The 144,179-nt window shown below is 38.1% G+C and overlaps 3 protein-coding genes across 9 annotated transcripts in view; all 3 read right to left on the bottom strand.

Moving 5' to 3' along the window:
* Positions 1 to 25,699: 25,699 nt before the first annotated feature.
* On the bottom strand, positions 25,700 to 90,892 carry stxbp6 (syntaxin binding protein 6). 2 transcript variants are annotated; one of them, XM_020713450.2, is made up of 7 exons: positions 90,642 to 90,892; positions 79,641 to 79,851; positions 39,073 to 39,203; positions 38,820 to 38,985; positions 35,112 to 35,210; positions 28,978 to 29,135; positions 25,700 to 27,214 (listed from the first exon to the last, which is right to left on the bottom strand). In XM_020713450.2, the coding sequence occupies exons 2-7, from the start codon at positions 79,792 to 79,794 to the stop codon at positions 27,191 to 27,193; spliced, it is 732 nt and encodes a 243-aa protein (XP_020569109.1). In that variant the 5' UTR covers positions 79,795 to 79,851; positions 90,642 to 90,892; the 3' UTR covers positions 25,700 to 27,190. The 2 variants fall into 2 exon arrangements, with proteins under 2 accessions (XP_020569109.1, XP_004082245.1); XM_004082197.4 differs by lacking the exon at positions 35,112 to 35,210 and having other exon boundaries at positions 90,642 to 90,889.
* A 10,095-nt stretch (positions 90,893 to 100,987) lies between these two features.
* On the bottom strand, positions 100,988 to 137,694 carry fermt2 (fermitin family member 2). 5 transcript variants are annotated; one of them, XM_011490247.3, is made up of 18 exons: positions 137,487 to 137,694; positions 135,157 to 135,314; positions 122,841 to 123,074; positions 117,221 to 117,349; positions 112,730 to 112,762; positions 110,993 to 111,218; positions 110,820 to 110,922; positions 110,603 to 110,710; positions 108,478 to 108,612; positions 108,023 to 108,072; positions 107,368 to 107,492; positions 107,095 to 107,201; positions 106,805 to 107,023; positions 104,223 to 104,243; positions 103,438 to 103,562; positions 103,208 to 103,349; positions 101,466 to 101,657; positions 100,988 to 101,373 (listed from the first exon to the last, which is right to left on the bottom strand). In XM_011490247.3, the coding sequence occupies exons 2-17, from the start codon at positions 135,311 to 135,313 to the stop codon at positions 101,484 to 101,486; spliced, it is 2,088 nt and encodes a 695-aa protein (XP_011488549.1). In that variant the 5' UTR covers position 135,314; positions 137,487 to 137,694; the 3' UTR covers positions 100,988 to 101,373; positions 101,466 to 101,483. The 5 variants fall into 5 exon arrangements, with proteins under 5 accessions (XP_011488549.1, XP_011488548.1, XP_004082246.1 ...); XM_011490246.3 differs by having other exon boundaries at positions 100,988 to 101,657; XM_004082198.4 differs by lacking the exon at positions 112,730 to 112,762 and having other exon boundaries at positions 100,988 to 101,657.
* A 5,064-nt stretch (positions 137,695 to 142,758) lies between these two features.
* LOC101163939 (phospholipase DDHD1) overlaps positions 142,759 to 144,179 on the bottom strand; it is an 18,278-nt gene continuing 16,857 nt past the window's right edge. For both annotated transcript variants that reach the window (XM_020713426.2, XM_004082482.4), the window contains 2 exons: positions 144,069 to 144,179; positions 142,759 to 143,947 (listed from right to left, as the gene is read on the bottom strand). The exon at positions 144,069 to 144,179 is cut by the window's right edge and continues 87 nt beyond it. In XM_020713426.2, the coding sequence (XP_020569085.1) occupies positions 143,760 to 143,947; positions 144,069 to 144,179 (299 nt within the window). In that variant the 3' untranslated portion in view covers positions 142,759 to 143,759. The remainder of the gene's footprint in view (positions 143,948 to 144,068) is intronic.

Genomic DNA, 144,179 nt, shown 5'->3' on the forward strand with positions numbered 1-144,179 from the left:
AGCATAGAGAATTTCCTGTTTGTCAAAGCATCAGAAGGATCTCAGAAATCAGGAGAAAATGTTATTTACTTTAGTTTTGTTGCAAATGCGTGGAGGAAAGCACACATTTAAAATTGGAGATGTTAACGTGTGTGCATATGTGCAGCACCGAGATGAGCGCTGGCAGTATCACCTGTCACTGCATATGGCTGCTTACCTCTGGTGTTGACAGGGAGAGGGGGGTTATGGGATATGAGTGCCGACAGCATCCCTTCAGCCTCCTGCAGGTGCTATCAGCCTATTGTATTTCCTCTCTCCGCTTCTTCCTTTTCCACTGTACTGTTCCCCATACTTAACTATTTCTTTGTGTTCTGCCATTGTTGGTATTTGAATTCTGGGAACTCAGTTTATTAATGTAAATACTGTATTGTGAAATATTCAAATATAACCTAAAATCTCATAGAATAAAGTTTTTGTTGAATAAAATACAGAAACAATTCACGACTTAAAGATTTTACTTTTAGAAAGTTGAACAGACACAACAGTTATGGAAAATTCTTGCTAATAAGCATCGTGTCGTGTCTGCTTAGCAACAACATGTTAAGGTCACATGATCAAAAGGATTACAGTCAGGTGCTTCCTCTCTAATACAGGAAGTCTCCAGAAATCTGTAGCGCAAAGCATGTTTGAGAACAAGATGCTTCAGATTTTACTTAAAATGCACACAATATAATTTTAGCTCATTATTATTTCATTTTACTTGTGATAAAAAATATTGTTTTCCTTTTTATCACAGTGTTCTAAACATCAACTTTCTCATGTCTCCATACTAATCGCCAAGCAGAGTTTTAACTGAAGCTCTTTCGGAGAAAGCGACTTGTTCTATCAAGGACTACTGCTCAATACAACAGCAGGCTACATGAATGTCTTTTAAGTTGAAGGCTGCTGGAATCAAAAGGGATTCTTGAGATCTACCAGAAATATCAGGGAGCATCAGAAATAGAGTTATGCCGATTCCAAGTTCACTAGTGTTTGTACTTTACTCTGACGGCAGGATAAAAGAGAGCAAAAGGGAAAACTTTGTCATACTTCAAAGAGGGATTCACCTGCAATACTGAGCTTTTAGTTCCCCCTGATGGCTGCAAACTATCAAAATTAATTACTGATGTTTCAGAAACTCAAAGGATAGCTGGACTGTTGTAGCCCAAAAGTATATAAACATACCTACTGGTACTTTAAAGATATAAACTTTTTTTTGAGCAATACTTTCTTATTATAAGACCTAATAGTTCGATTTAGAACAGACCAATATGCCTAAATATGAGTGTTAATTGCTAATCCTAAGATTGAATTTTGTCGTAAAAGAGCAAGACAGAGTAAATCTTACAACGTCAAATTCTACTACCGTAGTTTCATTGGAAGGTGTTTTTATTCATAGTAAGAGAAAAGCATATTGTGTTCAATATTGTTTTGTTTTATTTGTTTTGAAAAGTGTGGTAATAGTTAATGCAACGTGCAGACCGCTGCAGCATGAAAATTTAATAAAAGCAAAAACATTATGGCTGCAGCAGAAAAAGTAAGTATTTGTATATATGAAGGAGAAATCAAAACATATTAATAAATGCAGTTGTAGGGCAACGCAATCCTCTCTATTTTTGTGTTTTTCCAGGACAGGCAACACATTTCGGGTTCCCTATATTTTATCTATGGATTTAGATGATCTGCCCTATACATATTGACTAAACCTGAATTGAAGAAGAAAAAAAATCAATGCATGAATGCACAACAAGCAGTTTTATTACCTCTTGTAACACTGTAGACACTGCAAATGCATGAAAACCATTATTACATTATTATTATTATTATGTGCCGCCAGTACAGAGACTCCAAGCCTTTGCTTTTTTCCTGACACAAACTATCTTTAATCACAGTTTTCCAGTCCTAGTTAGGTTTGAGTATACCAACAAATAAGTGAATTTTTAAGAAATACTTTAATTAAAAAAAGTCCCACTCCAATGATAATTTAAACTATTTAAAAAGTGTTCCCAATGGTCTTTAATTATGATTATGCTGTTTTTTGCCAAAATAAAAATAAACTTGGATAATTTTCTAGGACAGTTTCTGCAGAGCAGCAGGAAGGCATCATAAATTCACCTCTTGTGGTTGTGGGCAGGACTCTTGGACTCTTGTTGAACCGCTAATGTTAGGTAGGGGTTGTGATAGGTTGTAAGCTAGTGGTAAAGAGTGTAAACAGAGGGGTGATGGGATATCAGTGGAGGCTTACTTCCACACCAACAGTCCCACCCACAACTCAGAGATGAATTTATGATGACTTCCTGCTGCTGGCGAGCAACATCGATGCTATTCAGCCAAACATTTGAGCCAGATGCCAGTTCTGACGAGGAAAATGAAAACGTTAATGGAAATATTTCTTAGCAAGTGCATGCATCAGAACGGAGCGGAGCAGGCAGAATTTTGGCCCGCCTATTTTAAAGAAGGCAGATATTTGTCTAAACAGTGAGTAAATATATTTTCAAAGCTGATATTATGATCAAGACTATAAAAACAAAATTGGGAATGACTGCGAGTGAGGGTGATCAGAACCCTGTTTGAGTCCATGCGACCACCCGCTTGATCCACACTATTTACCAAGTGAACCTTGGCTAAAACAGCTGCAATAATCCCAAATGGTTACATTTATCTTTTTTGGAACATGGACATTTGTGTGGCATGGATCTATAGGGACTGACAATGTCCAGCCAAGAAACAGCAAGGTCACTCCTTTATTTCTCTGTCTCATGGATCAGCTGGGTGACCACTCAGATGTGCTATAAACAACTTGGCACACCTGGGACTACACCCTTCTGCACTGATATTTGCAAGTAGGAATTCCTCAGGAGGTGCTTAGATAAATGTGCAAGATCTCACCTGCATTCTCCTATGGAATCCAGAAATTCTGTGCATGCAACAACGCTTGGCTACCGCCCTCCTTAGTCATACTGATCTCAGCCTTTGTCGAAATTGAGGCACTCCTTTCAAACCTTTAGCTGCACTGGACTATGCTGATTTCAAATACCTGCAGATCCTTTTGTAGCTTACTTTCAAAGTCATCATCAAACCTCTGATGAAAGACACTGGCAAACTTTTTGCTGACTCTTTTTTAAGAAGTAAATTCTATTCATAAACATCAGTTAGGATTAGAAAGTAATTTGTACAGGTGTAGTTGTCTTTCAGATAACTAGTAGAACCCCTACAAGGTGGAAATGTGTTGCTGGTTGTACAGTCAAATGTGTAACAACTTAGTTACAGGTTAACCAGAAGCTTGAAAAATTATCTGCTGCTTTTGTGGTTTCTCAACAGTAAACCCTAAACTCCTCATATTTTGAAAAAATCCATTCTAGTGCATAATTACCAAGTTATGTTGCTTAGTGGAGGGCGAGAAAGATTTTTGTTGCACCCCCAACAAAGTGACACATCTAAAGCTCTTCAGAGTCACAGTATTTGAGAGCAAGCCTCAAATCTGTCAAGAGTATGATTCAGTGAGTAATTAAGCCCCACTACAGTAACAAATGACTGGATAAATGTTTGCTTTGACTTATGCCTCCACTTTCATCCTTGTAAACCTGTCAGAGGACAAGCTGTGTAGGCACATCTTTTATTTACTTTAATCTGTGAGTTAACCCTTCTTCACTTTATATTTTGCAGTATTTAAGTAATAGGTGTGTTGTAATAGCAATCGGTTTCTGCTACAGACCTTCAGAGTCTGATGTTTTGCAGCTAGGTGGCAGGGTTTGAAATGGAACCAACCTCAAAACAGAGCTACAGCAAACCAAAATAAAACACAAAACTGCCCTTTAAAGTCTCATAGAATCTGTTTTACAGATTCCGACTAACACCTTATTTACACTATTCTGTCTGTTGTGTGTTTCCCTTCTGTTGTGAGTTTACATTATCTGCATTGCGTCTCCGGTCTGTCATCCCCCAAAACTTTGGCAATCGGGCCCCATGTCCTCTCCTTTCTCAAAATGCATGTTATGCATTAAAAAATATGTTATGTTTTTGTACTTCCAAAATTAAATGTTCGTCATCCATGACGAAAATGGACGACTTTGTTATTCATGGTGTTAACCTGTGTCATCGTGGGGGCACCCAACCTTATATATAAATTAAATTTCATACATTTTTATTTTCAAAATACAAGGTATAGTTTGTGTATAAGTTAAGTTTAAGCGGGTGTTATTAAAATTGTTTGCCTGTAGTTTATTTTCCCATCTCTAATCCTTTGTTTCTTATCTTTTTTTCTGACCCCAACCCCCCCCCCCCTTTTTTTTATTCCCTACCTTCTCTCTACTTCCCCTGTCATTTGATCCAAAGCTTAAAAACAATATGCCATATAAACAGATAATCCACTAAAAGTAGTTTAGCCTAAAAAAGATGTTTACCCATATTGTGTGTCCAAAAATCCCATAATTCCAATTGTTGCAGGAAAATGTGTTTAACGCTTAAGCCTCTGAGTGTCTATCTGTTTGCTCAGCTGCTTTAGGAGCAAGTTAAAAGAAAATAGTTTTATGTATGTACCTCTAAGAAAACACAGGCCTTCCTTTTTTTCTCAAATAATCTAAAGGTAAATAATTTACAGACTCTATTGACATAAGAATAATTTTTAATCGTATTATCTTTTAACATTTTGCTGTGAAAATTCACGACAAATGTCCAAAAGTCACTTTTCTACTACAAGTGCATTACTTTATAGTTGAGCTGGGACTTCATTGTTTGCTGATCCTTACAAACACATCAAGACAGGTGTGGGAGGGAAGCTGGTCAGCAGGCGACTGAACCCGCCAACTGTTAAGACAGCAAACTTTTACATGAACAAGTCGGTGGAGGAGTCAACAAGTCCTTGAACTGATTTGTTATTTTAAGTGAGGAAATATGTAAAAAAAATGTTTTGATGGTTGGGGGGTGGGGGGGTTGGATGAGAGCATGAAGACACTCCAGGAGAAAAGCTGGTTTTCCATGATAACTACAGTTATAGTGGTCAAGCACTGACTAATGCCATCAAAAAAAACAACAATATAGATTTAGCCAATCTTTAATATAATAATAATAATTACATTTTTTATGTTGTTTACAGCTTCTAATGATGTGAAAATTAATCTGCACTAAATTGTGCAACTTACAAATACAAGGAGAGTGATGAATGCCAACATTATCCTTTTTCTTCTGTCTATTTGTTGTTGCAGTTGAAATTTAAACTTTTTTTCCACTTAAAAGTGAATTTAGTATATAACGTATAAGTCACATTTATAGTTACTTTAAGGCAAAGAAAGGGTTGGATCAATGTCCAAAAAAGAGATGTGTGGATAGAATTTTTCCGAATATCTTGAATAACCCCTGGGTAGATATTTCTATACTTCTTGTATAAAAATACTTTACAATTAGTTATGCATTGAACTTCTGAAATAATAAGGTTAGAGTTTGGTACACACATACATGATTCTTATACATTTGGTTTTAAAATGTATAAGTATAATAATGTCCCCTTCCTCCCTGTTTTAATGCTCCAATTTATCTGTTTTGGTCTTTTTCCTTGAATGAATCAATGAGGCTTGTTCACCTTGAAGCATCCTGTCCCCGTCTTCCTGTTTACGAGGGTATCTGTTTCACAGACAGGATCGCAGAGCGATGCAGCTGGTGAACTGAAACACCACCATCCCATCCTCCACCCTGACCGCCTCTCCAATTCACAAGCACCTCTGCAAGTTCACATGAGAGTGAAGGTCATCCCGTAACCCCCAAATCACATCAGAAATGTAAATGCATTTTTTTCTATTTCCGTACAGATGCGAGGGCACGTTACTAAGACATGAGGTTAAGGATTAGGCACAGACGTGCAAAAATTCATGTCTGTTTGTAATATGAGTGTAAAGAAAATTGCTGCAAAGCTGAAACTAGGGGGGTTAAAAAAAAATTACTGGTTGCACTACATTACAGGACTATTCTTTTATTGATCTAAAAAATGTTAAATCCAGAGTGTGCAGGGAGTGAGCAAAAGCTGCAAAAATAAGCCTTTTTTAATCAATAATTTCTTTATTTCTATGCATTACATCGTTTCTTATGTCTCTGTGCTCACTTTCCAGGGATCCTGCTGGACAAATTTGCTTCGCGTGATGGGGAAAAAAATATATAAATTAATGGGACAAATCAATTTTCATGGGTTTGAGTCGACTAATAAAGAATATGAGATTTCAATCAGTTAACCAGACCGTTTTCACCCTCTCTTCCATGAAATCCTCTACAATGGTACTAGAGGGACTGTTTTAAAGAAGTATTTGTTCACTGTCAACAATCTCGCTTATATTTTTCACAAAGTATCCCACAATGCCTATGTTTACAGGATGTTCTGTAGCTTAGAATAATTATTAAACGTCTAGGGCAAACATGTCACTTCTTTCCACTGTGGTTTCCTCACTAATTAACCAACCTCAGATAGCACATCAAGTTGTTTATGCAAAATAAAAGGAAATCACAGCTAAACATTGCATAAGACATTTTTTTTCTTGCACCTAATTAAAGCCACCAAGCAAAAACACATCAAGACTTTTTCTCTTCACTTTTCTCAGAGCAGCGGAAATTCTGTGTTTTTGAGGATGGATCGCCTCTCTAAATGATGATAACAAGGTTATGCATTGATGAGCATATTGACAGCAGGGTCAAATATGGATCAGTCTTTGAATATCATGAGGGTCATTTATCGATGGGTCACAGCCAAAATCAATCTGCACCCTTTAGACAGGTCAATAGTTCACAGCCTTAGCCTCCTCCACCAGTCTATTTTAGTTACTGCACCAAATAAGAAACTAAACAAGTTAATATTGGTTTAGGCAGTCAAAGACGCGTTTGAGGCGCTCCAGTTTCCGATAAATGTCTGAAAATGTAAAACCTGCACTTTTTAAAAAAGAAATCACAGTTACACAACTCCTACCAATGAAAAATAAATAATATTTAAAAACTACTACCACTGATTTCCACCCAAGTTTTCCCATTAAACATAACAAGTATATTTGAAGCAGAACAAACATTTTATACATTTAGATTTCTAAATGTATAAAACTTTCTGAATGTACTTAAATGCAGATAAAGCAAAGGGTTTCTGAAAACATCAACGAGAATGTTGATAAGTATTTTTTTCTCCCCTTTTACTGTTTAAACCTGTAGAATAAAAAGAAAATTAGGCTTAGATAATATTGGCCCTTAGATGTATGACTGTGAGTCTCTGTTCCCCTAAGCTGGCGAACATCCATCCCGCCTTTGCCCACAGTGGCTGGAATTGGCTTTGGCAACCCTGTAACCCCAGAATGGAATAAGCTGGTTTGTAAAATGGATTGATGAATAAAGTTTGGATGATTTAAGGTATAGTCAAAGTCAGTTTTTAAACAGTTATATAATTTACTGTATAGACTCATGTGCGTTTCGGGCTTCTGCGTTCAAAACTCTGGCGTGAATGTGTCGCTATACTACTTTCTCAGTCCATTTTTGGGCTCTACATACAAAACACATGGCTATTGAACCCGCACTGAAAGTTAAATTAGTTGATCTTTGACCAAACAGGGACTCAGAACTTCGAGTACAGCCATTGCGTAAGGCCATTGGAGTGTGAACACTGTATGGTAACAGCGTGTTCAAGAATAGCACATTTAGCATGTTCTTGAATGCGCATCACGTGCCTTGATGTGTATTCATCTTCAGCATTAGTTATTCTATCAGATGAAGTGACTTATAGAATCACTCTTACAATAAAAACAGATGTACGTTTCCAACAGACAATTCTTCTTTTTTTCCAATGTTACAAAGAAGTAAATCTATACAATAAGACATTAAGGGTTTACTTTGCAACATTGATATGGTTGTTTTTACTGGTCTTTGTCAGCCTTTTAGAAGAGCTCATTACCTTTCTCCCTTTTTTAAGTGATTTGATCTATGTTGTTCATTTTCCTAATAATTTGACATAATTAAAAAAACAGCACAATTAAAAACCTTTATTCATGTTCCTTTTAATGATATCGGTAGATAATTTTTTTTCAACCTATGTTAAGAAACACATTTATGCATCTGAACTTGCTCCTTATTTATATTTTTGCTCATTAGCATCTGCTTATTAGAAATGAAGAGTGACTATAAACCAAATGGGGGATTTAAAAAGAAAGTAGATCCATTAGTTGAGCGAATCCTCCCTCCTTGGGTAATATATATCTCACAGCCTGAAGAAGTGGATGGTGAATGTTACATAAAGTAATTAAGCAGCTTCTCTTTTAAGTTAATTGATGATTGGAAATGTGATACTCATTAAACGGCTAACATTTTCTTGTCATTGCCGCACAGCACATTAATGAGGGAGCCTTTGTGCAATTCAAGTCAGGATGTAGATGCAGCTTGAATGTCAGCTTTACCTAGCCTTCAGGGGTGACTCCCTTCCATTTTTGTTCCGTCTTCATTGATCATCTGATTTAGTCAAGAAGCTCAGCATATGATTGAAAAGAAAGAATTATATTACCATGTCAGAGGATGGCCTTTAAACCGTTTTTTTTTTCTCTGGTATATGATGCTTCATCATGCTGAGCAACACATGAGGCATAACATGAAGCTGGTTTCTGGTCTTAAAAATGAGGCAAAATGTCCAAAGAATTTACCTAAAAGTATTGTTAAGTGAATGTTTTAAAACCAAAGACATTTTTTGGTCCTTTCTATGTGGAGTTTGCATGTTCTCCCTATGTATGTTTGTATGTGTGTGAGTTTTTTTTCAGGCATTCTGCCTTCATAGGTGTGTGTGTGGGATGGATGGATGGATGGATGGATGGATGGATGGATGGATGGATGGATGGATGGATGGATGGATAGATGGATAGATGGATAGATGGATAGATGGATAGATAGATAGATAGATAGATAGATAGATAGATAGATAGATAGATAGATAGATAGATAGATAGATAGATAGATAGATAGATAGATAGATAGATAGATAGATAGATAGATAGATAGATGGATGGATGGATTAATGGATGGATGGATGGATGGATGGAAGAATGGATGGATGGATGGATGGACGGATGGATAAATAGATGGGCGTTGGGTGGAAGACAGAGAAGATAAAAGTTTTTCTTGCGCTTCAGTCCACTTTTACCATACCATAAGAGATGCCTTTGGTAAGGTAAGATATGCTAATTAGTCTGCAGTTCAAAGACAAATCATTTGGACCTCTAACAAGCAGTAGAACCTGGTTTCCTGACAGGAAACATGAACCAGAAAGAGAGCTGTCAGGCGAAACAATGGAAAGAGTTATGTGTCGATGGGGTAATTAAACAGGGAGACATCTACAGAACTATCGGTTGTTCTCAGACAAAGGCTAACAAATGAACAGCTAACTGAACCTGAACAGAAGCACTTTAAAACAGAAAGATTAGTTAGACTGAGGAACATGTCAAAGCATCAAAACAGTCAAATCAAAGCAGCTCCAATAAAACTGTCAAGGTTGACATTTAAAGAGCAAAATTCTTATTTTCTTATTTTATTTGCAGCTTCATACCAACGAAATTTTTTAATGCCTCATCTTCCATCACCAAAAATGTATTCAGTCTTATTTATCTGAAAGCTAAACCACAAAGTTCACAAGGATGATCAAGAGAAAAAATAAATAAATATCCAACCGTGAGAGCATCCCTCTTTATGTAGTGACCTTTAGCTTTACATATTTACAGTCTAAGGTACCCGCACAACAAAACACCTCCTGTCATGTTCCTGTACAGACCGTAAGCATGAATTTGTGAGTGTCATTTGCAAAAGTGTGAGTTTGTGTAGCTTTTTATGGATTTGTGACATCCTGCTGCTCCTCCGCGCATCAGAGACACATCTTCAAGGTCAGAAATCAGGCCAGTCTGAAAGATTAAAGACACATTCCTACAGAGGAGACACGTTTGATTTATCATATCATATCTGTGTTCCAGAAGGGCAGCAGAGAGAGGTTACAGTATGGGGCTGGGATTTCAGCAGACACCCCTGAGCTTTTAGGCTAGACTGTCAATCTCTCTAAAACCCGTCTAAGTGTTACATCCCCAAATGACAGCAGTGAAATAGAACAGGAGGTAAAGAGGAGGATGAAGGAGGAAAGTAAGAGGCAGACTGTGAGCGAGACAGAGATATTAAACCCTCACTGGAACCTTTTGACAGTTTCTAGCTGGGGCGGCATGCCAGGAAGGCACAGTCTTAAGGTGACAGGCTCTGCCATAGAGAGCAAAATTGATAATGCCATATGGCTAGAAGGGGGCAGCTGTGGATTCCAGTCACGCAGCAAGGAACAAGGAATAATCCTCCTGCTGCTGTTGTACGTTTTCTGTCCTACGTGTGCAGGGAGGTGAGAGGAAAAGTGAGAAGGAATAAAGGTAGAGGAGATTAGAAGGGTAGGCCAAAGGAAAGGCCACAGAAATGACACCTCCCTCCCTCTATTTTGCTGTGAGCATCCTCTCTTTTTCCCACATGTGTGTCAGCCTCCAAGATTGTTACACAAGAGCGGACATAACAATTGTGTGTGCCATTAAAGTCTGATAAAACATGCTTGGATTTTACAACAAAGACAGGAGAGTGCCGCCGAGGATCCCCTGTGCATAGAGACCGCAGCACTGGGATTCTGGATTGTCACCGCTGACACAAAGGCTTTACAGAAACAGCAACGATGCAAAACGCAGACTCACAGATACCTATTTCACAGGTACAAAGGAGGCCAGAGCAGAAAAGAGATGGTGGGGAGCCGCAATTCATTTGAATCGTGCAGCATTTGGAGCTCAGAGCTCAGACATAAACGGAGCAGTGAAAGCAACTAGGCTTAATTGTTTGATTGATTGGCCACAACTGCGAGGCATATTCCTGAAGCCCCACTGCACCGATCAATGATTCAATGAGCGCCTCGCCAAAGCTCACAACTTCCCAGCCTCACAATTCAATTATGTGGGGTGGAAGGCAGTGCGGTGGGGTGGGGGGGGGGGGGGGGTAGCGGCCCTCAGCCAGCAATCACGTCGCAGACACTGGAGACGAGCTTCTCTCTCCACCTCTCCACTGTTGGAATGGGAGCTCAATGCAGCAGATACTGGCTGCGGTGGGGGGGGTTGCAGAGGAGTGATGGGGTTGAACGAAAGACGCAAAGGGGGCGGAGGGGGCTGGCTATATTAGATTGGTAACAAACACTACATACTGTATCAGTCACAAATCAAGTTACCCTCCTAATCTGTCATTTAAACAAATTATCTTGGGTGGTGATGCATCAGCAGTATCACTCCTCCCAGGGGGGTGGAGGTGTGGGGGTGGCATGGAGGAATGAAAAAGGGGAGGGGCAATGATGGAGAGCTAAGTCTAATAGAAACACAGATGGGACAGATGCTTCACCGAAGCTGTGGAGCGGTGGAAAAACCCAGACTGGTAATGGGGAAGAACACGGAAAAGGAATCCATCCATCCAATCCTCACGCAATTGTTCCTTCCAAATAAACAATGCTTGTAACTGCATCTGAGACACAATAGTAAAATAAAATAAAAAGATTTTTTAGTTTTGATGGACGGAAGGGGCAAGAGCGCGAGTCCTTCTTCTCTGGAGACACCACTAACGTCAAGATTGGACAAGAGGAAACCTGTCCTGGTTTTTCGTGTTGCTGACAGTTCTGCCGCGCTCGGCCCAGGTCAGGGTCAACGCTGGAGCCACCAGCTCTAAAAGCCGACAGCTTCATCAGGGAGCCGACATGGAGATAAACAGAGCAACAAACACAGTTCCGCCTCAGTGACCGAAGAGTAATGCATTCAATATGAGGTCGAAAAAAAAACAATAAAGGCCACTGCATTCACACTGACATGCAGTAAAGGAAGTACAAAAACACTGCATTTAACCAGAAAATCACTGGGACAAATATTTTATTTAAAAGCAAAAGACAAACAAGCTTATTTATTGGATAAAAAACAACATAAAAAATTAAAGTAAAAATGCACATTAATCAATCTTTGTTTATTTGTATTTTTTTACTATTATCTTTTGTTTATTTTATATTGGATGTAATTTATTATGAAGTAACAACTTTGCATGTAGGATTTTGTTTTTACATTTTCTCGTTTTCTTAGCTTTTAACTTAGTCTTCCATTAACTTTATTTCTACATCACCTTATAAGAAAATAAAAGTCTGTAGGTCCACCTTACAAAATGCGCCTAAGAGCCGACCTTTGACCCACCGACCTCCAGAGCTCAGAACAGTTGCAGCTCCTCCCACACTTGCAGCGTCTGGCTGAGGCTGCTGAGCGCACACTATTGAATTTGCAGACTCAGAGATGCCGAGCATCAGGAGGCAAAGGTCAGCTTTAACTCTGTGACCTCCTGGTATTTCCACGACACCAGCTTTCTCAGCAGAACTGGTTTCCTATTGAGTGCATTGGTTTTACATTAAATATTAATTCAAAAGCATCCTGGACTTTATCTTTCTCAGCTATCACCATTCACTGGAAATGTTGTGCAATTTACACTTTGCTGGAGGTTGCAGCGAAGGCACAAAGGAACTGAGATAAGGAGACATCATCAGGTAAAAATATGCTATTTAAGTAGCTTATTATTTGATAATAAGTCTAGATGTGAACAAAATAAAGTCCATGAGATTTACGATTAATCCACTTTAAAGGTGTTTTATGTCAATTGTACTCTGAGCTTAACGCTGTGATGGTTAAGGCTGAGAAAAATAAGGTCAAGTTTCACATGAGATGCATTGCCAGATTGTTTTATTTTTTTTATGGGCCCCCCTGGCAGTACTTCATGCACAAAACTTCTCTAAAATAATCAACTCAGCATGCAGTGGAATAAACAGCATCTCTGTTTGCAAATGAGGAGAATTCATTTTCTCCTAATTGCTTTAGTGCACTGAATAAGTTAGCAGTTTTTAAGCAGAGCTGTGGCAGCAAGCAGCTCAAACCTGAACATCACACTCATTCTTTTTTTCCTTCCTGAGTGGGCAAAAACATTTGATTTGAAGACAGTCACTGCTCAGCACACAAAGACAAACTCACAGTCAGACTCTGGAGTGAAATCTGATGTTTGATGCTGTGGGATCTGTGTTCAAAGTGCAGTGGTTAGTATTTATGCATGTGTGCGTGAGCTTGTGTGCGCCTCTGCAAATTAACCTCAGCCCAAGAGGCTGCTAAAATATGAATGCATGATGTACATGCTCTTCTATCCCAATTGAAGTGCCTCTGCAGTTGCTGTCTTAAGATGACGAGCTGTGACAGGGGAATTCAGGGACAAAGGGCTGGCTTTAGTACCCACTTCTACATGCCACCAAATGTCAGTCTCCTTAGCATGACAGACAACTCATTTTCTAAAGTAAAGTCATGTCAAATGTAGACTTTAAGAAAAACTTTCTACATTAAAATAAACTTTATTTTAGTCAGTCAGTTAGTGTCCAGTGTCATTTTATCACAAAACCTGCCATGTTTATAACACTGACTAGAAGTGTAATTTTGGTTATTCAAACAAATAATTTCTGAATATATATGTTTAAAGGCTCATTTTAAAGGAAAGTTCCTTTTCTTTAGAGCAGAAAAGAAAAAGATTTTCAATTTGTAAAATTTAAATTTTTTATTAATTTATTTTTTGAAACAGTGTTTTGAAACCATGTAAATGCTTTTAATCCAATTTAATTCAAATTTAACTTAATCCAGACTCAAAACCTACCTGTTTAATCTGCTTTTCCAAATCACAATTTTCCTTCATCTGTCACTTAATTTTATTAAGATGTCAATGTATTTATTGTGTTTTTAATAATCTCTTAAAGTGATTTTATTGTGTTTTACTTTTGAATATATATACAGTAACCTTAAATGTTGGGAAACCCGCTTTTAAATAAAATCCATTATTGTTATTATTATTAACCTGTAAAAAGTAAAAATAAATTAGTCAGGCAGATTTATGTTTGTTAAAGAAATAGAAGCTTACATTTGGGAACCTACACCTACCAGATAATTGTACAAAAGTGTTTAAAGGAATGTTTTTCAAAACTTTACCTTTAGTGTTTCTTTTCTGCAATGCTTCTCCCAGGGAAAGATTTAAAAAGTTTTTTTTACTAATTGCCAACCAAAATTTTCTTTTATGCTTGTTTGTTGAAGCAAACAGACATGAAACTGCTCAGATTCTTTAGGATGAAAAACAAAAAGTAACATTTTGAATTACTAAAAGTAAACTATTGAATCCTCCTCCTTTTATTTACTTTCTGGACGAATTTGTGAAAATAAATAGTTGATGTATAAAATTTGATTGTGTTTACATTGATTGCATTAAAGTAATGATCACAGTTGAGTGACACGCCCTGCTTTTCCCTCCTCCTCACAAATTTCTGCTGAGTAAAATCAGCGTCCTGTTATTTCTCTGACACTTTGACAGGAGCCTCCTCAGCGGGGCAGAAGTGTCCCCCACAAAAAACTGCTGAGAAAATGTTGAAAGATCCCAGCAAAAGAGGCTGGATCAACTCATCTGGATGCCTGGTTGGTGTTGTGACAACGGCAGACATTTTGTTTTACATTTCTGTGCTCAAATGTGTCTTTTATTTTTATAATCTTTTTGCAATCATTAACAATTTTCCTGTCTACCCCCTAAACTTTAAATTAAGCTGATGCAGGGATGCTGGGAATGAATGACAGCCTCACCTGCTATGTTGATGTTAGGCTATGCTGAATGTGAAAACCATACTGAGGAAAAGACAATGCAGATTTTTTTTTTTTTTTTTTTTTTACATTTTTTACTCAGGCTTAAAATAAACCAAACATGCAGACCTTTCAGATGTAAAGAATGTAATGTATTTATTCAGTGTCGTGCATTTTTCTCTGTGATTATGGCTGCAGAGAGAGCCTCTTTAATGTATATTCCATTTTCCTATATTTTTAATAAACTTTTGATCCCTCAGCAAAGCTATCCTTAGATCCTGAAACTCATCCTGACACACACACACACATATGTTTTACTTTTTCTTTTTAAGGGTCTGTTTGATTCCTCCGTCCAGATCTTGAAAGTACAGGAACCTTTAAGGCCTGGATCACAGGCCTACATCCTCCTTCTTTTATTTATTTTTTTGTCTGATCTGAAAATGAGACCATTGCTGCTGCTTTAGCTGCATTGCAGTGATCCTGAACACAACCACTTTACACTGGGGAGAGGAAGTTAGGATGAAGAACAAAAGGCAACTTGGGTCAGAGCCTGAGCTGAGAAAACAAATCCTGAAAATGAATAAAGGACCAAACGTTATAACAGTTTGAATCCCAAATTAAACATCTTCATCTTTTTTTTTTTTGCTCTCAGTCATTCGGTCCCTTGTCTGGTTCGAGTCATTCTGACACCCCAATCCTACAATAAACCGACACAAAATCTGCTACTTACTCATTATAATCCGTGAGAACTTCTTTTCATCAGGTATTTCAGTCTCCGGATGCTCTGTGGGAGATGATCAAATAGGATAAAGCCTGAAATCACCAGACAGTTGACCTATAAATACAAAGTGGGACACAGGTGGGCAACTGGAAAGTGAGACAAAAGGAGTAATCAAAAGAGAAGTCAAATCAGGTCAGAGGGGTAAACTGAAAGAGTCGGACACATTTAGAAATATTACGTCTTTTATTTTATCTTTTCTTTTTTCACAGCTGTCAGGTAACATGCCCACGCGGTGAGACACAAAGGCATGTCCTGTTCAGTCCACTTTCACATCCTAACGTCTAGTTCTCCTGGCCCTAATCCCTGCATTACCGCCCCTCAATCCAAACTGTAATAGTTCTTTCCCCCATTCTGTTACTTTTGCACTCTAAGAAGAGCACAGCTTCATGAAGGACATGAAAATGCGCTCACCTGCTTTTCACAAATTCTTCTGGAAGCCCAAGACAGAAATGAAGGAAACGAAGAGGAATGGTGTCAGAGGAGAACAGCGGTGTTTTGATGCACCCATCAGGTAATGCATTGGTTGGAAGGATGTGAATAACACCAAACTTGAACTGTGAATGTAATTAAAAAGCAAGTGCAGGGTCACAAAGTTTAACCTACATAGCCTATCTCCAGTGATTTCCACTGAGAAAGTCCCTCTTATCTGCTAATGGACCTTGGTAATCCCTTCAACACGCATTTGCTGCAGACCAGCAGCTTTTAATGAATACTGAATAGTAAATGACAAGCCGTGGTGGAAAGGTGACGCTCGGCCTTTAAGCCAATAACCAGGTTGTTTGTTAGCTTCTTACAGGTGTCCAGAATGTGCAGCAAAACCATCAGAGGCCATCGATCATCCAGAAATGCTTGCTTTTAATGAATCTGACACAAATGACTGATGCTTTAAGATCCTAACAATTAAATCATCACCTCTACGTTACACGTGACAGCCAAAAAAGGTCAATGGACTGTCAAGGCGGTGATTTCATTATTCATTTAAAGATCAATCACCTCTTGCTTGTATTTCTTTGCTAAAATTACTCAGTTGATCTTAAACCCAGCCATTGGTGATATGACTTTTTGAAACTCTCAGCAGATCGCATGAATGTCAATCAGCCGTTTTCTTGTGAAAGAAAAGTGCGGAATGGCAGGCTCCGGGGGATTTGGGCTTCATATCGGAGTGCGGAAAGCAAAAGAGAGCGCAGAAAAGCAGCAGTGTGACCACATCCAGAAAATTAGATTAAATGAATTAGAAGGATTAGATGGAATGCAGCTGGATTTGAACTAATGCTGGTAAGAAAAAAGGATGAGAGGGAGCAGAAACAAGGAAAGGAGGATGACCAGAGGAGGAGAGAGCAGAAAGTTTGTTCTGGAGTTGGATGAGGAAAAAAAAAAAGTCATATTGCGGTTCAGAGAGGAGCAGAGGGGGGAGACAGCTCAGCACATTTAGGTATCCTGGGTAACTTTTAGGGGCTGGCTAAGCAGCTACCTCAGAAGGTTCATTTGGGTTCTCCACCACCACCTGACTCAGCTTGAGCTAGAGCGCCCCCCAGTGGTAACATAAGGACATGCTGAGCTTCTGAGCATACAAGGGAGACACAAGGACACGACAAGGGTGAGAAAACAGTCCCCAAATGCTAAAACCTTAAAGATCAATTATCAGAAAAGCCTTTGAGCTTTGACAGGATGTTGATAAAACTGCCAAACACATTGCTTTTGGAACATAACGAACACCTATTATAATAGATCCTAAAGGGTGAGTCTACACTCAATTGGATTAAAATTTGACCTACAGCCACCCTTACACAACTGACTTTAAACCCTCCATAATTCATGGAGCCTAATAGGATTAAAAGAAGCTTTCGGTCTGCTATCTTGTGCAAATCTAATGTCATGTGTAAAAGCAGGCGCTAGTGAGTGTGAGAATCCACAGCAGGCAAATGCAGGGCTCCAAGCAGAGGAGCTGGAGCCTAAATCAATGTGATTAATTTGTGTTAATTGCTGCCCTCTGGTGTTAGTGCCACACTTGTCGTTACTTTGCTGATACGGACGGTTTTCTGCACCGCCCTTTTGTCCAGAAGATAAATCTCTCAAGTCGTTAGAGAGACAGATACTAAGTCAGTTTCTCACTGCAGTTACCTCTGGCAAAGAAACGTTAAAAAAAAATAATAATAAAATACCTGGGACTTGTGTCTCCACCGCTCCACTGGAACATGGAGAATATTAACAAGGCAGTGGTGATGGATCATAGACAAGTTGGAGGTGACAGGTTTTGTTATGAATTCTCCCCCTCTGCATATTCCAGTGTAATTTAGAGGCTTAATGCAGCCTGCACAGCAAAACTGTGGGGGGCTGTCTGCATACTGATGTCTTTGCTCTCAGGACGGGAGGAAACAGAAATATCAAAGGCAAGTCTGAAGGCCAGCAGCTCACAACAGAGTTGATGCAAGACCACCTACTTTTAAAACACACCACTGATTGGACCCCGCCCCCCCAAGACCTCTCTTTTATTCATGAATCAAGCAAGAATATATGGTTTTTAGATACGTGACACAGCAATCCAACATAAAATCTAAAATACATGCAAAAAAAGATTTATTCCTATGTGTCCTCGCAGTTTAAAATGATTTAAAAACATGAATAAAAGGGCCATACAGTGAAACCTCTATGACCTACGCTGAAGGAGCAAAAGATTGCATGTTGCTGCTTGTTTGAAGCCAATCTGTTTTTGCTGCTCAAGTCAATACTGTGACTGCTGGATGAAGTACAGGAGTGAGCCGTGTGTTCAAGGATGGTGCCACCGAACCTCCACTGGGTTTTTTCCCCCCCTGTGGATAAAGACGAAGGCGCCAATGCTCACAGAATTATTGTGTAAATGAGAAAAATGTTCTGGGCTGCATTTTTTTAATTACAAGCTGAATCGGCCTTTGTTTTCTTCTGCATATATTGGTGGGTTATCGCAGATAAAATATGTCTGTTTTTTTTGAAAGTTTACACAAAAACGTTTAGAAAACAAGAGCTGAATAAATGATCCCAACAGGATGTCTGACATTGCACTCCACAGGAACTCAAAGGTAAAGAGGAGGCACACATCTGTGAAGTGACCGACCCACGGTGGACTCAGCTCCTCCCATCTCTCACAAAAATCTCTCTAAACCCTAAACCTTTACTTTGACACAATTGCTCAGATGATAAAAGCTGAATGAATGAATTCTGGTTGCTGATTTGAAAGTGCAGCAGGTCCTATTTCAGATGAATTAAATGAAATTGTTTGGTGTGTAGATTTATGGGGTTTTTTATCTTGTTTTTTAAAAGTTGCAGGTTTGCTGTTGCAACTGAAAGCAGGTTAGCTTTTAATATAAAAGAAATGTTTTACAGTTTTCCGACATCTAAGGTGATTTAAAAAATTGATGTCAGCTTTTTTTTTTTCAAAATGTAAATGTGATATTCAAAAATGACCAATAATGTATGTTATAATATAAACTATGCAAATATTGGCATTTATGTGCAGAACTTCACCCAATGTCTGAAGGACACACAACCTAAAATACTAAATCCAGAGGACACTTTTTAGATTTTTTCAAAATGGTTGAAACCATCCTGGATGTGAATTTTAAACTTTAAACTACATACATTTTTTTTAATTAAATTGCTAATAAAAAAACAGCAAAACCCTAACAGAAATGTCTTACACTTGAACTAATTTATCAGAAAAGTGTACGTTGAAGTTCATGAGGTAGTGTCATCTTTTACTGATTATGAAACACCGAAAATATTTCATGACGAGTTTAGGTTGAAGATTTGATGAAAAGCTTATTCTATACATTAGTGTTGCATTTCGGTGTCTTTTGTTATTATCTACAGCTTTTATGTGTTATGCATGAGTGCAGCTGTGAACACCCATTCAATTTCTCTGTTATAGAAGCAATATCCTGTTGTAGCTCCAGGATTTAATGTAAAAGAAGTCGTTAAGTAATAGAATTTATATGAAATCACCATTGCTAGAGGTACAGGGGAAATATCAAATAGAAGTAGAGACTCTTTTCACAGATGCTCTCAGCCTCAGAGTGAAGTCTGTAATTACTCTGGTAAAGCTTTGGAGATGTTGGCAGATTAAAATGGGGTTGCCCTACAGCCAGGTGGCCAGCCACTTATTATGGAGGGCAGTGCGACTGACACTCTCCGGCTGACAGGAATGCCAATGCTTTTCTCAAGGTGATGCCAAGCCCAAAGAGCTCTCCAACCTTCTTGATGCCTCAGTGAATACGTTGCTGCAGTGCGTCACATCTGGAGGGACTTGCACTGCATGTCGAAACAGTGTGACTCAGTTTAAGCATCATCTTGTAAGTTTAGTGTATATAGTTAAAAAAAAAAGTAGTAAAAAACTTCTCCTTTTAGAAAAAACATTTCTTTTATATAAACCTCATTAATTATATACATTTTTGTCTTTTATTGGTTCAAATAACATAATTTTATCTTAAAATTAGATTTATGAATTTTATGTTCTAAATTAAGATAGTAATCTGTGGAAATTGAATACAATATTGTTGACACGATGATGCTCGATACTCTGAAATCAGATGCTTTCTGGTGGTTATTGTTCATCTTGTATACTTTGTTCTGCCATTCACAGTAACAATAACTGATAATAAATGCAAATAATACATGTGCCCACCCCCCATGTGATCAGTGTGAACTTCAAAATAAAATCACACCCTAAAAAAATAAAAAATCAATGCACTGCTAGGAAGTAACAGGATAAAATGTAGATGGGTGCTTGTAAAAATCTTGCGCACACCCTAGTGGTGACTTATTGTAACTACAAATATGCAGTATATCTTTTTAATACACATCTGTTTGTGGATCTAAAAGAAAAAAAAGAAAAATAAGCATCTTCTCTGATGAAATGTATACCCTGATGCAAAACTCAACTAAAATTAGATATTGTGAACTTAAAAGTGTTTTAGTCGTTCAGGAAAAGAAGATTTTAAAAGCTGCAGAACTCTGAGCAAGCTGTAAGGTGAATAATGGTAGCAGAGCCCTGAGCAGGAGCTTAAATGAGGTGCTTATTTCCTCCCTCTGCAGTGTTAGAAGTTATAAATCATGTATTTCAGTTGCTCCTCTGCTGATCTGAATCATTAATAGGAAAATTAAAATACTGTTAAAGTGGAGGCAGAGCTGAGAATTGAAGCACAAATCTAAATGGGCTGGATTCCTTTCTGCTGCCTTAAGCATTTTCTTAAATGTTCTTAGTCCTCCTTTAGTAAACAGATGAAATCAGAGACTTTCCTTTGAACTCAGGGTTGACATGCAGGATATGTGTTCATGAAATAAGATTTTTTGGTATTAAAGTCAAGCAACGATATTGGATTTATGTTTAAAACATTGAAAAACAGTATAAACCCAGTGGAGTAATTTACTCAGAGTAAGTCTTCAGCAAGAATATATCAAATATTTAAATCTAATCTCATCCCAAGTCGCATCTCCTGGAATGACAATACATATGATATACATTACACATCCACTTCTTCCATTCCTCTCTTTGGCTTTATAGAAAAATGCTAACAGGTTGTAGTAGTAGTAGTAGTAGTAGTAGTAGTAGTGGTAGTAGTAGTAGTAGTAGTAGTAGTAGTAGTAGTAGTAGTAGTAGTAGTAGTAGATTTTGGACAAGTGAAAACAGGTGTAGAATAACAAAATAAGACAAATTATGTAAAACAAGAAAATTATGTAAAACCAGACAAGACAAAATTATATAAACACAAGTCCAAAAGGTAGTGAGAGGAAGAAAAAACGTATAAATTCTCACCACCTTTACCTTAAGTCAATCAACCAAACTTCATTTATAAAGCACTTTTAATATAAAAGTACAACACAAAGTGCTTTACATTAAAACAAAACAAAATAAATAATATAAAAACAAGCATGAAAATTAAAATAAACAAGCACAAAAACAAATAAATAACAATGAAAATAGGGCCCCCCTCCCTGTACCTACACAACCCCCCACTTCTTTCACATCTCCCACCCCCTAACTAATGGGGAAAGACAATGACAAATAACAAATAAGGAATAGGCTGAGCACGAAAAAAAGATGTTGGAAACGCTGGTAATTGGAACCTCCCTCTCTGTGAACAGCCGCATAACCAGCCAAATGCAGCATCACAGGCGGGGACCACTCCACCACAGCAAAGAGGTGATGCAAGTCCCCATCCAGAACCGCAGTGGCTGAACAGCAGCCAACCCAAAGGGAGAGGTCCCAACTGAGGAAGACTGGAAAATAAATAAATAAATAATAAAATTAAAATAAAAAAGAGACTGAAAAAGTAAATATTGTTAAAAGCAATAAATAATAAAACTCTGAAATAAGGTAAATTAAAGTTAAAATACATTAAAATCTAGCATAAGTTCATAAAACAAGATAAAATGGATAAATAAAAATAAATAAATAAAACAAATAAATAAATAAATAGTGGTAGTAAAAAATTTGCTGAAAGCCAGGTTAAAAAGATGGGTCTTTAGCCTTTTCTTAAAAACTTCTCAGGTCCTCTGGCAGGCTGTTCTATAAACGGGGGCCATAGTGTTGAAAAGATGCCTCTCCATAGGTTTTGGCTTTTACAGTCGGAATGGTTAACAGACCAGTGGCAGAGAATCTCAGGGTCTGCGAGGGTTCACTCCTTACTAAAAGATCTGATAAATAAGAAGGTCACAAGACCGTTAAGACATTTAAAAACGGTTAAAAGTATCTTAAAATCAACCCTGAAGCATATGGGGAGCCAATACAGGGATTTTAAAATTGGGGTGATGTGAGCTCGCCTCCTGTTCTTGGTGAGAACTCTTGCAACAAAATTTTGGAGAAGCTGAAGGTTCCTAATGTTGGTTTTTGGAAGACCAGCAGGCAGGGCGTTACAAAAACCAATTTTACTCATGATGAAAGCGTGCATTAGCATCTCCATATTAGCAAAAGAGATTAGTGGGCGGACCCTAGCCAGATTTCTGAGATGATAAAAAACAGTTTTAACCACCTGTTTTATATGTGGGATAAAAGTTAGCTTAGAGTCGAAAATAATGCCCAGGTTTCTGACTGTTTCTGAATGGCTTAATGAAAGTTCTTTTACCTTCAGAAACTGTTTCTCTCTCTTAGCTTCAGGACCGATAACTAAAATTTCAGTTTTTTCCTGGTTGAGCTGCAGAAAATTATTTGACATCCATAATTTCACATCTAAAATACAGTTAAAAAGTGCTTCTATTGGTCTCGTGTCATCAGGAGACATTGCTATGTACAGCTGGGTATCATCAGCATAGCTATGAAAGCTGATGTTGTGGCTTCTGATGACATTCCCCAGAGGAAGCATGTAAATCTTAAAAAGCAAGGGGCCAAGGATGGAACCTTGAGGCACACCACAATTAATTTCATGGACCCCAGAAAAGTGTCCATGCTTACCATAAAGTTTCTCTCCATGAGACGAAGTCCTTGCTTTCCTAACTAAACCCAGTACACCCACCATCAAAGTCCAGTCCCCTACCCAAGTGTATATTCGGTTACAGCTGCACATGTAATTCTTATTTCCAAAAACATACGAATGAATAACAAAATCTTATTTTATAAGTATGCAGATTTACAGATTTATTGTTTTGTATTTGTACATGTTTATCAATGATCATATTTATGTATTTATACTTAAATTCTTTTATGTTTGGACATTGTTTCAAACATTTACTGGTTCTGTTCCACAACTTCACTCCACAAATTGAAACACAAAAGCTTTTTTATTTGTACGTGCTTTATGTGTGAGAGATTTTTCTTTTATCCCTAAAATTGTATTTTTCCTCTATTTTAATAAAAAACCTTTGGATATTTGTCGGTAATAAATTGTTTTGTGCCTTTAATATTATTTGAGCGGTACAATAATCTACTAGATCATAAAGTTTGTATTAATTTTGATTGTATGAATAATTTGTTTGTGTGTTCAAGGTAACTGACTTTGTGTATGATTCGCATTGCTCTCCTTTGAAGTATTTAAAGTGAATGTAACATTGTTTGATAGTTGTTTCCCCAAACCTCTACACAATAAGAAAAATATGGTAAGACCAGTGATTTGTGGTCCAGAACTAGTTTTGCTTTATTCAACACAGAAATACTTCTGGATAATTTAGTTTGTAAGTATGTGGTTTGCAGGTCAGCTTTTCATCAATTAAGACCCCAGGAAATTTATTTTCATAAATTCTTTCAAGTTTCACCTCATTTATGTACATGTCAATGTTAATATTTTAGAAGCTATATATTTTTTTTATTTTCTTGAGAGATTTCAATTGTTAAACATTCAAGCATATTGTCAACAACAGCTGTCCTGCTATGCACTACTCTGAAATGCAGAGTTCTATCCACATATAGAGCAACTCCTCCACCACCTTTGTTTAGTCTATTGCAATTATAGCTGAGTTAATAACCCTCCAAATTAAAGTTTTCAACTCCCTTCTCTGCATTGAACCAAATAATATATTTGGTATATTATTTGGTTCAATGTATTATTATTGAACCAAATAATATATTTGGTTCATATATGTATGAGCCAATGAATATATGATGGTTTGCAGTTTTGGTTGATTAATTCTAAGCTTTCTCTAGGTTTTACCTTTTTTTAGATTTTTAACGTTAGATAAATTAAGGTAAAACGTTCAACCGACTGTCAGAGTCGTTGATTATTAGAATAAACTTAAAGCTCATATTCTCACTATCTGCTGTGCAACAGTGCTGTTTAGAGGCACATTTCTTAAAGTATACAATTGTATTTAGATTGTTGTAATGCTTATTTGATGGCAAAAAGAGAAAAAAAAAGAATGCACACAAAAGTTATGATAGAAAAAGTTGCGTTACATTTTCTTGCATTTTTAATTAAAGTTAATCTACTGCAGCAGAAGGATCTAATTTGACACAAGGTGTGTTTTATTTTGAAAGGAACTCAGACATGCTGCTATCAACAATAAAATAAGTTACAATTCTTAAATACAGAAAAATGTAACTGTTATAATTCAATTGTTGAACATATTTAAAGCTAGATTTTATAAATGGTGCCTCAAAAACACTACAGACATGTTTTTTCTAAAAGGTGAAGTGCGTCTCTCAATGAGAAACTTGTCCAAATGGCTCTTTTATTGTGGACTAGGCTCAAATTAAAACTTTTTTTTTTTAAATCAGTGTCTACAAAGCCTTACAAAAATATTCTCACAATGTGAGAATGTTTTTTTTTAACCCTTCTGCTCTCTTGCAGGTAAAAAAAAAGTGATGCACTGCCATGTTTAGTTGTAGAAAAAAATACCTTAATCCAACCATTTTTAACTTAAAATCTAACATTTTTAATCAAGTTTTTGTTGTTTTTGTTTATGTTTACATGTGAGCTGTACACCACCAGAGTACAAAGATTGTCTAATGGGTCTTTTTTGAATGATAAAACCCAAACAATTCTACCTTTGAAAACGTTTCAATTTTGGGAATTCATTTCATGATGTACCACATGGGGGCAGTGTTCCTTTCACAAAACATTTTTTCTGCCCTTTCCCAGGTTTAGCCGTAAGGTCCTGCTGGATGTTTTACCTTTTTCCCCCTTCTAACACCTGACTCAGCTCATCAGCTCAGCAGAGACCCGATGATGAACAAAATAAATAAATCATGTCAGACAATATAGTTTTCAACACAAATAATCAAAACTGCAATGTTTCTATTATTTTGGACAAAATTAATATTTAATTGTGCTATCTTAGATGACCCCCACCCTTACATTGATGTGTTCTCCCTACCATGACAAAGCTGGATAAAGGTGGAAAGATTTCATGTAATCCATAGTGGGTCTAGATGACCCAACTCCCAATGTTAAAGTGCCCAGGATAGCACAAGGGTTACGGGTTTCAATGTGCCATGTACTGTATATGTATGAGCTAATGACCAAACATAATCAATCAACCAATGGTTTCATGTTTCATTGTTTCAAACATAAATCCAATCAATTAATAAATAATTATCCTAAGTCTACTATATCTCTGCTTAGATATCTGTTGTCTGTTAGTTTTATTTTTGTTTTGATTGCTTCAAATACCTCATTTCCAAATCCTAATTTTAAAATAGATTAGAAATTGCATTTCTAAAGCCATTTGTTATCTCTTTGTAGTCCAACCAGCATCAGTGTGTACACATGTTTAATATATAATTGTACGTCACATGTAATAATACACATCAACAACAATATTGGTAGTGAAATAGACTTTATTGAACAGCTGTGTGGAGCAGAGATCAGTGATGAGTGATTGATATTGAACATATCAAATACAGAACGTGACATTTTGACCCTTGCGACGTTTAAAGCCGATGGCACCTCTTGCTTCTGGATGCGGAACATCTGAAACAGATGTGTACCATAACAAAAGCACAACTTTGTTTGGTGGGACTGTTAAAGCACGCTGCAAAAATTACATTAAGAATAATAATGGTAAAAAAAAGAAAAAAACACCATTATTTGTTTGAATTAAAACAACAAACATCCTCAGTGTTACAGGAAAAAAATGAAAGCACACAAAGAATTAGGCAACTGGAACATTTCATTGTAAACTGTTCAGTGATAAAAGGTTCTCTGTGAATTGTCACATTATGACTTAGAAAATTAAAATATATATATATATACAAAAAAAGAGGATCAAATACATTTGAAGTGTGAGAATGGGGTTCTATCGGTGAGGAAGCCAAAGATGGAATATCAGTGAGGAGAGGAAAAGGAAGAACTATCACAAGCTTCTGCTGCAGACTTTTAGCACTGTGTCAGCAAACACGTTTGATACCAACCACCTCCGTTAATACAAGAAAGCACAAAGTGAGACGACTGAACAGGAAGAATCCATTTCAAAACGCCCCATTAGCTCAACAGACATTTGGATTATACCATTACAAGTTTGCTTTTTTCAGTGCAGTTTACTGAGCTGCTTCCTCTCCCCATAACATTATGCAATATTCTGTGTACTCAATGTAATCATAAATCAGGTTTAAGGGTTTCAAGTATACGTCAAAAAAGTTGGCACATATTTCTTAATGACATAAAACAAAAATATTCATCATCTTTATATCCTGCAGCCCACGAAGTGAGACAAACTAAATAAAAATGCTTTTTTTATTACTAATAATGTTTAGGTAACTTCAAATCTTGTACCAAATATAAACAAGCTAAAATCTGAGCGCAATGAAGAAGAAATAGAGTTTAATTTGATAAAGGAATGTTTTTGCAGTTAAAACTTTGGCTTAATAAATGCATTAATGGCAGGCCCAGAAAAACTAAAGAATAATCAGCAAAGTACACAAAAATAATACTTTATAATCAGAAACGAGTTGTTTCTCGTCTTAAAATCAGTCTAGTAACATTTCTCTCTGACCACATGAAAAAACTAAGTACACTGAGGGTTAAAACAACATCTGAATTTGTTTTGGCAAATAGAAACATGGGACATGTTGCTGCTAGTTTGTAGGAGCATTGCTTACCCCTCTTCCACCATTGTGCGTGATGCATCACCATCATTAGGAATGAATTGCAGTAGTGCAACAGCCCAAAAATATTAACATGTTAACAAATATTAATCATATCTCTCATAAAATGAAATAAAAGAACCTCTGGAATCCTCCTGTGCATCGACAGGCGACTGACAACTACCCCGAACCCACCCCTCACCAGGACCGGTTGGTTTTGGCAGTGGTTTAACACTTGTGCTTCATAGCGAGCTGCAGGGAAAATTTAGGGTGGGGAAAAGATAAAAGGAAAGCACAATAAGAACACTTCGTAGGCAGAAAAGAAAAGCTTCTAGAAGAGCTTTATTCCATAAACAAACATCATTTTAAAGCTCTAATGGGCTCTACATGAAATTCATTAAGGAAGGGGCTGGGACCACCGCTCTTGTCGGATAGCAGAACACACGGCACACTGTAAGCACGCTCCGTAGAACTGAAGTCCACGTGTCAACCAGGAGGGGGCAGCAGAGCAGCGCGGAGGACTTCAACGCTTTCATTCAAACTGAGCAGTGCAGTTAAACTGTCTGCTGTTACAAAGTGAGGTGCATAAATTAGATTGCAGAGACAAAGACTCAAGGTGACCCCTTTTAATGTACTGCAGATGCTGACTGCTGTACAGTGCAGACCAGCAGAGCATTCATGCCCACTTACACCAAGTAACTAGTGACGCACTAAAGTAAACTGCTGAATTTTTGGTCACAATAATCAGTCAAAGATGAAAACGTGAAGGCAAAAATCTGATTACATTTTTTTGTTGCTGCTGTGCTATGATATATAGGTAGTTAAATAACATTATTTAAAAAAACAAACCAACAGTCCTGTTTCAGGAATCTAAAAAAAATCAGCACCTTCACTAGTCCACTGAGATCAACAGAGGTAGGAGGGCTTTTTCCATGCCTCCAACAAAAAAGCCTTTCTTCATAATATTGTGCAAGAAAAACGAAAACTTCTTTAGCATGTAGTTTAAAAAAAAAGCTAATGGTTGTTAGTGAAATAGGAAAATCTGGAAAATAATTCTTCTTGGTGGGGGTTTCGGAGTCATTTTCAAGGCATTTTGCCTTGAGAAAAATAAAAACCATGTCTTTCAAAAGTCTTTCTCATTGCCTTAAGGTTAAAACATTTAAGAGAAGCAGGGAAATTGTGTCAGTTTATATTACTTTACATCATTTTCTTTAAAGACCCACTCAGATCAAAATTATGTTTTTAACAAGTTGTTGTGGTGTTTTTCTGATGATGAAGGAACATAAAATTGAATTCTTTATTGAAATTGTGAATTAGGAGCAGAGAAAAAGATGCAGCTGGAAAAAGCTTGTAGCTGTAACGTAGAAACTACATTCGGCTGGAGCTGATGCATCCACTTGTAGACGACTAGATCCATGTGTTATCTGAAAAGCTCTATTAATGCTCGGCATTTTTGTTGCATCAGGGTTATGAGGGGCAGCTAAGCTAGCAGGAAGGAGTGTAAACAAATGGCCGACGGGAAGTGGGGGCGGGCAACAGTTCCGACCACAACTCATGGGAAAATTTCTTATAAACTACTGCAACTCTGCAGAAACTATGACCTAGAAACCTAGAAAACAGTTTTTATTTTTTTTATTTTACATTTTTGGCTACAAAGAGTATAATCATAATTAAAAGACCACTGGAAATACTTTTACAATTGATCAAAAGATGATCAGAGTAAGACTTCAAGTTATCGTATTTAATATGGACCACAATTTATGTACAATTTACGTACATTTCCAAAATATTTACTTTTTTTAAATTCAGGAATGCAAAATGAAACCCCATTTGAGAATGAAGAAAACAGAATGTTTGCTGTAATGTTTATTGTTAGTTTTGCTAGAATTCTAATAAAAGTAACTTTTTCTGCATTACAGGAGGCGTATTCTAGATGGCGAGTCACAGCAAAACGTCAGAATGGATGTACCGGTATTGATCTCACTGTTGCGCCGCTTGTTTACATTTTGCCTTACCTTGTGTGCTGTGACAGCAAACTGTTCGGCGCTGTTCATCATGTCAGCAGTCCGCTCCTCAGCCCGACCTAATCGCTCGCCGCGCTCGTTCAGAGCTTGGCTGGCCTTCTGCACCGCGCTCGTCACGCTGTCTGCAGCCGAGTGCAGGATGCTGTTACCTGGAGATAAGTGGAGCCAAGAAAGGCGAAGGAAAGACAAAAGAGGAAGTGACAAAAGAGAGGAAGAAGTTGGAATTTCTCTGAGGAAATGGTAGATGCTAAGACCTGATTTCACAGTGGGGCGTCTGACATAACAGGGTTTAAGTGCAATGAGTGCCACTGCCCATTAGTTTAACTGACAGACAACAAACTCCTTGAAACACGAAATAGTTGCCACCTGGTAAACAGTGGGAGGATGATTAATGACTTTAACTCAAAGCTAATTTAATTCAAGAAAAGATCGAGTAAAATTAACCTTTTCCAAACTTGAAAAAAGGTGAAAACAACACAATTAGAGGAACATTTAATGCCTCCTTTCAGAAGACCTTTCAGAGAAGGAACCATTCGGCGCAGCCATTGTGCAGCTTTGAAGTCGGCCCTTTTATCACTCTCCTTTAAAAGCACCTTCTGATAAAAGGGGGTCCTTGTGACACCCTGAAGACCCAATGGTGGATAGAAGACATCTTCAGATAGCTGTGGCAGCCTGCCGGATGTTTTCTCCGACAAGCCATTAATCTGCCACATGTGGAGAGCACTGCTGAAGAGCCTCCTAACAACTACTGCTTTGCTTCAGTCTGCATGACCCTGTTCTAATTTTACTGAAAGGAAGGCCTTTTTTATGCCTTTGCCTACACACACATTGTGTTTCTCCAGAGGGGGACTTTCAGTCATGTATTGACTTTGAAGAGATGAAGCACAGCGGACAGGGTAAAGGTACTGAGCATATTAAGACCTGACAAGGCAGACTCTGTCATTCCCCACAGGAAACTGCAATAAAATACATGTATGTTCCTGAGCAATGAAGGTCATGTGTTGAGTGGCAGGTGGTTGGGAGGATTCAACTGCATTAGAATAAGTGACAGACAAAAAAGCCGCCAGCTGCTTGTTCTTTAGATGATCTGACACAAGAAAAAGTCAAAGCCATTCAGACACACCCGAGCTAAGCGCTCATCTTCACACCTACACATGAAAAGAAGGAAATTCGTCAAGACAAGTGGATCAGTGAGTCCATGAATCCCACAGCTGAAGTCAAACACATCTGGACGAATGAGGAGATCAACTTTTGACCTTCAGGGAGAAATGCCACGATCATCTATTAACAATGAAATAGAGTTCAAACACAGACAAAGCCGTTTTGCACAAATATATTCTCTTTTTTCCCCTTCTCACAGATTTCCCTTAAACTTTTGCTTCTCAAAAAAAAAAATAAAAACAAAAAAAAGCCCCGGAGTAGCACTCCCATCATCCACAGCAAACCCCCAACTCCCCTCCCCTCCACACCTTATACTCAGAACAAGAACATCTCCATTTATTTGTCCACCCACTCCTTTCCTTTCCTTCCAGCCTCTCCCGTCTGTTCTCAGAAATCAGTGGCAGGCTGTAATGTGGACTCCCCCGAGTGTAAGTACTGTAGAAATTTATTAGAGCGGTGCAGGGTGGAGATTTGTGGAGTTTTTGACCGTTTTCTCATTACAAGCTGGAAGAAACAGGTAGGAGTGATATATGGAGCCATCCCAGTGATTTGATCCCCGTGCTTTAGTGCCTCAACGTGAAAAGGAAGCAGAACAACAAAAGCCTACTTTAGGGGATAATTGATTTTAATAAAAGAAAAAAAAAATCGAAGGACTTCTTAAACTTTTTGCACAAAAAATGTTTTTTCATCAGGATAAATGTGTCCCCCCCCCCACCAAATCCAGTTATTGAAGTGACTAAATCCAACAATGTACAAGAATTTTGTTATCGTACTCTACGTGTTCGACAACAATGGAATCCGAGCAGAGTAGAGATGTTTTTGCTGGAAGAAAAATGTTCCAGAAAATGAAAGAAAACACAACCAGGATGTGAGACCCCCTCCCTCTATGCTGTAGATTTTAAACAGTCTGAACTGCTTCGGAGAAACTATCCTAATGGTTGTCAATCGAAGCAGCGTGACGATGACAGCTGTACCACATCAGACTACATGGAATTTTTGAGAACGAGTGGATGACTTCAGAAACAAGCACACCAACACAAAAGAGCCGAGTAACAAACATGATGTTTTTCATATTTTCATCCTGGCTGTGTGTCAGCATCAGTTTGTAAGGATAATGCTGTGGGCTGTTTATGCAGGAGATTAACTTCATTTATTCAACATTATCCATGTTTTAATAAAGGCATCTGCATAAAACTGTTTAAACCAGGCTGTTTTGTATCCCAAAAAGAAACTTCTGTTTTTGAATTTCAAAGCAAAAACACTTAAAAAAAATTAGACTAATTCACATTTTAAAATAGATTTATGATGTTTTAGCTCTGAGAGTCAACCAGGAGTATTTTTGTTTATGGCAATACTATTCTGTTTTGTTGTTTAGAAAATCTTTAAAGGAATTTGTTGAGTTATTAATATCTTTTCTTGTATTTTTGGTGGTCTGATGGCCAAAGCAGTTATACTTAAAGTATTTTTGTCAAAATACATTTACTGATCAAAGAGAATCTAAATAGGCATAAATGATTATCTTAAAGACGCACTTAATGAAAATGGAGTGTTTTTAACATGTTCTTGAGGCTTCTTTCTGATGATAGAAAACATTTAGGAAGAAAATTAGGCTTAAAACTGTATTTCTGCGTATTTCTTGAAATCGTTGCGAATCAGGAGCAGTAAGAAAAAATGCTGTTTTAAAAAAGATTGCATTTGTGATGTAAAAGAAAACGCAGGCCGGGCCACAAGCTACCTGCTCTGCTCCATTCTGATGCATCCAGTCAGATCAACTCCATTGAGTGTTTTAATTCTCAGAAAAAGACCCTTTTATTCAGTTGATCTTTTAGTTGATTTTAGTCCTTGCTTTACTACGCTTACTGTGTTTTGTTATATTATTATTATTCTATTTTATTACCTCTGTGTTTTATTTTGATTGTATTCTCCTTTCATAAAGCACTTTGTGATTCTTTCTGGGAAAAGTGCTATATAAATAAAGATATTCTGTTCTATTCTATACACGTACTTCTTGATTTTTCTCGTCCGAGCTGGCATTGGGCTCTAAACTGTATGGCTGGATGGCTCCAATATTGTTCGCCATTCAAGCTAACCTAATAATCTGACAACAAATTAGAGTGACATTTTGTATTTTATCATATTATAAATATATATATTTTTGTTTTAAAGAAAGAGTCCTCCACACATAATAAAGAAGCAGAAGTTCAACTTGGTTTAAGTCTCTAAAATGAGCAAATTCAACAACTTTACTCTTTTCCTTCATTAGAAAACTATTAATGTTTCAAGTAACAGTGGAACTCATTTGAAATAGATCATTTATAAAAATGTAATCTAAATGTAGATAAAATAGATCAAAAGATGTTTAACAGATATGACAGAAGCCTGCAGGCAGAGTTGTGATGTTGCAGCTGCAACTTAAGACGCTCCTACAATTTAATTAATGGAAATCTTGACATTACCAGTAGCTGAATAAGTGAGTGGAGGCTTCCCTCACACACACACACACACACACAGTTCATTCCTTCTGCAGCCAGCTACACAGCTACTTAAAAAAAAATCCAATCACTGTCCTCCTCATTCTTCCTGCAGTGTTTTTCCATTACAGTTCATTTAGTTTTCCATCTCCCTTTATTCCTGGGACATCACTTCACCAGGAAATGTACTGCATCAAGCAGCTCAACTCTGCTTGACTTTAGTTAAAAATTCAGTTCTTTCTTTGCATCCATTCACAACCTTGACTTGATGTCAGAATTATAAGGAATGTATAAAACCGACCAACTTCCTTAGCAACAAGAAACAATGCTCATACATGAATGAGCTGAAGTAAATGTCCCAGTTTGTGAATGGAAAACGCCCACCTGGTTTAGGTGTGCTCAGTCAATCAGAAACTGGCCTGATTAAATCCAGCTGATCAGCAGAGTTAGCTGCAAAATAAGCAGGGCGATACCCCACAAGGAACAGGGTTGGTGACCCCTGATCTAGAGGGACAAGATGATGAAAACTCCCAGATGGTCAAAGATGGCAACTGGGGTTCACTGCAAAAATATGCGTTGCTCGTTTAGTTGTCAAATCCAATTTTCAGATCATGAAAGAGCTGCAGTTTAATTTCTTTGCCCTTTTATTAATCACACTGGTAAACAGCAGCATCCTTAAGTTGATCAACTTTACCAAAGGTTTCCCATCATCTTGAATCAGGAATTGTGGAAAAACAGCAATGCATGTTAAGCTGATAACATTGTGTAAAACATTGTTTTTATTTTTTTTTCTTCACAATCATTCTTATAATCCACAAATACAACTTGCATATGATTCACAGACTGAATTCATCCATGCTTCAACCATTTTCAGAACCCTATGAATCCCTTTCAGGATCATAAGGCTGCTGGAGCAAACCCAGCTACTGTTGGGCAAAGACGGGGTACCCCCCCAAACAGATTGCCAGTCTGTGGCAGGGCAACACTCACACACTCACAAGAACTTCTTGGAGCAATTTATAGTCACCAATTTACCTATGAAACATGTTCTTGGACTATGGGAGGAAGCCAGAGAGCCCGGAGAAAATCCACACATTTACAGAGAGAACATACAAACTCCACAAACAAAGGTCCCAGCTGGGACTCGAACCAGGTCCTTCCCACTGTAAGGTAAGAGTACCACCGTGCAGCCCCAGACAATTAAAATGGAATGAACTGACTTTCTGTCTCACTTTGGGGAAATATTTTCTATTTGCTGCCTGTGTTTATAACAAAAACTCTTTCAGCAGTTACTGGAAATCGATCTTTTCACTATTAGTTCATCATAAGTGGGCTGCACGGTGGTGTAGTGGTTAGCAGTTTTGCCTCACAGCCAGATGACCTTGCTGTGAATGCTGGTTGTTGCATGTTCTCCCTGTGGATGTAAAGGTTTTCTCTGGGCGCTTCAGCTTCCTCCAACAGTCCAAAAACATGTCTTGTAGGTTAATTGGTGACTCTAAAGTCTCTTAGGTGTGAGTGTGTTCAGTTTTTTGTCTCTGTGGCCTACAGTGGACTGGCAGGCTGTTTAGGGCAAGGTTGTCAGAATCCTGGCCTCAAGGGCCGGTGTCCAACATGGTTTTTTCGTTATTGGCTAAACACACCTACTCCAGGTGTCATCAGCAGCAGATAAGGCAGGACTTCTGGAAAACCAGCATTAGGCTGGCCCTCGAAGCCTAGAGTTACCTCTCCCTGGTCTAGAGAGAACCTCACCAAACCGTAGCTGGATAGGTTTCAGCATCCCTGTAACCCCAAATGGGATTAAAGCAGATTTAGAAAATATATGGATGGATATGTTCATCAGAAGTGAAATACATTTTTTATTCAGCATATGCTTTTAGCTAGAGTTGCTCCATCAGCTATCATTTAGAAGTGTGATCAGTTAGCTCATTCTTTGCTGTTGAAAGAGGTTCTTCAAAAACTGGAGGGTTAAATTTGAACATTACGTCCTAAATGTACCATAAACTACTAAATATTCAGGAACAGCCACTTCTCTGTGGCTTTAATTAGCAGATAAAAGTCAGCATCACACAATAAATTAGGTTCCACAATTTCCATCATTTTCATCCTCACTAAGGTTACATGTTAACTTCCAGCAAGCAAGATATTCTAAAGATACCATAAGAGAAGTAGCACGTTATCAGTGTAATGCCTTGGGATGCCTAAGAGAGATTTATCTGAACAGTGTTTATCAGTGAAGGGGCCAGGTCAGAGAGCATGACTCACGTAACCTTTAGATAGACACTTAAAACCTCCATCAGCATGTGCTCAGCCTTCAAGCCATGAGGGAAATGTATCGTTGTGCTCATGGGAGCAGCGAGGAACTCCTAATCTTTACCTGACTGTCATTTAGGAGAACCACAAGAATCTGAAACTCGTAAAATTCACAAGAAGGTCTTTTTGAAATCTGATGTGTGAGAAGCTCAAAGTATTTCACTGATTTGTTTCCGTGCTTACCTTGTCTTAGAAGATGACCGTGATGTGACATAAATTCTTTCTTCATTCTGTTCAAATACACCTTGCAACGGAAAAAGACTGAATCTACTGCTTGGCTTTCTGTGATGAAAGAATATCAGAAGTCACTTTAAGATTTAGGCTGTCACACAATTGGATTTTCAAATTATTAGCTTTGGGATCACATTTTTGATTAATCACTCAAATAGGAGGATTTCATTAAAAACATGCAACTGTTCAAGTAGTTATTGTATATTTTTTTAGTTGTTGAGTAAAACAATCAAAAGGGGAACACTAGGTTAAAGGACCCTACACATCACTACTAAATCCGAGTCCCTGATTGGTCAAAGCGCCCGAAAACAGACTTTAAAACTAGAGTAGCAACACATAAACATTAGAGCTTGGAATGCAAAAGGCCAAAACGCGCATAGGCAAGCGTCTACATAGACTCTGCATTGGGAGCGGTCGCTTGAACGCACGTTTTGGAGCCCGGTGTGAGCATAGCATTAAAGTAAACTCTATTTTCAAGCCATTTTTCCATGAATTTGCACTTTCCCATTTTCCTGCATCAACAAGCACAAGGTTAAACAAATATATGACCAGTTCACGACCTTATTACACAACGCACCCCAGAAATGTTTTTTGTTATTTTAAGGGATAGGATTTTACATCACGATGATGAAAAAAAAAAATAACACTTTAATGCTTTATAAGGCCTTATTTTAGTTACAATTACATTTTTTCTCTTAATTTTTTTTAAAAATTACATTTAAGACTTTTCAGGATCTGCAGCGCCACCTTGTCACAATATAGACGGTCCAAAATGTATGCAACTTAATAAGGTGTCTTATTAAGAATTTAAAAAAAGGATTGTCCAAAATCCAAATATAGATTCTCCTTAAAAATGTTTAAAGGAATATGCTGATTTGAAGTACAGCATTATACCGCTGCAGCACCAGTTGTTATGTCTTCTTTTGGATTTCTTTTTACTTTTGTTTTTTAAAGGAGGTATAAAAGTGTTTGAGATATTCTATATTATTGTAATTTTAGTAAATGTATATCTAATATGCAGCCAACAGCCAGCTCGTTTCATTAACCTACAGCATAAATTGCTAGTTTCTCTACTAATCGGTCAGTGGAGAAGTGCAAGTGACAGGTAGTTCATTTCAAATTCAGAATTTCATAAAGACACCCTTCAAACTTGCACTGCAAAAAATAAACTTGAGTTGATCTAATAAAGGCTTGAATGCAGAAAGGCGGGAATCAATTTTTAGTCTTTTGTGTTTGGACAATGTGCAGAAATCCTTCTACTCCCTCAGCTGCTATTGAGTGGTTCAATTCTGGCTGGCCAAGTAAGAAGATTTGCAGAAAGAGTCTCCCACAGTTATTGTCCCACACCTGAGCAGCGTCATGATTTTTGTTTTGCACTGGTGTGAGACTTAAACTGAAGGGGACAGTAGTCGCGGCGGTTCGGCCTCCTCATTTTCTCTCCCTCCTTTAGTTCTTGAAAATCAGATAGAGACCTACTCTTTTATATTGCAGGCATGTCTGCAACACAAATCTAATAGGAGTCATTTTAGTCAGTTAAAAGAATGCTACAGGGTGTAATAACTGATGATTGTTTTTGCTGCAGGCGGTCAGTTAATGTGCAGTATTTGCGTTAATAACCCATTCTACTTTTAAAAGCCCCAGTTAGGGCGCTCTTCTGGGAAACGGCTACCTTCCCACACATTAAGACTATAAAATGCAACAGGGTCAGCTGAAGATTGTTAAATATGGGCCAAGTTCCTCGACGTAGGAGGGAGGTCAAGTCAACGTCATGCAAGGTTGAGAAAAAGTGGCAGCTTTAGCATCAACGAACAGATCGAGGGTTCCCACATATGCAGCGAAAAATAGACGTAAAAGTAACCACAGCACTAAAGGTTGTAGTGGTATTTTTGTTTCAATAAGTGGTTTAGATGTAGCACAAATGTAACAGATAGGAACCAAGCAGGGGGGAGTTTAAATCCATCCATAATTACATAAACTATACAGCAAGCTGGATAATGCTTGGACACCCGGGACTCAACAGATCAATAGCCGATTAACTCACAGAGGATTCTGCTGCAAACCCATAATCATAATCACCCCCTAGGACAGAAAAACCTTTGCCTTTCTCTTTAATCAACCTTTTGGTAGCTGATAATGCTGCCAACACAGCCGTCACAACCTTCAATGCTAAAAAAGCCGGTTTGGTCAGATGAAAGGCCAACCCTGAATTCTTGGAACCCTTATTATGGCATTAAATTAAAATCAAGTATTTAATGATTTCGCTTTTTTTCTTATGTGAACAAGAAAATAACATTAATAGTTACTGTTTTTTTTTTTAGAAGTACAAGCCCCTCTAGTTCCGATAACAAATACAAATAAACCTGTACCTTTTGTTTGGCTGTTGATTTGATGTCAGAAGCCTGCAGGCCGGTAGAAATTTAAAACACGGGTAGCACTTGGCCCACGAACCAGACTTTGGACATGTCTGTCCTAGATCAAAAACTAGCAGATGCCACAGTCTTGTTTCACCCTTTAGAAAAGTTAAATTCTCCTCTGTGTCTTTGTAACTTTCTCATATGATTTAAATAACTGATTCTTTGCTTCTTGAGTATTAAAATTCATGAAAATATAAGGGGAAGATAGTGTTTTATTCTAATTTTTAAAAGAAATTTCTCTTGACAGGAGCAAATATGAACTCCCTCACCAATAAGACATCCTGTGCTGCATCTGCTGCAGCAAATGTTCTTCAATAAAAACTGTCAAAGTAAAAAAAGGTATTTTCTTTTGTTACATGTAAGTTTACTTTAGTGAATTGTCATCCTTTTTCCAACTTACTAATATGACATCATTGGTTTACGATGCATTAAATAAGTATGTAAGTACATGTTTTTCTCGTTTACACTCCTGACATAACTTAAAAATGAAACTTTTAACCAATATTTTGCTGAGTATTTTAAACTAGTATATTCTAGAGGAATAGTAAATCACACAAGGTCTCGTGATTCAATGTCAACGGCATATTAAACAAAAAACTTTGTTGTTGGGAGAATCTCAGCCATAAATCCATAAATCTTTCAAACTAATTTTAAATCAGGACTTACTAAAATACCCTACTTTTAAAATGGGTAAAAGAGGCCCCAGAGCCTCAGGTTGCAGACCCCTGTGCTAGCTTATAGATCAGTATATGTAGATGTTTAGCTGAATTTAAAAAAAAACGGACAAAAGTTTTTTTTTCTTTTCAGTTTTACTGGATATGAGTAGGATAAATAAAGTAGTGGTTTAGTTATTTCAAATGAAGGAAAACCATCAAACATCAGCTACACATTGAAAAAGGCTCACATCAAATTTTAGAGAAACTTATGATTTAACAGTGTTTTTATGTGCTGTAAAGGCAGATCATCTTTGTCATGTAATATAGGTCAAAATGGATAAATTATGGTGAACAGCCTCTTTGACATCACTTCAGCAGAGCAGGGACAATATGCTGTGTACCAGAATTGAGCATACATATTCATACGCGCCAGGTGCTGCTTGTCATCATGCATAATTGCATTCAGACAGGCTCACGGCACAGTGCGACAGCAGTGAGCCTTTAGAGTTACTGCAGAGTTACTGCATTCTCACCAGATTTCAGAAGAAACAATGCTCAGATGATTGCTTTACATTTTCATGGCGCCTTACCTCCAAGCAGTTTAGCTTGACAGTTGACAAACTCGGGTTTCTTCTCTGAGCAGTAACGTTGGCAGGAGTAGTGGAGAACCTGAATAAAGGTGCACTTATCTCCTGCTGAAGAGGCGACCCACTGGTCCACAGTGTTATCAAAGCTGAGGTCAAACTCTGGACAGTCCTTAGGGAGAATAAAGAAATACACAATACAAATAGAAGTAAGAGGAAACCAATTAAAAGCTGTCAAAATGTTTTAAAGTCAACCTACTTTGCTAGAGTCCATGCCATTGACCTGCTGTAGCTGATCAATCGTCCACTGTGACCTTTTTACAAAATCAGATTGTCCGTAGAACTGCTTTACTTTAGTGATGGATACGCGGAACGGTTTCTTTTCGGTCACTGTGGAAAAAAATATCAAACGAAACAGATTGTTTTTGAGATTTTGATGAAGCAACTACAAATCATGAAGTCTGATTAGTTATTCAAATGATATTCGTACTGTTGTCTAATAACACACACTTCATTAAAAGGGAGATATGACGAGCAAAAGTCACAAGCTTTGAAGCTTTGTTCCTCAGGCAGCAGAAACAAAGAGACCATCAACAACAAACACTTCACCTGTTACCAACAGCAACAAAGAACATCATAGAAAATACTAAGAAGTAAATACACCAAACCAGCCTGAAAGGAAACAACATGATCATAATAGTTACAACAGCAGCTGAATATTTCCCTTGTATTGTTGTAGTAAAAAGTAATTCTTAAAAATAAAATAAAAAAAATAAAATTGCTGACAAAGTCCCTGTAATGAAACTTCTATAAATCCAATCCACAAAAATCAGTGGAGATTGATTACTTCTAGCAGTTGATTATTAATAAATGACAGTCTATTTTGCATGGTTTATTAAATTGCAGATATTGAACAGATACCGCTCAGTTTTAATTTACGTCGCATACAATAAGCATTGAGCCGTTTTACAATTTTGTCAATTTTAATAAAAGAAACCTCATAACGAGTCACAAAAATGGATTATTGAGTATGTGAGAGACACCTCAAGGTCATAAATCTAAATTCATAAAAAAGGTATAATCCAGCTGCTCCAAGCCATGAATTCAATTTCATATTTGTGTTTATTGTAAAATACAAGCAGAGGTTTTCATTAGTACAGGAGTATGAATGATGTGGAAAGCTGGCACTTCTCTCAGTATTCAGAAATATTTCTAATAGAATGTTAGAATACAAATGGCAATTTACTTAAACCCATATTGTTCATTGATGCATTTGCGACTTTTTGTGGCTATCTTCATTTTGCTGTTGTAGTCAAATTAACAGAGGAAAAGCTTTTGCCATGGTATCACAAGACGAAAGAAACCAGCCTCTACTGTGATCCCTCGCCATACCACGGTTCATCCTTTGCTGTCTCACATTTTCGTGGTTTTTTTTGTTCAGTTTCACATGCTTTATTAGTTTTACAGTGAACTGTGTTCTGCGTCCTTATTGGCTGTAGACCATTATCAATCCTTCCCCTCCTTCCTGTAAAATACATTCAGCTGGACACATTTACATAAATCTTAAATTAGGAGAGGATCTTTGTTGTCATTCTGTAATACTGACCCTTCTTTCTCTGTCAAGATTTAAAGCTTTGAGAGTTTAAACAAGAAAGAAAAGTGCAAAAATGTTGGTTTATGTCAGAGAAAATTGAATAAAGTGTGTATACCAGATTGTGTACCAGATTTAGGAACTCTTTCTTTCCCTCTGCCATCAGACTCCTTAACAGCTGACTAGAGTCTGGAAAAACAAACTGCACCTTTGCTTGTCCTAATTGTTGCTATTGTCATTGTCACTTTTGCACATTTGCACTTTTAGAACTGCCACTCGACATCTTGTGTTTTTGTGTGTATGATGTGAGTGAATTGTTTTGTTTCCTCTATACTTTTGGCATTTGGAGCAGACAGCAAAGAAAGAATTTAATTGTGCAGGGAAACCCGTTTCTTTACTGTGCATATGATAAAAACCCTTTGAATCTTGAATTGAGGGGATTCATGGACTTCATCAATTTTGCATCATTTTTTGAACAAAACTCCTGTGATTAATTGAAGTATTGAGCCTAACGTATTTTAACAAAGCAAAGCGACAAAATGTATCTTTTTTTTTTTTTAGAAAACATAAAAACAAAAGGAAATTATTTACATAACAAACATAGCCAAGGCAAAAAAGAAAAAAGAAATGGAAGGCCTTTTCTAAGTATCTGATGCCAGTGATTGGTTTGATCCATAAAAAGGCTGCTTAAAGACCCACTCACATGAAGGGGGTGTTTTTGGCATTTTTCTGATAATGGATGTCTTAAGACCTAACATCATGATTTGGGTTAAATTACCACAGTAGTTAATTCTGCTTAACTGAGGCCCTGTGACTGCATGTGTAGAGGCTCAGCTCAAACATTAGCTCGGGTCTTAAGAGGTAAAAGAAGTAAAGCTGAAAATTGCATTTCTGAGTAAAAAGCTGGTATTTGTTATGTAGAAAATGTGCTGGCTCCCTGCTCTGCTCCATTCGGATGCATCCACTTGCAGACAAACAGATCCATGTTTGTCTTCGTTTTCCTCAACTGACATTTGGCTCAAAATTGTACAGCTGGATAGCCGCTCTGCAGAAACTATGCCCTAGAAAACAACAGATTTTGTTTTTAATTTTGGCTAAAAACAGTATATTTTTTAAACAAAAAGACCACTGGGAACGCTTTTAAAATAGATCAAGGATTGATCGGTCTTAACACACATTTTTCTACTTGGTTTCTCATGCTCTGATGGTGACACGCTCACCTTATAATCTATAAATCCCATGTTGGGCTTGGCCATATTTCAGAACTGCAGTTTGAAGAAAAGCTCAGTCTGGAAACTTCACAGAAGGTAAAACATCACCAGAGACCCCTCCCACAGGAGGCTTTTACCCTCAAGGAAATATTATGACAGTTGTGGGGAATGAAACTATTCTTGTTTGAAACAAGTATGAAGGAGACCACCCACATGTGCACAACGTAATAATGTTAAACCCTTTAAGAAAACAGGAAGATCGCAACTGAAACAGATCTTTATCAGAAATTAAACCAAAACTGCAAAAAGCGTAACCATTCTAACTCAGAGAAAAAGGACACAAATTCCAACTTCAGTATTAATATTAAGGCCATATCACACAGACATTACGCATATTTTGTGCATATTGCACGGATGAAAATTGATCACATGTAAATAAACAAGGAAAAAGCGAGAAATTTATCACGAATGAACCATGTTATAAGCACGGAAGAAGTATGAATAAACCACACAGAGCAAGTAAATCAACGTAGACCATGAACCATGTGAGATTATTGCGCTCTTTATATGCAATTCATTAGTTATTCGTGCACCAATTAAGTCATTTTAATGGGATATTTGCATATAACATTAAGTTCTTTCATATTGTCTACGCAATATAAAGGTCATACATCGGTGGTACATGCGTGGAAAAGTCCATTACACATACGTGGACATCTGTGGAAAGTTCGTGGAAAGCCATAAATTTCCTTATGCATCCTGCGCAATTGCGTAAGAATTATATGCGTATAAATTGCATAAAATACGCAAACACTGCGTAATTCTCAATAGCCCAAAGATTTTGAACAACTCAATATCGAATTCACAAAAAGACCCGTTGGCCGAAACCCTCAACGGACATCTCTGCCCATTGATGAATGCAAGAAACACTTATGAATGACGTTTATCACAACAGACGAAAATTTCATTCATGGGAAATCTGCAAAATGTACTTAGTGGCTTTGTGACACGGCCATCGTGTTATTCATAAATGATCTTTTTATCTTTTATTTTTATATTATTTTTTTTATTTTATTTTGTCTTATGTTATCAATCACATCCATTATAATGCCTGGAAGTAAAAAAAAAAAGAAAGAAAAGGTTAAAGACAAAAATGTTGTTGGACGAGCTGCAAGCCTTATATTCACATACTGTATATTCTCCATTTGTACCAAAGCAATGTTCCCAGAAAACCTATTATGTTCACTTCAAATAAACTTAAAAGAGGAAAAACTAAAGCAGAAAAAAAGCTAAAACATTTACTTTTGACTACTCAGCTCTTTGTAATTACCTATAATTGGTTTCCAGCTTATTTAAAGTTTATGAGCAAAATGATTTTCTGCTAAGCAGAGTGTAAGCACATTCATTTGAAAGACAAAAACAGTTTTAAGATAAAAGTCAAACATGTTTTTATTTGTTTGTTTACTGAACTGCATCCAAATCTGTAATTATATGAAAATTGTCCCTTCTGTACAAAAGCCTTAGCGTGCCAATCTTCAGAAAAAAGCTCCCACTGCACTGAACCGCATTCTGGCCTGCAATGCTACTCTGAAACAATCATCTACAGTCTATTCATCACTTGGAAACATAGTGGCTTCTGTTTGCAGTCGTCTCATGCAGCATACTGCCAATGCAGTGACAAGGCACCAGTGGTAAAAAGGGTATGCGTTTCACATGATATACAGCAGCTGTTGAGAGTTACACACTATTTGTGGTGCAGATACCAGGAGCCTAACAACAATGACAAAAACTTGGCTCCACCAGGCTTTTGCAGACTTTGCAGCAGTAAATGAATCCATTTCTCCCACTTATTACCATTGTTACAGTGCTTCGATCCTGGCACAAGTAAGTAATGCTGTAATTATAGTCTAATGAACTATTCTAATAGACTGAAAATCAACATAAAATGTAACTTTGCATATTTTAAATGTCTGGTAGAGGGTTCATAAATGGATTAACTGAAATCTTTACCAAGAAACATGATATTGATTCACCAAATCTATAATTGATTTTAATTTAAACAGCAGTTGCACATTAAAAAAGGCTCACATTGGGGGGGTTTCAGTTAGTTTTTATTTGCTAGAAATCGTGTGGTTTTGGTTCAATTCAAGTCTTTAGATCAGCTTGCATATTTAAACTAAACTAAAACTAAACTAAAATGGTTTTAAAATAAGAGTCTGACAAAAAGAAATCCATATTTAATCAAAATCAAAAAGAAATGTCAACATATAAACTTAAAATCACAATTTTTTTCAGTATATTATGGCAGGTGTACTCAGCCATAGAAGCTCTCAGACCAGCACTGACATACAAATGATTATAATTTTTGTTGATTTATAACACCAACACACAGATGTGTCTCTTTTCTTGACTAAATTGAGCTCAATATCTTATAAAAACAAAACAAAAAACTGGACAAGTACTCAATGTCACAAAGAGAATATGCTTTTTTTTTAGCACTACAGAAGAATTGATAAGAACCCCATTACTGATGAGGCCAAACAACTCATTTTCTTTAAAACCAGTAAAGTATTCTCAGGGGTTAGGGACCAGAAACACCCGCCAACACACCAAATCAGAGAGCTCACACACTGATGTTCTTCTTTCCCGACCCTGTGGCCGAAGAAAGTTTGTCACCGATCCTTATTTATCAAAAATCTTTCTGAAATATTTCTGATACTTTGTAAAACATTGAAAGAACACTGGGATATCGCTCAACAGTTTTTGTTATTCAGAGCAACAGACTGTAGTGTGCTGTATAATGAACATTAGGAGTCTCACTCTGTCTCTTTGTGCCTTAAAACTAGGAGCCCATGCTTCCTCCTTCATCAGTTAAGGGTGAGATGGCATCTTCTTCCAGAACAGGGTGGTTTCATTAATATTAAACACCTGCTCCGGATGATAATTAGTCTCCTCGATCATCTTTGTAGCATTCCAGCCGGACTTGTTTCAGACGATGGACTCAATGATAGTAACTGATGGACTATGATGGGGTATTCCAACCCATTTATTTACTTCACAGTCATAGTCACACCGTAAGAGCTGAAGAAAAGCATAACAACAAACTTACAATAATTCCTTTTTGATAAATAATCATTCTTTACCTCAGCTAGCAGCGTTAGATTATTGGATAACTTCAAACAGAAACATCTTTTGTTATTTTACACAAAACAAATTGAAAATAATCACAAAATGTGTACATTAAACATAACTAAAAATCATACCTGTTCGCTAGGGCTGCACGATATGAAGAAAACTCGCGATATGCGATATTAGTAATTACCGTAATTTCCGGACTACAAGCCGCTACTTTTTTCCTGCGATTACAACCCTGTGGTTTATTCAGTGACGCGGCTAATTTATGGATTTAATTGGCGGCCGCCATGTACGTACTTTCGAACTCAGTGAATAGTTTGAATTCTTTATCTAACACCAAGCACAAGGCATTTATATTCAACACACCTCTAAGCAGCCAAACAGCAGGGACTTGACTTCAGGTCTTAGACACTTCAGTCATGGTTCGACAAAATGAAACACGCATGCCCGGCCGCATCCCAGAATCCTTTGGTGCCATTAGACCCAACGTGCACCAGATCGCCGCTACAATATGATGAAGCTTTCAAGTTAAAAGCAATCGTTAAAAGCAGCGTAAAAAAGTCCACCGTCACCAACGGATTTGGAAAAGCCGGTTTGCTGCGTGACTGAGAGAACAGCGCATGGAGTGAATTTACACTCCATTTACGGTTTCTAACGAAACCGTAAAAGCGGAATTTTGCTTTGAAAAACTCACAGCCTCCGTGTGAGCTGGAGACATCTTCTCCTCCTGCTGATTGAGCTGCGGGGCCGATGGCAGTCTGAAGGCTCCCACACGTAACAACGCACCCGCCCCTCATACATAAAATGTACAGTATTAAGTCCGATTGCTTTGCACAGACACGATTTGCTTCTTCCACCGGCGCAGCGGGGACGAAGTGCTCCTCCTTGAAGCTGCCCTGGCCAGAGGTGTCGGAGTAGATAGGAAGGGGAGACAAGGAGCGCGCGGGGCGGGAGCGGAGCGCAGAGGCATCCGCGGAGTGCAGAGGCTTCTGAATTCTGACGCACGCGCCGCACTGAGGCGCGCGTATCACGCTGAGGCGCGCGCTTTTCAGTCGCCGCTGCTGTATTTTACCGGTGTGTTTTTTAACCAGCCCTGTTACTCCCATAACGCTGCCGCGACACAAGCGGAAGGAGAGCTGTACCCGTTCACCCCTCCATGCACTGCTGATACTTGCTCATTCTTAAACACGTACAACAGAATGGCGAGCCGGGCATTGGCCCCGCCTTTAGCCCCTAAGACTCATGGGAAATGTGGAATCGCGGATGTAAATTTCCTCATCGTAACTGAGGGATGTAATGTTGATTATATGGTTACTGTTTGTAATTTTATGTATGATACCTAGATTGTCAATAAGTAAAAAAAAATGAAATAAAAACACCATAACTGAGGAACTTGTGAACAGAATAGAGGTCCATGCTGTTTGTCAGATGTCGATACACTCAAATACATGAGCCAGAGGCAATGCTGGCACCACCCACAATGTGCTAATGATTTGCACTCACTCTGGGATGCTGGCCGTGATCTGTCAGGATGACAATATCGCCTAACACAGGGGTGGGCAATTCCAGGCCTCGAGGGCCGGTGTGTCTGCATGATTTCCAGATAGTCTTGCCCTACTCATGGCTGATTACCTGCTTCAGGTGTGTCCAGCCAATAATCTTGTCCTACTCATGGCTGATTACCTACTTCAGGTGTGTCCAGCCAATTAGAACATGCCAGAGCAGGGTATGCTGGAAAACATGCAGGAATGCGGCCCTCAGTGCCCACGTCTGGCCTAACACATGCGCGGCTTGTACTCTGACGCGGCTTGTGTATGTATAAAACTAATTAAACACATGAAAATGGGTGGGTGCGGCTTGTAATCGGGTGCGCTTTGTAGTCCGGAATTTACGGTAATATTGCGATAACGATATAATTTGCGGTATATAAACAATTAGCAAAACAACCAAAAATATTATTCCCATTCCATTACAACAGCTTAAAAATTATACTACAAATGACCCTTGTTGACGTAGGAGGCGAACATACAACATAATAGGGCGCCATCCGATTAGTTAACAACGTGAAGGGGTCCATCTGATTGGTCAAATGCAGAAAGGGATTCTTTCAATCCATTAAACACTTCAAGCTGCCATAAGATTGTTTGGCCACATCTAAGGTAACCATTTATTGCAAATTTGCTGTCTTTTGCGATATGCATATTGCACAGCTTGATATTGCGATAACGATAAATTTGCGGTATATTGTGCAGGCCTACTGTTCGCCTTGCAGCTAGATGCCAAAAACACATTACAGCTTTACACAGTTATCCGTCCGTTTTTTGTCTGTTTCCTTTGTTGCCGTAGCGTCAGCTGTTAACCGTTTTTTTGTTTCTGTTAAACTGACACAGGGATTTCACAGAAATAGGTGGGACCTTCACAATAAAAGTCTTCAAAACACATTACAAATATTAACACTGTTTTTCATAATGTTCTTTTACATCTTAAAAATAATTCTTTTGAAATTAAGGGCATCTTCAATCAAAGGAAATGTTAAACAATAATAAGAAAACAAGTAAAATGGGTCTTTTACAATCTTCCTCAACGTATCAGGATATTTTCCGCCTGCTTCTGAGTCAGCTGATGCCATGTCTCTATGCAGAGGCACAAACTTTGGTTATAGCAATAATTCGGGAACCGGTGGAACCAGCTGTAAAATATTTCTCAGCAACCGGCAAGGAAGCCAACGAGCCGGTTTGCTCTTCATCTCAACTCCCCTCCTCCCTTAAACTTAAATTTATATGTACGTTGTTTGTTTTTAATCTCTTGAACTCCCTAAATTGACATCGATAGACATAACTAAAAAAAAAAGAAATTGCCATGCAAATTAAATCTTGTACAAAAACTGCTAAAAGAACATGTTCTTTAAGCTGGGCCCCCTCCTCTTCCAGCATGACTGTGCACCAGTGCACAAAGCAAGGTCCATAAGGACATGGCTGACAGAGTTTGGTGTGGATGAACTTGACTGACCTGTACGGAGTCCTGACCTGAACCCTATAGAACACCTTTGGGATGAATTAGAGCAGAGACTGAGAGCCAGACCTTCTCCACCACCATCATTGTGTGACCTCACCAATGCACTTTCGGAAGAATGGTCCAAAATTCCTACAAACACACTCCTCAACCTTGAGGATAGCCTTCTCAGAAGAGTTGAAAATGCAATAGCTGCAAAAGGTGGACCGACATCATATTGAACTCTACGGATCAGGAATGGGATGACATTTCAGATCATATGTGAGTCATGGCAGGAAAGCAAATAATTCTGGTCATATAGTGTATATGTCACTTCATGCATGTTAATACAACCTTTTTGCATACTGGATTTAATCAGGGCACTCCACAAGGTCCAGATTTGGCCGATGTTGATTTCACTTCGAATCCTTTCTCTGGTGAGCATAGTTAAGAAAAACATTTTATGATCTATAAAAACACTATAAATGTATGTAAATAAGGTGGTCCTTGCATTTTAACTACAATTTTACAACCATCTGAGAAGACGTTTCATTAAGTCTCTAAAAACGATAAACCTAATTAAAAAATGCAAAGTACTAACGACTACTACAAAAAAGCCTGCACCACCTCTTTAATTGTCCTTTTATACTGGTTATCATTTGTAAAATGTCTTAAAATTTCCTGTTTTAAATATTTTTCACGTACTAATTATAAAAATTGTCACTATAAAAGCCAAGTAGTTGTTTAGCTATGACCTCCTTAAAACTATCTGCAAAAAAAGCTCTACTTCATTCACATCTGGTTTCAATGCAGTGATAACACTAAACAAGAGACAACACTTAGAAAAGTTGTTGAAAGCTTGATAAATGTGGTTTAGATAGTTCAAGAAATCATTTAAAGCACCAAATTGTCCTTTAGCTTAACTCTAATAAAAGCCAATACACAAGTTAAACTTTTATTAAAGATGGTAACAAATGTTATTTAAATTCATTTTTAAGCATCTTTCAAAGACAGACAACAGTAAACTGTGCATGTGCAGTATTTAAATGACATGGCTGTTTTACGGAATTTATAATGTGAAGAATTAGTAATACTACGATATGTAACGACTTAAAACCCTAGCTCAACAACAAGTGTTTATTTTTGTACAAATAACAAAAAGTAACATGCAACTTCATTTGAATTGTGACATTAGAAAGCTTAAAAATTATGTAAAAAAACAAAATAAAACAAACCAAAAATTATAACACTGAGTTTTTTGTAATGGTGTTTCTCATTTTTTTATGTTTACTAGCATCTTGTGATCTTTCTTCCTGTTCCTGTCTAGACAGAGAAAGCAGAAGATATTTAAACCCCAAACACACCACAACTATACAACACTTTATGCTTCAACACTTCATATCCATTTTTTTAACTACTTTTCTATTATTGTTTTCTTTTCTTGCTCCCATCTGGGACCAGCGAAGTGGATGCATAGAAAATGAGCAGAGATCCACAGCCCTCCCTCTAGCAGCAGCCATCTTCTTAAGCTCCTTCAAGGGCAGGCTGAAGGAAAGGCAATTCATAACTCAACACATGAACCCCACCTCTCATAACAGACAGTCCTCTTAAGACTAGTTATATGAGAAAATATTAAATTTAACCCCCTTTCTGACATTTTTTTAAGATAATACAGGATGGAGTTGTTACTATTTATTTGGTTTTTCTTCTCATCGTGTGTAAATCCTGAGCAAGCGAAGCCATGGGACCAAAAGGAAGAGAAGTGCATGCTTTCCAGTTTTACATCTTAAATTTAATATCCGAGGTCTCTGAGGTGAATTAAAGGTTAGAGGTGGCTAAGACATTAGCTATCACTTATTCTATTTTTAGCACCTTGCTGCTAAAAAAGCAGGAGATCTGACAAAACCTGCGATGTTCGATATTTGTGATGAATGTCGCCATTGCGATATTATGTGAGATACATAAACCAATAGCAAAAAACAACAACTAATAAATAATTTCCATTTCACTACAACAATTTTCTTTAAATAAGGGTTACCATATCTTAAATAACATAGATGACCCTCGTCAACACAGTAGGCATGTATCTGACTCCATCAGATGGTCTTAAAGTGGTTCATCCGATTGGTCAAATGCGTAAAGAGCTTTATATGATTCATTGAATACTTAAAGCAGCCATTAGAATGTTTTTGCATGTGTGTAAACATTTAAGATAACCATTTATTGCAATTTACGCCATCTTCTGTGATATCGCACAGGCTGGTATCACGAGGACGATAGATTTTACATTTATTGTGTTGGCAACATAAACCCAAAAAAAGCCCATAGATGCAACTTTCTGTTAATCAATACACGTTCTAAAATGTTAAACAGTCAAATCAGATTTGAGAACTCACATCAAATCTACAAGCTCGTCCATTTAGACACATTTTTACCTTCATAAAGAATGTGCTGAACGTGGGGCTTTGAACACGCTCTTAGCATATAATGTTTGTACAGGTCCATCGTTTCCAGATACTAGCACTTGTACTCACAGTTGGAGGAGTCTTGGTGTGACATGTCAAAGCGGTGTGAATCTCACGACTCTTGCTCCAGGCTTTTTCTTTCATAGCTCTATTAATGAAAGACTTGGTGTCATATCATTCCAGTTGGGGACAAACTACAATTATTAACGTCTCCTACAAGAGCAATTTTCAACCAGTTGGCAAGTCCTTGTTTTAAAAAGGGCGCTACTCATACCCGACAACCAAATCTGAGTCCATGATTGGTCAAAGTTACAACTGGTTTAACTCAATTCCCGCGTCTTGTACGTAAAGCCCAAAAATGGACTTAAAAACTTAAGAACGAGGGTTTTGAACATAAAAGGCTGAAATACACTTTTTTATTGAAAGCTGTCACTCAAACGCACGTTTCCATGCCCGGAGTGAATGTAGCTTAACAGGTATTGATCTGTTTGTGGGCCAATGGTAAGAAAATGCGCTGTTGATTACTGAAGGACATATACTTGCAACTTGAGATAATGTTAAAAACTGTTTATGATTTCTGACTTCTTGGTTCTTCTGTTATCAGACATGGGTTTTATTTTTTACATACCTGACATATTTGGACGGACGGCTTCCATCTTCATCAGAGTCGTCATCAGATGGGGTGGAGTCCCCAATAGTCACAAGCACTGTTTTTATTTACGTCACACTACCATCTGATGACGATTCTGATGAAGACGGAAGCCGTCCGTCGAAACATGTCAGGTATGTGAAAAACATAACCTGTGTCTGATAGAAGAACCAAAAAGTCAGTTAATAATACAGACACTATAAACTTTATTGCACTGTTTATGATTTGATTTTAATTCAAATCTGTCTTTATTTGAATTCCCTGAATAATCTAAGACAGAGAAATATTTTCCTTTTAAAAGGTCTAACTGAACTCTAAAAAGAGCCATCTGGCAATTTGAGAATCCCCGTTTAATATGAAATTAAATTACTGCTTTTTTTTTTTTTAAACTCGTGAGGAGTGGAGTGAGACGCTTTTCTCACTGAATTTTATCCTTGACTCCAGAAAGTAAAATCAAAGCATCGCATTTCAGGCTTGTTGCCAAATTTCATTTCCTGTCCCATCTGTTCTCCTCCAGACAGAGCTTAGCGGAGGTGCAGCGCGTCTGTGTGCAACTCTAAAGGGAAGACTGATTATTTTTGTTTTCATTGAATCAAAATCCTGAAAACCTTAGATATGTTTCAGTGTCAAGTCAAAGAGATTTGGGGCTCCACATAAAGATAGCAAAATATATTTTTGAGTGTAATTTTTTCAAAAGATGAATGAGGACTTTTGTCCGATAAAAAAATTCATTTTGTAGGACATCTTACAGTTTAATTTAAATGTGTTTGTTTCTTTTGTAAGCCATGGTGGAGTTTTTATTCACAGTGTGTATAGTGTGAGTCTCCTCCACCAGCCCTGCTCTGTCAGCATTATGAGGACAGCGTGTGCTGATCTCCAGTAAGATGTGGAAGCTCATGCCAAAGCCTTAGCGCATTGTTTTGTTTAAACATTGACAGAGGAGGCTGCAGTGACACTCACTCCTATAGTGATATCTCTGGGTAGAGCAGCAAGACCAATAGATAAAAGGAGGCTGGGTCTAAAACTGGTCAGGAGAAATTTTGTTTCAGTTAAAGAAAGACTCCACTGCTGCTCATTCTAAATTCCACTTTGGCTGGAGAAGCCTTTTCCAGGAACTGAAGGTTTTTAGTTCATGCTTATCTCTGCTTCCTTCACTGAAACAGCAGGAGCCAAGAGCTAAAAGAGAGGTCCAGGGGAAAATATGACTCCCCAAGACCTGGATTATAATTCTGCGTCAAACCTACGTAAAACATTTACACAGCAGACTTCCATCTGCACACGTGTATACACCTCTGCAGTGTTATGTGCAAGATTTTGCAATCAAGCCAATCAGGTATTTTTTTATATCATACTACTTGTAATTTCCTAAAATCATCTGGTTTAAGGTGAATGACCCAAGCCGGGAACGTGTTAGGGCATCACAGAGGACAACGTGGATATCTTTGAGCAATGAATTACAAGTAGAATTGTTTGGGGTCAAATCAGAATCAGCTTAAAGCAAATTAAAAACTATTTTCCTTTATCATGTCTGTATTTTTCAAATATACAATCTTGTTTTCCATTCACTTGAAGCGGATCCTGATTTGACCCCATAGTATTGTCCTAGAGCTGCAGGGTGGGATGTTGGAATGACCTTAGCGATTTTTGTAAAGCAAAAAGTGATCTGCATCCTGATTGGCTGGAGACTTTATCAATCAATCTTATGCTGTGTCCCCTGTACAAATACGTGCAGTTTGCCAAATCTACATAAATCTTTGATTTCATTCAATAATAAAGGACTTATTTTTCTGTGAAAGGTTGAACTTTGAGATTTTAAACAAGAGAAGAAAGTCTGAAAATGTTCATGTCTGTCTGTCTGGAAAAAAAAACATTTATGTTGGAGGGGATTTACTATCTTAAAAGGTCTGATCCTACTTTCGCGGATTTCACCTATAGCGGGATATTTTTTAGAACGTAACCCCCGTGATAAACAAGGGAAACTTTCATTTTAATATGCGGTTTATGGTTATTCTAAAGAAAGATGCAGATTTTATGATTTCAGCTTTCTACACCACATGAGGTGCTGTTTTTTTTTTTTTTGTTACTTTTTGAGTTCCTAATCACAGCAAAACATTTGTTCCTGCTGTGTTGATAACACAACAGGGGGGTTTTGATTGCTCACTGTCCCTGTCTCTGCTAGAAAACTCATTTTATCGTCCATGCTGGCAAACAGCTAATAAAGGAATGTTTACTTCTTCTGTCAAGAGCTTGTGTGCATCAGCAGGATTTTTTTTTTCCTTATTTTGACTCTGTTTTTGTTATTTAACATTCAGAAGTATTAGTTGCAGCTTGAGTTTTGGGATATGTCTGCAGTTTTGTGAAGCAGTTTGTTGGTTGCCTGATCTGCCAAAAGTTCCTGAAGTCACCCAACTTTGGCTTAAGACCAAAGTTGTTGTCATGTTTGAAAGGTAGTCATCACAATCCAAAGCGTTTCAGATTCTTTATTTCCTATTTATAGGACTTAAATAAAAAAAGGTAAATGACAGTATTTATTGTGGCAGTCCTATTTTAATGGTAGAACTTCGACTTAGGTTGCTACAGCCTTCAGATGATGGTAAAGCAGATAAATCTTTGACATCTGTCAAAAAATAAGCTAAGTACTGATCATTTTTGAATTCTTCACTCGATAAGTTCAACTCAAGTCTTAAATCCTAAAATCCACTGTTAAAATTAATCTTCTAGTCTAACAAATTACCATGAAAGTATCTTAAAAACAACAGCATTGTAATATAATAACAAGATGTAGATGTTTTTTTCTACAATGACAAAAAAATCAACAGGATGTTGGTACAAATATCATTTTTTTTCCTTCATCTGACTGTGATGTCTTCGAGGTAAACGTAAGAACGAAAGTTAGACATTGTTTAGAAGCTCAAGTTCAAGAAAAGTCTGAAGTCTTTGAGTTTGACTGTTGTGTCTAGATTCTGCAAATAAGACTTAAGTGAGACTCAAGTCCCAGTTTCCAGTCCAAGTCCCATCTTTAAATGTTATTTTAGAGAGTTCTATTATTAAAAAAAAGGTTCCACAACACTTTAGCACGGTCTGGGATTGTCTTAGACATAACAAACAAGAACTAGGTAGTCATATTACAGTCTAATGATTTGGCTGGCCTGATAACATAAAAGTGTAATAAAAAATGAAGCTGACTTGCGACTCCTATTTGGGAGGTCACTGGCCTCATCAAACATTACTGCTAGATAGCATCTTACCAGCATGTTTAAAAAAAAGCAAGCAGAGCAAGAATGGATATTCTGACAAACAGAATGACTGAGTTAGAACCGTTTAAAAATACTATGGGATTTTGGCTCCTTGGAGCCAGCGGTCACTTCCTGTTTGGAACACTAGGGTGGCGGCGTCACTCAGTCCAGTTGTCATTTACAGTCAATGGTCCCCATATAAATAGCATAAAAATATTCTTATGTTGAAAAATGTTTTACTGGAAATCCTTTTAAAAGCAAATAAAAATATTTCAAACACAGCTTTTATACCAAGTTTATGTCTTTAAAGAGCATATTTGCTGGTCTGCCAGATGGATTCACAGACTTGCAGCCACAGCCCGTAGGTTTCCATCCGATCTTTCCATGAATGATGTTCCATGTAGCAGGAAAGCAGATGGTGATGAGTGATGTTATACAGTGACTTCATTGTTCCTTTCCTTTTGTCCTCCCTTTCTCTTCTACATTTAGTTAGGACCTAAATCACTTGTTTGCAGTTATTAAGCAACACCAAAACTAAGACTAATCTCACCTCCTTCATTGAATAAGCAAAGATGAATGGCCAATAACGCCTTAATATCAAATTTTCTTCATGTGTGTGGTTGACAACCCACTAGAACACAACATGTATCGATGAATCACTTGTCAGGGAGCCTGTGGGTTTCCTAAGCCATGGCCTTCATGTGAAATATCAGAGCACAGCCCACCCAGAGCCAGACGGGGGAAGTCTCAACTGCAACCAGAAGAGTCCCTGGAGTCTGCTGTCATCCGGCTTATTCAGCCATACAGTTGCCTGTAGAGAGTGAGATGCCAACATGCCAGAGCGTATCCTGTCTAACCTTTAAATCTTGACACTAAACTTTAAGCCCTCCGACTGCCTGGTGTTGGTTTCAACACCTGTCACGTCAAATTCATGGAAGGGAATTTCTCTAATTTTATATTACAATCTGTAAAGTTTACAACCACTCTTATAAAACAGAAAATCTAAATATTGTATAAATAATGGATGCGGTTTCCAAAAATTGATGCAAAAGTGCTATGCTATAAGTATTTTTTGTAAGGAGTGTTCATGTGGTAGTTTATCTTTTTAGTAACGGTGCCTGTGGAAGGTCAGATAATCAAATTCCAGTTTTTTAGCATACACAAAAAAAAAAAAACATTCAAACAATATTAAAATGAGGAGAGAGGAAATATGATAGAAAATGAGGGATTTATATCAATAGTAAAGATAAAAAATTTGTTAATATAAAGCAATCAAAACAAAAATAAAACCAAATAAGACAAAGAGCAGAGATTCATCTCTAAACCAAACTAAGAACAATTACGGTACTCACAAATTAATAATAAAATTCACACATACACATGTAAATCATTTAATTAACATTACTCTTCATCATAAATAGACTTGTTAGCAGTTATATATACAGTACATGACACAATTAAACCATTAAATAATAAGTTTGTCAAGAGGAGATTATTTCATTGCTTGAAAAGGAGTTGGAATAAGGAAAAACTTATATATCCCCATCCCTAAGATAAATAAGATGCTGCAATAGATTCTATCAACATTTTGGAGCTGGGTTTGAAAAATGATTTTAATTAAAATATACAGATTTTCACTAAGGTCCCTTTAACTTTTCAAAATTCATGATTCAGTAAGGGGTTAGCACTTATTTAGTTTAAATCAGTACAGGAGAAAAAGTTATAACAAAACAAAGTTTCTGAAGATTTTGAAATGAAAAAATAAAATATGAATTGGTATTTAGTTGACTAACAAACAAATGAACCATGAACTCGTAGACGAAAGGGATAGAAGGGATTCCAAGTCCTAAAAACGTTTCAATTTTGTCTTCTGTGCTCAACACAAACCACTTGCAATATAGTAAAAACATAATCAATGCTTCAATTTACTTCAACATCATTCCTTGTTTATCCATGCATCCTATGCATGCCTCCAATTGTAATTGGCTTTCTTTAATCAGCATTAATATTTAAGGAAGTCTATAAATATCAAACCACAAAATTGAATTTCATTGCTGAAACACAAACAAGGAGAAGTCTTTTTTTTTATCAGGTGTTAAAATAGCTGTGTCACATTTCATTGTGTTTACACAGCAGAGCACAGAGTATCTCCCATGTCTGAAAGGCTGTGAGCTCTAGGGTTGAATTCTCACAGCGGCAGGCCTGAGAGAGGTGTGAGGGTGTAGGTGGGCAGCATATGGTGTTTATAGACGTTCTGGTGAGAAATACACCAGGCGGCCACTTCCTTACAGGGACTGTTGAAAACACAGAGAAGGACTCCAGCTGCTTTTGGGGGTGACCTTCATTATCACAATTAATATGCATGCCACTCAGAGACAGAGTGATGCAGATCCACTGTAAATGTGGACAGAGAAAATGAAGTTCATTCAGTAAGATGTTTTGAATATATATTATTATTTATTTATTTTTATTATTTATTTATTATAATAGGTTATACATTAGATTATTACATTATAAATATAAGATTATACATATAATTAAAAATTGATGGAAATTAAATAAATATGTTTAAAAATATAATAATTTTAACATTCAGTACCGTTTAACGCGTTTATATTCTACTGTAGAGGTGTAGTTTATTAAGAGTTATTAAGGGTTGAGATGGGCTTTAAGCTACCAGGAGAAAACAAAGGTATGATGGGAACTGGGGGCTTACTCCCTGCCAACAGTCGTGTCCACAACTCAGAAGCAAATTTCTGATGAATTAGCGTCGCTCTGCAGAAAATATGTCCTAAAAAATTAGCCTTTTTTTTTAGCCTAATAATGGCATAATAATACAAAAGATGATCAGAGTGAGACTTTAACACTGCCAAAGGAATAGAGTTTCAACAGATAAAGACCAGAGTGAGTTGTGGAAGCCATAGAAAAAAAAAATCTAACTGTTCTTATTCATTTGTCGTTCCAAAGCTTCATTTATTGCTTACATATCTAAACTGAGTGAGTCTCCTCCCAGTGAGTATAAAAACCTGGACTTACATTACCAACATGGCCGGACTGTGCTGTCTTTTCATTGTTATTGCAAATTAATTTCTACGGTTTACACATCCTAAAGGTCAACAATACAAATCAATAGCTGCACAAGGCTGGTTCGCCTGCAACTGTTGTGTCATAAAGCCCAACAGGCAGTTAAATGGGAAAGACAAAACACGGATTGGTTTATCAAGGAACTTGATGTGAGGCAAAAAAGAAAAAGGTAATTTCAGAATTAAAGGAAGTCACAGAAACATTCCCATAGTACGGCACCATAATACAAATTCCACTAATATATTTTTTTGTGTTGGAGCATGAGTGAGCAGACACTTGGACTCAGAACAGAACCCCTCACAGAAAGCCCACAGCAGACAGAAGAGTAGTAGTGGCAGTCAACCCCCTACCAGTACAGAGAAGCAGATAGGACATTTGCCTCTGAACAACCAACACCAGCCGCCCAAGAACAGAGCGGGAGGGTCCATCTCCCACCTGAGAGAAGGCTGGGACCTGTCCCCCTGCAGTGCCCAGAGTCTAGCACTGCAGGGCCATCAAGAAGCCTTCTGGTCACCAGCCAGTCTTGCCTTTTGAAAGTTCAGCACAGTGCAGGAGGTGGAGGTGAAGGAGCACCGTTGTTAAAATGAATACAATGTGTTGTTCCTTTTATCAACTTAATTCTTAACATGGATTGGTAACCCCAGGGTCTATACAACAAGTATCTCTACAAGACACAGATAATTGTTGCACATCTGGCTATAAAGGTTACAGCTGATTGAACTCTGTCTTGTTTTCCATCATTATACTGCTGCATGGCTCTTGGTACCACCATGGTTTACCACATAGGACATGTACATATTGCTCATAAATATTCACTTGGGTAAGTTATGTGGCTTCTTCATTCTGTGCAGCAACTACCAATGCAATTAAAAGTGAATTACAAGAGCTGTAAACGCAGTATACTTCACCTAACTTAAGTGACATGAGTCCATATATCTGTTCTCTATGGGATAAAGTCTAAAGACAATTCTAAAGATTAACTTAAGTCTTTAAATAAAAAAGCCAACAAGACTCTTTAATATAAAGAAATCAATATAAAAATAGCTCATGTGGGCCATATTAAGCTTTGTGTGTGCTTTTCTAAAGATCAACCAATCTATGTAAATATTATCTAAGATTATTACATCCAGCGATTCATTACTTAACATCTCTGGTGTGTATTTTGTTGGGCTGGCAAACACAAAACAGCCTAATTGGTCAGTTAAAGGGCCAGGTTTGTAAAGACAGAAAAACACAAATACTACAGGGATTTGTTATGTAGACTTCCTACATTCATTGATCTCCCTCCTCAGTTGTTCAAACAGCGGAAAGAAAGCTAATGAGAACCTGCATCTGCTAAACTGGGCCCAGAACATTTAAATTAGGACTAAAACTTTCCAGGATTGTCATCTACAGAAGGGGTGGGCAAACGTTTGGTTTCGGCTGAACCAGGAGCAGATTCTTTGGTAATCGACCTTATAAGAGAAGGAAATAAGATGGAATCAGGACGAAAACATGCTTTAATTTTGATTGAGTAATAATGTATAACAGAACATTTTTGAGTTTTTATTTCATAACTATGACTTTTAATCTCATTTTAGATCCATTTGCAACATTTATGTACCTTGCGTAAAACGCAAACTTAGAGAAATGCAGCATTCATGTGTCGTGTAAATGATCGGAAAGATGAAAAACAACCAATCTTACATCACAATCCATTACCACATGGATGCACAATAACTTTCTGCACCCGACGGTCAATTTATTTAGAGTGCACCATCAATGGGAAGGCTTCAGAATTACAGGAAAAATAAAACATGAATAAGGATTATAAATACAATTTATTCCAGTTTGGCGGGTCAGATCAAGTAGTTTAACATGGAAGTAGTTTAGCATAATGGGGCTTGGCCGTAGTTTCCCCACCCCTGCCCTAACGCACGGGTCCCAGAACTTCTTGTCAAGGGCAACATTGCTTTTTTCTTCTCTGATGTGTCTAATTTTAAACTTCTGTCTTTGTTTTATTGTAAAGCCCTTTGGTTCCCTGAAGGAGTTGTACAATGTACAATGAATAAAGTTTCATTTCATCCATCCATCCCATAAAATAAAAACAATATTTATGAAATCAAAAATACCAAATAACTCTTTGTGATCTTCAAAATAAACATTCAGGAAAAATGATACTAAAAGGCTACATTTCAAAAATAAAACCAATAGATAGGCTGTCTTCTCCCATCGTAGTCCCTTTGAGATTTTGGAGGGCTGCAGCTTCTCGCTCATCTCACAATTTGTGCTAAACTTCACAAATAAAACTGAGCAGCTGCGCTGTGTCCAGCATGTCTGTTGAGTCCATTTCTTTTGTCCTCTGCTGCAGCTGGGCATTTATATGAATTATTTCATCAGTACAGTGGTCCCTCGTTTTTTGCCGGAGTAATGTTTTAAAAAAATAGCCAATGAAGATGAACTCCTCACTATACACTCTTCTACACATTTTCAGACTTTTCTGTCTTGTTTAGACTCCCAAAGTTCAAACCTTCATATAAAATACTCAAGGATGTTAGAATGAAAACAAAGATCTGATCGCGATCAAATACTTTTATAAATCTTTCTGCACAGGAGACACGGCACAGAGGAGATTAATTGACAAGGTCTCCAGCCAATCAGGACACAGAGCAGGGTACAATGTTTTAAAAAAAAGACCAGCAGCATAATGGGACTAAAATACTACGTGAGACCACAATAGGTGAACTGCAATGTAGAGAGGGAACACCGTATTGGGGTTTATTTGACAGGGATTTTTAGAGGGGTTCAGAAAGGGGCAGAGACTGCAGGAGGGTGGTATAAAATGTCACGTTCTATGGGGGGCCTCCATCACGTTGCCAGACTGAAGGAAAAAAAAATCATACATCTCTGATATTGTTAAGCGGGCCAGACCAAACGTGGAGGTGGAGCTGATCCAACCTGCGGGCCGTAGTTATTTTAACAATGTACTCAAAAAATATGAGGCTTTTAATCCCATTTTAGGGCAATTTGCACCATTTATGTACATTTATGTAGGTCTAATTACTTCAACTTTGTATTTCAGTTCTGTCTTTTTGCTCTAAACATATTCAGCGTCCCTAAAAGGCATGATTTTACATTCAGAGAGAAAAATTTAAAAACTCACCATGCTTTAAAAAAAACACTGTAGGAGTGGTCACCAAATATCTAAAGGAAAGTCCCGCCTACCCCTAAACCTACACCAAGAAAGCATGATGTTAATGCTCCATCTCTTTGATTTTAATATCAGAATCAGAATTACTTTATTGATCCCAAATTTGTTCGTTACCATAGCAAATGACAGCATTTTAAACATAAGAGAACAAAAAGAATAAGAGTAATATAAGAACAAAAACATGTAACATAAATGTAAACAATAAGGTGGTAAAGTTTATAATTTAAAAAGCTTTTTACAGAAAGTGCAGGTAAAGAGATGTGCAAAATAAATGCAAAAAAGAAAAAATGTGCAACGGTTATCTGCTGGATTGTGAGTTATTGTACAGGGTTTTTGTATTGGGTATGAAGGATTTCCGGTATCGGGCGGTTTTGGAGCAGAGCTGTCTGAGCCTCCTAGAGATAAAAGCTTGTTCAGTGACTTCCTCTCCAGCACTGCCTCAAACGTTTCCCGTTTGCAGCCAATGACAGAACCTGCGATATTTGACATTTTCTAATTTTTCAAAGTAAATTCAATTAGAGAAAGACAAACTCAGGGGTTTCTTTTAAACTGCATACTTCAGTCTTCCAGCATTAGGACCAGCCTCTATTAAAACCAGTAAGTAAAAAAGGCTTTAAGCTCGCATAGCTCCGGGAGCAGCAACCATTCACCGTGCAAACTTGAAGTGATTTGTTAAGGATCTGCTGATGGATATACTTTTACTTTACCCATTACAGCCAACAATGCTGCTCACATGGTTCCTTATTTCAAATCAAAAAAAGGGAAATGGTGAGATAATGCACAGTATCCGTTTCAGCTCCCTGCATCTTTCTACAGACTGCAGCTGGACTCAGATTTGCTTTGAAGGCAGAATTCTTCTTGGGTTTGAGGCCAGAGATAAATCCACTCTCCACTTAAAGAAACTGACAGAGTTAACTCCAGATGCACTGGCTCAGCAAATCCCAGCCCCTCACTCTAAAATCAATAGTAGCAGCATTAAAATGACATAAGTATCCTCAGGTTTTGCTCAAATGTGCATGTGAATCAGAAGTGTTAGTTATTATTGTATCAGATTGAATATTTTTATTTATATTAAGTACTTTAACCAAGTTTCTCACAGCCCTACTCCATAATTTATCAATTTTTCTACCAAATATGACTCATGTAGTAAAGATAATTTTTAAATTTCACTGTTTTCCTTTCGAATGCAAGATGGAGGGGAGTTGACATTCATTACTGTCTGAAAGTGTAAATCCGCACATGCTCTCTGCACCAATACCGGCAGGACAGCTTAGCAAATCTTTAGTGTGAGAGCGAAAGGCGCTTTTCTGCCAAAACCAAGATGAAAAAAGGAAAAACTGCCTGATCAATGCTCTCAGCTTTCTCTCTTAAAAAAAAACATACAGCCACATCTGCTGCCAAAGCCACGAAAACATCTAACTGCAAATTTTACACATTCAAGTGGAAGAATAAATTTAAACTATGGGCAATGTTATTTTTTTTTTTGGAGTTGGCAGCAAACCAGAGGTTTCCAACAGGAAATTGAAAAAGGCTCACTACCTTCTAAAGTACATCACAGTTAACTCTGATAATAAAAGTGGTTTTGTCCCTTTCTAACAAAATCTTTATTAAAAATAGTTAAGGCATTCAAAGCTACTTTCCTGAAAAAGTCTGAACAGAAGCTGCTGGTGAAGACAAATAAGATGCTCCTTTTTGAGAGAAGGAAACCAAGTTCAGTTTCACAGCTTTTTGTCACACACACAATTCCAACTTTTAGCTTTAAGTCACACAGCCAAGAAGAGCTCTAAGAGTTGGGAAAAGATGAAAAAAAGAGAATATATATAAGAATAATATGAAGATATTTTACAAAAATACTTCAAAGATAATTAGTTTTCTTACTAACCTTACATTTTATAGGAGAAAAAGGTTACATTTTTACTTTGCTGACTCTACACACTCCTCCAACACTTGGAACAAGCAAAAGTTGCAGCTTAAAGAAATTGTTAAAAAAAAAAAAAGAGCTCTGAAAATATCTTCTTCTTGCTTCCAAATGTGGCCAGCAAGACATACATTTATAAATTACACAAAATTGCAAGTATTTTTTTTCTGGAATCAGTTTTTGTTCAACATTTAAAGACCCACCAAAAAAAATCTTCTTTTAGTGTTTTTAACATGCATTTTTCTAATGATGGAGGACACACATGAGGAAAATTAACCTCAATAAAAAAAAATGCAGTTTTAGAAAGAGCTTATTTGCAACGTAAAAAATATGATGGGAAGACATCAAGCTTCCTACTCAAAAGAGAGGGAAAGGGGGGTTGGGCTTCCTTTATGCAAACTGCCCCGCCCACATTGCAGAGGCAAATTTCTCATGAACTCCTGCTGCTCTACAGAAACTATGTCCTAGAAAAAAACAGTTATTTTTTAATCGAAAAACAGGATCATTATAATTAAAAACCACTACGAATGATTTTATTATAGATTTAAAAAAATGATCAAAGTGGATCTTTAGGGTCATCTTAATTCCATTTGTATGATTTTCAGTTTTGGTATTCACTTTGCTCATGTGAATGGATAAATAGTTTTCTGAATCAATTTGAAGTCCTATGAGAATAAACAGGAAGCGTTCCTTTTGCTTGGTGTAAGGATACAGAGTCCTATCAGCTATTAAAATGTCTTTGCCACATAAAATGCAGACGTCAAAGAAAAAGGTCACATTCTGCATTGATTTAAATGATTTAGAGAACAATACCCTCCATTATTAACACTCCATGTCAAAGCAGGGCTCCAGACTGCGAGCAATTGGTCGCATTTTGCGACCAAAATTTGAGAGTGTGCGACTGAATTTTACATCCAGTCGCACATGCGCGACCAGTAAATTTGCCTCCCCCACCCTCCGTATTTTTTATACATTAAACGTGGAAGGGGCACGTCAATGATCAATGAAATAATCAATGAGACGCAAGCGCACACGGACGCAGGCAGGCACACACACTCGCGCATACTCATGAAACGCGAGCACGTACACTCTCGCGTGATACCTGTCTGTGAGGCGGCCACTGCGTGTGAGAAGAATAGGGAAAGCCACTGTGAGTGGCTAAAATGCGTGTAGGGGGAGGGGCCTAGAGATAATCGAGTGCGCGTAAACATCTGTGGGAAGGAAACGGAGACAAATATCACAACCTGATATGTGCGTCTGAACTATGGGTAAGCGAACTATTGATTCGTTCTTCCGACCTGCGGCTGGTGTACCAGTGCCAGAGTGTACAGCAGGGGTCTCAAACTCGCGGCCCGCGGGCTATTTGCGGCCCCCAAGATGATATTTTGCAGTCCCCGCCTTAATATGAATGTTTAATGTTACTGCAGCTCGCCAGTTTGTACGAATGACACTTTTTCATTGTCGTGCGCGGAGCTGACAAAGCAACCAATCACAGTGGGGTATATGACTCTTGGGGGCGTGACAATGACAGGGCCTGAAAGCAGGACATCTGACAGCCCCCTCCCCGGACCACATTAAGGAGTTCCTTACTTTCCTTTAGAACGTATTTATTCGCTCGTAATTTTCTAAATACATGCAGTCCGTGCTGAACTTTTCTCTGGGCCGCACAGAACCGGAGGAAGGTTTAGGTTTTGGTTACGGCGGCGCATCAAACGGTTTATGCACGGCCGTTACGGCAGCACACCGCTCCCGCGGGAGTCGGGTCAGCTGAGGAGAATAAATGTCCCACACCTACATGCGTGACAGCTAACGGGGCTTGAACTTTAAACACGCTCGAGCAAAACCAACATCAGTTTTAGACTCACTGAAAATACTTGGGGAAAATGCAACGATAGACGTGTTTGAGATGAACCAGCACCTCGCCTGGATCGTTGGGGAGACCAGGCGGGGGGGGGGGGGGCTGTGAGATGAAAGCAAATCTGCAGCAAGACTGAAGGAGAACAGGAAATTGGAGTTGTCCTTAACATTCAATTTAGTTTTAATATTCTTTTCCCCTTAGTATTATCTGTGTTATTATATATGTTATGATTATTTTAATGTTTTGTGATGGATGTAGCCTTTTTTAATGAATTGGTATTTTAAATTATTTTAATTAATTACTCCACTACAAAAACCATCAGGACACATGTCCCATAATGCATTGTTTTGTAGTCTGTAGGGCAGCTTTCAGTCAGTTCAGTTTTCAGCTGTGTCCGGGTAGGTTTGCCCCTTGCTCCCACCCCTTTCTCGCGATATTTTTGTGATGATTGACAGGTGATGTTGGAGCAAAAACAAAAATATATGTCACACACCAGGTGATCTGCGCAGCGTTGAGTTCACCTGGGTGATCTCAAACACGCTTATTGTGCATCTTGGCTGCACCTATTTGGTGTCACCAAGATAAATTTCCATCCGTTTTCTTTACTATTTGTACTGTCATGACAGCGATGGTGCTGTCAGTTTACCTTCTTGTTGCATCTTCAAAAGTGCAGAAAAAAATGTGACACTGAATTTGAAACAGCACATTGTAATTTCTGCATCTATTATTAAAGTATTTATTAGTAATACAGTGGAAATTAGTAGATTTGGTTAGAATGTTGATTTACGGTGTGCGCCCCTAAATTTTCTGGTTGTGCCCCTAAAATTTTCAGTTAGGGGCCACTGTGCTCCTAGTGAAAAAAGTTAGTCTGGAGCCCTGCAAAGGCAAATCTACAGGGGAGCGTCTACCCCCCTGTAGATACAACTTCACTTGCAAATACCAATTTCGTACTAAATCAATAAGGTTCTTAAATAAATATAACAAATAACTTTTATTTTAAAAAATAATTTTGTCCTTGTTTATAGGGCCCTTAAATATTTTGTTACGGCACTGCTTCAAAGGCCACATTCACCCAGTAAGTTTATTGCAACCATTTTTATTGGGATCAAGCTGTGATTTGCTGAAGTTAAGCACATTGTGATCCAGTGGATGATGTGCCTGTTTTAAAAGTTTGACTTAGGAGAAAATAACTACATTAATTTGTGAACACCTGGTGTGGGTTTAAAATAATCAACGTTTTGACAGCTGATTGATTTGTAGCAGAGCAGAGAATGAGAGACGCTAAAAAGTGAATTAGTGTGAAGTAATCAATTAATTGTAAGTAATTGTAATCAATTAGATAATGCCAAAGTAGCCAAAAGTAAAATGACTAAAATCTCATCTAAAAAGTTCTTTGTTTATTAAAAATTTGCAAGACAGAGCAGATGAGGCTCACAAAAGAAAGAGAAGGGAAAAAATAAGTGATGAATAAGAGGCTGAAGAAGAGCATTAGGGATAAAGCTGAAGAAAAAGATACAGAAAAAAAAACTGAAATCATAATATAAAAGTAAAACATTTTAGTTTATTCCTCATAAAACTGACAAACTCTCACTAATATTAGCTGGCCCTACATGAGGACTGTTATTACCTCCAAACAGCTGTGACAAATTGAGAAACATAATGTTGTGGAACATCTGGTATTGCTGTGCACTGGCTATGTAATGAAAGAATGCTAGTAAAAATGAATTCTGTTAGATCCTTTATGGCTTGGCCCACTCATTTGAGTCATTCCAGCCTTCTTTACAGACAGTTTTAATGTGCAAAAGAACCAAAAAGACCTGATTTGATTGAGTAAAGTCAGATATGAAACAGTTAAACAAGCTCTCAGATTGACACAAAACATGCATTTGTTAATTATCCACTTGGCTAACTTTCAAACGACTTCTATCTGTGCCCTTTTTACTTTTGTCCCCCTTCTTTGAAAAATTCTGGATTAGAAGGAAGACAGGCTTCGAAATTTATTTGCACAAAAAAACCTTGAAAGCAACATTGAGATTACTTTTTTCCTTTGAAAGCTTTTCTTTCTTGGCCAGACTATGAATCTTACAGGAAGTATTTCTTCTTCAGATTATTATGTTGTGTTCTCTGTTGTTTGTCTGCAGCTTCAAGCAAATATATGAGAGCAAACAGAAAATCTGACACTTCCTACTCAGAAGGATCAGATCTACACAAGTGGAACAAGAATTGTGATGGTACACATAAAAAAAACAAAAAACACCCATACTCACAATTTTCAGCCACAAAATATGACACATAAATAAAAAGCAATAATAACACAGGTTTAACGAGGTGGTATGTAAATTCTGGAGATATCAAAAGGCCTGAAGTGCTTATCAATAAAAACAACAAGCAGCATGAGTTGTAAAAAGTCAGGAAAGTCTATGATACTGTAAGGAGAAAATCTGCTGAGGAATGCAGTGACTTCCCGGCATATATGTGTGTATGCCCACACACACAGGCCACACATACAGGCTGGTTATTTCTTCATAAGGAGGCACAGACACACAACGCTGACCACTTTCAAAACACCTGAGCTTTTCATCTGCTGGGTCCCACCTGCTGTTAGAGAACAAAAAACTAGCAGAGACTGAGCACACCACACCTTCCAATTTCCTGACTTTGTTTTTGGAATTATTTTCTTTGTCCAACTTTAAAAAAAAAAATAAAAAACTTTAAAAAAGAACAACCTGGAAACTCAGATTTAAACAAAAACTGTGTCACCATATACTACATTTTCAGAATATCAGACAGGTGACAGTCTGCCCTGAACAAAAAACCCCAAACAAATCAAATATTTGAGTTCACTGAACTTTTTTTTTTCTTGGAATCTGTTTTTCATTTTTTTTTTCTTTTTTTTAGGAGGTTTACCTTACCGAGAAGGTCTGAGGGCATGGATGCCCAGTTTAGCTTAGTCTGTTTAGTTTATTTTAGCAATCAACTATTAAATTTTTTAAGTGATTTTATGTTTTGTGCAATTACCGGTGTGAAGCCTGTTGAGACAACTGAGTTGTAATATTGGGCTTTATAAATAAAAACTGAAAGTAAGCCTGCCCCTACTTCCCATCACCCATCTGTTTACATTCCCTCCCGCAAGCTTCCCCCTTACAACCCCAACCAAACACTACTGTTATAACAAAAATAGCGGGAAATATTGAAACTATCCAGCTATACAGTTTTGAGCCAGATGCCAGCTCGGACGAGGAAAACAAAGAAATTCATGGATCTATTTGTCTACACGCAGACGCATCAGAAGGGAGTGGAGCTGAGAGCTCGTGGCCTGGAATGTAGTTTTATATCACAGCTACAAGCTTTTTCAAACTGCATTTTTCATCTGCTCTTGATTCACAACAATTTGAGTAAAGAAACACTCATAAAAGTAATTTTAATATTAATTTTCTTTATATTTGCCCTCCATTATCAGAAGAATGCTACAAGAACATATTGAAAACACTAAGAGAGTCTGTAAGTGGCTCCCAATCAAATGTAAGAGTTAGGTTTAATGATATTTTTAGCTATCTTCATTTCTACCCAACAAAAAAATGATTAAAAATAGAATTTTAACTTTTTTTTAAAGATAAATTTAGATTTTTTTTGGTGTACACTTAATTTTTATCAGACAAATTCCAAAAGATAATTATTTTGTCCATTACATACCGGTACATTTTTTCTTGTGACATCAAAATAACTAACGCTCTTTGACATATAGTAACTCCTTGACAGTTCACGCGATTGATGCGAATTAGCAGATTCTGACGTGGAGAAAAACAGCTTTTCATTTTGACTTTGGACCAAAGTGCGAAACTTTTCTCTTTTCTTCACAACAGAGTCACCTCATTCAACGATTGCGTAAGCACGTCACTTCTGTAAAGTGTTGTCTTTTAGTGCAAGGCTGCTTTTCCGCGCTTCAGAACCCGCTAAGATTACGTTAATTGTGTAAACGGTTAAAAAGTTACGATATTTCAAAGAATGTAAACACTGGGGCTGGAGCTCTGGTGTAAAAGCGTTAATCCAGCTACACCTTCTTTAAGCTTTTTCTCAACTGTTCAACCTACAGGTTCAAAATCTTTACAGAAAGCTTTCTGACTACAGGCAACAGAGAGACATGAAGGCTAACTGTGTAAGGCAGATCGCAGAAAGGTGTGAGGGAAGTCCTTGATTAATCAATAAAAATGAGCTGAACTAGAAGAAGCCAATTACTCCTAATGAAAGATGCAATGGCAAACTTCTGTGTATGCAGGTTACATTCTGCATGCATCAAAAAAGCAGATGCACAGACAATGAGGGAACACAGTTTACTGTGTGCGAGGTCCTGTGCCTGTGGGCAGCACAAAGCATCACCAAGGTCTCCACAGCAGAACACCCACATCCCCATGTCAACTAAACCTCATTACCAAGCATTTTCCCACACTCCCCTTACATTTTTCTACAGTGTTATCAGCTAAAAAAACAGGGGCCAGTGAGAAACGCTCTGAATTAGAATGCTTCTCAGCTGAACCACCTGTCATCTTCTGCAGCACTTTCTTGTCTGTAACTTTTATAATGAACAACCACAGAAGGTCACTGCTACAGAGTTACTCACCCCCCTCCCTTATCAAGACTTAAAGTTTGCTGTGTCCTTGTTTAGTATTATTTAACTACAAGTCAGAGCTCAGTTCCACTGTAGATGTTCACAGCTGTTTAATGGCATGTTAGCTACAGACTTAATTAGCATTTGACCACTACGGGGAAGAATAAAAGCTTTTGGAGACTCTAATAATAAATAAGCCCAAGACAATGATGACTAATGGAGTTGAAATTGAACTCCCACTTCAAATCATCCATTGCAGTGTTTTTCAACCGGTGTGCCGTGGGAGATGGTCAGGTGTGCCGTGGGAAATTGCCCTCATTAACTGATCTAAAAACATTTACCATCCCCAGGATATCAGCTCTGTGTTCATCCAAACAGGCCCTGATAAGACACTGAGTAGTTAGGAATATGAAAGATCATAAAATACTTTTTGTGTTTATTTGATTCTATTAAAGACATTTTGATAAGAATGACGGTAACGCAATTTAGCCGTAGCTTAAGCTCTGTTTTCAGAAAAGTCCCGTCCCTTTAACTGTCTCTACCAATCATTCTTGGAGGCTTAATCACACATCATCAGTCTGACCAATCAGAAGTGGTTAAAGTCTTCACTTCCTTGTTCTGATTATGCTCATATAATCACTTAGTTCTAACAAAAAGACCGGCTAAAGCTCGTCTTTAGCGGTGTAGCTTTACACAGAATCCGGTGTCAGACCGTGGAACGAGAACAAAACAATGAAGCGAAGCGAGTCTGTCTCCGTTCGGCGGCTGTTTGCACTACATCTCCCATGATGCATTGGGTTAAAGTGACAGCGTCTCAGCGCACAATGAGTCTTCCTTGTTAAACGTCTTGAAACCACAATGAACACACATCAAACAGTTTTTAAATCTTCTAACTCAACTTTTATTACATCTTTTAGAAAAAACAACTGCAGCTTCCAGCTTTTTCTGCCACAATTATCTCAAAAATGCATGCGAGACTGCGGAGGGGCTGTAGATCAATACACACTATGAGTTTCTCCTTTTTTTAAAATTTTTCGATGCTGTTGTGCCACGGGATTTTTGTCAAGGTTAAAGTGTTAAAGTGTTCAAAAGGTTGAAAAACACTGATCTATTGATCCATTTTAAAAGTGTTTTCAGTGGTCTTTTAATTATGACTAGAAGGAGCTGCATTTCCAGAAGAAAATGCAGGGTTGAATGCTGTACTGCTGAATGAAAGCTAAATTTGCTGAAGAAATGTCTGAACTGTACTGGAAAAACCCTTGAAAAGTTAAATGATCAAAAGTCCTAGTAGGAATAAGCTGAAAAAGGTGAACATTGTAATAGTAGCATGTCTAAAATAGGTCAAAATTTGTAGAAGGAGTTAAGCATTAAAGCTTAAATTGTTGATAAAATGGCTGAACTGTTGAAAATTTGAAGATGTTGCTAAAATGGCTAAAAGTGCTAGCATTGGCATCAGCATCATCAACCGACTCAAAAAAACACATTGTTTGAGAGTATCATATTGGTAAAAGCTACTTGTCTAAGTTGATAGAAAATCCACTTTTTTCAAAATGGCGGCTTTTCTATTAATTCTATCTCCATAGCAACCATTTTATGTTTGGGTCGCCTGGGGATGACGAACCAATCGACGTCAGTTTCAGACAAATCAGAAAAAGTAAACCTTTGGACGTCCATAGCAACGAAGTTTGTTTGCTAACCACGCCCACATTCCTTATATGTCCAGATCCAGTGAATTTCAATATGTTCAGTTCCAGCCATGGATGAAGTTAAATGCAATATTTGCTTCAGATTTGGTCAAAAAATGGCCACCAAACAGTAGGTTGTGTCGACATCCCATAATGATTTCTAAACCTATTTTATAGTCCAAAGCCTTGTGATCAATTTAACGTTTGAACGGTATCTCTAGCTAAAGGCATGTTGAAGTTACAATGGTTGAAAGAACCAAAGGTTTTCAAGGATTCTCAATGTATTTAAATGGAGCGAAAATCTTGGAAAATCCTGGAAAATCTTGAAAAGTTCAAAGATTTGAAGGACCAAAAGTAATAGCTGAAAGGAATAAGCTGAAGGAGTTGAACATTGAAATAGTAGAATGATTGAAATAGGTGAAAGTTTGAAGAAGTTTAAAATTGCCTCACATTTTGGCAAAAAATGGCCGCCAAACTGTAGGTGGTGTTGCCATCCCATAATAATTTTGAGCCTTATATTGAAGTCCAAAACCTTGTGAACATTTCAATGTTTGAACGGTGTCTCTAGCCAAAAGAATGTTAAAGTTACAATTGTTTAAAGAAGCAAAGGTGTGGCCAATGGAGCAAAAATATTGGAAAATCCGGGAATAACCGGGACTATCTGGAAAAGTTCAAGGATTTGAAGGACAATATGTCATAGCTGGAATAAGATGAAAGAGCTGAACATTTTAATAGTTGAATGGTTAAAATAGGTGAAAAATTGTAGAAGAAGTTTAACTGTGAACTTCTGCACGAAAAATTCTCCATGTATTTCAATGGAGAAAAAATCATGGAAAATCCTGGAATATCTTAAAAAGTTCAAGGATTTGAAAAACCAAAAGTCATAGCAGTAATAAGCTGAAAGAGCTGAACAGTTTAATAGTTGAATGGTTAAAATAGGTTGAAAATTGTAGAAGGAGTTAAGTGCCGAAAAACGGCGGACGATTGCGTAAGAGGAAAACAAAGGGTTGAATGCTATACAGCATTCAACCAATTATGCCATTTTTAGCCAACATCAAAAAACCTGGGTCGACTATGACATAGTCTCTACAGAGTGGCAGTATATTATTAGAAATTCAACTCGGAATTGTAAGGTTGCTGTGCATTGGCGCAGAACAACCCTACCCCCCCCCCCCCCCCCCCTTCCCGTCAGCCATAAATGATCTTTACGATTACACCATAGACTTTATATGGAGAACTGGACTGAGTGATCTCTCCCCCTTGCGTTTCAAATAGGAAGTACCCACTGGCTCCAAGAAGCCAAAATCCCACAGACATCTACAGAGAAATAAACAGTTATTGCTCAATCATAAATAACCAATTCTTGCTCTGATTCCTTCTTCTTGTTAATCCTATTTTTTAATGATATTTTTCATTATCACAACGTATCATAACCTGACCAATCAGATGCCTCAGTAAAAGCATGTAGTTGCAGCTGGCCCCCACCTCGAACGTTTGATTCTCCCAAGGCCACTTTCAGTGGTAGAGGTGTAAACATCGAACAAGCCAATTCATGATTGGCAACAATAATTACCATAGAAAAAATGACTCAGACCGACTCGGACCAAACCCTGTCTTCTGGCTCCAACATGGTGACGTGAATTGGCTTCCTTTCTATAAATCACAGCTGCTCAATCCAGTTTTCTTTATACAGTCAATGGATTATGCGCTCTCCTGCTAGTTTACAGCCGCTCATTCCCCAACCTAACATTAGCTGTGCAACAAAAATGGTGAGCAATATTGGAGCTAACCAGCCGTAAAGTTATGAGCCAGATGCAGCTCGGGCGAGAAAAATGAAGACGCACATGGATCTAGTCGTCTACGAGAGGAATAGAGCGAAGCAGGAAGCTTGTAGGCCACCCAGCGCAATTTTGGCATGACAAATTCAATCTTTTTCACTCTGCATTTTTTCATCTGCTCCTGATTCACAATAGTTTGACAAAAATAATACTCAGAAATCTAATTTTAATCTTAAATTTCTTTATAAATGTCTTCTACCATCAGAAAAATACCAAAGTGACACAAAAACACAATTTTCATAAAGTGAGTCTTTAAAGGAGGTTGGACTCTGTTACTGTAAGAAAGAGATCCTTGCCCTTAAACTGAAGGCTAAGCACCATTGTGTGTATGTGTGTGTGTGAGAGAGTCCAATGGGAGTGAGAATATCTTATTCTTTCATCATAAATCACTCCCACCAACTCTAGCCAGATGAAGCGAATCGTTTTTGTGCTTTTCATCTGACAAGATAGAGATGTACTTCAAGCAGAGACACCAGCAGGGTTCAGAGTGCACAACAGGCATGAAGCAGCCCACTCAAAACATTAAACATGTGCACCAGCCCACAATGCAACATGCTTGCATAAACACATCATGCATAAACACAACCACTAATGCCCACACAGTGTAAGCATTGAACGTCATAGATGAACAGGGTTGCCACATGCAAAAAAAAAACGTGTTCCCTGAATGGATTCAGAAGGCCAAGAGGGGATTTCTTCTTTATTTTCAAACTGTAAAAACACTAAAGTAAAGAAACTTTACTCCAAAGATAAATAGCAAAAGCATGGCAGCAGAAAATTGTTTTTTCTGCAAAGATCAGAAAACAAAATAGAACTGGTTGAACTAATGGGCTACCACCAGTGAACTTTCACAGCATCTTATCTCAGTAAACTGGCCTCACATTTTCTCTGCCAAACCGCTTGTAGGCGGTCCAGTGTTTGCGCCCCAAGGTCCAGTCATAAAGGCACCGCATGAAACTCAGTGATCAAAGAGGAAATTCAGTGGCCGGCGTGGCCTAAGCTGAGGTTCTGGCACAGCTCCAGCACGCTTCTATGTTCTCCAGACCCCTGATGCTCTTGTGAAAGTGTTAACATATGTCTCTGTGCTGTAGTGGGAACAAAGAAAATCATCCGAAAACCATCATGAAATGAGGAACTTCTTTGAAACTAAATAAAAATAGTCCAATATTTCTGCTAGAAATATCAAATAAAATTTGATTTTAGTTTGTAACCAATAGCCATTGAATTTGTTCATCTTTTGGCATATCCCTTTTGTCTTTTACTGATTCGCCGTGATTCGGTTTGGCAGAGAATTTTACACCGGATGCCCTTCCTTACACAACCTTGTATTTTTCCAGGCTGGGGACCTCCACAGGGCGACCCAGATCAGGCCCCCTTGTAATTACATAGGTAGGTAGTAGCATGAAGTGTCTTGCAAAAATCAAGTGTTAAAGTACTTCCAGTAATTTTGTTTGTAAAGTGTTTTTATCATTATGATAAAGTAAAAGTTTAAAAACAAATGAACAGGAAAGATCCAACTATTCCTCAAAACATTAGCAACATAATCTTTATAATTTTCTTTTTAATGACATCAAATTCATGCATTGTGAAATATTTAACATATTTTTCAATGAAATTCTAAATACTTAGTCCAGACGTTAACAGACTCTAAATCTTTCAGGAAAAACAATTTAAGAAAGAGCATCATTTTGATTTAACCGCATCGAACGGAATTAAATCATAAATATGTACCAAAAAATATTTTTCAAATAAAATGTGATCACTTGGATTTGTTGCTGCTAGAACTTCTGATGGAAGACAAGTATAATACCTTTCTTAACCTGATTTCCCACTATAGGATTGATTTTCAAGCTTTTGCCTAAAGCCATACAATAGAGAGCCAAGTCAGCAAAGCCGCCTTGTTTTTATGGAGCCACATGTTATTTTGACACGAGCTCTGCTCTGCAAGTGGCATTCGTCCAGGCTTTTTGTTTCTTTCCCAATGATAAATGCAGCTCTCTGCCAAAGACAAACAGTCACGCATTCAACAGAGTCAATTCAAAGTCTCACATTCACTCTCGCCGAATGCCGTGGTAACAAAGTCATCTGCAAAAAACATCCATATGTTCACATATTTTATTTTCCAAATCCTTTCGCAAACCTCTCATAAATGAAAAATAACATTAGTTAAAAAAAAAACAGTTCTTGTTGCATTTTTCTGATGATGGAGGACATTGTGAATCTATCTCAATTAATCAATATTATTTATTTTTTTAAAAGCGCTATTTATGCAATGCAGCTCAAAGCGCTTTACAATTAAAAACAGAAAACAAAAAAAGAAAAAAAAGGAAAATGTTTTAATTAAAACCAACTCACCCCTGTGTTCTACCCCCTATTCTCCATAGACACATACAACCCATGACCCCGCACACATTGTATACAGGCGCAACAACATGACTGTAACTATACAAGAAAATTATACAAGGAAAGTTAAGATAAAAATTAAGTTTCAGAGTATTTCTTTATTAAATTCCTTCTGAATCAGGAGAAGACAAAAGAAATGCAGTTGGAAAAAGCTTATAGTTGTGACATAGAAGCTGGCTCTGCTCATTTCTGATACATCCACTTGCAAACAAATAGATCCATGTACGTTTTCCTCGTCTGATCAAAACTGTACTGCTGCAATATTGCTCGCCATTTTTGTTGCACCAGAAATGTTAGGTTGAGGTTGTAAGCTAGCAGGAGGATGGGTGACGAAAAGGAGAGGTGGGGTTGCTCTTCCCCAACGGTCCCGCACGCAACTAGGAGGCAAATTTCTAATGAACTCCTGCAGAAACTGTCATGGAAAACGACAGTTTTGTTTTTTGTTTTTGGCTAAAAATAGTATAATCATAATTAAAAGACCACATGTAAAGCATTCCTGTCGCTGTCCAGTAACAATTCATCCAAGTACCTTTATACCGCTTGTAAACCAGCTGTTGTATTTACTAATAAATTCCACAAACTGTGTGCTTAGTCTTGCCATGACATGTGGAAAATTACATAACTCTGCCACTGCAGGCCTTCGGGCCTTCAGGATCTGCTACTGTAACCATAAGACTGTCAGAGAGGCCCTTCCCCCACCCCTGAATACAAACAGTCCCCGTACAGACTGTCACACACATGCTGCACACGCAAAGACACACAAGTAGCTCTGTATCTAAAAAGGCACATGCAAGAGCTTGTGCTGGCTGGTTTCACGCTAATGATTTTTTAGTACAGAGACAGGAAGCTTTAAACAGTCAGACAATAATTTCATGTCTTAGAAAATCAAAAAAAGTGAGCAAAAACAGTTTTCCACTCTTCTGTTAATCTTAAAAATGCTAGAAAACAGATCAGTAGATGACCAGTCAGACGGGACGTGACTGAAGAAGACGGTTAGGACATTGTGTAACATCTCTCATAATACAGGAAGAGAAACTTCTTTATAATCCTTCCTAATGAAGGTTATTTGGCTCTACTCTCAAAATGCACCAACAGAATAGCAGTGTCAATGCAAGAAAGAAGCAGCTGCTGGCTGATGCCTCTAAAACTGTGAACCAGTCAGTACTTTATCCCATCATTTCAGCCTTTCTTTGGTGTTCAAGTGTCTTATCACTACAAAATGTGATTTCCATCCCTCTCTCTTTTCACATTGCCTGCTAATTTTCTCACTTCCCTAAACAAACACATTAAGCATGTGTGACTTACAGAATACCTTTTGATTTGTTGTGTGGGGACACTCAATTCATTTACAATCAAAGAAGCATATTTATGTACAAGCTGAAATTAGTAGAAGACAAGAAGAAAATGTTAAAGAAGGAGGTGCATTTCCTGTATTTATTAAGTTCTTTCATCCTTAAATCAATTGAAATATTTTTTTCCACAAAGCCCCGTCAACGGTTGCATGTATGATCAAGATTTATTCTCAGTGTTGTAACTATTCATTTTAACAACGATTCAGATCATAATTCATCCAATTCATAGTCGATGTTTGTTCATTTTGAATGATCTGATTCACTGACATAAAATAAATCGAGGTCAAAACTTCAACCAGTGTGACTCAAGGCCCGTACACACCGGGACGAATATTCGCCAGGCGTTATTCGCCAGTGTTTTTCGCCACGTTTTTTGTGTTCACACCCAGGCGATTTTCGCTGACGATGAGCCGAGCGAACATGCAATTTCATTCCCTGACATTAGATGGCGCTTAATGTAAACAGAATACTCCTGTACACAAGGTGGCGCTGCGCAACTTTACGCTTCTTAAACTCGCTTTTCCCTCAGAAGAAGACAGCAAGTATTTACGCGCTTGTCAGAATAATACAAAGAAAACATGAATATTTCAAGCACCAGTTGCTCCAACTGGTGCTTGGTTCGGGGATATTTTAGAATGTCCGTCATTATTTCTTCGCGGCTGTGTAGATGCAACTCGGCGTCTATCTTCTTCGCTGGTATGTGTGCTCAGCAAGGCAGTTTTGTGTTTGAGCGCCCCCAAGTTGTGTTTTACTGTAACTTCAGAAGCTCTAGACACGTGAGCAAAAGCGCCATTCTCATTGGTCGAATAGATTTTGACGCGACGCGGCAAAAAAAAAAATGAACCCGAGGCGTTTGTTTTTTTTTACGCTTTGACGCGTGGCGTTTTTTCGCGTCGGTGTGCACACTCTCATTGGTGCCCTTTGTTTAGTCACGAGGCGTTAACCGTCGGCGAAAATCGCGTGCGAAATTCGTCCCGGTGTGTACGGGCCTTCAGAGATAAATACCTGAGTACTGAACAGTGCAGGTGGAGTTTTCCAGATTCCTTATATTTCTTGCAAGATAATCAAATGTAAATTAAATATGTTTACAAACAAACAAGTAAACAAGAATTAATAGCAAATCCATTCACGTTTTAGTTTCATAAAGTTTAACCGACTGTTGTTTTTCCACATCAAAATAATCCAAAGGAAACATTATTAGAACCACACTGTATGGTCACATGTCTTTGCACAATTTAAAGTGTTTCCACACATTGGACAATTATGATGGTTTGATCATTCTTTGCTAGAATGTGTGTTGTCTCTGTGATGTACTTTGACGTTTTTATATTACAGTAAAACAAACCTACCGCCTCACTCCAAATGGTATATTTCAATATCAATATAATTGATTTATATCATTTTGAAATGATTTTAGAATGGTATAGTTTGATTTCACCCAATTAACAACTTGCATCAGACAGATTAATTTGGTTGGAATTAATCAATTCATCGATTAATTGTTAGACCCCTAATATGAATTTACTGCTATTTAAAAGATTTACGCTGATGTACTTTGTTATTGCACCAGCATAAAAGAAAAAAATCTTTCACCCCTGCTTATAAGTTTTATTAGGAATGCTCTTCCTACCCTCTGCAATTACTGCATTTGGGACCAGCACGAGCAGGACACTGGTTTGTGCTCTGGAGCAGTATTTCTCTTTTTTTACTTTTTTTCTTTTTATGTCCTGTCTGCACGTCCACCTTAAATTTGTTTTATTTTTTTGGTGGATTTATTGTGTTTTTTATTTTTATTATAAGATATTTGTAGGCCATCGTGTTTTTTGTTTATGTTTTAGGGTGGGCATTCATAGCATTTGGGGGTGCACTGTCCTTTGCCCATTCCTATATCTGGCCTTGTTAGAAGACTTCTACAATAACGACAGCCTTTTGGACACGTTTAAACTGAAAAAGGAATTATTTCGATCTGTTTTCTGGTATTTGTATTTATTATTTCCTTACTTTTTATGTAAAACGTAAAAAATGAATATAAGAAAAGTAATTCCTTTGATGATACCATGCAGGGAGAGTGTCTCGTCACTTAAAATGAATGGTAGGACAAAGGGGAAGAAGAGTGAGGCTGCAAGTGAAATGAGACTGGCATTGCAAGAAGTGAATATCAAGTAATGTTCATTTACACATGAAAAGAGAAAAAAAAATGGAACCCTTTGGAAGGTCTGTTGTCTAAAGACTGGGGTTAATTTGTAACGTGTGCTCAGCTCTTATGTGTGCACCTGGGAGAAGACAAACAGAAGCTTGTGGTGGAGCAGCTTGACTAAGGATTCGGTTTGAATCAGGTTTACAGTAAAATACTCACTTGTCTTAAGGTCATTTCTAAACTACTAAAAGTTGCTTTTAGTAGTTTATTCAATCTTCAAAAAGTTGGGATTCTGAAACTCTGTTGGTCTTTCTAATCATCCCCTTTGGAGCCAAAATCTTATAGCTATGGCAAAATCAGTTAAAATGAAAATATATCAGCTACTGTTCTAATAGAAGTAAAATAAATGAATGCAACTTCAGTTTCTGGAGAGAAAATGACTCAATTCCCCATAAATCTAACAGAGTTAATAAGGACTGACTTGAGGCCCAGCAGTAAATTTATACAGCATGGCATTCCACTGGCAAAGGAGACGAAAGCATCAGCATCTAATCAGCGTCAGCATTAGCTGGAGAATGAAGATAGGCGTGCTAAAATATGACTGGGAGATGTAGGAACAGAGTGAATTTAAAACATACACGATAAAAATAGAGTGGCTCAACACAAAAAAAAAGATGAGCACACCACATTTCATATTTCAAAAGTGACAGAAAGCAGAATGTGTAGGTATAAACACATTTGCAGCCTTTTTGGAACCATGCTCAGGCATACACTCACAAACACAGCAGGTGCTGGTTTGTCCTCATTTCCAAGGGGAACCATGCAGCATTAATTGATAAGAAGAGCTTTCACGCTTAAGATTCCAGGATGTCACTTTCATACAGTATAAAAATAAAGATTCTGTTTAGGATTTGTTTACAGATCTGTAAAGAAATACCAGATAAAAGTACATAAAGCTTGGTTGGGGGGGGCTTGACCCATACACGTACTGTTTTTTTTTTTGAGTTGTCTGGGCCCATGAAGGGTTGTAGACAGGAGCGGCCACATCTTAAAGAGTGCGCATTGCAGCTCCCTTGATGCTCTTCAAGCCAGCTTCGATAAAACACTGAAACCTCCCCAAAAGATTTGACTAGTCCAGCAAACATTGGGGGTCAAAGGTGGTCACCCAGACTGTCTGTGTGCTAACCAGATACAGATTTCTATTGCTCAATGTTAATTTTAGAGAATCAGTCTATATTCAGTCCATTTCAAAGTGCAGTTAAATTTTACTCCTAACAAATTTTAGTTGCATTTTAAGAGTGCCAAACAAACAATGCAGTCTAACTGTGGAATAAACACACTGGGGACAGAGGTTTTAATCCAAATGTAAAAGCTGGTAATTCAGATCAGATAACTTTTGTGAAGCATACGAAAAAGAAATGACAGACTACATTAAAACAACTGAAAGATGAAGAAATCAAGTCTTCAGGTGTTCTTACCTGAGAGGCAGATATACGTCAAGTAATTTCCCTGACCACCAGTTGCCAAGAAAGGAATCTTTTTCTTCGTTCTCCGCTTGACTTGTACCACAGCAAGCAACCTTTCATTGTGAGGAGAAAAGAGGTCCTTGTTGATGATTATCTTGGTATTCATTTTTGGTATAGGCAGGAGTGAAAAGCTGTCAACTTGGATGAAGGGGTACAATCTTTCCTAGAGAAGAAGAGAGAGCAAACCAGGGCACACAGAAAGTTACGGTGAGCAGAAACAAAAGATGATATTGCAGTTTCATGTATAGATCAGACTGCGATAGTAAGTTCTTTTGCAATGTTGTTGTTCAACTCTTGGCAAATCCCTTCAGGGGTTGCACCAGCAAACCAGGCTCCACTAATTCGCACAGTTGGTTTGGCAAAGTCTTGTATTATATCCGGGCAGGGGACCGGCACAGGGAGACCCAGACTCGGGCTCTCTCGTGGCTACATAGTTAGAAGGTACTGACAGGTTTTTTTCTTGGAGGAGAAACCAGACAGGGTTGTCCACTCACCCCCTTTCTTTTTGCTATATTTTTGAACCTCTGGCTGAAGCAATAAGACAGCATAAAAGCATTAAAGGAATTAAAACAAAATACAGCCATCATAAAATTCATCTATGCAGATGACATATTACTTTATTTAAATGATTCATGTACTGTCAGTGAAACAATAACAACTATTAATGAATTCTCCTCCATCTCAGACTACTCAAATAATTGAAATAAATCTGATGGATTATCACTGAACAATAATGTAGAGCAGGGGTGGCGAACACGCGGCTCTTGGCCAATGAGCATGCGGCTCTTTGCGTCTCATTACATTGTGGCAACCTGGGGGTTAGTCCTGCCTTCAGCATCTAAGACTCATGGGAAGTGGGGAATCTTGGGTGTAAAATTCCTCACCATGAGTGAGGGGGCTGTGAGCAGATGTAAAGTTCATGCTGTTTGGCTGTTTGGGATGCCGGAGAGGAGAATATGCTATTTGCCCCTTTGTTTACTCCTCCCTCTCTCAGACTGTTTGCAGTCGTGCTGTATATAGGGCATGGACAGATCTCCAATACAGCCAGTTAATTCGCAGCTTGGCTCTCTTCTTCCCGCTGACGAACCAGCTGGGTCGTTACTATGTTTTTCTATGTTGAGCTTCATTTTATAGTTATTTCCCTCTGAAACCACACTCAAATCCATCAGAGGGTATTAAAAATAAATAATAAACAATAATAAAAGTAACTTGGCAGTGTGTGTGTTTTGATGCTGCCCCCGACACATAGGTGACCGCCAATCATTTGCGCGGGTTATGCCCAATGCCGGAAAAAATAAATAAAGATTTCATGTGCGTGCAGACTGTTACCCTCATGGTCAAAATGGCTTAATACAGAGTATAAAGATAAACACAGGACGTTTCTGGAAGAATAGGAAGATTCTTACTTTTTCACTGAACGGAATGGCAAGTCATTTCCTGATCTGACATAAATTGTCTCCTTTATTAACAAGTTGAAGCTTTTCAAAGTGCACATACAAAACGGCAATCATCCCACTTTCCTTCTTTGCGGAGCTCACAGCAGAAGGCTGCAATCCAAATGAATAAAGTGCAGAACGTGGCACTGCTTTGGCAACTGGACGGAAACTTTACTTTGCGGTTTGAGGACCTGCAGCAGAAATGGCCGCAGATCACTTTTCTCATCGACCCTTCTAATGCAGAGACTGACTGCCTGAGATCCCCGCTTGTCACTGATGAGGCTGCGAGCAAACCGGAGATGATTGAGCTGAGCTGGCCCTGTTACGTTTTGGAGGAATGTGCCAAGGGAAAAATAACCGTGTGTAAAAAGAACCGCTCTCAATCTGCTGTTGATGTTCTGCTCAATATATGTCTGCGAGTCGCTTTTTATTACCTTGAAACACGTAAAATCAAGGCATCGGTCTGTTCTGAGCGACACTCACGTAAAGGAACTGCTCAGAGAGGCTACAACTGAAGATAAACCTGATCTGCAGAGGATTACTAGAAAAAAGAGATGCCAGTAATCCCACTGAGATCATCATCCCATCACTGCAGCAAGGTAAAACATTCTTGGATGTAGTTTGGAAAACACACCTGACTGAGCATGCTTGTGTGAATATTTTAATATTCCATCAATTATCAGTTTTTCATGCAAAAGTCAGTCATTAGTTTTTAAATGAAAAAGAAAAGTTATAAAAGTAAAACATTTTTACTGAAGGTCAAAATTTAATGTATGCTACACACATCTGAAATGTAATGTATTTAATGTTCATCATTCATTCATTCATTCATTTTCTTAACCGTTTTATCCCTTTCGGGGTCACGGGGCTGCCGGAGCCTATCCCGGCCACTTGTGGGCGAAGGCAGGGGGGACACCCTGAACAAGTCGCCAGTTTGTTGCAGGATAGAATGTCCTCACTCACACACCCATTCACTCCCGCACTCACACCTATGGTCAATTTAGAGTTGCCAATTAACCTATGAAGCATGTTTTTGGATGGTGGGAGGAAGCCGGAGACCCCGGAGAAAACCCACGCATGCACGGGGAGAACATGCAAACTCCTCACAGAAAGGTCCCCCATTGATGTTCTGTTTTTAATGTCCCCCAGCCGGGACTTGAACCGGGGGCCTTCTTGCTGTGAGGCAAGAGCGCTAACCACTGCGCCACCGTGCAGCCCTGTATTTAATGTGTTTATGTGAATATGATTTACTCAGACAGGATCCTCTGTCCAGATGTTTGTGTATTTGTTGGTGTGTCATTGAAAGAGGAATATTGATGAGTTATAAATAATTACCTGTTAATTACTGTAGGATAAATAGTGAAATATTCAGTTTTATAATCGTAAATCTGACTTCAGAGGAGTCAGTGCCTCACCAGCCATTAACTTTACCGCACGTCACTGAGTAGTTGTGTTTGTTAGAGAGAGGCAGAGAAAAGAGTGAGATAGGGAGAGAGGTGCCTGTGTGTGTGGAGGGGGTATCTGACCTCCAGGGTAGTCGCTGTGTTAACTCTGGCTATGCTGCATTAGATGTGTGTATTGAGGGTGGACACTTTCCTTTAAATAAACACAAGTACAATACTTGCTGTTGTATTGTAGGGAGAGGAGTGTGTTATGGAAAATAATATGGCTTTAATTGCGTGTTTGTGTGTGCGTCTTGGCAGGTCAGTGTGTGGTGTGGCTCTTTGACAGTTAAATATTTCAGCTCTTGGTGTCAAACTTGTTTCCAACCCCTGATGTAGAGCAAACACTCTCAATACCAGTCAAATCAGGCAAAATCAAACATCTAGGTGCAGCTAAACTACACCCTATTACTGGAAAAACATACAGGACGATCTCACCCGCTAAGCCATCCTGCCTCTGTCCCTCATGGGCAAGGTAGCCATGGTTAAAATTAAAATTCTGCAAAAGTTAATTATCTCTCAATCTCTCAAAGCATTAGACTCATCCGTATCAAGCACAACTACTTTCTTGCGAATAGATTACAATACATCTTAAAATAGTTTAAAAAAAACAGAAACAGACTAATAGATGGACTTGAAACAGGCGTTATGTGGAAAGATTAACCTGTCAGATCTACCATTTATAAGCCAAACATTAAAAAACAGGCCTGCTTCCAAAGTAGTAATAGTAACAGCCTACTAGATCACTTAATTATTAATAGAAGATTCATAACACCCCAGGAACCTCAACAAAACATGGAATAAACAAAGTCTTGGAATACCAATAACTTAAATCTATAATTATTAAAAAGTTTAAATACAAAGACAATTACCTAAAACTACCAGTAGTCAACTTCTCATTTAATACAACTCTCTCCAAAGTATACAAACTGTTATGCAACCTAGATAATAATATTTCAATTCCAATAACAAATTGGGATGCACACTTGAGCAGCAGCACAGATCAAAGCTTTTGGGCAGAAATTTAAACTGACAAAAATATCCAAGCAACTAATCCAATTCAAAACTCTTCACAGAATTTACTACACTGTACTGGAGAGAGCATGTTGCATGCATGCATGCACCAACTCCAATGGGGTCCACTAGCGCTACCGCTTTGCCTCTAGATTTCCTTAACTCCCCCCCCCCCCCAATTCTTCAGTGCCCTTACCCCTTGTCTCAAACATCCCCACTTCTTTTCCATCCGGTCAAACAAAAAAAGGATACAAATGTAATTAATATAAAATTTAGCCTGAATTGCAGAAGGGGGTTTATTAAAATGCACACCTTGTGAGTCAGAAAATCCACAACCCTGTGTAGTAACAATAAAATATATATCCAACACAAGATGCCTTCAGCTCCAATCTGTCTGCTTAGCTGTTGGACAAGTTAAAAAACAAACAAAACAAACAAAAAAAAAGAAGGTAGCATCAAGGGCTTTGCCTAAAGCCCACACTGCAAACCCTGGTTATCCATGTGCCAGTCCCTCTGATCGGAACATTGCAGGTTCAGGTTGTGTGACTTACCAAACCATAAAACCCCTTCAGGACCTTCATTGGTTAAAGGAATTATATTTCTATATATCTATAGCACATTTAATAGGACAGAATCTAAATCCTGTATTTTTTATTTTTCGAGTTTTCTCTAAAATATCTAATCATGTTGGTTGATACAAAAAGTGATGCATCCACTTGTAGACGAATAGATCCATGTACGTCTTTTGTTTTCCTTGTCTGAGCTCACATCTGGCTCAGAACTGTACAGCTGAATAGGGGTCTTCATAAAATAGAAAAAAAATATTTTACAAATCCCCAAAACATTACTATGCTTTACAGTTGTTTTTCCGCCCAAACATTGTCCTGAGTTCTGCTGGTCACATAAATAACCTTAGGAAATCTGGAAAGAATAATGTACACATAACATTCATGTTTCTTTTACTGCAAGATATCCTTTATTATAAAATGCATTTCTGAGAGACTGGAAAGCGCTGCTGTTTTGCACAAACACAGAATCCAACCACTAATCAGTGGCTTTTTTACACTCAAACCCCCTTATGGTCTATGGAACTTAATCACTGTCTTAACTGCACACATTCATTAACATTCAATATGTACAAAAACATGACTGTGCAGTCCAACCTCACTGTCATACTGTTGCAATATATCTGCAGCTGGGGACAGACAGGACATTTAAAAGCAGTGATAGATTTGAAAATAATTGCAGTCCAAAAATGTTATGAATTTTAATTAAGAGTCCCCACAGAAAGCAGAGATTACATTAAGCTCTTATTGTTCCAATTCACGGTTCAGCCTCAATAAATCTTGGAGAAGTTTCATGAAATTATAGGTGTTAGGTTGAAAAAGGGGGAAAAGTTTTACAAGGAATACATTTCTATACTACATTGAAGAGGCTTTAAAATGTCCCCAAACACATCCCACTATTTCATTTGAAAAGCTCCCTGCAGAAGTGATTTCACAAACCTTAAAGGTTCGCTGCATTTAGACTGCTTAGATGCAGAAACATACAAACCAAAACTGAAAAAGGCTCATTTCAAGACTTGGAGGCATTTTGATTTTGAGAAAAACAAATAAAATGTGGACTTTTGGTGGCGCTTTAAATTCAAAGAAAGTGTACCTTTTTCTCCATTAAGGAAAGCATAGCTGATTTAGTGGAACAGCTTCAAAAAATAAACAATAAAAAAGAGGAGTGAGGATACAACAAAACCGTGATCAAGGAACACTCGTATTGCCAGATCACTGTTAAGATTATTGGACATCATAAAAAATGTATAACAGGTCATTTTCTGTCAGTTGTCAGCAGTTTAACAATTTTTATATTAAGTCTTCATTAAAAAAAACAAAACATCTAAAGTTCCTCAAAACAAATAACGGAGCTGTTTTTCACTCCAATCTAACTGGATAGATTGTTCAATTTTTGCCTTTGAACAAAGTCACTGTGACCACACAGAAGCCATTTTTGAGCTGTGCGTGCATGTCCTACTGAGTTTTGGTAGACATTTTCTACAGCAGGGTTATTTCCAAGTGCTGCACCTCAATGATTTTCTGTCCTTCTCGAACCGCAAACCTTTTCTCACTGAACTGTTTTAAAAAGCGTTTCCGGTGGGCGTTTAATTGTGATTTTGTTCTTTTAAGATAAAATAAAAAAACCTTGTCGTAGAAATTCGCCTCTGAGCACACCGCCCCCCCTTCCCCTCCCCGTTGCTGATAGTTTAGAGCAGGGAGCTTCTGGCCCACCCAGTTTATTTTTTACATCACAAATACACTATTTTGTGATTTTGTTTTTGTCACAACAATTTGAAAAAAGAAATTCTCAGAAAAGCAACTTTGAGCTTAATTTTGTCCCTCCAACATCAAGAAGGGGCCACAAGAACATGTTAAAAAAACAAACAAACATACAATTTCATTGGAGTTGGTCTTTGTAGTAGAACTTTAAAAAATGAAACAATTATAGAAAACTCTTTTTAAAATTAGATGATTACAATTGCTTTTATCATCTCCTCTGTAGGTGGTTTGTGTACTGAATAAACAAGAACCAAAGGTTGAGTGTGGTTAAAAAGACAGACTGGACTAATCTCCTATGCATGACATGGCTCATGTGATCCACAGAAATACCAGAGACTGGGGCAATCCCACTCAGTGGCCATATCGTACACAAGGTTTCTTCTTGTAGCGTGAAGGCTTTGTTCCACTGTTGTAGCCAAGGAGCTACTTGGACAACCACAGCAATGCACATCCATTAAACAGCTGCTTATCACTCCATTTTCACACTAAAGGCCCTTTTTAAAGCACCCCATTAATCAGGACTGTGTAACGCGCAAAAAGTTCAAGCTGGAGTTGTGTTTCTGCTCCTTCCTTTTCTTTGTTCTCGCTTGTGCAGTGAGATGTTCAGTTGGTGCTTACTGCTCTCCAGAGAGCTGAGTGGAAAAAGCCTTTTTATAAAGAAGCCACACATTCCTGCTCCCACTGAGCCACAGAAAAAGATGAAATGAAGGAATGACAGGAGGAGCACCTTTTTTTGTTTCATTATGAAGCAACGCCATGAATTGTTTTCATCAAACTGCAAAACAAACGATAAAAAGTACATTTTAATGTATAAAAATTATAGCCAGCTATATTTTCCTTAATGGAGTTAATCATTTTTGAAGTATGGCCACAGTTTAGAAAGTTATTCTCTAAAATATAACAGATAGCAGATTTATTTTTTTCCCATCTGAGTAATGATCTAAACTGCTACATATCAATCCACTTGAAAATTACATTTTCTTATATTATAAATTTAAAAATGTGCCAATGCCTAATTTAACATTTACCTTCTGATGACCCAAACATGTTTGTTTTCTTGAATTCGAGTCATGGTTTTCTCTCAAGAGGTGTGTCCAGGTGAACGCCATAAGTCAACTTCAAAAATCACCTGGATGAACCAGAATCAATACTCCCACTTCAGGGGCCTCAAAAGTAGCCGGCATCTGGCGAAAATTCGACACCTGTGATTGAAGCAGTTGCCGGAAGCTTTTTGATAGCAAAAAAAAGTTTCATTTAGCCCCAAATTAGATGGTCTGTTAGCTCTTCTATTGGTGATTTTCTTTAAGGCTCCTCCTCTACTCACCACTCGTGAGGTGCACAAGCGCATGCAATATGTGAACATGACCCACAGAAACAATATTCTGTATGTGATCTAAACTAAAAATCCAAGTTAACTCAAGTGATTTCTGCCATGATGTTTAGGTAGATTGAAAGAGTCACATTAATAACGACTGTAAAATAAGGAATTAGCCAAAAATATGATCAACATTTTAAATTATACAGTCTCTGGCCCAGTAGTTTTTAAGATAAACTTGAGTTTTCCCTTAAAACTAACACCTCTGAAATCATTTAATGTCTTTCTTTCATGAAGCTCCGTGGGGGATGTTTTGAATTTTAGATTGCGATTTAAAGATCATCTTAGGTGAAAATCGTGTTTTGAACATTTTCTTGTGACATTTTTAACATTTTTTTTGTCCTCTGGAGAAATAAAATGAAGCATACAATTGCATTTCTGAGTATTTCTTTATTTAAATTATTGTGAATCACGAGCAGACAAAATCTGCCGGTTGAAAAAAAAAACCTATTTATCGCAGATACACTGGGCGGGCCAGAAGCTCCCGACTAGATCAACAAACATCTTTTCTTTCCTCGTCCGAGCTGCCATCTTGCTCTAAACTGTACGGCCGGGTAGCTCCAACATTGTTTGCCATTCTTGTGCACCGGTTATGTTAGGTTGGGACCGGTGAATGGTGGACAGAATGGGCCGGTTTGCTCCACGTCAAAAGTCCCTCCCAAAACTCAAAGGTTATTTTTAACGAACTATAGCCGCTCTGCAGAAATTATGTCCTACAATATAACATTAATTCTGGCTAAAAACGGCATAATCCAAATAAAAAAAACACTAGGAACGCTTTAAAAATAGATTTTAAAAAAATGATCAGAGTGTGACTTTAAAAAGCAGTTCATATGGATCTATTGTCGTCACTGTTAACCTTTTTCTTTTAATACTAAATTAGTGTTTAGCAGATCCACATGTATGCATAAAACTTGATTCCCTCTTACATTGCTTTGCTGGATTGCAGATTCCAATTCAGTGTTTTCCTTTTTTTCCTTGATAAATATTTGAATATATAAGGAATTTCAATTTTTTCTTCAGGAAGTAAAAATAATAATCAGACATAAATCTCTCTCTAGTTGATACGAACTCTTCCCGCTGGCCTTTGATGGGCTCTGAGACATTTTTAAAGCCGAAACAGGCATGTGGCTCCGCGCAGCACTCTCATCGATGGAGGAAGGACAGCCTCTCGTGCATGCCTTTCATGTTGACTCATTGCTCTGCTCAAGACCTTGAGAAGACACCTCCCACTGCGCGCAAATCTTCAGGAGTGATCTCATTCATCAGTGTCACTTTGAATGAGACACATTCAACATCAACACACACGCAGACGGCAGAAGTTAGCTTTCATTAAATATTAAAAGATTGTACTATCTGTGCAGCAGCTTTCGGGGTGCAAATGGAGGTGATGCACAAAGTTAAGTGGCAGGTTGAACTCAAACATGTTAAATGTCAGATGTGTGAATAACCAATGCACCACCCAGCTCTTACTAATAAAAACAGAAATCATTAGTTTTTATAGATTTCTTCAGTGCAAAATGATAACATTTAAATGTAAAGAATACATACATGATACAGGAAAGGCTCATTCCATTCATAGGTTCATTATTCTGACAGCAACTTTCTTTTAATTCAGTTGTTTTTCATCTGTCTGCAAGCTTCTTCCCTTCAAGAGAAGATAAACACACAGTGCTCCTCCTCTAAGGTCAGTTTCTGTTATGGAGACGAGACGCATTAGATCATATAATAATAAAAGAGCAGAGTGAGCAGGACCTTCATGTTTTCCTAGAAAACGAAGAGACACGGACGCAGTTCATTTCTGAGTGACCCTGCTGATGGTGAAGGATACAGGGTGGCAGGGAGCCATGGGCAAAGCATGAATCAATACACGGGCATGACCTGCCTGCAAATGAGATTTTGTTTCTATAGACCAGCAATTGATGACAAGAAAACTGTGACAAGGGCTGAAAGAAAACGCCGCACTCACAAACAAATGTCTCAAAAGCTGCAGAAATCAACCCAGCAGGGATTTGTAGACATAAAACAATGCGTAAAGTGAATGGGCTTTATAAATCAGCCGCTAAAGATGAACAACTGCATGATATGTGGAACACACAAGCAGAAAAAGAGAGCAGATCCCCACAAAATCAGCCTCTAAATAGATCCCAAACAGGATAATAAAGTACTGGTACATTACTCCTGTAATACAGGCAGGGTGATGACAGCCTTGGATTTTTCGATTCTTCAGGGACTCCAAATATTAGTCTGAGTTTTTCAGTTGTTCTGACAAGCCGCTTTTTGCTTTTGTTCCACCATTTGACCCAATAAAGCAAAGTACTGCTTTATGTCTGTACTTAAGAATGTGTTTAGTCTCAGGGCAGAGAGAGCCGAGGTTGAGAGGGAGGCTGCCGCCGCTCAGCAGTTGGCCTCTGCACACACGAGTATGAGGAAAAGTATGAGCCGGTCTTTGATGGCTTGCCAGACCAAATTAGGCTCTTGATGCTAACATAAGAAGACACATATTTCAATGTGAGTGGGTTAATTAATGTCGTTAGGGAGACTCAGAAGTAATATGAACTTCTGTCATGCAGGTGTCAGTGAAGAGAAACACATGCTTTTTTGGAAAATTCATGATCAAATACAGCTGGAGATAAAGAAAAACTATCCTCTTCATGACAACAAAGCTTTGAATTTTGGTACATAAACCTCTTCAATCTGGTCAAATACTTAGATTGATACAAGCCTTTATTATAGTTTAAATCAAAACAATTGTATGTCAACTCCCACTCCAATCATCTTTTCTTCCATTTTAAAATTGGTATTTCAATTGTGATTAGAAATTCCCCTGAGTTATGGGCAGGACCGATGGCCCATTTCCCATCATCCTTCTGTGCACACGCTCTCCCACTAACTTACAGCCCCCCCACAAACTAACATTAGGGATGCAACAAAAATGGTGAGCAATATTGGAGCTATCCAGCCACACGGTTTAGAAATAGGGATCTTGTGGTCCACCCAGCGGTTTTTCCCTCCTTTTGTTTACTTTTAGAAGACAGTGACGTCACAAAATAAGCTGTAACTAGTACGGACACTTTTGGAACAAAAAATATTGTTTGAAAATAATTCGCACTTGCTTTTTAAATAATACTTTAGAAAAGAAAACGTTGTGTCAAACAACTCTAAAAATGGCATTCATTTGGGTTCAGCGTGAAGCAGCCGCACGCGGGACAGGAGCGCGCGCCGATTCCGCTGCAAAGTGGCAGAAAGCTTGTTGACGCAGCCCGTCCCCAACAGCAGCGTCGGTCAAATGCATCAACCCAGCTGCTGTGGTGCATTTATGAGCTTTAAAAACAGGCGTGAAGAATGACGCTACCCACCGGCGTGTTTAGACGAGCTTTTGGTCCACGTGCGAAGCCACAAATCCTTGGTGTTATTTGTCCAGCTGTCTGTCTCTGCTCCCACTTCTCTTTCCGCAGCTCCTTCTTCACTGGAGTCTGTCTTCACGCGTGGGAGACTGGTGGGTTTCTAAGCAGCTGTATTTTGGGATATGTTTGTTTCTCCCGTGGAGAGGTCCGTCTGTCTGAGTATGAGTGAGTAGGAGCCCAGTAGCAGGTACCCCCCTCCCCTCCCCTCAGACACACAAACCCGCCCTCCATCCACGCACACTGTCACACCCCCACGGTGCCTTCACGGCGGGAGGCGCAGAGGGAAACTCGGCCTTCAGTGGAGGATTTCTCTAATCTTTGCGAAAATAATCGCTTTGCAAAACTATTGCTATATGTGAGTGGAAACCAATAACATTTACTTAAGTATTATTTTTTAAAACAACATTTCATTTATTTCAACTGGATTATGCTGTTCACCTTTGAGTAATTTGATAGAACACAGTATTCTTGCCCTGCACAGTGGACTGCAGTTGTTAAGTTACTTAAAAAAATATTTTTACCATTTATTTTAGGATGCACAAACAATATCATTGTCATCATATCATATTGTCATCATATTGATAAGCTACGCAGCCCCAGACATGACATTAAAAACAAAAAGATTGTTCTTTCAAGTCAGCATTTTGTGCGAAAGATAGTAGACTATTTTGTGCCACAAAATACTTTACTTCTTTACACAAAATACTAACTTCTGCACACAAAATACTAACTTCTGCACACAAAATACTAACTTCTACACACTAAATACTAATTTCTGCACACAAAATACTAACTTCTGCACACTAAATACTAATTTCTGCACACTAAATACTAACTTCTACACACTAAATACTAATTTCTGCACACAAAATACTAACTTCTACACACTAAATACTAATTTCTGCACACAAAATACTAACTTCTGCACACTAAATACTAACTTCTGCACACAAAATACTAACTTCTACACACTAAATACTAATTTCTGCACACAAAATACTAACTTCTGCACACTAAATACTAATTTCTGCACACTAAATACTAACTTCTACACACTAAATACTAATTTCTGCACACAAAATACTAACTTCTACACACTAAATACTAATTTCTGCACACAAAATACTAACTTCTGCACACTAAATACTAACTTCTACACACTAAATATTAACTTCTGCACACAAAATGCTACAGTTTACATTCCTTATCAATTTGAGGAATAATACTAAGTTGTCAGCTGTCATTTTTGGTTCTAAAGCCGAGCCAACAGCACTCTGCTCCTATGAAATTCACAGGAACATAAAACAAAAGGGTTTAAGTGTGAGTTATTTAACCATGAAATATTTTGCAGGAGAAAAATTCCTCCTCTGACAGATCAGACTGACTTTATGCACCGTGTCTTGCTTCCGGACGGACTTTAACACCCACATCACTTTGTGTTTTATGTGAGCTGATACAGTCCAGATATCTGTTCAGAGTTTAAGATAGAATCATCCTAACTCTCAAGAGTAGAAATAAAAAACACACTGAAACAGAATTGAAGCTGCAACACACATCTTTTTTGGACTCCATCTTTTCCTTAAAAAACAATGTACACGTTTTTTATTGCTTTTTGAAGCCAATCTATTCCAACAGCTCTGGTAACGTTATTTATTACCATCAGACTCTCTTCCACCGATAAAATATGTGTATTTACTATTCACTGAAACATGACCAAAAGCTCATATACAGATGAAATTCATTTTCTGAATCACGTATGGCCGTTCCTTAAACTTCGTCTGGATCGTGTTACTCCACGCTATGTCTTGTTGTGTGTTCCCATGGCGGGCTGAGTTGTTCAACCATCTGCTGCAGCATGTGGAAATGTTTCATTCCAGGAATTCAGAGTTGAAAACCATTTTTCACCGAGCACCTGAGCCCCTGCTCAGCTTCGAACATTTCACTATGATAAATACTGGATCTAAAGGGGGGAGGGAAAAAAAATCAACAAGCAGATTTTTGTAACATAGCTGAACTGCACCTCAGTGCTCTCCGGGATGATTCACTTTTTCCAGGTGCTCGGAAAGCAAAACAGTGGCCATAAAGAAGGAGGGGACTGTGCACATGTGAAAAACCAGCTGAAGGGGTCAGAGGGGCACATACTGCTTCCTGCTGGGGACTTTTTGTGATTCAGAGGCAGAGTTTTGTCATGAAATTGGAGCAGAAGTGGATGCATCCAATGCCAACACCAGTCTCAATTACATGATTACCCAAGAAATCATGACACACCTCAGAGACTGAAACACCCTGAAGTTTGTGTTTTTCCTCATTGGTGTGGTTTGAAGAGTTACTGTTGGACCGGAATCTCTGGGGAGGGAAGAAAAGGTGAAGAACCAACAAAACCAGAGACATTGTGGTGAACTCTTTTAGGTTCAGAGGACTGTTTGTGATGTGCTGGCTGCTGGAAACACATTTCAACGATAAGTCAGTGCCAGACTACTTTTGTACAGATATTGTTTTATAGTAAAGGACAAACAGTGCCCGATGGAGCTGGTTCTAGTACATCTAGATCCTTGTGAATTTCAAGGACTGTTAAACAAACGTCCACTTTGCAGAAACATCAATACATATATTTGAAAACTAGATGTATAATGCATCTTTTTATGCAAACTCTAATGTTCTTGTAACATAAATATGTGCCTCCTTCTATTGTAAATGGAAGCTTACAAAAAATGTGAGTTATCTGTTCATTTTTTCCTGTTCCAGTTAAATTGGCTGTTTAATTTAGGTTCGAATCACTGTTTTAAAGCTAACATAGATATGTTCCTCTAGCAGCCAAGTCTTTAAAATCTAGTTCCAATCATCTTTTATGGTAAACGTGTGCCCAATGGCCTTTTAATTATGATGATGCTATTTTAATCTAAAAAGTAAAAAAAACGGGTAATTTTCTAGGACAGTTTCTGCAGAAACTGCAAGCTTTTTCCAAAGGCATTTATTTGTTTGCTCTTAAATCTTACCGATCCAAATAAAGAAATACTCAGAAATACAATTTTGGGCTTAATATTCTTTATTTATGTCCTCCCTCATCAGAAAAATCCCACAAGAACAAATTAAAAACACCAAAATATGTTTTTTGATTGCAGTGGGCTCCATTTTGCCACAAATACAACACGCAAAATTATAAATATATAAAAATCTGTCCTGTCTGAGTTGAGACTTTAGCAAGCTGGTCCAACTGGCAGGAAAAAGTGAAGGAAGGGTAAACTGATGGTAGAGGAACGGAGAGGTGTGACAAAGCTCGTCCATCCAACCACTGGCTTCCTCTCCTGTCCCGATAGGATCAGATGGCAGCAGTGCTCTCTTCTCTCTTGCATGTTCTCATTTTACCTTTTTCTGTTTTCCTCCCTGTCTCTGCTGTACTAACAAACACGGAGTTGATGTGGTTTTTGCTGCTAATGGCGCACATTGTAAAAACCAAAGCCGATCAAGCTCTTGTGTTCCTCACAGAGCTGCATCAAAGGTCACACAACAACAACAAAAAAGCTGTTTTATCTGAGTTTTTGTACATATTTGTATAAAATAAGGATTTTTTTAAACATAACTTTTGGCTTTTTTTTATTTTCTGGCATGAAATTTATTTGTGACATAAATTATTTTAAATCTATTATTAGTTAGTTCCTATTTTGGGTTTAAAATGTGCCACAGACCTTATACGTTTGTCAACTCATTTTCGGTCCATGCCATATTATGTGCACTAGTGAAAATATTTTACATTGTCAGTGTTTTGTTTGTCACATTTGGAATCTTGTGGCATCTTTCATTAGTTTGAATCCACACAGATATAGGGGGGGGGGGTCTACAAGCCAATCTGTTTTGCATATCGTGTATTTTCTCTGAAGCTGCCCATTCTTCAGTGAGTTCAATGCCTGTCTGAGAACATCATCCCAATGAGCTGTCAGATTAGGAGAACTATCTGTTTGACCTTCCAGCCTGTGCTTTCAAAAAAACACTCGTCACTTCTTTAAAGTCATTTCATTAGATTTCCAAACGACTTATCTGGCTTAGATGAATTTTGACAAAAGCCAGAAGAAAAGACAGCATCTTTAACGAGATTGGAAGCAGAAATAAGGATCCGTCTTGTGAATCCTGGGCCAACAGTTAGATTTTTCAAAGGAGTTTAGTCTTTATTTATTATGGTAAACATGTTTGCTTTGAATTTCTGTCTGCTGTAGCCCATCCTTCATAAAATTTGGTTATTTCAGTCGATTAAAATCCCAGGAAGTTCAATATTTAATCCAATTCAGACTTTGGATTAATGTTTTTTTTGGAGACACACCACTTTCCTTAAATTCAAAAGCTAAATTATAAGACTAAACTGTTTTTCTGCAAAGTACATTATCTTTCCCATCAGTAAATCTTAATTAATGGATGCATTGATGGACTGATGCTGCATCAAATTTAAGGACGACACATCTGAAGAGCAGCAAGCTGACGTATTCCGTGTCCTGGTCGCTCCAAAGACGCTTCGGTGTCACGGAAGGTAATCTCTTCGTTCAAAATGTACGTTTGCATTGTGTTGCAATGTATCAATTTAATGCAATTTATTCAAAAACATGTTTTGCTTCACTAAAGATGAAAAACAGTGATCCATGCAGAAAACACACACTTCCTAACCGGGGGTAATGTGTGAGGGTTTTCTGTTTTGCCTCTCCTGCCGTCATGCATTATGTCGAGAATTTGGAAAATACATATATATATATATATATATATATATATATATATATATATATATATATATATATATATATATATATATATATATATATATATATATATATATATATATATATATATATATATATATATATATATATATATTTATTTTGCCCACAGGCAGCAGCTTAATGTAGGAGGGGGAAGAGAAAAATCCATTCTAAATCAAAATGAATGTACTCTGGAGAGGGGGGGGCTAAAGTCAGATTTTAGAACAACTTTCCAGGCAAAGGGCTTTGTAATGGAGCCACGCGCCATTAAACACCTCAAACTGGATTCATCTCCGTCACGGCAGCAACAAAGATGAAGGATGGATTCATTCAACAGAAGGAGCAAAAGCCTCCTAAAAAAAGCTTGTTAATCTATTTTACATTTGATGGAATTTTATAGGTGAAGCTTTTAACTTGTAGGAACCATTGTAGGAACTGCTTGTACTCCATTAGTGTTTTATAACAGCACATCGAATTAGGCTGTTTTGTCTGCCACACTCTCAGTTGTCTATTTTTCCATATCTCTGTCACTTTATTGCCAGCAATCAAAAGCAGACAATTTAGGAAATGGATGATCAAATCCCCTGGGGGTGGAGAAAGATTCCGCTTTTATTGCACACATTCAGTTTGTTCTGGATTGCAGACAGGTTAACGGCCACACTTAATAAACATATGTCACGTTCGAGACTCTCGAGGGACACTGGCAGAACATGGAGGGTGACATCCCTTCTGTTGTGTCAGGCTGTAATAGGATGCCAAGTCAGAGAGGTAAGATGTTCAAAGATGCATCTGCAGCCCCTCAGGAACAGGTTCACCTCAAAATGCAACCAATGCAGATGTTGCAAAGTAAAAAAAAAAAAGTTGTTTTGCACACAGAGATGCAAATGACCTAATGCTGCATTTTGGGGGGTTGTGTTTGTCTGTAAAGTTACTCAACAAGACCATCTCACTGCAGCCCTTTTGTGCATGCATGAGCGCGCTGTGCTTTCACGATGGATAAAAGCAACGAAGCTAGCATCTTGGCTCACCATGCAGCTCATCTCATCCCAATAAACACCATGTGACATGACCTCAGCAGCTTGGAGGACGCCCTGAGGACCAGCCGGGAGACTTTAACGACAAGTTTTTTTGTGCAAGAACATGTTTGATGTGCTGGACTTGAAGCAGGACCGACAAGGTGGAGAACATTAGCTTCCACTGCTGGAATGAGAAGGAGTTTACCAGATGGATGGATGTGGTTTCCCTCATATTTTTATGAATGACTAAACTTTTCACCTTTTAAATCAAAAACAGAAAATGGTGTCTAGTGGAGAACTAGGGGAAAACCTTAAAAAGCAGTTTCCAAATTAATAAACTAAACAGACCCACTCCAATTAAAAATGGTCTTTTAGGTGATTTTAACGTGTTCTTGTAGTATTTTTCTCTTGATGGAGGACACATATAAAGAACATCAAGATTAAAATTGCATATCTGAGTATTTCTTACCTCAAATCATCGTAAATCAGGGCCACAAGCTTCCTGCTGTGCTCAATTCCGATGGAACCACTTGCAGACAACTGGATCTATCAACGTCTTTGTTTCCCTCGTCTGAGCTGGTCTCTACCTCTAAACTGTACGGCTGGACAACTTTAATATTGCTCACCACTTTTCTTGCACCGGCAATTCTAGCTTGGGGTTGTAAGGGGCTGTAAAATAGCGGGAAGAAAAGTGTAAACAAAGGTATGATGTGGTATGAGGACAGGCTTACTCTGCACCACATTTCTACAAAGCTACTGCAGCTCTGCAGAAACTATCTTTTGGATTTTGGCTAAAAACTGCATAATCATAAATAGAAAAAGCACTGGGAACGCTTTTAAAATAGATGAAAAGATGATCTGAGCGGGATCTGCAAGATAAATAACTTAATTTGGCAACATGGAGTCTGAAGACAGGATGAAAAACAAATTCCAATTCAGGGGAAGAAGTAAGTTAAAAATAATGCTGCTTTCTCTCAGGACCATCAGTGTTTTAGTTGTAGATGGAGAGGCTTCCATATATCTAAGTGGGGATTTAGGAGGTGGATTACTTCCTTTTTATATTTAAATTTGGTTTCAACTTTCAGAATGACTGACATTTTCAGAGTTGGTGACAGTACTTTAAATTAAAAAAGTAGCTAAAATCCAACAGGTGTTGGGAAAAGGTCAAAACCCTTTAAAGAAGAGAAGTGAAGGGAGGAGCGTTTTCTTCAAGGAGACCAACTTATCAGCACATCTGCTGTCATGGCTGACATTATCCAAAGCTCTGCTCACTGCAGGCGAACGGGATGAATGTCAGAAACACTCCCTCGCACTCTGTCAGGCAGAAGGCTCCATGACGAGTGACGTTAACGGTCTGTGAGCGAAAAGAAAGCACAGCAGCTTTTATTGCTGCTGAACTACGTCCTCCATGTATCCGGGAAGCCTTTGTGTCTGGATGGCAACAGGTGCGACGATGCTCTTTGCATAGTTTTTTTTTTAACTTCCTGCAGTAAGCAGGCATTGTTTGTCCTTTAAAAGGTCCTCCGTGAGTTCCTTTCCACATTTTCTTCTCATCTTTAACGGCTCTCATCCCCCCGGCGTCCTCCCGAGGGGTTCCAGGACTCCACATCAATGGGTGGAGTCATCATGTCTTTACTTCCCATGCAGACTGTGCACAATAGACCAGATCCCACTGCTGTAATGGGCTATATTTAGTGAACATCAGACAAAGGCTAAACAGCATGTCAGCTGCATTAAGGCTCCTACACATCTACACTGCTTTAAAGAGATTTTTCTTAGGATGAGTGTCTCAAGATTGTTTTGCTCCACAGCTGATCCTTCAGTGGACGCCTGTAAACTCAAGTGAGGTTTTCATGTACCTATATTACAGAAACATGGCCAAAGCAGTTGAGGGACATTTTCTGTAGGAGCATCCCTTATTTTTCATGCGTGTGGTCTTGCATCATGTGAACCCACTGCCACCATCATTCTCCTGCTGCTCAGAAGGGCGCTTCCACTGCAGGAGAACGGACAAACGCAGGTGAAAAGACCCTGTGAGAAGGTGTTTCCCGATCTGATACCCTCCTCAGCCTGCCACTCTACTGGGATTGAATGTTTCTGATTCAGGCAGTGCGATGGCTCTACACTGCCATCTAGTGGGAAAGGCAAGGAGCCTAACAACAGTTCATAACTTGAGTGTTAGTATTCTAGACATAATTTAAAACCAAGCCAGTTACAATGGCATTTATGCCTGCAAATAGTCAAATTTAGCATGGTATTTTGGAACAATGAAAGGTAAATAAAGATAGAATAACAACAACTACAGTAGGGAACAGTGACACCAAAAGCTTTTTTTGTGTGGTTGTCACCAAGACACATAAATTCAATATGACAAACATCAAATGACTCATCTTTACGTCTTACACCGACTATAGTTTTGCAGCTGTGCATTCAAGAAAAAAAAACAAAAGAAAAAAACACCTAAATGGCACTACGGCAGTCTTGGGCTGTTCTTAAAAAGTTGAGGTTGTAATTTATTGGTTTCCATGACAACAGATAATGCAATTGCAAACATACACCATAGTACCACTAAATGTCTCAAAGAAAAAGATTTATATTCTGTTAAATGAAGATTTGCTTTTACATTTACGTAATCAAAAGGAATTTATATTTTTTTTCTTTCCTTTCTTTAAACGTAAATTTTATGATTGTTTTTAATCTTTGCAATGTTATGTATTGTGATTTTAATGCATGTTCCTGCTTTGTGAAGCACTTTGAATTACTGTGTGCAATACAGAAGAACTTGCCTTGCCTTATGTGTTGAGCCAGGGGGCAAATTTGTTAAACTGAAGCATCAATTCCAGATAAAGACTAAAACTGCAAAAGAAGAGGAAGCATGTTCTCCTGAGCATTTAAACAGATGAAATCTAACTGTTATTTGGGAACCATAGACATTTTGATACTATCATTAGAATTTTTCTTAAGGGGCAGGCTTCAAAACGCTTGTTATTACACAATAATTATTTATTAAATGCATCTTACTGATTGTATTATAATTACTTTTGTTTGAAACAAATTTGAAAAAAAAATGTGGAAAAAAATAAACATGAAGTTAGGAATTTTCCTCTGTAAATACTTTATCAAATAATGTTTTGAAATTTCAGGTAGAATAACTGAAACAGCGGTAAAATATTATTAAACCATTTGACACCACAGTGACAAAATGCTAATTTGCTGCTAGCATTTATTTGAACTATGAGATAAAACGGTTAGAGGACAATTTAAATAAAAATTACTTTATTTTTTTTAAATAAATGCATTTTTACAGTCAGGAAAGAAAGAGCATCATGACATGCATCACTGCTCCAGACACTGAAGACGCACGAAAAAACAATATTAAGAGGAAGCAGAAGAAAGGAAAAACATTTTTTTTTAAATGTAGATTTTTCTCAAACCCCAGGCTCTAATGCAAACATTAAAACAACACACTGTCCTTTATAGGAGGAAAAAAAAACATGATTTTGTTTTTTAAAATGCTGAAATGCTCACATTTATCGCCAAAATGTAAGAAACCAACCTGCTTTCAACAACAAAAAAAGAAAAACAGGACATGCTAAATATGAAATTAGAAAAAGAAAATAATGGATAAGAATCTTAAACCTGGAGTTGAGACTAGTGTCATATATATATATATATATATATATATATATATATATATATATATATATATATATATATATCTGAAAGCTCAGTTAGACCACAACATTCTGAAAACTACACATGATGACAAATGGCTTCGCCCCTTTTCACTGAAACAACTTCCAATTCAGAAAAAAAAAAACAATACAATTCTATAAAATGTTTGTGTTTTTTTACATTAGTTACAAAAAAAAAAATAACACTTCATTTCTTAATCCTTCATCCTCAGGGAAAAATGTTTGCATATTCATTCTTCAAAGTGTGACCTTCTGCTGGTGTGTAACGACAACAAAATAATACTATACGGCGTGAGGAACAGATTCCCATGAACGTCGGCGGTGCTCAGAAGGACGGATGGCGTCCCTCCATTCACCTAGTATAAAAGCACCTCATCAATAACACACGTGTGGTTTCAGATCTTTGGGTACCACTTAAAAAAATCCTTATTTAAGAGCATGTAGCCCCGTGTCATTAAATAAGTCATGCTTGGCCTGATTGCTTGGAGCTTTCTTGGTAAATTTGGCATTAAGGAAGCTGGAAACCAGACTCTCAAACCCACACGATGTGAATCCTGGTGCAATGAAACGGTAGCATTTTCAGACATGCTCAGTTATTTCTCAACAAAGCTAACAATATGTTATCTATCAGTCCATACGTGTTCATTGGGGTCATTTACCAGAAAAAGACAAATATTCAAGAAAAAAAAAAGAGAACAAACATCAGAAGAAAAATAACACAACAGCTTATTTCATTTAGAAAACAAAAGTTTATATGGCGGAAGTGCTGAAACATAACTTCAGAGTAAAACTCAAAGTGGATGGAAATGCAGAGCTGCAATAAAATCAAACAACATTATAAAGACCTTTCATGATAAATAGATAACTTCATTTATGTCTAGCGATGTATTAACAAGTTTTAGGAAACACTTGTTGAGCTCATTTTCTTAAAATGGGACTGCAAGATGAAAAGAAGAAAAAGGAAAGAAACTTTTCTAAAATTTGGGTCAAAGAGGTGGCCATAAATGTAAGCTAGAGACCTTTAACTTAAGAGTAGAGAAAACATGTAGTGTAAAAGCTTCTGCTTAATCCCAGAACTTCATTTTAGATGTTTCCACCAAAGGATTAGAGCAGCAACAACCAACCTGGTCAGTTTAAACTTATTTTGACCAGGAAACCTGTAACAATAAAAACTGGTTCATTCATGGCAGATTTCATGCTCCTCTGAAGTCTCCAGAGAAGCCTCAAAACACTGAAAATACAAAGAAATTGAATAAAAATAAACCCATAGGCCTCCACCTTCCACCTAAAGCCACTGCCCTCCTGCTTGCAGCTTCCACTGACCTCTGCCGCCATGACAGGTCAGACCCAGCCGCTGGTCAGTTTGTAGAACATTTCCTCGTCTAATGATTCGTTCTGGTCCTTGGCGCGCGTCGACAGGAAGATGTATCCACCGATGAACTCGTGCACCACTTTGCAGTCCACTTCAGCGCAGATGAAAGCGAGACTGGGCTCATCTGCAAACTCCACCGTCACCTGAGCACACAAAGGCACATGGGTCCGTCACGCCGACAGCAACAGAACCTGGTGTCCAGCACCAAACCCAACGGAACAGGAAACATCCACTTCCAATAAACTCAAGCAGCTTTCTGTAAAAAATATTCTCACATTAAAAAAATTATCTACTGATGACAGATTTCAACCACTGCCCTGAAACAAAAAGAAAAAATATGTGCAACTTTAATCTATGTGAAGAGAAATGTCAGAAAAGACAAATTTGCAGAATCAATGTTAAAATCAAAGTTACGTTTATACATAAATAGCAAACCAAGTATCGTCAGAATGTCAAAGGTTTGGCCAAACGTACTAGCTCTGTCCAAATGTACTCACTATCTCCTGAAACTTTTCCAGAGGTCTCTGTGAAAAACCAGTGTGCATTGATGCTCACTAGACTGGCGAATATAGACCACAATGCATTGCATTTGAACAATTTGTTGTTTGAGACTATGCATTAAAGTATTTTTTATAAATCCTCTAGGTTATCATCATCAGAACACAGTGAATCCATCAATCATTTTCACAAAATGTTTCTTTTTGTTTGGTTTTCAATCCTAAATAAAAATCATGTTTTTGGTTTTTTAACATGTCCTTGCAGCATTTTTCTCATAATGGAGAACATATGTAGCGAAAATGAAGCTTAAAAAAACTGCATTACTGAGTATTTCTTTTTTTTTTTTAATTGTTGTGAATCAGAAGCAGATGAAATAATGCTGTTGGAAAAGGTTTGTAGTTGTGATGTAACAACCAGCAGGTACAAGCTTTCTGCTCCATTCCGATGCATCCATTTGTAGACAAATAGATCCATGTCCGTTATTGTTTTTCCACGTCTGAGCTGGAATCTGCCTCAGAACTGTAAGGCTGGATAGCTCCAGTATTGCTCAACATTGTTTTCTTTTACAGATAATGGTTGGTTTGGGTTGTGAGGGGCTGTAAACTAGTGGGAGGAAGTGTAAACAAAGGGATAATGGGAAATGGGGGTAGGCTTACTCCGCGTCACCAGTTTTTATTTTTAATGAACTCTTGTTGCTCTGCAGAAACTATGTCCTAGAAATTTATGTTTTTTTATTTAATCTAAAAACAGCATCATCGATTAAAAGTTGGGAACGCTTACACAACAAATGAAAAGATGATTGTAAAAAATAGCTATACAACCAGCATGTGTCTGAATTGCATTCAAATCCAGGGCCCTGCCCAGTCCTGTTCTATATGGTCTATTGGTGGTTAGCAGTAGTGAGGGAATGTGGACATAACCACCATCATCCCAACAATTCATATGAGAGTCAAAAATGCAGTGATTCTAAAGAAAAAACGTCTTAACGGTCTAATTTTGTTTATCCTAATGCTTGAACAGCTGATGATGTCTGTTGCTACCATCGAGTCCCAACGCAACAATGTATATTAAATATAGGCATCAAGGTCCACTGAGCTGCGGTTGGCAAAAATGAATGTGCATCATTGGAAGACATTGTTTTAAATCCGTTTTAGAATCTTTTCGTGTATCATAGGAAGATGGTGCAGTCCAGTACCATCTTGATCTCCCAGTTGACATTCCACTGTTTCATGTTGCTGAAGCGCCAGGTCTTGATTGCATCTCCAGTATGAGCGTCCATCCGAATCAACCGATTGTAGGTGATTCCGATCAGCTCTTCCTTCTTTCCACCTTGGAACCTGAAAAAAAAATAGAATTAAATGTCAAAAAAGGGACTTGAATAACTAATAAAAAACAAACTTTAAAAAGCAAACATGAAAACCGTACTTTGCAAGAAAATGAGTGATGCCAAACTCTGGCAGAGATTGCCACGCCTGGATGAAGCGCATCTTTGCCTCAATGAGACTCATCTGAGCCACGTTCTGGTGGGCTTCAAGGATCCGGGCTGAAATCTGGAAAATCCAGAAAACGTAGCAAGTTTACGACAAGCTCACCTCAAGTATTCTAACCACATTACCAAAAATACCCCATCACCAAGCCTTCAATCCAAACAGCACTCAAATCCACACAAACCCGATGTGAAAAGGAACCGTTTTAGTTCACCGATTCCACCAGGATGCAAATAACCAGAACACCACCGCTGTGTTTGTTTGCATCATACATCAGAGTGGGGTTAAACGGACAGATTCAAGCGCGAGTTTAGGAGCATGTGAGCAGAACTTTGGACATCACTGATACAATAAATGTGAAGAGAATTAGCACAATCAATTTCTAGAATGCAGTTTTAAATAATGAAGTAAAAAGATGCAACACATCTATCACTAGAGGTCTATGAATAGATTTAAGCAGAGTATCAGCTGCATCAAAACAAAACTGACAGTTTAAGCGTGTTTAAAACTGAAATCGATCTCCTTTTGTCTTTTTTTTTTGTGTTGCATCTTTTGTTTCTTAGATGCTGGAAGCGTACTAAAGCAGCAGGCAAACTACAAAACACTTCCACTCTAAGGTTACGGCTTTGATGCTGGGAAGTCGAGCTAAAAGAGACAGAAGAGGTTCACACTTCCATGCACTTATCTGGGAGGTGAGGGCACCCAGTGGACATTTGAACTCACCAAGTCCCTGATATAGCCTGGCTGAAGAGGAGAGGTAGGGATGGAAAGATGTACAGGTTTGACAAAAAGAGAAGAAAAAAAAAAGGAATGTTGGAGAGCAAGCCAGCAAGATCTCACAGTGGAGGGAGAAAGAATAATAAAATAGAAATCAATACAAGCAACTGTTGCTGCAATACAAAAAGAACAGTTTGGGCTAAAGGTGTCATGCAACTTTTAGCAACAAGGAGGAGAGTAGAGCAGCATTTGGAGAGGGCAAAAGCAACAAAAGACAGGAGTACACAACAGCTACAACACTTCACAATATGTCAATGTAAGTAGAAAATCTGGGGTATTGATTATTTCTGCTTAAATGTATTAGATTTCTTAAAGGGATGTCCTGAATAATGTAAGACACCCTTCATACACAAGGTGGCAGCATACATCCTTTGTAACAGACGGAGTGTTTCCAACAGCTCTCCTTTCAGTAAATATGTACACTGGACCAGAAAGGCTCTGTTCCACGTCATCTACAAAAAATCCCTGAGTCTGCTTCTGCCTGGAGCTGCGGAGCGGAAGTTTACTCGGACAAATCTTACAACAGGAAGTCCAGTTTGAGGGAAGATGGGGAGGGGTTGTGACTGACTAGAGTTGAGGGGCTTTTCCCAGACAGCTTTCCCGCGCAGCATTCCCGAGTAAGGCTCATATCCGGATGTCCCCACGCCCGCTACACAGGAAGGGTTTACAATGAGTCTGAGCTTCTAGGTAATTCAATCTTTTAGTATCAGTTCTGGAAATAGTCAGTTGCCATACAGTGTGTCTCTTTCTTTCATTGCCATAAAAGTTTTTTTGTTTTTTTGGGAACAAATGACATGGAATTGGCATCCTTTTAGCCAAAACTGTACAATTTCATGAAATACGTTAAAAAATTTGTAAAAGCAAAATAAAACCACAGTCTTAGTAATTGAATCTTTAACTGACTGAAAGGTTCAGCATGTTCTGTACATCGATGGTCCCCAAACCTTTTCAGACCAAAGACCGGTTTAATGTCACAATATTTTCCCAGACCGCCTAGACGAGGTTAAAGTAGGTGTCGGATTTTTTTATCTGCATCCTCTGTAAAATATCTGCAACTAGTTAAACTTTGTTTGTAACTAGGAACCATTAAAATGTGATATAGATTTTCCTTAACCCTGTGACTGTCAAAAACTTCAGCCTCATACGACTTTTAAAGTGCGATGGATAAATAAAAAGAAAAAAGAAAAACAGTCACTAAAACTGGTATTTTATAAATATGATAGTAAATGTGAATTCCCCATCTGAACAACTTTATTCAGCAGTAGGTTGCTGAATATTATGAGATATAATTACGGTGTTACAATTTTCATAAAGTAAAAACTCTGTTTTTGTCTGTTAAATGAAGCTTTTTTTTCTTTATAGTCTATGGCCGTTCTTCCGTTTCCTCCCTGGCTCTTTTCTGCGGAGAAATCATTTCAAATACATTTGTATTTGTTAACTTTGCTACCTCTGGGGTTTCAGTTTAGCAGTCAGCGCTTTAAGAAAGTACAGACAACACACGACCAAGCGGCCGGACATGCGTCAAGAATGAGTTGGATGTGGTGGAAAGAATCCAGTAGTTTCCCAAAATAAAACTTCCTTCCGAATTAAATTATAAATATAATGAGAAAAAACGTTTTTTTTGTTTTTTCTTTCTGTGACCTGGTACCAACTGTCCCACAGACCAATAACGGTCCACAACCCGGGGGTTGGGGAGCGCCGCTGTTTGGCTACAGGCAGCAAAGCTGATGTAAACATCCTCCAGGTATTCATTTATGGTTCAGCCCTTTATAATCAGTTCTCAAACTGAGTCCGGATCTCTCTTTTGACATGCGTGTGTGTGAGGATGCGGTTGGGACAATTTCGGACTCATTTTCGGTACCAGCCACCTCCTGACATGCCCCTGGCCCACGTGCAAAATCCCCCAAAGCTGCTGCAACGTGAACAAATGGGTGAGGGAAGCAGCAGCCTAACACAGCGGTGTGTGCCGTGTACTCAGCTGCTCTAGTGTGTATACACACACACACACACACGCAAACAGGTGCACACTAACACATAAACACACATGCAAACACACAAACGCAGATTTGCTTGCACGCAAATCTGCCATGCCCACTGTGAAATCTGACATTTCCAAGGAAATTCTCTCAATGTTAACAGTCAACTATTTTATCTGCTCATTAACTACGACTGTCGAAAAATACAGGGAATAAGTGCAGATTTAGCGGAAGCAGCCAAGAATTTGGAGCCTCCGTGAAAATGAGGTCACAGTTTGACAAAAGCAGAGCTGCTGTATTCACTTAGTGCTTTTAGGTGCCTGGTGTAGGGGCTTCCCCATCGATGGAGGGGGTTGGTAGAAGACAGGAAAAGTAGAAAGAAAGTAACAAAGGGGGAGTGGAGGCTATACTCCAAGGAGGAACAAGTCTGATGCCAGCAGGCGCCCGTTTGGAGAGCATCACATGCTTCTCAGTTCAATTTCCCCAAAAGATAAACAAACCCCCACACGTCTGTTGAACTGCGTTTCTTCATTTGTTGCTTGAACAGTTTACCTGCTTGTTCTTGTACTTCTTAAGGTAACGCGGCGAGACCAGGCATTCTGGGTTGATATCCGTGGTGATCGGCTCGATGAACTGAGGGTCGGGGTTCATGTGCTGCATTTTCAGGAAGGACAGAATATTTTGGACCTCCAGGTTGTACGAGCTGTCGGCCATGGTCTTCCCTTTGGACGCCAACCGACATGCAGCCATCCAGTGAGCATACTGTTTCTCCTGAAGTGAAAAATTCAAAAGATGGTAAAAGCATCTAAAGAGGAAAAACTCCAGAACGGGTTGAAGATTACCGTGTCACACCGAAGCCAGATCTCATTCATCCCATCAGCCACAGGGATCAGCAGCTTGATGTTAAATTTCTGACCTGAGATATTAACATCTGGCGTCACCTCACAACCTACACACAACAGGCCACGGCACAGAAGGAGAAGGTCAAAAGGTCGCTCTGACTCTTTAGACACACCACCAAAGATAACATATACTCAGCAAATAAATAAAGGGTCACATTCCACCATGACATGACATTTTGTGGGGATTTTGTTCATAAGTGGATGTCCCAGCACCTCTGAGGTTCATCTGGTAAGAAGGTGTCCCATGAGCCTCCTCTTTACTCTTGTAACAGGAAATTGTGATGTCCTTGAATGTGCACCAGTACTGCTTGTAGCCCTTTAGTGTCAACTTTTTGGGCCTGGAGGAGTGAGGAGATTAAAAAAACATAAGGCCAGAATTCAGATGGAAATCCACTTCTGCTGTTTTTTATGCTGAGAAACATGGACAGAGCAGGAGGAGAGACTTTAGGAAGAGAAGCAGAAAGTGGGAAATTGTGAAGTGCAAAGTCGGCAAGAGGAAAAAAAAAAACGAGCCAGCATTGTTCAACATGGTTACAAAGAAAAGGCCTCTTGATATTAAAGTTTATGACATTCATTTTATGGGACAAACACACCAGGAGTCACCCATCTGTCAGCAAAGTCAGCAAAGAAAAACATTGTTTTAAAGTCTGTTTGGTCCAACGCTCTGAAGAGCCAAAGCCAAACCTCCCTCCCAAAAAGAAGTAAACAGGCACAAAACAAAAAGATGAAGAAATATGACTGTGGTTCTAAATTTCACTACCCTTTTTTTTTTTTTTTTAAATTTGAGTCGTTTGTAAACACGCACATCCAGCTGTTTATATTTCTCATTAAGTTATGTGGGATAAATTAGTTGTGAAAGTTTACTTACTTGAAAACTTTGACATAATCTGCGAGCTCAGGAATCGAGGTGATGTCCCCCTGAGGAGCAAAGGAAAAGTTCAAATCCAGCTATTTTGTGTTTCATTGTTGCCCTGCAGCATTTGCTTAACATTTTTTCAAAGTAGTTTTCTAAAATCATTTTCCTACGATCAACCAAGTCAAAAAAGCATGTCAGTAGTGCAGAAACTGTAAACCCATCTCTTCCAACCTAATCAGATTAGATGAGAAACTCTCAAATGTTTTACTTTCAAAGACTCTGAAAGACTGTGGACATTTAGGGTCCAGCTAAATACAAGAATCTTCAGACAGACATGAAACAAAAGCATATCAACTATTTAAAAAAATGAAACAAGAACTCCAAGTTCTGACAGAAAGATGGAGAAAACCCGTTTTGTGTCCTAAAACAATACAAGAAACCTGGCGATGATATCAGAACAGACATACCAGTGTGTTGGAGGTTTTCCCTCCTTCCAAAGTGATCTCCAGATCAGAGAGAGCGGCGTCAACCTCATCCACCTCCTTCTCACTGTTATTCATATGGTTGTCCGTTGACATGATTGACAGCTTGTTGATGTGATACTGAGAAACAAAAAAAAAACACCACAAAAACAGGGGGTAAACTCCTCTCAAAGACATTAATGCCTAAATAAGAACAACAATAAATCAGCATTTCATTCCATCCTTAATATGGGAGAAAAGAGTATAAAACAAAACAAACAAAACAACATTTAAGGAAGTTTAGAGACGCATTAGATGAATAGAGATTTCTGAAAACTCTGGATAACTAAACATCGAAGTTTACAAGTTTGCTGATATCTGTAAAGGTTTGCTGTGTACCACTGATACAAAAAACATCTCCTCATAAAGGAAAAGTGCTCCACTTTAAGGTAAAATGGGGCTTATATTGACATGTTTGAGGGCGGCAGTGGCTCAGGCGGTTGAGCAGGTCGTCCAATAATAGAACGGTCGGCAGTTCAATCCCTGCTCCCCCCAGCCAACTGTTGTTGTGTCCTTGGGCAAGACACTTTACCTCCCTGCCTCCAGTGCAGCTCCACTGGTGTGTGAATGTGTATAAATGATCCCGGTGATGGTCAGAGGGGCCGTAGGCGCGAACTGGCAGCCATGTCTCTGTCAGTCTGCCCCAGGGCAGCTGTGGCCACATTAGTAGCTTACCATCACCAAGTATGAATGAGGAGTGAATGAATAATGGACACACTGTAAGCGCTTTGAGCGTCTGGAAAAGCGCAGATAAATCCAATCCATTGTTATAATTATTATTGTTATGTTCGACTATTTAGTTGTGGAGAAATATTATGAACAGAAAAAACGAGGATAAAAACAGTTTTGCAACCTGGGAATTCTACAAAAAAAAACTATACAAATGTACTTTTCCTGGATATCAGGATTGGTTTAAAGGCGGGGCATAAGAGACACTTTACTGTCAATATATAAACACTAATTCATCAGGATACTGTAATTACAGAACACCGTACTCTGAGCCACACGCACTAAATAGAGCTTGTTGACAAATGATATTTATAACACCAACTCATCACCAGCATATGAATGAACAGCTGTGGAGAGAGTGAATGGACCAGAGCAGCCTATGAGAGGATAGCTGTACTCTGACGTTACTTCCACAAGGACGGACATAGACTTCCTGTTTTTTTTATTAGATACAATGAGGTCAACCACTATTGTTGCTTGATTACTTCAACCCTGCGAAGTGAAACTTCCTGGTGAACACAAGGTGACACCCTGTAGCAGCGCACTTGATGTGGATGTCTGTCTTTATTTAGACCCTTTTATACCTCAACACTGAAACCTTAGCCAAAATCTGAGCTCGTCCTGCTCACTAAAACCCCAGACACTACTGACCTGCTCTCAGAGAGGTAGCAACAGCGCTGTCACCACTCTGATCGAGGATGGGCATGTCTTCAAACACACATAAATGATGTGGTAACACGTATCTGAAAACTCAGAGTGATATAGATTTTAAAGGAATCCGAGACTCCAAGACCGTTTCTCATGTTGTGGGTGGTCTGGACTGAAGCTTGGGGTCCTACACCCCAAGATGCTCTATAATTACCCACAGCGTGGGGACAGCGTGGCGTCCTAAGGTCTTGGCACCCAATTTATGAGGTTCAGAAATAGCAGGAACCCTACCCCAACAGTAGATGGAACAAAGTGAAGTCGCTGAGGGGTTAACATCTGTATATCATGTCCACTGACAAACACTTCAGTGTCCGTCCTTCTGAACTGTTTTTTTCTAATGAAAACGGATATGAAGACCTCACACCCCTTCTCCTGATCTGCCTTTAAAATGATTTTTTTTTTTTCATTCACTTAAGATTCAAAGAATAAACGTATTATTCATTATTCAAAAAAATATAGGATTTTTAATAATAGCCACTTATTTTTCCTTACAACAGACGAAATTGTGGCTTTGCAGAAGTAGTAGGAAACCAATTGAGACTCGTCAAAACGCCTAAAAAAACAGTATTTTTTATTATTTAACATAAGAATGGCTGAAGAATGAAGAATCTTATCAAACACATAGTCCACCTACCTGCAGGGCAGCAAACATCATCATTTCCTCCTCTGTGCACTCAATTTCTTCCAGAAGGATGGCCCACTTTGCCTGCTCATACAGCTGGTTTACACGAATGGCATCATACTGAGGACAAAAGTCACAGAAGCTTATTCTAAATGTGTCAAGAAAATAACTTTCAAATATATGCTTTGACGGAAAACTCAGGGGGGGCTATGCGTTTATAAGGACATACCTTTGGGTTGAGGTCAAAGAAACTGTGGTATTTAAACCTCAGCAGCAGCACTTCATTCTCCTTTACGTCCTGCTCCATGAGAGACCTGGATGAGTCCATCCATCTGTACGGACAGAAGTTAGATTATGAAGAAATGGAAACTCCGTACTACAAAATGTAGTCAAAACTCTCACCCTTGATTGATTTTTGCTTTATCCAACAGAGACTGGGGCTTGTAGAGTTTGACCAGTATGTCTGGTGAGGAAATTGGTTGGCTGACAGCGAGGATGCTGGGATTGCCCTCAGATAGTGGGCTGTCCCCAAACCAGGCTGAGGTGGGAGATAGTGGGCTTCCATCCCTGGAGTCATACGTGGGGGTCATGGTCTTACTATATAATCCTGGACTTGAGTAGATGCTCCCTGAAAAGGAAACACCCGTTAAGTCTTGATTTTTTAAGAAAAAAACTAAGTTAATAAAACGCACATTAAAACAATTATAATACTTTTTTTTTACAAAAATCTAGTAAAGTGTTGTTTTTTTCACAAACATGTCAATATAACAAAGCAACAAGGTAAAAACAAGAGATAAAAAGTTTTCTAAAAGCACACACACTTGCATCCAAGCCACACTAGCCAGTGATCAACATGAAGTAACTACAAGCTCTGCAAACTTCCCGTCTGTCCTCCAGTTGATAACAAAGCTAGTGTGGATTAGCATTTAAATGACAAACAATATGATCAAGGTCATTCAAAAAACCTGCATGAAGTCACTGCACACAGCAAAGTATGGCATCACATAACCAAAGGAGAGGATGAATGCAATGATACAGCGCAATAAACGTTCAAGGGTCCAAGTACCAAAATTAAATTTTTTGATGTTGGCATGAATTCATATTCAACTTTGGATTTTGGCCCTTGACCCACCAAACACGAGTGACTCAGTTTGCATTTCCTGTTGGTTGGCCTTGAAGGCTATTTTTCACTGCATCCTCCTCCATTCCTGTCCCTCCTCTGGAAGACCTAGGTCAAGAAGCAACTCTGGGATAAACCACTAATTCCCCTTTGAAATAAGGAAGTGGGCCTGGTTTGTAGAAGTGACTGTGAGAGTTTAAGTTTGTGTTTGTGAGCTGGGGTCATGAGAACAGGGTGCAGGCTATGGCCACCCATTCCACATGGGGGAGGGTGTTATCCAGTGTTTCCTTCAGGGATCTTTCTCCCCATACCGAGTTCATTAGGTCAGGGAGAGTTCCTTGCATCTCCCATAGGCCTTTAGAGGAATCTCAAAAATCCAAAGAAACCACACAGAAGGTGAAAGCTGACAGTCCATTGAGAAAAACAAAAAAACATTAGGCTTCCTCAGTCATGTTTATTAAACCTCCACTGCAGAAATAATAAATATTAAGTCGATTAATTAAAATATTAAATATAATTAAAATATTAAATATTATCAATAACAAAAAGAAATTCAAAACGTTGTCAATAAATAAAAATGAAAGAAATATTCCTTTAGAATTCAAATCTAAGTAGGCCTGTTAGATGAAGCTTGTAGATTTCAGGATATGCATGTAATCTCTATATAAACAACTGTTGAAAGAAAGGAAAACAATAGATCAACTATTAGTCACAACTTCATTCTGACATAACTCTACTATTTTAGGAAAAGTCTAAAAAGTGATTTGGTATCAGCTGGCCTGGAGTAGCTTTTAAAAAATGTGCTTTAAGGTCATTTCTAATGGATGTGTACACATTTATCATGCGACCACAAACATCAGCTGACTTTCTGAGAAGCAGTCAGGTGGTTCTGCTGCCAGCCTAAAGATTAGGGATGTCATGTGACTTTGGCACATTAGCTATCAGGGGGTGGGGGTAACGAGACAAGGGTGAGAAAGAACAGCTTAAGAGAGGAGGACAGAGGTTAAAGGACGGCTTACCTTTGACAGGTCCGATGTAAATTATTTCAGAGGCTAGAAAGAAACAATTGGAAAGGAAAAGACAGGAAAGAAATGGAGGGAATAACAAACAGCATCAGACAAAGAGGTTGGAGACACAAAAACTCTCAGTGGCTGCGTTTACATGGACAAAATGAATCGGAATAAACGCCTGATCAGGATAAAAATGTGTCATGTAAACACACCGTTCGGAATACTCTGACCCAATTATTCGGATCAAAATTTCCTTTCGATTGAGATAGCTGGTGTATGCTGATTGTTGATCTGATAGTGGTGCATGTAAACAATTAATTCCAATTGTGGGTCACTCCTGCATTGGCTTTTACGTCATGTGTAGACGGCAACATGACCGGCAGGCTGGTTCACATGATTGAAGTGTGTCTCTGAGCAGAGCAGCCGGACTCCAAGATTCGAGTATCTCAAGCAGGGGAGGGTGCTTTGTTGTGGCATGCGCTCCGGAGGAGGCTTCGGACCGCAGTCTACTCAGGAGAACTGTGTCTCCAACCAGAGTAGCGGCTTTGGGACGGTATGTGAGCTGGCAGAGGGGGCTATTGAATGTGGAAACGCCGCTCCGCAGAGTCCTGAGAAACCGGGACAACAATTATGTGAATTTGTGTTTCCAATCATGTCCAGACAAAAGAAAGGCTGATGTTATTCCCATTATTATTCCCATTATTCCTTGGCTGCACATATATTTATGTGCAGCCAAGATGCACATTGCAGCATTGACCGCATGGATTTTATAGAAAATTATGAGCAAACGGGAAATTAATAATAAGCATAATAATAATGGCACTTTTAGAAGATCATCTCACTCTATGCTGCAGCTTTGTTTGTTTATAACGGAACTCACTGTTTCTTCTTTTACAGTCGTTTCCTGTAATTTAGATAGTACTGTACATAACAAAATGATTTATTCCGATTCCGATCAAAAGTGTGGCGTATGTAAATGTTTGATATAATCAGATAAGGTTTTTCTGGACCCATGTAAACAGGTCAATTATAATCCGATCAAAGACATTTTGCACATGTAACCGCAGCTTGTGACAGATAGAAATAAGAAAGATAAAAGTTAGGGAATTCATTTTAGGGAATCCACAAAGATGGCAGAAAGAGCTTCAGAGTAGATAACGTTTTTTTTTTACTGTGTTGCAGCAGGATATCCCTCTGGCATGACCAATTATGTTCTAATAAACCATTCACTTCTAAACAACCAACATACACTCAAAATCTCTGTTCAGCATTTCCTTGCTGTTCACATGTCAAGATACTTATTTTCTTCAAATAAAGCTAGCATCAGACAGAACTTCCAGGTTTTCAGTTCCAACAAAGGATTAGTCAACAAAAAAATAAAATAACGTGAAAGAAAAATGCATTGGTTTTGAAAGTCTAATTCGAAAAAGTTGAAGACTATCGTCTTTTTATTTGAAAAAGGAGCGTTTCTCCATCTTTGTCAAGGGAGAATATGTCAACCTCTGAATCTGAAATTCTTTATAATGGATGCTAGTCTCAATTTTAACACCTGATGACACTACTGAGAAGAAACTTTCATCTTCCGTGCTCAAGTTTTTTGTTTTCCTTAGTCAGCTGATAGAGGTCCTTAGTCAGCTGATAGAGGTCCTTGTATAAATTGACACATGAAACGAGTAGTTTGTGGTTTATCATGCCGTTCTGCCTGAAAATGTGTAGGGAGAATCACATGCATTAAGTTGTGGTTTTTAGCTTTGGCTTTTAGGCCCCTGAACTCCCTTAATCTTACCACAGAATTGAGTACTATGGATGTGAAAAGACCAAAACTATTTGTTATTTCACATAGGAGTTATACATTCCCTTTTTCATGATCAGTGATGATGAGATAGTATATGCTCACGTGGATAGTCATGACTCTTTTGGTAGACGCACCATTTTTTAAACCTAATCCAAATTTCCGTTATTAGTCATTTTTGAAATAGGCTGTTCGGAAAATCCTGCAGTTGTATATTAATTTTGTTTGAGTGCAGTGCTGTTTATACTTTCATTTATGTGATCATAAGCCGGCCGATGAAAACAAGAAAAAGTTACTTTAGGACCATGGTCAGCAACCTTTTTTAGCCCACATACCAGCTTGATGCTTCACAATATTTTCAAAGACCGACCTGTACGAGGCTGAAGTGGATGTCTGGTTTTTATTTATTTATTTTTGTAGCTTCCACTAATCTCTCTGTAAAATATCAGCAGCTGCTTTTAACCGTATTTGATCACTAGCTTTTTACGTAGGAACCACTAAAATGTGATTATAGATGTTCACTTAATCCATAACTGTCAAAGTGGACGCTACAGAATCGGACACCAATTTCAGCCTCGTCTGACTTTAAGGTGCAACAGTAAATGCAAAACTTTAATTAGGTATTAAGTGTATGTCTTATAAGTATCTGCTTGTCTGCATATGGTTAAAGATGAACTCAAAGTGGCAAAACAAAAATACTACTAGTCTGATTGCATCTGTTCCTCGCTGTTGGACCTTGTGATTTCCATCAGGCGACAATGGGCCAAGAGGCCAGCCCTTCCCCACTAGGGACAGAATAACCTCTTACAATTTGGTCATGAAACAGACTCACTGACTGCAACATGTGATGTGATAGAAGAACATCGGGGACACATGAAGGCGCATTTATTACACACGGAGATTGGTAACAGTAAACAGATTCTGCACATTCCAGTTATAGGAATGTTTCTCAGCACCACCTAATGGTATGACCGCATTTACCAACATTTAGAGAAGCCCAGCTTTTCCACATCAATCGAAGTGGCACACCCTTAATGATGTAACTATCTTTGTAATTATTGCTGTTGTGAAGTGAATAGCTTTCTCCGACATTTAGTACTTATTCCATCTAATTAAATAGACAAATGATGTGCGTGTGGAGTAAATGTCTTCCTTGACTGCAAAAGCGATTCTCCTTAAATTAAACACAGATTTGTCAGCCAAGCATAGTTAAGCATTGAGAAAACTGCATTTCAAGGAGACTATTGATGCACAGGTCCCCATTCACCAAGTCTTATATATACAGTTTGATGATAAGTCCTGGGTGGTTTACCGTGTATTGTTCAGCTTCTTCTCTCCTTATGCGGTATTAACGCCATTAAGGAAGGCCGTGATAACTGCACTTGTGTTGCACTTGTGATGCCTGGTTCAGTTTTAAAATGGCAGTGTGACCAGCTATGTGTGGAATTTCAAAGATTCCTTCCTAGGTCTCTCTGCCAAAGGACTGGAGTCAATGGTTGTTGACTCCATGCAGGCCTCAACCTCACACACTCTCATTTGGTCACTGGAAGCCGAGTGCAACAATCTTGAGTTAACTTGGTGGTTTCCCAACCACCAGAGGAGTGAACCCAACACAGCATGGAATATGCTGAAATGACGAAGGGAGGAAATCTGAATAGGATTTTGATTTTAAAATCTAATTTTAAAGAAGTTCAATGCAACATACCTACTTAAAAAGTACAAGAGAACATAAGCAGAATGCATAATGCACATGATGCATTAAGTACATTCCAGGCTAAATTCGTGAATTTGACGATTTTGGTCAAAATATGAAGAACTATAATCAGATCAGAAAGTGTGGTCTGTTCTCTGCATCTCTTTTGCGTTTTCTCCATTTCTGTTTTTCATCCATCATGAGAGCCACACTGTTTTTGTTTAAAACATCACATGCAGAGTATAAAAGATATTGAAAAAACGATTTCAAAGATAAATCTGTTTGGATGTAACAGCTTTAAAGTGGTGCTGCTGAGAAGAAACCGTTTTCCAGCTTTTTTTTGTCACGTGTGCAACATTCCAGACATAACTAGTTTAAAATACTTGCATCCAGTTGATAATTCATCCAAAAAGAGAAATCATGACAGAAGAAAACCATCTATACTAGATGTGGTTTCCCAAACTAAACCAAATAAAATGTTAGCATGGCTTTGATTTGTGCCTTTGGTGCATTGACATTTTTCTAAAATAATAATTATTTTACACCTCAGTTTAGATTTCTAGTTTTCATTTTTTCTTACACAAATCTCCAGGACCATTTTTACAGGACTGGTTCAGACTGTAAGAGCTCAAAGGTTCGGTGGTCCTGGAGGTAACTGGTAGTATACATTTTACATGGAAAGCAGTGTCATTCTACAGACATATAAGATTAAAGGGGGCATTTTGATAAGATGGAAATCTGATCTGGTGCCTGTCGGATGTCTTATATCTTTATATTAGAAACAGACTCCATTTCTGTATGCTGATCTCATGCTGGGTTTTTCTGCTGTTTCTAAACTCAAGCAATTCTCCAGAATAGATTTGGTAAAATTCAGCCCACTAAATATAACTCATTCTTTTTGTCCAAAGGTTTAAAAATGTTTATATGATGTAATGAAAATGTGATCTTAAAATTCCAGAATAATGAATTTTCTTAAATCATCATGTTCTTAAATTATTTTTAACAAGCAATCTACCTGATCCTGGAGTCAGCAGTGGACCCTCAAGCTCCAGATCATCCTCCTCTGCCTCTTCTAACTTTTTCTTTTTCTTCTTCGGATCCCGGGGTTTGCGCAGTAGAGACAGCTCCTCTGGGTGCCGGATATCTAACAGGGATGAGACAACAAGAACATTGGCTTGATGTCATTTAAACAACTTGTATATCACCCAAACAATCATTTAAATGTCACAAACCAATAAAACAAAAAACCATTTGTGTTTTTTTCCCTACAAGCTACACTTAAACCACTGGAATTTCAACTGTTCACTTTTGAAAATGGTAAAACTAAAACAGTATAAATGTATGACGGGGAAAGAAAGAATGAAGAAAGTAAAGACGGTAGCTGTGGAGCCATTCTATGTGCATGCAACACATTCTGTGCATGCAAGGGGTGGAAAATTGCAAATCCCTCTCTTCTGGCCCCAAAAACCTCGCCTTAGCTGTAAGCCTGAACTGATGCAACCCAGACAGAGTATCAGTGGGGTTTTTTTTGTTTTTACACAAATTCCTTTTAAAGTACAAAAAAAACAATACATACTTTGACTGTATGTGTGCAAAATCACAGAGTAAACATCAGACACTAGAAAGATTCTAATGACTTGAACAGCAGCGCTCCCCCTCGCTTCTCTCAGGTTCTTTTCTCTCCATCCTGTGGCCTTAAAGCTCAGGGAGACATCACTCACCAGCAGCTATGATGGAGGAGGTGAAGCAGCCAAAATGGCTCAGAAGCAGCAGAATATGAAAACGTAAACTGATTTGATTTTCATATAAGATTAAACTAAAAACCCAAAGATATCCACCGATATCAGATACCAAATTTATAATATTTTAGCTGCAAAAAATGTTTTTCCTTTTAGAAAAATCCAACCTCGTCACTTTTTGTGGCTGGTGGTTTGAAAATGGTGTTACCAGCTATTGGTGGAGGTGGCAGAAGGTGTTAAGAAGAGCACACACAGGAGGGTCAAGAGAACATCTTGACTTGGTGAGAAAGTTTGTTTGGTTTGAGTAACTAAAGCATAAGCATTCCAGGGATTTTAAGAACTACCAGATGGAAGCTGAGCCTCGCTTTGCCTCCCTCCTTCCTCATTCTTGCTGTGCTGCAGCAGAGAAGCGCAGTCCTCGTGCCCTTATACAGCCATGTGAGTTCTAGGCCTGCTGCTGATCTTCAGTCGCACTGAGCAAAGTGAGGAGGCCAACAGGCACAGTGAAGTGTATATGACTGTGACTGCCAGTCCTGGTGACAGACTGCAGACGCATGTAGTGTTTTACTACAACATCTCTGCATCTGTTTAACTCTGATAATCACAACGTGGACTCATGTGTAAAATATTACAAATCTACTGTGCAAAGCGAGTTGATTCATGAGGCATCTTGAAAAAGCACAAACCTCCCTCCCTAAAATGATATTTTAATACATCAGCTGTTCAGAATATTAATTTTTTCATTGTGATTTATGATCAAAGCTTCAGAGCAGCTCTACCACCTAATAAAAAAAGAAAAGGTGTGTTAAAATGAATACATAATACATAGACATACATACATAGTTTAACATGTATGCTTTAAGTGCTACCAAAAGCAATCTATTAAAGTTTGATGTTAACCACCTCTGACAAGTGGGTAGAAATGCTATGAAAAAAATACATAAATAACCTGACTTCAGTATTTTCAGAAACAAAACAAAAACTTGTGAGTTTAGCTGGTCCCAGAAATATAGGCATTTACTGGTCGGCTAAAATCAGCATCTAATCTCATCCAGACAGCTACATGAGGGTAATTTTTAGAAGTAGGAAGTTTACTTTGACACTTAGCAGTTGAAGGTAAAAATATACATAAACGATGAAATGGGCAGAATTAAAGGCAGAACATTAAACCCAAAGCCAACTGGGACACAGTTAAAAACATCAAGCAAAACAACTTTTTAAGACAGCAAAAGCTTCATTTCATTGTTAGAAGTTTAGTAGTCAGATTCTTTTCTGCTGCAAAATGCTGTTTTTCCAAATCTTTAAGTCTACAAGTTTTTGTGGAATAGTGTCAGGAGGAGGTGTGACTGATGGTCACTTGGGTTTATTTCCATTAGCAGAAAGGACACGTAGACAATAAGACCTCATCCTCCATCTTTCAGACTTGTGGCAGTTACCAGGCCTGTAGCCAAAGGAGAGGAGCTGACTGGAAGCCAGCTGGATTTGGGAGATCTACTCCTTGGAACAGATGATTCATTGCAGTGAGTTAGTAAAGTCCATCCACAAAGAATCTAACACAGTCATAGTCTAAATTTATAAACTAACATGTAACCTAGAACCACTGAAAAAGTATTTCTATAAAAAAAAAAGACAAACACTTCAGAACCCTCAACACTCCAAAATGAAGAGGTGTACTTAAGACTGCGAAACTGACTTATATAGTAGACCAATTCACCACAAGTTTACACAAATGACCAACAACTACAGCGGTGTGTTTAAAAAAAAAAACAAAAAAAAACCTGAGGTCATGAAAGCTCACTGACAGAGCCTTTTTTCCCCCTCGTTTTGAGAACGCAAGAAAACAATTTCATTGGCTAAAAGGACAAAGCTACCTCCCTTCATCCACCAGACGGGGCTAAAAATGTCTAAAATGCCACTTAGGAAAGACAATAATGTACCTTAATTTAGAAGCTAGGGCTAAAGCCAAACCAAAGGCCTCCCATGTTTTGACAAGAGATCACTCAGTCAAGGAGCCTACTGATGATGGGCCATAAATCTGCTCCACCAAAACGACAGAGTATTAAAAAAGGTCACTGGAGGATGAAGAGCTTGTACCAGACGCTCTCCTGAGTATCAACTCATCCCCCTGTGCTCACTCCAGTCTACTTCATTTCCTTCTCTAATTTCCACAGTTATCTAATTGATTCACAGTGAAGAGAAAGTACGCGTTCTGCCTCTGATAGGCCTCAGAAAATGATGCTTTGTCTGATTTACATAGTAGTAAAGGTCCATTTAAACATTACAGCTGAAAGGACCAGCCAGACTTTTGTTGCTTTTAAATGGTGGTTCACTACAGGAAGAAACTTTATTTTTACAACCCCTCAGACTCTTAGGTCCTTGGTCTCTTATTAGTGATTAGTGCGTTTTGTGTGTTGGCTTATAAGATTGGTTTAACAAGCTCCTCCATGCTGAGAAAGAATGCTTTCATGCAAAAATGCCTCATTTTAAAACGGTTTTAGTTTTTGTTACTGAAAATTAAACATTTTCAGATGCTTTTTTTTTCACTTTAAGAAACGATTATTTCGCATTATATTCAGTGTGTGAAGAAGTAATAACTCCCCATTAAAGAGCGTTTAAAACATTCCAGTGTCAAATGATGTTTTCTTATGACCAACATGTGAAAAACCCTGATATAAACCATGTCTATTTCCACAAGGCAAAGTAGCAAAGGATGCGAGAACAGATAAACAGACTTAGAGGTCAAAACGGGGGTGGAACCAAGAGATTTTCATATTTTACAGTACATCAACCTTAAACAGACTTTATTTCTCACCCCACTAGTCCACAAGCAATTTGTCTGAGTCTAAGAGCAGCTGCCTTGAATGTGGGAGAAGTTGCACAGACCATTTGTTTCATACTTAAGCCTTAGTGCTACATTAATTCCACTGTGCTTTAGAAGTTGATGCTCTCAATCATAATTGAATTATAGTATAATGTAGAAACCAGACATAACAGACATTGGAAGGATAACATAATGTTTGGTCACATTACAAAATAAAAGACAAGACTGCTGACAGCATATAATCCCTCACACTATAAAATGCACTGAAAGACCAAAAAAATGCTATGTCTGTGTGACAGCTGACCAAACCTCAACAGAGCTAACCACCCTGAAAAGAAAAACAAAAAACAAAATGAGATTTACAGAGACATGTGGACTTCCTGTTCAAAAAAAAAAAAAAGCAGTGAAGGGGGTTCTTCTCCAGCTTTCTTTTCCCTCATTTCCACTTCCCTTCCTGAACAGACACCACTAGGTCAGGACCTATCCCTTCCTGCTCTTCCAAATCTTCTATACTTTGCTCCCATCACACAGTAAATTGTAAAAAATAAAGTCCACAAATAAGGAAAATGCTTTTCAACTATACAGTAGGCCCACATAAAGTCAGTCTTTTAAACCAGCGTTTAGGAATGGGATGACAACATGTAGCCAAAAAGGGCCGTAATACGTTTAAGGATCAAACCAGGAACTTGAATATTGAAAAACCACCACTCCAACATCTGAGATTGTAATTAAAAACAGCTGTGCGCACACATGCACACACACACAAACATACACAAATAGTTAAAATTCTAACAAGCTAAAAAAAAAAAAAAAAAAAAATCTGAAATTTTTGAGGACCTTCAAAGTGTTTTATCAGCTAATCAACAAGGCATTTTTAAGCAGGCTGACAGCAAGACTGTTGAAGTAAATACAAAACAAGCAGCTAGTTTAGTCACAGAAGGGCTTGCATAGCCCCCCAAAACGTTAACCAAAAAAATGCATAAAAAAGAAAACCGTTGCTCCAGTCTGTGACTTGAGGTTTCACAAAGTCCTGTGACAAAAACACAACAGGTGTGCTGTGACTCTGTCCGATGGGAAGGGCTTTACGTGAGTGAGTGTGTGTGTGTGTGTGGGGGGGGGGGGGGGGGTTTAAAAACCTGTAAGGGGTGTGGTTTGTGCTGTGGGAAAGTAGGGAAAAAGCAGGTCAGAGGTTGATGGGGTCCAGCATGTGACCTCAGACCCAGCTGTGGTGGGATTGCATGGAGCCAGCCCACAACCCCCATCTGTATATGCGAGACTTATTTAAATCAGGAACTTGACTGCATCAAGCCAAGGAGAGACTGCACCAATATAGTAAGACAAAGACGGAAAGCTAATCTCTGTCTACTAAACACTACTGAGAGACAGTTATCTCTTTAAATTCGATGACGAGTTCAGACTGGAGCAGCAGACAATGGCATGCACTAGACTATGTTTAATAAACAGAACAAATTGCCACATAAAAACAAAGAGAAAAGAGGACAGGATTAGCAAATGCATCAAGGGTCTCATTCACAACATTTCTAAGAATACAGTTACAAGGATGTTTGTGTTAAGCAGGAGCATGTCCAGTCTGGACTCACCATTCAGCGACTAAAATCAAAGCTTGAGGCTGAATCCAAATTGTTCCCCTACCTCTACAGCTTCTTCCTACCCCCCCCCCCCCCCCCCCAATCGTGGGGGCATTTGGAGAGGACGAGTTGTCCGAAATAGTTTAAGGCAGGGGTCACCAACCCTGTGCCCGCAGGCGCCCATGCGCCCCCGAGCACCCCTTGTGGCGCCTGCAGGCAATGCTCCAAAAATAGCACTGCTCATAGAGCAAATCAATATCTTGTGGCGATCTGGGGGTTTGCTCCGCCTTCAGCTTTTAAGACTCATGGGAAGTGGGGAATCTCGGGTGTGTTAAATCGCTACACGTAGGGGTGGGGGAAGAATTCAGATTTGGCCTGAGATCAATATCTCTTTGCAGCTCAGTCACACTTCACCTTAAAATGACCGTTTTCCACAAGTCCATCAAATGCCCTTCTAAATACCCAAAGATGAATGGTTCCACTCACTGAATGTTTTGCAGATGTCGGACACAGCCTTGAAGACTCGGTCTGAGAAGTTCACCTTAACCTTCATGTGCTTCATGTTGGGCAGCTGAAGACGCAGCACTTTGTGTTGGGGGGTGAAGAGCAGCCTGGCATCAGCCTGGATGCCATACTTGTCCAACGTCCAGTGGGTTTTCAGCAACCATGTTTTCTTCTTCTCCCACCACAAGGCGTGGTCCGACCAGTCCTTCTTCACATCTGCGACATAGTGAGCAGATTAGCATGGATGAGTTTTGGTATTTCTTCATGAAAAAATATGGAACATGAAAAAAACAGCAGAGGAATGAAAACATTTAGTATTCTAGCATGTTATTTGTCTAAATGAGTATCCTGCCATAAACAAAGTAAGCGTATAAGAGTAGCAATCAGTGTCCATCGCATTATAACATACTAAGCTTAGGATTCAGTAACGCCTTCACAGAGCAGCAGACACATGCATGGACTTGGTCAAGCCGAAGGGAGTGATGAGAGGAGCGTGTGAAAGATGAGGCCATTTGTGTCACACTGTGGGAATATCAGGTTTACACTTCCCGACCTTCTTGAAAGTCTTTTTGTAGTCTTTTCAAGCAGACACAAAGCCCCCCCCCACAGACCTCACATACCTTCCAGGCTTTTGCTCTGTAAAGGCTCAGCGCCACACAGACAGACCTGTGATCTCATGGTGTATATGTGAGGCCTCAAGAAGCAAGAACAAAACCTTTGCTTTGCAGCTCACCTGGAGTGATGATCTATTTATTGTCAAATAACATTTTAAGAGGTATAACTCATATATAAAGAGGTATAACTCATTAGTAAAGGACTTTATAAAGATCATCTTACATTTTTTTGTTTCTTTTAAGTTTTGTTTTATTTTTAAGAAGTCATAGCTGCTTTGGTTGTGGAATAAATAAAAGTAAAATTGAATCTAGTAACAGAAGTTGAGGTTTTTTACTTGAATGTCGAGGTCAGATCTTTCTTGTTAAAGTTTTTAATAAAGTACTTCAATTGTTTCAACCAACAAAGCTTGTTTTTGCATCTGCAGTCGCTTATCCACAGCATCATTGAGTCACCATGGCCACAGAGGTCTAATATTTCTGTTATCTATAAATCAAACATTTTTTAAGACCTGCTTTATCTCCAGAACTGCAGCATCAGTGTTGGGGTCTAAAAGGGACATAACGTAATACAGAAATGCAGGTTTTAAACAGATATGGAAAAAAAAATTATAGGATGACGAAGCTGATATTTTTGACACAAAAATAGCAAAGAAATAAGAGTATAGATTCACTGGATGGAGATTTAACCTTCACAAGTTTAATGCTTGAATACAGTCCAAAGAAATAGTTACATACAATACGGTAAGCAAATTGGGAATACACAAAGTGAATTTGAGTGAATTTTAAGAATTAATCAATCGTATCAGGATTAAGAGTTTAGTGTTAATCCCAGCCTTGTTTTTCTAAAGTCTAGAAGAAAAAAAAGTTAACCAAACTTTATAAATGCTTTAAATTTAATCAGTTTGTATTTTAAATTGTGTGCATGTGTTTATATTTAGAAAGGCCATAGCACTATCTCCTTTAACGGTACATTGTGTGTTTTTATCAGTCGATATCCCCAAGAAGCATTCTGATGCAATTTGCATTATTTTTCTGTTCATTACTTTTGATCCCTGTAGTCTTTTACTCTGGAAACAAAAATAAACTAGACTTTTTTTGCCTTAAACTATTTGGAAAAATGAAAGATCTTCCAATTTCTATTTCTTAGTCTTGTGCACAATCACAGATGCTGCTGGAATCCATTGAAGTTACTAACAAGGCAAAGGTGGGGTACAACCTGGACAGCTTGCCGGTCCACTCCTGGGTTCTGCACACAATTTGGAATCTTTAATCAACCTATGATGTAGGTTTTTTTGACTGTGGGAGGAAGTCCTAGAGAAAACCCAGGCATGCATAGGGAGAAAATGCAAACTCCACAAAGAAAGAACCCAGCCAGTGCCAACCTTCTGTTACAGACTTAAGACATATTTTCAACAGAGGACATATCTGGATTATCTATGAACAAAGGCCTGAGAACTTTGTTAGAAAAAGAACAGGATTAGTGGGAAAGAGAGTAAAATCTCAAAAACTTAAGAAAGCAAAGAGAGTTGACATGTACTCAGCATAAACAGAGATGCCGAAAAGATTCCAACACTAATTAAGAGAGAGGTTTAAGTTAAAGAAGACGATTGACAACCAGTATTCAACGCAGAGAGGAGTTTGGAGAACCACTGTTTGTCAAGCTGTTGGGTTTATGCTGTTGTATTAACTGGGAAAACACTTGGATATTTGGTGCCAAGCATTCCCAGTTTTCCGGATCTCTGTGCGACATACTTTAGCAGCAGGGGGTCTAGCTGTCATCGCTCCTTCCTGATGGCTCAGCTGTGCAGAACACAGCTTCATTGCTATCATCAGCATAACTACACCCTCAAGTTTCCTACAAGCTATTAAAAGGCAGAACTAATGAGAGGGAGCATGAAGGGAAAAAAGAAAATAATCCTGAATATATTTTCATAACTTTGTCTGCAGTTTTTCCTATGTGAACCTTGTAATTTCTGGTGTCTGAGCTGAAACGGCTAACATTTACATTTGGCACTTGTGTCTCTACCACAGACCATACTCTATAGAAGCTCTCTCACACTCAAGTCTACATTTCTCCCACACAATCTGCAGCATGAATGCATGGACAGGCTGATCTTAGTTACAACACAACTCCCTGTTGTCCCCACTCCTCTGCTTCTTCATGATGGTCCAAAACCTCCTTTGACAGAGCCTCCCCAGTCCCTGCTTGTGCATTTACTCAGTCATTATGTGTTGTGATTGGATAATATCAGCTCAGAGGGGCTTGCATTGGACTCTTTCAGTAATAAGGTGGTAACCCAATCCACAGAAAGAAGGAGAGAGGGTCAACAGCATCTAGCAGCTAAAAATACAGTCTGCCAAGTCTGACGTAATGCAGCAGCCAGGAATGGGGGGGGGGGCTAAGTAATTGGGTTCATCAAATGTGGACCAACATTCTGTGTGCGTAGCATAATGGGAAGGGCTTGAAAGAAAAAGGGGGAGGAAAAATAAGATGAGAAAACCAATATATCTGAGATGTCAAAAATGATAGATTTAATATTTTTGTGCAAATACATTTCTGTTGAAAAAGGTTCATACATCCATGACCACATCAGCTTTTCATACAGGTGTTTACTTGAGCAAAATTACTGAATAGATTCAGACAAACTGAGTGTTGCTCATGCACCACTAGGACCACTGCCACTCTTTTGAAAAGTACCAGTAGTAAATCTTTAAACACAAAGCAGTTTTTTGAAAAAGCAATGAGCAGAATCAGGCATGAAGTGATTTGGTACAGAAGCGCTCTGTTGGAAAGGCTTTTTCTGTGGCAATATTAAAGACTAAAGAGTCCCCCTTTGCTTCTCCTTCAAATCGCTTCTGCTCAGAGCATATGAGCTGTTTACATAAAAAGGCAGCTATGTTTATGGTGGCCCGTCTATGAGGCGGAGGAGACCGGACAACATTGGGGAGGACGAGGAAACTGGAATGAAGGAAGGGCAAAGACGAAGGGAGAGATGAAGAGGACAAGCAGAGGACATGGGAGGAGCTCATCATTGCAACAAGCTGCAGAGCAGCAAGGAACAAAAGGCTGTTAGAACAGTATATAGGGAAGAATCTGTTTTTATTGACGTTATCCCTTTTTGTTATCTTTAGACACAGTTGCTTTTAATTTTATTTCTTCAAATGTCAAAAAAGCAAGTCAATTATAAAATTAAGTATGAATTATTATTTAAATAATATAAAGGACCATATCACTACTACTAATATACCGGTACTCTTATTTATACAAGTTGAGCAGGGTAAATCATGGCATCACCAGATGTAGTGACAGCTCTCTTAACCGCAGACAACAGGGATGGGTGTCAGCGCCACACAACTGAATCAATTCAATGCACAACTCAATGGATTCATTTTTTTTTTAATTCAAACTAACTGAGACCAGCATTTTTGCCTTTAAAAAAATACTTGAATGAGAAATTGATTAATGGATTTGATGAATCAATATTGATTCTTTTTCAGGATAGATCAAATTCAGTATGAATTGATTTTTTAAACCTAGCCCCGAAAGGGACCTGCTTGACATTTCTTAGTTAATTGTCATGTGAATATTTTACTAAAAGAGTAAAAAAAAGAACATTTTAGAAAAGAAAATGTAAAACTAGTAGAAATGTCCTTTACCTTCAGGCAAATTCATAAACAAATACCAGTAGCAATAATGAAAATATCAACTCTATTTTAAAATGAACGATATAGCTGTGATTGTTGAGATATAATCTATAAACCCTCAGATCAAAACTGCATTAAAGTCATTTTTTGTCAAGTTCAGACATCAGCTGATAAAATATTACAGGCGGGTGAAACTGCTCATGTCGTTTCCTAGGAGATCTCTGGCTGACGCCGCAGGGGCAACGGTGTGAGGTGACAGCTTGTTTCCATCCACAACAAAAACACAAAGCACAGGTTTGTTGAACTGATTTAAAAAAATAGATAAAAAGGCCTATTTCTAAATAAATTTCTCATCAGAATAATGATGAAGGTCTGCAATGAGTAACCAACTGTTCAGTAACAGCAACTGTTTCTGGCCCTTAGTAGCTGACAGGGTCTCATGACATATGGTTGTGCCAGAACAAAAACACACGGCATGTTCTCTAAAGGTTGAAAGGCTGGGTGATGATAGTATCCGAGCTGTGTTAAGAGATCAAAATGTCAAATGGTGCTTGGAAAACTTTATTAAGATCTTTATGGTCCTATCATTACAGGTTGGCCACAAAAAAGAGCAGACAGACCAAAATATACCTGCTGCCATTAGCTCAAACCAAAGATGCAAAGGATACACCCTTGAGAGTGGGGAACACGAATGGTTAACATTCTGAATCTGAACCCTTACAATGTCACGAAGTGATAAGAGGCTCATCTCGTTGGACACAAACCTGTTGAACTCATAGTTTTCCGGTCACACAAAGCTAAATTGGCAACGCAGCATTCAGCTGTTGGTCAGCAATGTTCTTCCTGTCAGATAAATGAGTTGGACCCAGCTGGAGAATTTATAGTTGTATCTGCTTTGCTGAATAGCTATAATGTCATAAAAGCATTACTGAATCACCAAGAGAAAGTACTGTACTGCTGATGTGAGACGGACTTAATTTATGCCTATAGCTAAACAAATTAAAGATAAAAACATTGTAAATACTAAACGAAATACATACCTAAAGAACATAGCATTTATCAAATAATTGTTTTCCAGTTTTAAGTAACACAAGCTATAAATGTAATTCTACTGATCACCAATGAATCATTCTTGACTGTTACCAAACCATAAGCACATAACACCCCATATTCTCAACTTAATGAGGAAAATTATCTCCTAATACATTACCAATAAATAAATGAATACATGTTGCATATTTAATGTGTAGTAACCAGCTAATTCCAACATTGATGAAAGTGTTCATCCATTAAAATCGGGTAGCCAGATTCCTTCAACAGATGCATAAAATAAGAACGCTTTTTACGATTACTACATGGCAAAAAAAGCATCATGCCAACAGACTCAGAACAATATAAATGCACAGTGGGTAAAAAACCAGGACATTAAATACTTGAATGATAAAGTAAAAAATTTTATTTTAACATTACGATTAATGAAGAATAATCTCATTTAAGTTAATGGAAAATAGCGAATGATCATTTATTATTACAGATCGTCCTTTTCTACCACAACTTATTCCACAGACCTCTTATTACACGGCTAAACTTGCAAGATCTCTGTCATATGTGCAATATTAATATATATTTGAATTTGGCACAGATGAAATTTCTGTCCTCTCAGTCGAACAAGCAGGAAAACAAGTAAATGAATATAAATGCGAAATAATATGATCATATTTAAAGCCTTAAATACTTTTAATATGCACTGAAAAGCTTTAAACTCTTATTTCCGCTGTTTTTGATCCGTAATTCATTACAAAAATTGCAACAGGAAAAACATTTTTTTAAAATAAATGTCAACAATATACAAAGCACCTTTTTTTCAGAACTTTACATCCAGTAATGGAATCAAGCATCTAAAAAATTAGAAGGTTAGCTTTCATAATTACCTAGTTCTTGTTATTTATAAACACTTGGAAAGTATTTTTCCTCGTCACTCTTTCATACGTTTATGCTTGAAAGGGAAAACTACCAAATTTCATCAGCTCTAAAAAAAGAAAATAATAATATAACGCTTTTAAATTAACTGAATGTTTCCGTTTGTCTTATTTCAGAAGGTTATTTTTTTATTCCACATTTCATTAACAAGTACATAACAATTTTCTTCTCACAAATGAGAAATTAAAATCCTTTTTTTCAGCATAAACTGGTCCTTCAGGTTTCCACTGAAAACCTCCCATCATGCCTCATCCCAGTCCCAGTTCATCCGACAGCTCAGCAGAAGATCAAATGGCTTTGCTCGAGATGACGAACTTGGACAAAAGAGTAGATAAAAATGAGACTCGATACTGAACCAGAAACAAAACCACAAAAGCTGGTCAGAGCAGGGTTCAAACCAAATCTGAACATGAAATTTAGGAGGAACCAGCCTCGCACAACAGGAAAGACTAAAGGACTATTACATGAAGCCTTCTTAGAGACACAGTTTGTATCCATTTGTGTCACAATCCTGAGGCAGTAAAGCAGTGGGATACTCCGCCCTGACACAGCTTTATACAATTAAGTGTTCGGAGCCCAGGAGGAATAATGACATTAGAAAACTCGAAATCTAAGATCAATGCAGAAGATTTACAGCATTCATATCTACCATCCATGTTTACATCCTGCCAAACCATCAGGACCTTACTCTTGAGTTAGACAGCAAGACACTGTTACACAACTGAGGCGATCATGGTAAAAAATATGTTTCTGAACACATTATGATACTCAGTATTTATGTAACAAATCAATATAGACTGAGTTAAAGCAGATGACAGAAAATCTAGAGAAAAAAAAGTCATGATCTACCAATCAGGGCTTTACAAATATTTGCTGCACAAAAAGACAACACATACTGCAAAGCTGGGGGAGTTACAAATGAAATGCAAACTGAAAACCTAAAGAAAACCCTCCAGATCAGTTTACCACTGTGACAAAAAGCTTTTAGGTGTTAATGCAACAATGTGGAGGTCTACTATTTCCTTTCCCTCCTTAAACTGTTTTCTAAAGACTATAGGAAGGTAAAAGGGACAAAAAAAGCTATTCGCTTCAGGTTCCTAGAAGAACCCAGCAGAATTTTGTTTTATCGCATGTTTCAGATACCAAACTGAGACATGCTTAAATGCTCCACATGATCCAGTGAAAATCAATTACTGAGCCTTTTTAATTAAGGCTCTAAATATAAACTTAAGAGTACAGATTCTAGTACACAAGTCAATTCAAGAGATTTACAGTGAAGTGTCAAATTTACCCTTCAGTTCAAAAAGGAAGATTCAAATTCAAATCAAGTGTTCAAACAAGCCAACAGATCACAGGTGGAGAAGCATGTACAGCCGGTTTCTTTTCTTAATTTTTTCTCCTTTACCCACTTCATCATCAAAAATAACAGAAAAATAATCGAACAGTTACAGTCTTTCCCAAAGTGGCTGTTTTCTATAAATCCAGATGAATTCTCAGCCCAATTTAATCATTTCACAACATATATTTATAATTACTGTAACATCTATTTGGACCTTCTCAGCATTTTTAGAAAAAGAACAGCCTAAAATCCAGGAGTATGTGTGCTTCTGCACAGACCAGTTGCCTGCAAAAAGATCACATTTGCAGTCTTGAGCCCCAAGGAGCACAATCACAGCAGCATCTTTGTAGGGAAACAGGAAAGCTATGGCCTGGGCAGGACCACCACTTATACTAACTACTTCCTGTCAGAGAGATTAAACAGCATGATGGTCAGACAGTCTGCCAGGCCATTTTTTACTTCATACTGACAGATCTTTTAGACTGTTTCTGCTGTAACAATCGAGGAATCTTATAACACACCGCATTATATCTCCTGGGTGTGCGTCACGGCAAAATGGTATAAAAATAAAAAGTAGTGTTATAGCTGCACATCAATTCAATTGTAGTGAACAGAGACTTAAACTCAAAACCCACTCATCCTTCACCCCGAGTCGGGAAAACTATGGTCAGCAATGTCAGACTATATTTCACCTGGATCTAAGAAATATGCTACAATGACCAAAAAGGCAGGAAAGCACACAAAATGTAGAAGATATATATACAAAACAAGGGAAGTTCAACATCCTGTTAAACATCACCTGTTTCCTAATGAAGCCTGGACTCTATTGTCAAATCAAAGCCACCTCCTGGTCTCCACATCCATAAAACGTTTTGAATCATTATTATTCTACAAAGAAATGTTATTTGACAAAAGCTTACAGCAAGTTCTAACTGAAACTTGTAAAAGAGCTGAATCACATACAATAATCTTGGTTCAAATGCACATTTCCAGTCATCTGGAAAAGGTTGTTAGTTCTGTGCGCAAGACTAGCAGACCTCTGCATGGAAACAAGTACTCGTACAAGGAGAGTCACACAAGGCCAATTATTTTGCTAAGGTTCTATTTTTGGAATAATGAACAGTCAGAGCAGATGAACTTGGGTCAGAATCTGTATTGAACAAACTGTTCTGCAGTTTTTCTACCCGATTAATGAACTCCCATTACATTTAGCAACTTTTTTGCTGTTTTGAATATGTTTATTTCAATTCTTAAATGCCAAAACACTGAAAGTTTTTTTTCTTTTTAATGTTTTTATATAAACATTTTTTTTCAAAGTTAAATATAGAGAGTAGAGCAAAAATGGGAGTAGAGGAAAAGCAGAGGGAGGGTTTTAAAGAGAGTGGGAGTCAGATGAGGCAGGCAGCAGAGGTTCCTCCAATGACAGCAGCCACCAGAGAGCAACATGCCAATCCCTGGAAGTCATTTCCTGCTTCATTGAAGACTTTTATGGAATTCTAGCAGCATGGCTAAAGTCACAAACAGGAGAGACACCAAAAAGAGGCTCTCTTTAACCTCCTCCTCTCCTGTTTTCCTTCCTCCTCTACTCCACTTGAATCAAAAGCCAAAATAACCAGTCATAACATCAGTACAACAGCATTCTCGACCCTAATGCCTGTTTTCAGCTCGCGAACCCTGCTTTTTAAGTGGTTTGTATCATTATCTGAAATTTGTTGTTCCTATTATAAATGGACATTGTACTTTTAGTGTGAGCAAAAGTGATACAAGCTCCACACCCCAGAGGCGATCAAACCTAAAAGCTATTTTCTCAGTAAAGCTCTCTTCGAATTCAATAAAACTGCAGCAAGTTGGTGCTTTTTTCCAGATATTTGTTTTCAGAGCCTAATGGAACATCTCTTAAAGAAAAGCATCAACAATGTCAGAGAAAGGAAGTGTGATGGAAAGCCATGGAATGATGAAAGGATTACAGATGCCAGAGACTGGGAGGTGCTTAATCATCTGGCTTTAAATACTGCTCTGTGGGAGGTTTGCAGGAAAATGGAAGCTGTGTGCGTTATGGTGATCAATACTAAGTGCCTTCCTGGCATTTGTCTATTTAATCCATTATCGAAGGCCATCTGAGCCTCCAGTGTGGATAAGAGACCTGCAGCTCACAAGACGAGTAGAGGATGGAAGCAGGATACATGTGGATGAAACACACCCACCGACCCACGCAACCAGTCTCACATGTGGGAGCACGAACCACATCTGGACGAAAAGCTGGAATTTGAGCAGCAAAGACATTAAAAAGTAAATTTATTTTAAAAAGAGATCCTCCATACGGATTAGTCATGAAACTTGAATGATTATGCAATTTCATTGACTTACTCTGCTTACTAAAACAGCTTTAGGTATCCTTTCTAATATGTGAAAATAAAGTGAGCTTAAACAACCTTTTCGTTACACCACATTCATGCAATGCAGTACTAAAGCACATAGAGGACTTTTAAAATAACAATTTAGTTATGAGTTGCTGATAGGGTTGGTGACTACAAGTGAGTTTTTAACTGGACTGATGAGTCAAGTACAGTTGAGCTGTGCATATTAGCCTTGGAACAGTGTACAAAACTTTGTTCTAAGTTGACGTGAATGACTGTTAAAGAGTAATCTTCAGAGCACTGAAGGGCTCATAATGTTTGGAAACATGACCAGTTGTGTGAGGCCATGTGGAAAACCCACACTGGTATATAGGTGAACGATCACAACACAAAACAACCGGTTGTGTTGCAGGACAAAACAAGAGACTAACACAAAAAAAAAAATTAACTTGAACACTTTACAGACCTTAATTAATGCAGAACCTAATCAGAAACATGGAGACTTGGATGCATAAATGGTGAAAGAATGAACTGCACATTTTTACTCAACAAATTAACTATAAAAGTCTAAAATGCTGAATAGATTAACATAACAATGGCAACATCCATTAAGAAAAGCAGAAATCAGATGTAACCAAAGAGACAAAACAGTCAAATCCCATAGCAAACAAATAAAGTCTCTATGCCAATAAAAAAAAGGAACTACAGAAAAATAAAACCATTACCTCACCATTTCTACTAGGACACAAGAAAAAGACCATTTTAAAAAAGTCTCCTCCAATGTTTTTCCACTGAGATAATGTTTCATTGAGAGGAATCAAGCTAGCTAAGGCATAAATAAAACTCCAACAACAAGCCCGGTTTGAGAGGCATTCATGTCATCCCACACATGCAACCAACACTGCCCATGTCAAGCATAGATGCAAGCAATGACTATCGGAGAGAACAAAGACCTCACTTATGTGGCTGTCTAACAGGAGATCTAAAAACAGGATCATCGGCAGGGAATAAACCCTTGGAGCACTGCAGGAATTCTGTGCATCTGAGAACCATCGCCACGCAGAAAACTGTCACTGCTAAACTGTGCTGACCTTTTCTCCAGACTATCAAACAAGGCAGTGTTCAAGTAGCTGGGACAGAGGACTCTTATGAGACCCAGAATTTGTCAAGTGCATATCTGCCGTTTCAGAACAGTGAAGGGGAGAGATGGGGGAGGGAAGCCATGTGTGGCTGCTTTATACCTTGAGCTCCTCGTGCAGGGGTGTCAAACTCAAATTCACAGTGGGCCAAAATTAAGCGTGGAGGAAAGTCACGGGCCAAACTCAATATTTATTGAAAAATTAATCGCAACTGATATGTAATGTTTGACCTTTTTATAAAATGTCTTCTTATGCTATGTTCTTTCGTTACAGCCACGTTAGCTCCGCACACAAGACAAATGGGTCAGTCCTTTATATTCGTGAATCTGCCTCTCACCTGTCTTGAAAGCCCCTGTTGTTCATCTTTCGTTTGGTCATTTTTGCGGAGGGGGGAAATTAATTTGTCCGATGTGACTGGAGCATGGCTCTCAATGACTGTCAACAGAAAAAAGGAGTGCTTGCCGATTTCGACTGTGTGCCAACATACTAGAAAAGCATTGTGGGATGTGTAGTATTAGCGGTACAGTGTATACCGTAGGCCAGCTGTAATGCACATTTAATATGATCTCGCAGGCAAAATATAATTACACTATGGACACTACGGGTCTGAGTTTTCACTTGTGTGCTAATGCATATGAACGGCTGACTAACAAGGAGCAGAAGCATGGTTTCAACAAATTGAAAGAAACAAATATTAACTTCCATGGTAAATAAATGATCTGCCCAGATTTTCAAAAGACTTCCTTGTAACTGCAGAAAACTCTTAAACACTTTCTTTTGTGTTCCCAAACTAATCCTTATACTGTGGTTTCATACATTTGTTCTAGGTATTTTGGGAGAAAAACAACTATAGTTCTTTTTTTTATTATTATGACTAATTGTGCAATGTAGTTATTCTCATTGGTAAGTTTACAGACGGAATATGTGCTTTTCAGTGTTTACCTTTGGTGGAATTCAGTTTCTTAATATGGTGTTTGTTTTGACCAAAAATGCTATTTATACCCAACAAATAAAAGATAACGCAAGTCAGCCTTTGATAACACAGAAACTGTGCAGGCAGCACAGCATAACAAGGAATTATGTTTTTCAATTGAACTCATTTGCAGCAAAAACAACTCATGGTAAACTGCTTTCACAAGTCACATTGAATAAGTCCTGCCTTCATGTGCTCATTCCATTGACGTGCCTTGAAACCAATCTGCAGACAGTATTGTGAATGCATACCTAATTTTTCCACCAGTTTGAGCATAACTCCACCAATATGGATTTCCCCGGTGACCCTTAGCGACACGTCCCTGTGCAGATCGGTGACATGCATCTTCAGCTCCCATGTGCCGTCGGCATAGCAGCCATCGGGCATCCGGATCCCATCCAGAGCCATCCTTAAAAGAAAAAGAACTCAAAATCAGATGGTGAATAGTTCAAATCTGACGTGTAGAAAAGATCAGCAGGGGAAAAATAAAATGACTATATTGATGATGATTAACAATCATCAGTAAAAGTTTTCTTGTTTTAAGGTCATTTTAATCACTTCATTTCATATCCAGTTATGTTTCTTACATTTTACTAAATGGCTAAATAATCAGCTTAAAGTCCCACTCCAATCATCTTTTGATCTATTTTAAACACATTCCCAGAGTTCTTTTAATTATAATTATGCAGTTTTAGCCAAAATCTAAAGAAAACTGTCTTTTTCTAGGACATATTTTCTGCAGAGTGGCATTAGTTCATTAGAAATTCACCTCAGATATCTTAGAGCCCCTCACAACCCCAACCTATTATTATCAGTGGCAAGCAATATTGGAGCTATCCAGCTGTACAGTTTTGAGCCAGATGTCAGCTTGGATAAGGAAAGCAAAGTTGTACATGAATCTAGTCGTCTACAAGTGGATGCATCAGAATGGAGCTTGTGCCCTGCCCAGTGTATTTTCTGTCAAATGTTTGTTTTTGCATTTTCTTGTCTGTTCCGGATTCACAATTGTTTGAATAAAAAAATACTCAGAAATACAACTTTGAGCTTACATTTTGAATAGGATAGATACTTTATTCATCCCATGAGGAAAACTGGATTTTTGGAGTAGCTCAAAAACACAATTATCAATAATTGTAGGTAGTATGTCCTCCATAAACAGAAAAACACCACACGAACATGTTTAAAACAAAAAACAAGATTTTCTTTACATGAGAAAATCACATTGAATTAAATTGGGTTTTTATATAAAGGTAGATCATATTTTTTTAAACACTGGGACTCACATTTAAGTTATAGCAAATACAACTTCTGTTTTCTAATCCCCTTCTAAAAAATAAATCCAGTTTGTAATGTAGAATAATAATGCCAACAGTTTCGAGCACTTGGAGAAAAAAATGCCAAACAAGCCTTCTAACTAAAATAAACTGATATAAAAAAGGTTAAAAAGAAAACATTAATGTACTTTTTTTCTGTCCGGTCCAACAAGGAATGTATACAAACATGCTTAAAAATAAAGTTTAGCCTCAATTACAAAAGGGGTTTATACAAATAAACACCATATGTGTCTGAAGATTCATAAACCCTTATTGTAAAAGTAAAATCTGCCTAACACAAGACGCCTTTAGCACTTATCCGTTTACTCAGCTGCTGGACAAGGTAAGGAAAAAAAATTAAGTCTATATTTCTTTATTATAATTCAATTGTAAATTAATATATCAAATAATTTTGACTTTAAGAGGCCCTCAGAGTTTATTCCAGACATGGGTTCTGTGTGACATGAATTTGACATAACATACAGTTTATCAGAAAAGTTGAGATATGAATACTTTGAGTATTTGTCACTATATTGATAGAATAGAATAGTGTTTTGTCTTTTGCCTTAAAGGCACCATAAGTGAAATTTTAGGGTGACTAAACAAAAACAACACATTTTGGAAAACGCTCCACAGAGATGATGTACTTGCAGATCTAGTAGAGAAAATGATTATTTTTTGGGGGGAAAGGGAAAAAAAGAGGATTATTAAATCCGGTGTGAACCCAATCTGGGCCTTTTAGTGCCCACGGGTGGACCTGAATCCAGAATGCCCTCTTGTCGTGGGAAGTCACCGCCAAAAAGTTTCCCTGTTGCTGCATCATCATGTGTCAGTTTCTGAGAGAAGCCTGCTGGTCAGGGCTACGCTCGACGGTGAAAAAACAGGCGAGAAAGCCAACGGAACAAAAGGCTATCGGACATTTACGAAACATTTAACGTCGCAAAACGCGCAGCTTCACCTGCTAAAAAAGTAACGGTAAAGGCAACTCTCACAAATAGGCAGGGACGTTCATTATGTAAGAACAGCCCGTTCAACTGCTCCCCAGCTGCAGCCTGGCTTTACCGAGTCCTTAAAGCAAGTTGACGAAGAGAAAAGTAGGAGGAAAAGCAGCAAAAATCCGATTTCGAGCGAGAATTTTTCATTGAATGGAATAGTCGAAAGTAGCAAAAGCAAAACCGACAAGAAAAGTCGTTTTTCAAAGTATATTATCATAGCGTCCAGTCCAGCAACGAGCTTTGAGGACGAAAGATTTAAATGTGGACACTCACCTTCAACGAGACGAAAAGCACTCAAACTGTTGTTAGCTACACGACACAAAGCGACGTGTCCCCTCCTTAAATCATGTATTACGTCTTTTTCTGGGAGAAAATATCGGAACAAAAGCCCAGAAGAACTCGCTGAAGAAGTGAAGTATCCCAAACAGTTTTCCAGCCAGCGTCGGTTTAATGGAGTCCTGCCCTCCGTCTTTCTCCCTCCCTCCCTCTCTCCTTCCCTCCAGCAGCGGATAACGTCACTGCTCCAGTCCCACTTTTCCTTTCATACTCTGTCACCTCGCACGCGCGCACTGCGCAGCCTCTGATGGGCAGCTGAAGTTTTTGTCTCATCAAATCTGTACAGTAGAAGAAATACAGGGTGTTTTTTGTTATTCGTCTTTTTTAAGCAAACCATCCACGGGCCTAAACATATATTAATATAAATGATGGACATCCAGTCACTCCATTATACTTTTAACATTTTTAGACTGGATTTGGGGTAAATGTGTTCAGATTTTACTGATCATATTAAAGATGCACTCCAATGAAAATCTTGTTTTTAATATGTTCTTGTTGGATTTATAAAGGACATTTATAAAGAAAAAAATAAAGCTGTGATTCTGGGCATTTTTATTCAAATCGTTGTGAATCAGTAGCAGAGAAAAAAATGTAATATGAAACAAAAAAAACATATTTGTGATGTAGAATATATGCTAGGAAGGGCACAAGCTCCTTGCTCCACTCCATTCTGATGCATCTATGTACGTCTTGGTTTTCCTCATCTGAGCTGGCATCCGGCTTAAAACTGTGAGTCTGCATGGCTTCAACATTGGTCACTGTTTCTGTTGATCAGATTATGGGAAATGAAAGCAGGCTCACTCCTCACCAAATGTCCCACCCAAAACTCAGAGGTACTTTTCTAATGAACTACTGCTGCTCTGCAGAAGCTATGTACCAGACAACAACACAGGTTTTGTGATTTTGCCTAAAAGTGGAAACACTTTTAAAAATAGATCACTTAAAGAAAAATGAAAATAAAACAAACATTAGAAAGAAAATTTAATGTTGGTGAAGAAAAAGTTAAAATACAAAAACTGTGAAAGGCAAGAAATCTTTGTGAATACTATATATTAAATTGGGATGCAGTAATTTAACAATAGGTAATTAATCTGCCATGCCTTTTATGACTAAAAAAGAGAAAACAATGATATCGTCTCACTTTTGCAACATAATGGGGTAAAAAGTTAATATTTGTGACAAATACTACCAAAAAAATTCTATTGCTTTTGAAATAATATTTTTTTTTATCAAAATGGCAAAAATAAATCTAATGTGAAATTGCTCACATGTGGAAAGACTGGTGTGCTTTAATAATTATGTGAAATCAACAGCAGAAAGTTGAACACATGGAGGAGTTTCTGGACTCGTAGGTAGGATCTCATGCTGCCTTTTATGGTAATAGCGCTGCTTAGGCTTGCATCAGCAAGGAGTGAGCTAAGCTGCTCTTACGCAGCAATAAAAGCTGCAGAAATGGCATGGGCATTTTATTTTCCATACTTCTGAAATGGGTTTATATTCCCTCCATGTTCCTTTCAGATTAACCTTTAAATAATTTTGTGCAACTTGCCTTTTCCTTTAACTGGTTTAATGTCAACTGTTGAGTCCTCAGACCATCAAAAGTTATCACTTCTTCTAAAGTAATGTAAAAAAAAATATATAGACTGTAGGAAAAGCAACTGAACATTTTCTATTACTTATTTTTTATGTGAAAATATGTTTATTAACCTGATTAACTTTTTTCACAAAGACAGGAGATATTAGATCATTTAAAGAAGTATTCAAATGCAAAATGCAACGAGAAAGTCTTTTGCAGGTTTGGCCCTTATGAACTTTTTTCCTTTGCAAACTTGATCAGATTAGACTAAAGCTAATATTGTCTGCAAACTTTTCTTAGACTGTGACTGCAGCAGAAGACGGAGAGCGTGCTCTGCATGAGTCAAATGATCATAAAAAGCATAACTGTTGAGTGGAAAATAGAAGAGAAATATGCACCTGTCTTCCATCTCTCCAAAAGCAACACAGCAGCACACACTCCACTGCACTGTCTGCAGCAAAGTCCCATGAATCATCTGCATTTCTGGCCCGGTCTGCTAGTGAACTCACGCAGCTCCAATCATCCAGCTCAGGAATCTGGACCTTCAGATCCCAGTCAGCATCAAAGCTATTTACAACCGCTCTCCCTGCTGCTCAGACCCCCTTGTCAGTGTCTGGCAGCAGACCCCATTACCTTTTAAAGGCTGTGTTTTAATTGCAAAGTAAACATTTGAGTCAGATGCAGAGCAGGAGATTCAAATAGAAAATTGGCTTAGCTCCTGCTGATGTAGGACAAGAAAAAAAAGGAGACTGAAAGATGGAGAAGCAGCAAAAAGGACTAGTTTCCTTTTAGGTTGGTCTGTCTTTATGCTTTTATACGATTTTATAGGTTAGATCATACAAAGTAGACTTCATGAAATCAAAACTTGCTAAAATAGCCTAAGTAGTTGAATAAAAACTGCTGATAGGATAAGAGGAACACCAGAAAAGAGCCTGTATGGAAGTTTTATAGATTTGACTGCCCTCTAGTGGCAAAAAAAAACTTTTTTTAATGCGTCCTCAGCTCCATGTAGTCCATTTGAAAACCTTGCCTTTGTAGTCGTTAGTCTCCCAAATCCCAAAGAACCCATATGGAAGACATGACTGCATATGGACTACAATACAGTCCATTCATAAATTATAAGCCAGCTTTGTTTCCCTCTCCAGGGGGGCATCACGGAAAGAATCCGAGAGCTTCAGATGAACAGATTCATTGTTCTCCCCCCACCGGTCTGAACAAAAGCAGTGAAACGGTTCTCTTTTGGAGATTCAAACACTAAAGAATCCACGACAATTTTTTACTCAACTTTAATGTGCGAAACATGACTGATTGAAAATGACCCAACCAAAATAGCTAAATAAAAGGACAGAAATACAGTCATTTGAATGGCAGGAACCATTCCAGGCATTGGTTATTGCACAGCTCTAAGGACAGACAGAAACACATGATTCAAAAATCAGAACAAATGGTAGAATTTCTTCTCAGGCCATTTATATTTGCTATTAAAACAGACTTTCACCTGTGTGCCGATAAACAGAGATGCACTTGACTTTCATTAACATGACAACACATCTAAGCTGACTTGTCTCTTTAATAATGGCTTGAATATGACAGAATAAATTGAGTGAAAAATAAATGAGTAACAGCTTTCCCTGATTTTTAAGATGCAAGAAAGAAATAGTTATGAATCAAATTGCTCTTCGTTAATGGCTCACATAAAGTCCCAATGCTTTAACAACTCAATGTGCTACTTTTAAAACACTTTCACAATTTTAAAACTGGTGCAAGAATGAGATGTGTTCCCAAAGATTTAGAAAATGTGGTCAAACCACAAACAGTGACAGGACTATCGCCATTCTTGTCACAGCCCAGCTCTATCTGTACCAGTGACGTGCAGTCAGGAGAGGCAGGTGAGGCTGTGCCTCACCTGTCATTATGGGAAGAAAAGAGAAAAAATAAATTCAATTATTATATTTAATCAGTAATTTGTGCTTTGCCGTCATTTTCCATTTAAATGTACAATTTTTGGGTGTTTTTTCTTTTTAAAATCGCTGAATTTCCGCATTTGCCGTTCAGATACTAAGAAGTGACGTGCGATGAGGCACCAGCCCGCTGAGCCTCACCTTGGATTGCGCAATACCTATGCAGTCAGACGGTACTGCTGTCTCTCTGTACGTCGGTTCAATCACTTGTACTATATGAGCTGAGTTTACATAATGTAGCAGATGTATACGGTGTACAGTGTTTGTTTTTATAAATAACTGTATGTGAGGGACGTGTTTCTTGTGCTGAGTGCTAAACCCCGTCAAAAAAGCCGCTGGGTGAGGCCAGCAGTTCTCGTGCCTCATGTTAGGGGGCGCCGGTGAGCCCTGAACTAATGAAGCTGAAAAATAATAGAATAAATGATAGCAAGCGGCAAGTCATTTTTTTCAGAAGGAGCGGCGTATGGACTTTATTTACAAGTAAAGGTAAGACGATAATAAGGTTTGTGCTTTTTTCTATGCTGCAGTTTGTATATGAAAAAACATGTTGAAATGATATTTTAAACAAAACACGTTAACTGCTGTCGATCAAATGGTGAATAAGTTACTCAGTATGGTTCACATGTTTGTAAATCTGACTGATGACGTCAGTGCCTCACCAGCCATTAACCTCACCGCACGTCACTGATCTGTACGTCTGTGGTGTGTTAGAACCCCGACTGCACACTTGGAAGGTGCAGATGCAACAAATCAACTCTCTTGAAGTCACCTTCTACATTTCTCACAATGCAACACAAGTAAAAACAAACAAACAACAAAAACCAACACACTGGAGCCGAAAAAGCGCCATTACATTTCTGCTACTCATTCACAAAGACTGAGATCCAGCAGATATAGTTGAAAGTCTTGCACCGTTGTCTGATTTTTTTGAGCTTCAGTTCTCCTCCATGGTTTCCGATCAGGTTAGGTTCCCAAGGCAGCCTGGTTTTAGTGAGTATGCCGAAGCAAACATGGTTCAAACATCAAACAATAATGGACTAGATTAGAAACAAATAATACTACTGCACAATAAAGCTGCAGTTTTAACAATCAAAACTAACATGAACTCCATGAGAACATTAACAGGGTGACTTCAATTTGACACTAGTAAAAATCTAATGTGTGGAATGTAAACCAAAGGGGAGTTCAGTGTTCATTTAGATGAGAAAAAGGTAGTTCAGAAGTACATGAGCATTGGCACGGAGAACAACTTCTTACTTTTTTAAAGGTTTGCTACCATGTTTGAGATTGCACCTAGCATAAATTCCTGCTGTGTTCATTTAATGTATTGCTTTGATAAACCTGAATGAAAAGAAAAGTCGAAAATGAATTTGCCCTTTGACTTGTTCAGATGTTGAACTAATGCAATTGCTTGACATGAGAGGCAAGTTGCAAATTATTAAGAATGAAGTCTTTTCATCAAGCTTTTCTGAAAAGGGAAAGTGCAAGTTGGTGACAAGGAAAATAATAAAGAACATAGTTTACTTTTGTGTGGAATGCATTACTAATGCTATAAAATAAAATGAATTTAGCTCCCCTCCGATGATTAATCAATTTGGACTTAATTAGGGTAAATATTACTAAGGCAGCTAAGTCACTACTTTTATTTGGCCACAAGATCCTTTGTCCAAACTGATTTTTTCCAAGTTTATTTCCACAAATCACTATGAAAAATACTTTTTTTGTTCCAGAAAAATACATCTAGTACCACTGATTTCATCTGGACATTGATAAAAAGATTCAATAAAAAAGAAAGTCTCTTCATAATTTATAATCATTACAGAAGCGTGGATTGTGGTTGAGTGCAGTTCTTTAAAGTGATCCTTTTTCTTTTTCTGTATAAAAATCAACTGTGGTTATATTAGTTTTAAATGCATCTCAGAAGTTACATGAGCTTCAAAAGTGTTCATTTCCTTATATTGCAATCATAATTTTAAAGGGATAATGCCTTGTTTTTCTTTTTTTTTTGTGGAAAAAAAACAACATATTTATGACTGGCTCTTTTTGGCAGATTTCAAAAGGCATTGCATTTTCTTTGTTAGCATTACATTTTCCCACTAGTAGTAACTAAATATTTCAAGAACTAAACATTTCTGCAACAAACATTTGTTCTCTCATAAATGGGTAACAGACATTTAGACACACAGCTCGAAGCCTCATTGGCTGAACCAGACGAAGACGTCACAAAGCTTCGGACTGTTTGGATTCAAGCACTGATTAACAAAAAAACAGGCTGCAGCTGTTTGACTTGAGGCAGGGAATGAAGTCTTTTTTTTCCTCCATTGATTGCAAAACATCCATGCGTTGGAATCATTAGTCCCTTCTTCTAAATTTAACAAGCAGTCAGTTCAATGTTTCTGGCCTAATGTTGTCCCCTTATGGGTTAGCAAATGCGCACAAGCTGAACCAAAAGCAGCAAAAACATGAGGCCTTATGTCATCTTCTGAATATTAATTTCAAAGATATTAAAAGAGCTGGTCAACAAAATATGCTAACAGTCTTGGAAAAGTCTTAGGATGGAAAATTGTTAGATGAAATCAGAGTTTTTCCATGAGAAACCAAATGCCTATGGTGTAACACAACACCCTTCAGATGTGTGGTGGGTTGTAACATGTTGAACTCGTGTGTTCGGCCTCAGTCCGACTCTGGAGTGTCTTCTAACGGGGCAGAGATTGTTGACTTCTGCTTATATATAAAGGTCAACAAAAAGAGTGCAATATCGTGTGAGCACCAGTAGCCTGTATGTGAGGTCACTGTTGACCAGTAGCGGCTCTCCACCAAACCCTCCCGGAGTTCAAAATCAATCCGTCTCTCCAGCTCCACTGCAAGACAGAAGGATCAATTCATGCACATTAATATCATCCAGATGGTCTCTAGAAGGAAGATCAACACTTGATTCAGACTCAAGTGATAAGGTACGGATGGATGAGCGAATAAACTCACATGATGTGTCAGCGGTAGGGGACATGGGTCGAATCATAGTGGAGAGGCCATAAGCTGATTGGCTTTCAGTGCGACTTTGCTCCTCTTCCTCACAGTTTGGCCCTCCCTCAA

This window comes from Oryzias latipes, chromosome 22 (assembly GCF_002234675.1).
Source record: "Oryzias latipes chromosome 22, ASM223467v1".
Taxonomy (NCBI): domain Eukaryota; kingdom Metazoa; phylum Chordata; class Actinopteri; order Beloniformes; family Adrianichthyidae; genus Oryzias; species Oryzias latipes.

Excerpts from the sequence above, each read along its gene's own strand:
- stxbp6 (XM_020713450.2), bottom strand. The coding sequence starts at position 79,794 with ATGAATACCAAGATAATCATCAACAAGGACCTCTTTTCTCCTCACAAT. Across the intron at positions 35,211-38,819 it reads TCAAGCTAAACTGCTTGGAG|AAAGCCAAGCAGTAGATTCA; the intron begins GTAAGGCGCCAT and ends CTTTCATCACAG. Across the intron at positions 27,215-28,977 it reads TTGCTGTCACAGCACACAAG|CTCGCTATGAAGCACAAGTG; the intron begins GTAAGGCAAAAT and ends TTTTCCCTGCAG.
- fermt2 (XM_011490247.3), bottom strand. The coding sequence starts at position 135,313 with ATGGCTCTGGATGGGATCCGGATGCCCGATGGCTGCTATGCCGACGGC. Across the intron at positions 108,073-108,477 it reads GGAAAACCTCCAACACACTG|GGGGACATCACCTCGATTCC; the intron begins GTATGTCTGTTC and ends TTTGCTCCTCAG. Across the intron at positions 103,350-103,437 it reads ATCACTCATTTTCTTGCAAA|GTTCCAAGGTGGAAAGAAGG; the intron begins GTACGGTTTTCA and ends TTTTTTTTTCAG.